General features: G+C 38.5%; 4 protein-coding genes across 6 annotated transcripts; 1 reads left to right on the forward strand and 3 right to left on the reverse strand.

Annotated features, from left to right (window-relative positions):
* The first annotated feature begins 3,322 nt into the window (after window positions 1-3,322).
* On the forward strand, window positions 3,323-45,433 carry LOC121650033 (radixin). The gene is made up of 15 exons (XM_042001288.1): window positions 3,323-3,545; window positions 13,010-13,110; window positions 28,569-28,652; window positions 33,885-33,980; window positions 34,343-34,465; window positions 36,644-36,795; window positions 37,018-37,101; window positions 37,593-37,739; window positions 38,371-38,467; window positions 38,551-38,714; window positions 41,830-41,960; window positions 42,311-42,471; window positions 43,008-43,100; window positions 43,407-43,616; window positions 44,225-45,433. The coding sequence occupies exons 2-15, from the start codon at window positions 13,099-13,101 to the stop codon at window positions 44,387-44,389; spliced, it is 1,719 nt and encodes a 572-aa protein (XP_041857222.1). The 5' UTR covers window positions 3,323-3,545; window positions 13,010-13,098; the 3' UTR covers window positions 44,390-45,433.
* Window positions 45,434-45,555: 122 nt separating this feature from the next.
* Window positions 45,556-75,138, reverse strand: LOC121650029 (probable ribonuclease ZC3H12C). Of its 2 annotated transcripts, none has more exons than XM_042001281.1 (6): window positions 75,116-75,138; window positions 54,275-55,168; window positions 52,827-52,966; window positions 52,495-52,729; window positions 50,922-51,028; window positions 45,556-50,711 (listed from the first exon to the last, which is right to left on the reverse strand). In XM_042001281.1, the coding sequence occupies exons 2-6, from the start codon at window positions 55,054-55,056 to the stop codon at window positions 49,198-49,200; spliced, it is 2,778 nt and encodes a 925-aa protein (XP_041857215.1). In that variant the 5' UTR covers window positions 55,057-55,168; window positions 75,116-75,138; the 3' UTR covers window positions 45,556-49,197. The 2 variants fall into 2 exon arrangements, with proteins under 2 accessions (XP_041857215.1, XP_041857214.1); XM_042001280.1 differs by lacking the exon at window positions 75,116-75,138 and adding an exon at window positions 62,349-62,450.
* Window positions 75,139-85,664: 10,526 nt separating this feature from the next.
* On the reverse strand, window positions 85,665-95,540 carry LOC121650040 (CD209 antigen-like protein C). Of its 2 annotated transcripts, none has more exons than XM_042001300.1 (6): window positions 95,421-95,540; window positions 95,229-95,330; window positions 92,893-92,946; window positions 92,321-92,463; window positions 88,525-88,628; window positions 85,665-88,004 (listed from the first exon to the last, which is right to left on the reverse strand). In XM_042001300.1, exons 1-6 carry the CDS (start codon window positions 95,488-95,490, stop codon window positions 87,851-87,853), a joined length of 627 nt encoding a protein of 208 aa, XP_041857234.1. In that variant the 5' UTR covers window positions 95,491-95,540; the 3' UTR covers window positions 85,665-87,850. The 2 variants fall into 2 exon arrangements, with proteins under 2 accessions (XP_041857234.1, XP_041857233.1); XM_042001299.1 differs by having other exon boundaries at window positions 92,770-92,946.
* A 15,906-nt stretch (window positions 95,541-111,446) lies between these two features.
* On the reverse strand, window positions 111,447-113,204 carry LOC121650036. Its single transcript, XM_042001292.1, has 2 exons — window positions 111,835-113,204; window positions 111,447-111,570 (listed from the first exon to the last, which is right to left on the reverse strand). Exon 1 carries the CDS (start codon window positions 113,099-113,101, stop codon window positions 112,127-112,129), a length of 975 nt encoding a protein of 324 aa, XP_041857226.1. The 5' UTR covers window positions 113,102-113,204; the 3' UTR covers window positions 111,447-111,570; window positions 111,835-112,126.
* Window positions 113,205-117,865: the final 4,661 nt, after the last annotated feature.

The raw sequence follows: 117,865 nt of genomic DNA on the forward strand, positions 1-117,865 counted from the left end.
ACCCTTCTCAGACTATTGCTTATCCAAGATCATTGTTGGTGTCTTTCCTCCTTGGCATTGTATTAAAAACACATTGAATGCTTTGCAGCAGAAAACTACCAAAACCTGCCCTTTTATAGAAGTGTTCACAATTACTGATGAGCAGTTAATCAAGTGTATTTTATTAGCAGCTACTTACCTTCTTAATGTCTAGGAAAGCCATAAGGATGCACTTAGTTTTTCATACACTTCTGCATTTGTCCTAGTTAAATAATGACAAGAAGTAATATGTTGGATATATGATCAACATATTTATTTCATTTTAAGACCCGGTGGGCTGAGATGAGATGTGTGCTGTATAATACTTGACGTAGAGGAGATTCTTTGTCCCCATTGTGATTCATTCCACTGTTTTTGTCTTTATCTGCATCTACTAACAAAATCAGATTAAGTTGAGATGAGGTTGAGCGGTTCCTTTGTGAACCAAAATCAAAATTCTTGTACTCATCTCCTGCTACAAAAGATATTAGACTTGCATGTCTAAATCGACATCCTTATACAAGCAACAGAATCTTGGTTAGGAACGAGGTTTGTTCTGCAGTGGCTTTTTTAATTTTTATTTATTTATTTAATCACAGGTTACCTGGAGACAAACAACCGGCTGTCATAAGAAAAATGGCCACAAGGTGTCAGTGTTGCACAGCAGCAAGGAATTTAACAGGCTGTTATAGTTTATCAAGAACATTTTATGGTTAAACAAAAGACCATTAAATAAGAAATTATATGTATCTTATCTTTCAGAAAGGGCATTAGTATCTTAGTTTTGATTCTTATCCATGCTTTAAACATATTCCAGATGTGGTGTTCAAATAAAATGCAACAAATCATGTGTGTACTGTGTCTAGTTTCCTTACAATCTAAACAAGTACAACGTTTTCAAAAACCAGCATAATGCATTAGCCAAAGAAGAGAACAGGTGTTCTGTAGGTTTCTTTAAACAAGAGAAAAGCGAGATCTGGCTTTCTAAAAAGCAGAATAAGATGTTAAAATGTGCTACATAACCAGGATATTAGTTCACATGGAAATGCAGAAAGCTGGATGTTATACATTTATAAACCGTACAGGAAAAAACTATTGAACTATGAACGCATGCATCACTCAAAAGCACAAATTTTTACAACATTTAGCTTCAAGTTAAATATTTCCAGTCAGCAATTTCCATTTTCATAAGAACAGTTTATTTAACTTGTTTCCAGAATCATTAGTTCAGCTTGAAGGCTTTAATCCACCCATTACTTGAAGAGAATCACATAGCCAACTGTGTCTGGAGTGCAGCCATGAGATTACTGTAATCCCATTTAATGTACTACATTACTTCCTAAAAACTGCTGACTGAAAACATGCTGGTAAGAGTGAAAGGACATGGCCTTGAAGAGGTGAGAATGAGAAGAGAAACCATATGTGGGAAGAATGTGGTAAACATAAAATGTGTGAGGCGGTTTCCTGCAGACAGCTGAGTGTAATGTCCAGCATTTAACTCATGGATGAGGACCAATGCCAGCTGTTGCAGGGCTGAACTCAACACTCTCTCGTGTTTAACTCTAACTTCTCTTGTGGCGGCTGGTGTAAGAGTGCCAACAATTTTATCCAGTAATAAATTCTTTAAATATTATCCCTTTTAATGTCAATTCTATGTTTTTATAAATATTTATGTTAAAAGAGTGTAATGTCTCCAATGTTCACCCTGTAGCATTTTCAGGTTCTGCACAAAGATTCCTATTTATGTCAGAGATGTTAAAATAGGCCAGAGATGCAAACTGATGAATCAGCCTCCCATGAGATCTGTCTTTATAATCTGGCCTCCATACTTAACCAGATTCTTTTCACTCTTTCTTTGAGCTTGGCAGTCTACATAGCGGTGTGGTAGCACACGCTTCTTGTAACTGCTACTTCCCAAATATTGTGTGAGCAAACTGAAGAAAGATTATGAAAGAAGTGTGCAAATCTGTCACCTCAGGCTCATAAACAGCATGCAAGGTTTACAACATATATTTATGTACTCTTCCATAACTACCTCATCTGGAGAACCTTTACTAAATATGATGATACCATCCTTCAAATGCAAACATACCTGCAATCAAACTGTTTAAAGAGCAGTAAAGACATCATCTTTGCCTCATTGAACTTAGACTCATACTGAGCATAAGCCAATATGCAGACCAGTGCATTGATAATATCCTTGTGGGTTTCTCTCATCGTAACTTCAGGTTTAGGCAAGCTGCATGTGGGTGACTCAGAGCCCAGAGATGACACATCTTTCCTCCTCACACAGGCTCTATTTCACAACACAGCTATTTTCATAACCCCTCAATAACCGGCAATGATGAATGAGGAGTTTTTTTTCAGGAGTTGGAGATGAACAGTACCACCTGGTGAGGTGAAAAAGAAACCAAAGAAATAAAGTGAGGGAAATACATGATTATTTTGGAGCAAAATAAAGTGACATTACTGTAGCTCGAGGAAATTCTTTATGTGACATGGTTTAGGATTAACACACATGGAATGGCTTTGGCATGTGTTTCGGTACATGAGAAAGCTGTTGTGTTGTAATGTTGATACGATTTAAAGTTTTTATGTTTTCAGACATCATTATTGCTTTAGTCATACTGGCTAATAGACAAGTCACCCTAATAATCACACTACAAAACTACAGGAGCTGCTCAACAGCATCACACCAAGTTATAAGAAAATTTTCAAATACTTCTTAAAGTTTCCAAAAACTGAAGATACTTGTGTTTTGGGGACTTTTAGAACTTCTGCATTGGTTCTAAACCACACTGATTTGCAGTTGCACAGCTGTATTTCACAACATTGGCTGGAGCTGATCTTTAATTATAAAGAAGGTCTCTCATGAGATAAAGGTTATGCTTTGATTGAAACAGTCCATTGGTAGAGGAGTTAATACTAGAGGTTTTCATGGTATCATAATTGGAGCCAAAAAGACTATTTTCTGCCAAGTTGCTTTGTGCAAATTAATGCGTTTTTGCAGGCTGTTGATTAAAACCAAAACAAATGAACAGCTTTCCTAGAAACTGATCATTTCACACAGTAAACTTATATTAAATGCTTCATTAAGATGCAGGGGTGAACTACCTAAAATAAAATGTGACCCAACACATTTACCAGAAGCCCTGGTCAGGTATGATAAACGGCTATGTTAAAGTTTGGAGCCACTCGTGTACACCCCTTAGGAGGCTGCTCTGCGGTTTCAGTCACGGGTTGAGGGAGGGGGGTGCATCTGCAGGACTCCGCTCACCACGCCTCAGTACGGCGAGTTCGTCAGCCATATTGACTACCTCTTCTTCGGTTGTGGGAGACTGGCGGAGGAGTCTCCTCCAGGGGAAGCTTGTAACACTACACACTCTGAGCGCGCTCCGCGTCCTGTAAACAGCGCTGAGGACGGGAAGGTGAAACGCTCTATTTTTACTTCGCTGTGGATATATAAAGTACTGCCAGCTGGAGGAGGTGACAGTTGGACGCATCTCCAGCGCAGCCAGGCGTTAGAGGTGAGTTTTATCGCCTTCATCTCTGCCCGCCTTCCTTTAAGCCGGTCAGATAAGCGGGGATTTCGTTTCCCTACTAGGGCAGAAAGCAGAAAATGTCCCTTTCTTTTTTACTCCGGACCGCAGACAACCGTTAGCGCCTGTAACTTATTTGATAGCGAATAGCTACCTATTAGTCATGCAGGTTAGGGGTGGCGTGGTCCGGCGACAGTTTTTGCTTTACATCCACCTCCGTTGCTAACCGGCTTTTTGCACGTTTCGGGACCGGAGGACGGGTAAGTGAAAGGCTAGTTATACTAGGTGGTGTCCGTTTACGCCGAGGTGCTGTGTGTCAGGCAAATGTTATGCAACTGAGTAGCCAAGGTAATTAGATGCTGGTGAATAGTCACAGTAGGAGTCCCAGATTCAGCTGAACATTACTGTCAGTAATGGCTTCAATGGTTTTCTAAACAAGCTTACAGGTGTCCACCTTTGCTCCTAAATTATTTTGGCATAAGGAGATGCGTCCTGTTTGTGTTTTCATGTTGGGGCAGAGTCGCTGTTTAATTTTTTCTGAAGCTCTGAGCGGAAACTATGTTTTTTGCGCTGTTTGCAACTTTTGCAGTGAGCGCTGCTGCTGGCGCCTCTTAAACTCTAAACAGTGTCGCAAACTCTACTAAAACACGATAAGCACGTCGTTACACGGGGATCTATATTAGCCGTTGCTGTTATGTATGACCTCGCCTCTTGTGGTGTAAAAAAAAATACAACGTAATTTTTTCCGCTATTTTGCGCGTGCCTTCAAACTATTTGCATACGCTGTTTTGGGATACAGCTATTTCGTGAATGAGTTTTGCATTTGTATGGGTTATTAATGCGCATTTACTCAGTAGGAGTTCGTTAAAGGTAGTTTTGTTACTCAATACCAATAAGAAACAAACAGATTCAGGTGATAGTTTAGCTTTTACACATTATTCGCGCGCCCACATATATGATAGCGGTCTGTCTGGCACAAACAGACGCTCCGTCAGCGTCAGGGACGTTATGAGCTTCTGATTGGCCGAGAGGAAGCAAGGGAAGAGTTTTATTGGTTAATATCCACGTCGCTCAAATTCTCCTGTTGCTTTCGACGCCGCCCGCTCCGGGACCAAATTACAACTCATTTGAGAAAGAGGCTATGTGCTTCATGACATAAGATACCTTTGACGGCGGGTTTTAGATTTCTCTCAGCTGTGCTATTTTTGTGTCATGTTGAATAGTCCTGCAGGTTTATACTAGAATAAAAAAAATATTGTACAAAGTATGACAAAGTATTTACTTCATACAATTTTGAAGCATATTCCATCAACAGAAATATATGCTGAAGCAAAAATCAAATAATCATTTTAGCTTCAGACTTAGCACTTGTAAATGTCTGAAGTTAGTTTTCACACATCAGTTACCGCTTTGATAGTCTGAAACGGGTTAAATATATATATGTTCATTAGTGAAAAGCCCTTTGAGTTGCTTGTGCATGCTTGAGAAAATGCCATATAAATAAAGTTGAGTGAGCCACTATCTTTCTCAGTAACCAGGCTTGTTAAAATTTGCACCCATATTTCTCTTTGATCAATTGCACTTTTGTTTTTTATGGTTTAAAATGAGCTCCTATAATTGTTTCAGATGTTGAAACTGGGGCTTATTTTGTTCTATCAGCTATGGATATGCGCTTAATCTTTGTTAAACTTGGTTTTTATACAGGATTTATCCTACTGCACAATAATAAAATTACATACATAATAATTGCTTTAGGCATAACACATTTTATGTTTTCCATTAAATTTAGCTTTAAGATTTTAAATTTGTAGGAGCCCTATAACTTAAAAAGCCTCATCAGTCATGTGCACTTATAGACACTATTTAGTTACCCTCGCTTCTCTTGCACCTTTAGCATAGAACTATCATGTTCTCTCATTCACTTTCTTTATCCGCAATATCTGTTTTTTCTTTTCTTTTTCTTCTTTCTTTTCTTTTTTCTTCCTGTACAGTGTTTACATGCTTCATTTTTGGACTGTGAAGTGTTCTGGTAAAATTTTCACAGTCTATAAAGAAAGCACAAAACGTTAAATGATTATCAAATCAAATTTATTTGTATAGCTTTATTTATTTATTTACAAAAAAGCAGCCAAAGTTGTCCAAAGTGCAGTAAAAAAAATGAAAACAAAAAAAAAACAAAACCCAAATAACAAACAGATACAGCAAAAGTAATAATAGTAATAATAATAAGTAAATTAATAAATAAAATAAAAGCTAGCAACAATGTTCTGTGTTGGGGGTTAAATGTTGTAGGCTATGTGTTGTGTTGCATTCATGGACTGCACCACTGTAGGAATTTGTTGTACGTAGGAATTATTGAGGACTTGTAAAATTTAGTACTTATTTATGTTTTTTTTCATAATTTCTGTAAAGCCCATTGTTTTGTCCACTTTGATGTTGTTTTTGGACTGCATGTGGTTTGCAGACCATCATTTGAAGACGGTTTGTAAAAGCTTTCAACATCTTTACACCCTTGTTGATCTCTGGCATGCTTCTCAGTTCTTCTGAAGCTTCAGTTTGGGTATAGTTGGTTCACTTCCACTTCTGTGGTTAAGATCAAGCCAGATGCTTCATATTTTCCTCCATGTCCATTCTGTCTTTGTGGGTTTCCTTTCAATGGTTTTCTTGTGATTTTCTTCAGCTTGTATGTTTACAATGAACGGAGGTAACAGAAAAAGATTTTAGGCTTAAATGGCAGCTTTTGCCCTCTGTTGTGGTTTCATGGGTTCCACCCTGGACAGACCATTTGTGCAGTTTGACAAACATTCAATTCTTTTCACTCTCTGAGGAATTAGCTGGCTCTTCAGTGGTACAAATAAAACCTGTAGCAAAGCAGTTGGTACAGCTTCCTGCTGTTACACCAGCTGTTACGTGTTGTGTGTGTGTGTGTGTGTGTATGTATGTCTGTCACCTCTGGCACTTACAGCAGGACCTTTTGTAGGCAGATGCATGTGTGTCGACACACAAATGTTGAAATGTTTTTTCGTTAGAGGACATGTTAACAAGGACAGCTTCTTTCTCATCTGTCTGCTAGACTTGAATGTATTATGTCTGTAAAGCTAAAGAGATCAAAATAAAACACATATAATTCCAAGCATCATCCCAGATGATGTTTGCAAACCAAAAAGCACCCTTTCAAGACTTTCTTTTCAACTTTTCTGAAAATGGATCAATAGATTTTATTTTTTTTATTCTCTCCTATTTACATACAAACGTTCCTAATGATAAAACAAAAATAAGTCTGTGTAGTTTTTTGCTAATTTTATTAATGATAAAAGATTGAAATATGGTTGAATTCACTGGACTCAATTAGAAAGTTAAATGTCTATAGGTAAGATTTCACAGCATGTGGGGAATTGATTATGGTAATTTAATTGATTTAAAAAATATTTATTAGCCACGGTCTTTATAGCCATTAAACATTTTTGCATTAGTTGGTTTTTTTTAAAGTAAAATGGGAACTATTTGGTCATAATTCCAGTTTCTGTGGAAGAATCCAGACGTTAATACTACCCTGTCAAACTTGGAAATGTTTGCACGTTTTAGAGGTATTCATCTTCAACACACCTGACTCAAATTAATGGCTCATTAACAGCCTTGCAAAGAACTTGACAAGCAGTTCAATTAATTTGCATCAGGTGTGCAGGAGTTGGAAAGATCTAAAACATGCAGGGCAGTGGTCCCTGAGAACCAGGATTAAGAAACACTGTTCTATTGGGATGTTTTCTGCAAAAGTAGCAGGGGTTAAAGTCAGGAAAATGTATGGAAAACTAAAAAGCATAAAGAGCCTTTGGTGCTGCTTCGGCCTATGGTGTGACCACGTCCCCCAGGGACCTCCCTGACACGGCAGTCTATCCTGGGACGAGCAGCATTACATGTTTATTGCATCTGTCATAGTAAACACAGCATTTCAGCTTGTGTAAAGGTCATTTTAGTCTCTTCATGAGGGTGAGTGAAATGAGGCAGTATAGGATTTATCTTCTGCATGCCATTTAGGCTTTAAAGTGAGTAACTCTTTTTGTCAGGGGACGGGACTATGGTGTTGACACAATCTGGATGTGGTCAGGATTTCAGTCATATTTTAACCACAGATGCACAGATTTGACAAGTCAATTAGGGTGAAACACAAGGGCTTTTTCTTGGTAGTGGGTAGGTGATGGGAGAATATTGACATTCTGAATTGTCAGTCTGACTCTCAGCAGATGCAAAAATATGTAAAATTAAATTTATTTTGTTGACTGAGTGATTTTCTGTTTATTGTACGTGTGCTTTTAATTTGACACTTTATTTCTTGTTCTGTCACAGCACCGTGTTTGTAACTTGACTTATAAAACCACCATTTAATTCAAATTATCAAACTTTCTGTTCATTTTAGCCTATAGTTTTAACCACTATAAGTTTGATGGTGATCAGATGAAATTTGTCTGCTTGCCATTTATAAATTAATAAAAAAAAAAGCAGGGTTTTCTTAAGAGCATTGTTGGCTTTAGTCAAAATGCTCAAATATAATTTGTTGTCTAGTAATATGTCATTCATTAGAAACAGAGAAAGCTCTGATCAGGACAGTCTGATTATTCCTGAGAACGGCATGACCTTGACCTAAAAGTGTTGTTTAAGGTGAGAGGAGAAAGAGCAGGAATGTGTTGAGCAGTGAGAAATCTCTGTAAAGTTTCTGTTAAATGCAACAGTGTTGACTTGGAGAAAATGAGATGAAAGAGGCCAGTGTGCACAGGGTATGGAGTTTCCTTCTGCATGAATGGTAACCTGGAAGCTAAATCTACTGGGAATGACCTGTGGTTTCACGGAATGAACAAACACACACACCCTGAAGGTTTGTACATCCAGGTTTATGAGATGGTGGTTTACCACACAGAGCAGACCTGTGCTCTCTTGAGAAACTTTCTTTATGCTTTTGCTTTACAGCTTGTAGCATCGGTCACACATAAGTGTGTGTTTTTGCAGGCAGGGAAGCCATGTGTCACTGAAAAGCCTGGAGCACTTCATTGTGTTGAATTTTGTAGATTGTAATCACGTCACCTTGTCAAAACAAAAACAAAACAAAAGGATCAATTCTGTCAAGTAGCAGAATTTGAAGAGTCTTGTCAGCCAACATGTATTAATGTCTATCGAAATACATCACATGGATGAATAAAGCCACAGACGCTCTTCTTCAGATACAGAAGACCTTTTTTTTTTTTTTAAATGTCAGTGCTCTGTTTTGAAAAGAAAACTGTGAAACGAACCAGTGAGTTATTTCAGCTTTCAGTGCCTTCCACTATCTCTTGGCTGCAGGTATACGGGTCAAGTCAAGCTTTGAATACTTATTTCTTTTTTTCTTCCATTCTCTCTCCTGTTCCTCACCCTCTTGCTGCCTCTCAGCACTGATAATGGGAAATGGTTGAAGGAGATACAGAGGTGAAGGAAAATTATGTGACCCAGCTGATAAACTCCCTACAGGCTGATTGAGTCTACCTGCCTTGTAATTGGTACTTTTAAACTGCAAACTTCCCATTGTCAAGACTTAAATGTGTAGTAGATGTTAATTTGCATAGAAAATGCACATTTTAGATCTTTGTTGCTTATATTTCCAATCTGGAGCATAACTGAACTGTTGGAAAATTATTTGCTATTGTGCTGATAATAACTGGCTTGATTTTATAGAACTCCTTAGAGACCTTTAATTCTGAATTAAGCATATAAAATTTTTAATGTATAGAAAGATACAGTAATTACATTGAACTTTTCTTTTGTTAGAATTACAAAGCTGAGACTTAGAGGGTCCAAGCTGTTTTATCTGGCACGCTTTATCTTCTTCTACAGAAGTACTGCCAGAATTAGTGCTGGTTGTGGTCTGTCTGAAAGGCCATTAAGTCATCAGACAATAGCCAAAAGGTTTCCAGATAGGTGGAGGGGCAAGTGGCAGTGCCTACATGAGGACATATTGGAGCTGAGCTTCAGCATTTTGACCACATGAATGGTAACGGATTGAGGGCGGCTGTTGATCTGGATCATTAAACATTCCTGTAGCATCATTTATTGTGTTTTCATTGTTTAAACCTGGTGCTGTTATAACTGACTCTGCATGTTAAGTGCATTCCCATATACACACCCAACTTTAGCTGAACACTAAGTTGAAAATGTTTTGGATTGAAGTAGCTCTGATCAACTTTGCTACTGCAGTATGTTAATGTTTATCCAGCATGTTCTCTGCACAGCATGGATGGATATGTGATAAACCTTTCAGGTGTCTTCAGTGATGGACATCGTATCATAATATTTTTTTAAACTTTGCTCTCTGTTGTAGAATTTGTATATGAGCTTATTTTTTACTGTTAGATATTTTATATATTTCCTGTTTAAATGATCGGTTGAGCTAGCCCTGTGACTTAAATCCGGAGCTCACGTTGACTGGATCTCGAGCCGGGGTATATCTCTTTAGGATTTGACACCAGAAGGGAACTATGATGTGATTATGGAAGGTTTGACTGAGCCACATATTGATTTGCAGGACATGCCCCTCAGTTATGTGGTACATCAAAGTGAATTTCTCAAAGATTAATGTGAAGGGAGAACTTAGGCTGAAGGGAGACATTTTTTTATAATATATTCACAATGCTCTCTGATGTGATTATAAAATTTGCAGTTGGCCATGTGAATATCAATGCATTCATATATGTAGGAATGAGTTTTCCCAGTCTGGAGCAGGATTATAATGGAAATTAAAATTTATTTCAGACAAATAAAGAAGAATTAAGGAATCTGTGACCTACTTTGATTTGAGCACATAGCAGACATTTGCACTCAGCAGATTTGCTGTTATCAGAGCTGATTAGTTGCTACAGAAAGTAAGGATTTCATTTGCATTTTTGGAAAATGTCATCATGGTTTTCTATTTTTTAAATAGTTGATTCTTATCAAAGTTAAGCTGGACGAATGCTTTTTGTCATAAAACGAGGGTGCCCAAGTCCGGTCTTCGAGATCTACCATCCTGCAACTTTTAGATGCTTCTGTTCTCCTACACACCTGAATCAAACGAATGACTTGTTATCCGGCCTCTGCAGAGCTGAATGACATGCGGATGAGGGAATTCAGCCATTTGATCCTGGTATGTTAGAGAAGGGCTGCATCTAAAAGTTGCAGGAGAGTAGATCTTGAGGACCGGGCTTGGGCGCCTGCTTTAATAGCAACACCACAATGCACAATGTCATCTATCCTCCAAATACAGTTTGCTCAAAATGATGTGAAATCAAAATATGGGAAAATATTGAATGAATATCTGAATCATGTTCAGTAATCAGCAGTTCTGACTAGTCTGTTGTAGTCATACATCTCCAAACAGTTTGGTTTCAGCTGTTTTTAGTCTGTTTCCATCCTCAAACTGAGCTCAAGCTTGGGACTGAGTCTGGTTTAATTCTATATGCTGACACTTGAGAGAGGTCTATTTTTGGATTTGCACATCAAGATCTGGCACCTATGGGACACCTGCCAACTACTTTCTGTATTTTACTTGCTAATCATTTTTAGGTAACAGGATGATCTAGATATAACCACTCCATCCAGATGCCCATTGCCAGTCAGGGGTCAAATAAAAAACTGTACAATGGGGGGAAATAGAGAAGAGGAAAGAAGTAGAAGTTGTTTCTTCATATCTTTTTCTTTTTCTCTGTGGCTTCTGTGTCTGTTAGTTTTCTTTGATCACTCAACTACTTGCCAATTTCTCTCACTGTCCTGTTTTTTACCTTCTGTTTCTCATTTGTTGTCAACACAACTCTGCATGCTAGTTTTTATAGTGATGTCTATTCTGGGCCACGTTGGCTTTCATCTGGAGAATTTAATGGGAGAATTTTCTCCCATAGCCAAAATAGAGGAGCTCAGTAGAAGCTGTACATTAGCACAAGCTGCAGCGTTTCATAAGTTAAGATTTAATTTGTACCTCTGGTCCTGACTGCAACATGACAGCCATTTCAGAGTCAGTTCCATTGGTTCATATAAAAACTGCTGTGTGAATTTCCCTTTTTAATTTTCACATTTTTTACAGTTCAAGGTTTGACTGGTGCTTTCTAAATAATGAAATCTTATGCCACTGTCTACTTTTACGTCATGATGACAACTGAGCGAAGAATTCCAACCATGAAGTGTTTACCTGAAGGGATTTAACTTATGGGAAAGATATAATTAGCTTGAGGCCATGCGCTACTAATGTGTCACCAACTTGACCAATGTCTGTGTTTTGTTTTCTTTTCAAGCCATAAGCCTTAGCCACCCCAATTAAGTGTCTGCCACTAATTATGACACAGTGTTCAATCACAATAGATTGCAGGATATCACTGTAACAGACCATCTTGTTCTTTTATATTTTTGGGTTTTTGGGTAGGATGCATTTCTCCCCAGGGTTTTCATAGACTAACTAGATTTTTACCCACTTTGGGGGAATTTAGTTTGTGGAGAACAGTAAAGCGGTGTAGTGCTGTTGAATGTCTTACCTAGTACCCTATCTCCATAGAGACATCCAGATGAACCCAGTAAGCTCTGTTGCATCATGATTCATCCCAAGATTAAAATTAGATTAAATTAAATCAAAATGATCCATGTTACATGTGAATTCTAGCCATAAAAGAACCATTATCTTCTGACCAGTTTTTTTTTTTTATCACTTCCCATCCCTAACTAGCACATGGCCACAAGGTAATTATCTTGTTCCAGTAATCGGTAATCCATGATTAGTATATTTTTCTATAGATGTCACCAGATGGGTTCCATATGTTTGACTGACACAAGGCAAATCTGTTACAAAAATGGGTCTAATCTCCATGTGCATTTTTTTCTTTCCAGTTGTGACACTGCTGTTTTTCTGCATCCAAATTTTAAAATTAGAAAAGTTTAACTACACACCCAACTTTTTGTGTAACTCCACCCACTGCCAAATTAGAAAAATGTCTGAAACAGTAACGGTTGGGGTGATCAAGGAGTGGAGAGTGGGCGGGTCGGGATACACAGGCAGAAATGATTGACAGACAGCAGCTCAGCTCACTGGCAAGATGCAAGTGAGCTGTGGGGTTTTTAAGATTTTCTCCTGACATAGATAACCTCTCTGTCACGAAAAACATAACCTGGTTTTACCCTGTAGAGGGCGTTATGAGCCATTTTTTTACCCAGAAATCCCGTTTTTTAAAATAAATAAAAAAAAAAAAACTAATTTTATCAACAGTATATGTGATTGTCATCACAATTGAGTAATTCTGTGTTGTTTACAGCTAAAAAAAACACACACACACATTTTTGGGTGCACTACCCCTTTAAAGAGATGCAGAAGAGCACATTGCAAGATAACCCAGGGACTGCATGCACCAGTTTTTTTGTTTGTTCTTAATTTTCTTTTTTCTTTCTGTTTTTGCTTTGTTGCTGTGCTTCAGGCGCTTGTGCCCCAGAGAGAGACAGGAAGACGGAGGACGACTTCTTTCTGTTTCATCAGCAACAAGGGACGGGCGGAGAGAGGAGAAAGATGCCCAAACCGGTCAGTACCTGGTGTTCTGAGATTAATGTGGAGATTATTGGTTTATTTACAGCATCAGCCTTGTGCACTGCTGCCATGTGAAGTTACTGCTTCCGTTGTAACACCACAAGGCTTTCCTACTTACCTGCTGCGTTCTAGTATTGATTTCAGAGCTGTTGCCCTCAAATTTACAGTTATTACAGTTTTTTTATGTTCTCTGCTTGGAAGAATATTTGCTGAAGAAGCTAATATACCAAGCTCTAGTCTTCGGAGAATTTTACAAGTATAAAATAAAAAATGAAATAACTTGAGAATTGTTGTAATTAAAGCTGAAATCCATGACTGAAATCATACACAGGAAGTCTTTTGGTTTCTACTTTTTTTTTCTGAAACCATGGATATAAGGAGAAAATTGGATACCAACAATCTTAGCTTGCTCAGCTGTTGCATTTTAGATTTCCACTGGCAAGCCAGCTAAATTCCTGTTGTCTTCCCACACATGTTGGTGGGAAGCCAATACGAGACATCTACACACTTTGCGGCTTCAGTTTGCATATTTAATGCAGTATCTCAAAGTTATTATCTCAAATGCCAAAAGAATGTCTTCAACTGCATCAGCTTAATATAATGTTTATGTCTAGTTAATTTTGTACATTGAAAATCATACAAGTAAGAATTCTTGGATGGGTGGATTTTTGGGGGATTTATTAATAAGAAAGCTAAGAAAAAAGAAGTGGGAATAGGTTTTTTGTTCTTTATCCCTAAAGTGCAGCATTAATCAGATCGATGCCATTCATACCTGCCCAAAGTCTGTCATCAGCTCAGGCAATGAGAAGTGTTATATGAGTGCAAAGAGTTTTGGGAAAGCATGCGCACACACAGAAGCACAACAGTCGACCACTTTGTGGAACTGTCCTCTCTGTTGAAAGGAACAAACACAAAGAGGGCTTTCTCTGCTCTATTTTTAGCCTGAATGACACTGGGGGCTTTCATGTTCCTCTGACAAACGCATCCAGGCTGGGATTGAACCGCAGCTTAAATAACAGGATTATGCTCCGGTGTTTGTGGTGACATTTTTACCTTTTTATGACACTAACTTAATCATGTTGTAACCCTCAAAACATAAGCATAACCTGAGGAATCTTCTCAAGTATGCAGTGGAAGCTGAAGCAGGATTAAATTTCAGTGTTTAACTTAAGGATTGTTTTTCTCTGATGAAAATTGCTCAATTGATTTCACAAGCTGTTTTGGTATTTGAAATGATTTCATTGTCTATAATGAACTAAATTAATGGCAGGGAAATTTAATTAAGTGTTTTTGGGTTTCTCTTCCGCAACTAAACTACATAGTGGTAGAGTGAGACATAACAGTCACAGTTGCAAGATTTTTCTTGATATTTGCTTCTTTAGATGGAAAAATTAACTCAAAACTCAGATTGAATTATAAGAAATGTGTGAAAACGAATTGTTCAAGATCAGGGAAAATGGCTGCAAGGATTTGGAGTTTTTGTTGCAGGGTGTTTAAAATCCTGCTGCATGTACATGTTGGCTGCTTGCTCAGTGATGCAAAGCCAGCCAGCGATTGAAACGAGTAAGTGGTCCATCAATCTCAGTAATGGGGAATTAGGCCAGGTCCAGCTCCTGGAAAGAGACTAGGGATGTGTGATTGGGGAAAAAAAGGTAGCTAGAGGAAGAGAGCTTGAAAGAATAGATGACTGAAAAGAAAAATATTAACTATTCAGAGGATTTAAGATGAAAGAGCTGGGGTTTTGGCCAGTGATAGGAAATATTGAGAATATAATTGTTATGTTTAGATCCAAAATGACTTTTCTTTGGTGGTAAATGAAGAATTAAGTGTTAAGTTGTTACTTTCCGTGTTTCTGAGAATCAATCAAAGAAGGTCCTAAATTGTGTGAAAAGGTCAATTATTAGAAAAGTTGTGAAGCTTTGTAGATGGACAGAAAATAAAGAAATCTAGAGTAAAAGAGACCGTTGCAACAAAGAACTAAAGCTCAGATTATCTAAACACCAAAGGAAAGTAAAACAAAAGGACACAAAGGGATAAAAGAGGATTTAGAGAGGACTGAGTGACAGGCACTTTGTTCGTATCCCGTCCCGAAAAATGACACCCAAGTCACCCTCGAGGGGAAGCCCCACTCCAGTTACATTAGACGTTAAGCCATGGATAGTAAGTTCATCGGCCCTTTCACTGCTTCATCTTCAACTGTTTTCACTATTTCACATTGGATGAAAAGCTAAAGCCGAATGGCCCCTGCAGGCACACTTTAAATCATTTAACACAAACTAGTGTTGCTCCATTAGTTTGTAGCTAATAAAGAGCAACAAAAGAGGATAATGCATCAACAGTTTTGCAGCCTAGAAGACCTGTAAAGACCTTCGATGTTATTGAGCTACAAAGATATGGTCTGCTGGCCTCCTAAAGGGCAAGATGAGCTACAAGGATCTTAGCCTGAGGCAGCCCATTAAAAGTGAATTTGCTTTGGTTCTTAACCTTCCCCAAAGCAGTGCTTTAATGGTGTTTTTGTGTGTACATGTACACCTCTAACACACTATGGATCACCCCTGTTGCACAGGGGGGGTTACACAGACAGGTTTCTGTGGAAGTAGGTTAACCAGAGAGGGGGGTGTAACTCCATCTACAGAAAAATCTTTGATCAGATCTTAAATATCAAGAAATAAATGATCTTGCAGTTAAGTTTGATGATGTAAATGACAAAAATATTAGGAGCTTTAATTAAGTAGTTTTAATTTTTTATAAATGATTTATAGCCTGCTTTTCTAATGCTGTGTATGTGTGTAACAAGGATCTTTGAGAGCGTCAGATAAATGGAGCTGCCTGCAAACACTTTTTTCTAAATTGAGATAAAATTCTGCAGCTTATCTTTTCATTGTTTAAATGTAGAAAAAGTAGTTTCTTGCAGTTTTAATGATTGTCAAGAAATTACAGGGAAAAGATGCACAACAGCCTTGAATCTGTTGATTGATTTTTTTGGGGCTGAAAAGCACTAAATCATTATTCTCTAGTCTAGATCTGTTGTAGAAAATGAAGTAGCAGCTGTCTGTTTTTTCCATGGTTCAGTGCAGGACAATATCAGGGTCAGAGTAAAAATTTTGAACACTGAATAAAAAAACTGAGGGCTTTTGAAAGTTTGAGAAAAAAGGAGACACAAACAGGGACAGCTTTAAAGATGTTCAAACACAAAGACGGTAAAAAAACTAACAAACAAAAACAAACATGTAGTCCTCATCTGTGAACACACACCCTGGAGGGTTAAAGGTTGTTGAAAGCTGTATCGATGTTCTGTGCTGTGTGGGTGCTTGATGTGTTTAAAAAGTTTCATAGAGTATATTTTTCTATCAGTTTCTGTATGTTTTGTCATAAATGAATTAGAGTATTTTCATTTTAACCTCTCTGGTTGAGGGAAGATTATTTTGGGTTTGGTTGTGTTTTTGTTGAGCGTGGTATGTGAATGACTGTGCATCAGGCCTTTTAATGCAGTGTGAGATGAGGTGGGACATCGTGCATTATTGATTTATTGTTGCGTTATGCACATGTTGCCCCTCCTGGCAACGGTGTCCCTGAGGGCCAGGGGCTTGGAGAGGGGAAGGGAGGGGGGGCAGCAAGCCTTGCTGGAGGTTTTAAATATTTCAGAGGCCCATTTTCATTTACATAATGGGAATTATCCAAATCACTAAATCTAATTAGAGGGAGGGTGTGAAGTTCACTGCTCCGCTGCCTCCTCTCATCAGTTTTACTGGAGTGTTTTAAAACATCCATATTGCTGAAGTATGTGATAAAACATTAATACAAATTTGTAAACCTGGGTTTTTCTAAACAGTTATGTGAAGAACTTTGCAATAGTTCCAGTTTAAGGAAGGAAAATATCAGACACTTTTTAGAGACTCCAGTTGTGAGACAGGCTCATCAGTGAGCATCACTACTGGACATTATGTTGAATTATTCTTAAATCTGCCTGTGACTGAATTTATAGTTCAGGTACTATGGACCAACACTGTCTGAGCTGGCCCTGGCTGCATAAAGATAATCAGGAGGAAAAAAAAAAAGCAAGAAATAGAATAGACTGGCCAAAATACAACACCCCATCACCAGCTAGCATCTGCGCAGGATGCAGCTTTTTAATAACTTTAGAAAATTGATCAGCCTTTAGCTTCTGTTGCATGGAACAGGGTTGCACAAATATGAAGTGATCAGGTGAATTTACCTGAATGGGATTTTCATAAACTATTGGACACCCTGAAACCACAGGTCTGGGTGCTGCTAATAGAGATTCATACTGATGACTTTGGAATGAGATGTTTTAGAACTGCATAGCACCATGTTTAGCATCCACATGTTATGACCATATATTCCAACTGTTATTGTTACAGTACACCTGATTTATTTAATTTAATGGCTGATTATTTTGACACGTTCTGTTTTATTAAAGCTATAAGAAATGGGATTTTTATAATGTTTAAGCTTTTTCGGTCTTTGTTATTCCAAACCATTCCAAACCATCAGCCATTTCGGATTCTTAACTGTTTCAGTTTCTTACCTCTATAGTTTCTACTTATGCTCTTGTCTCTTGATTACATGAGTAACTGTAAAAGTAAATGTTTCCATCAACATTTTTTTGATCAGAGAAGTTTGATAGATGCAACAAAATCTTTTTTTAAACTTCCACAATTTTGCAGAAACTTTTCAAGCTTGTTTAACATGGTTTTTACCTTTTTTTCTGGAAGGAACTGTTGCTTCTGAGGGGAGTTGGAAACTGTTTTGTAAACTAGTTTGGTTTTAGCCAACTTTGACCCCTTTTGTCTTCAGAACAGTGTTAATTATTTGTGGCATAGATTCAACAAGTTGTTGGAAACATTCGTCAGAGATTTTGACATGACAGCATCACATAGTTGCTGCAGATTTGTCAGCTGTACATCTATGATGAGAATCTACCGTTCCACCACATCCAAAAGGTGCTCCATTGGATTGAGATCTGGTGGCTGTGGAGGCCATTGGAGTACAACTTATTGTCATGTTCAAGAGGGCAGCTGGAGACGATTTGAGCCTTGTGACATGGTGCATTATCCTGCAGTAAGTAGCCATCAGAAAATGGAAAACTGTGGTCATAAAGGGATAGTCATAGTCAACAATACATGGGTAGGCTGTGAAGTTTAAATGATGCTCAGTTGGTATTAAACAGCCCAAAATATGCCAAGAAAATATCCTCCACACCATTACACCACCAGCAGCTTGAACTGGATGGATCCATGCTTTCATGTTGTTTATGCCAAATTCTGACCCTACTATCAAAGTGTGAAGCTGAAATGGAGACTCATCAGACTAGGCAATGCTTTTCCATCTTCTATTGTCCACTTTTGGTGAGTCTGTGTAAATTGAAGTTTCCTGTTTTTAGTTGGAGTGACACCCAGTGTGGTCTTCTGCTGCTGTAGCCCATCTGGTCCAAGGCTGGATGTGCTGTGTGCTCAGAGATGGTATTCTCCATGCATTGATTGGAACCAGAGCTTATTTCAGTTCCTGCTGCCTTTGTATTATTTGGAACCAGTCTGCCCATTTTCCTCTGAAATTGTGTTGTTTTTATTATAATGAAAATGATAAAAACAAACCTAAGAAGAAACCAGAGGACAAAAGATTAAATATTTAGTGCCACTTTCATTTATGTTTACATCCCTTTGGTAAATTTAATGATATTTGTCCAGCTTATCTTCAATGCATGGAGATTTCTTTTCTCCAACGCTGAAGGCAAAGCTTACTGTCTTGCTAACTCCACCAGTCCAAATCAGCCTACACACTTATTCTTTGAAAAGCATTAGTTCCTGGACCAGCTAAGGGCTGAAGGATGATCTTTCAGACTTGCTACTTACTTATCATTGACTTTGAAAGTACAAACAGACAAATAAGAAAGCTTAAAACGGGAATGATTTACATAGAAAGAATGCCTCAACACATCAGCTGAGAAAAGAGGAGCGGAAATGGGGCTTTACAGAGTCAATGGATCTGTAGTGAAGAGCAAACACGCGAGTGGAAAAGGTATGAGGTGAAGAGTAAAAGAGGTGTAGAGGTGAAGAAATCAAGAGCATTGGGGTCGAAATGTTAAGTAGGTGAGTGGAAAGGAAAAATTGAGAATAAACAAGGCAAAGCAGCCCTGGATGCCTTTTAAAGCCTTTATTAACCAGCTTAACTTCCAACAGCTTTTAATTATGGCTGTCTGAGTCTCTTTCACACAAACACAGTCAATAGGTGGGCTGTGCCGCGTGGGCGGACTCTGCCTGTACACACTAGCCTACTATTTAGCTGTCACTACTTGTTATGAATAACACAGAGGAGCTGGAGGATGCTGGCAACCAAAGCTGCTTACAGACTACAGCCTTCGTCTTTCGTGACAAGTTAAATGACCACAATTCAACACAACACAAATTGTTGGGTATACCTTAGCTTGTTACTTCGTACTTTCAGTGTTGTTTTATTATAATTTTGTTGTAACTTTTTGGTTGTCTTATTGTTATTTTATCTGTGAAGCACTTTGGTCAGCAGGTGCTGTTTGTATTGTGCTATATAAATAAATTTGAACTGAAATTAATTTCAAACAAGCAAAACCCTAATCAGTATCAGGCTGTTGTGCAACCTAGATAAATGTTATTATTGAGAATTATTATTATTTATTTTATTTTTTTGTGGTTGTGTCTGCAAACACAGGATGTCATAATGCATAATAAATATGTAAATTCTCAGGAAGGAGGGCAGGCTTGTTGGCATCCACGAAGGACAGTGTTGAATGACGAGCATATTTTACTGATTTACTATCAATGCCTGCACCACCTATGGATGCACATAAAATAAATGTAATACTAATCGAAAAAAAATAAAGTTGTCCTCCAAAAAAAAGAGGGGGTGGTGGGCCAAAAGGAGAAAAAAAAAAATCATCTCTTACTTGTATAGATTTGACTTGATAACAATCATAAACCAATGCAGGAAAACGGCTTTCCCTTGAAACTCTTCAGAAGACTGTAGCTGTTTGTCATTGTAACATAACACTGATAATATTCAATAGTAACAGTTTATTCACCACATCTCTGCTCTCCTCTGGATGGAGTTGAACATAACTACTTTGTTGTTATTGAATGAGTCAGTACTGTTATCAAATGAATTCACTGGTTCTCGTGCCATCTACTTCATAGTGACAAGTGGGTTTTTGCATAAATGTGAAACATGATAATAGTCATTGACAGTCATTGAGCCCTTTTCTGACATCATATATCTTTAGTGTAATGGAAGTGTGGTGATTTAGCTTCGTGTCTGAATGGACACCCTGATGCTTCCCTGTGAAAATGTGCAGCTGCTATCTTTAAGGAGATTCAGTTATGCATCCACTTCTGCTTTAGGCTTGTGTAACATGAATTCTGGCATCCATATGGGTTCACAAGGGTCCACCGGGTCTCTCCATGGGCCACCGTACACAGCCCAAACGTTTGCCGCCAACTACACATCTGGATTAGTCTAACAGCACACCAGACAGGATGAGGAGCAGAACAACATGGAAGCTTGTTTTGAAGGCTTGTTTTTGTTTTTCTGAATTAATGCATTTATTTATTTATTTTTTTATCAAATAAAAATATGTTCCTTCTGTTTTTTTTTTTTTTTTTTTTTTTTTTTTTTTAATGAGACCACCACCACTATCAGTTAAAATGAGCAAGGATGTCCACCATGATGACTAAGTGGCTGCTGCTCCTTATTTTTCCAGTAGAAGTACAAACTAGAGTAAGACTGATAAAGAGTTTGTGCTGCTGTGAGAGAATGCCAAACCTACCCTGTACTGTTACCACAACCATTTTGATAAGCTAACAACTTCAAGTGACACAACAAAAGCTTACAATGTGAATGACTGACTCATGAAAAGTGCTGGAAGAGATGACAAAATAAGGGTCCTTCTGAGACTATGGCTGCTGTCCTCAAGCTACAGCCCGTGGTACTGCAGAAACTATCAGTCCTTTTTACTGCATAGCTGAGTTTTAAGTCTACAGAAGAAAAAGATGAGTCCAAAATAGCTAAAGGATTGTCCTGTAAGAAACAAATAAAAAAAAAAAACGAGGCTTAGGATTTCTCCTGGAAGCCTTGCAGCCTCGACTGATCTTCAACCAGAAAATAATTTAAATACAGTCTGATTCTACCAGGCTCTGTATACAACCATTGTGTTGTTGTATTTTATTTTATTATTTTATTTTTTTATGTCTGATAGTTTTTAATATTAGTCTTGGACCACTATGATCTGATGCACCATGCTTTTACCCTATAAGTCTAGTTTAATGTTTCTTCTTAATGGGCAGCTTCAGGGTTTCCAGAAAACCCTCAGTGTTTTCTTATTGTAGCTTTATGTTGTAATGGTCCAACAATGATACAGCTGGTGGAAGTACTGATTTAAAAAAAACAACTGAGGCTGCTACTGAGCTGTGCAAATATCACTTTTACTAGAAACAAATCTTAGTTTTTTATCTGTAGTAATTAGTAAGCAGCAACATTATAGTTGTGCTGAGTCAACAGCTTGATACCGCTTCTTTTATCTGTTAACATATTTGTAATTATCAGCAAGAAGACATGTTTCTCCTTTTCTGGATCTTTGCCTGTTATCAGTAGTCTCTCTCTCTCTCACACTCTCTCTCTCACACACACTCACAAACACATATATTGACAAGAGTTGTGCAGAAGCTATAAAGACAAGATTTATAGGAGGTGATTTTAGTAAATGGGTCTTTTATGAGTAACAGGCAGGGGTATTGCATGGCTTGTAATCTGTTCAAATCAAAGACTGTTAAATGTACATATGCTTTATTTTAAAAAGTGCCATTATGGACAGTCTTCTTCATTAAGAAGCTGGACCTGTCAGTAATCTGGATGTTACAATTTTAACTTTGGAATCAGAAATTAAACTAGTGAGCCACATCAGTGAATTTACACAGTGGAGCCTCAGCTTTTAACATGGCCTTCCAGCCTCTGCCTAAATCCTCAACAAATTTAGACAGATTTGGCTGGTTTTCTTCTTTTTTTTAACTTTTTTATTTTATTTTTTTTTCTGAAGTGTTGCATTTTATTTAGATTTGCATGTAAGCTCTATGCTGTCAATCTTCTCCTGATTCTGCTGGAGCCTATGAAACTTTTCACATTTGCTGTGTGACCTTTTGTTTTTTTGTTTTTTATCTCTTATTCAAACCTTGCTGTTCTTTTAACATCTGTTTCTTCACATATTGCCTTTAAGCCTAATTTTCAGTTGCTTATTGTTATGTTGTGTGTTTGAGATCATATAAGACAAGCAAACACTCGATTGGTCCAAAAATCATCAACGCAGCTTGTAATTTGTAGATGGACTCATGTAAAGGCATTGAGACCTAATGTGGAAGGCTAAGAACAACAAATGGTCAATACAGAATAATAGAAAACTAGATTACATTTTGCACCTGCTTTATTTGATAACTGCATGTGGCTTTTCTCCCAAGTTCTGGTGAACCCTGAAAAGTGATTAGATTACTTCTTGCCATCAGCCGTTAAATGTCCTAATAGGCCAAGTTTCTCAGATAACGCTGTCTAAATGTTGAACAGCGTGCTTTGTGGAAATGAGGACACAGATGATGCAAAACTTTGGTGTAACTGCAGAGTTGGTCCCAGTTGTAAAAACAAAATATTATCTGTGAACCTGGCTGCAGCAGAGACGGTGCTATTTTGGTGGCATTGCAGTTGAAAATATCACAGTACTTGACATTATCAAATAACTGAAACACTGTCGTAGATGTTTGCTGGATCATTGCTGGTGGTGTTAGTTCTGCCCTTCATGTACATGTGACATCACTAGATGTAATCTTGGAATAACTGAACTTGCAGCTATTTTTGTCCAGATTTGTTCTCAGTTTGTTGTTGTCTGTCTCTCTGTCTGACCCGTTAAGCTTGTATCAAACGGAAAAGGGGAAAATCCTCTTGAGGCCACTCTGTCAAGTGTTAAAATCCCTCTTTAGGACGCCCACAAGGCTTTTTAGAAAATTACATTCAAATCAGTCACAAGGATGTTGCCATAGAGACCTTATCAGCCAGACTGAAACACAGGACAAGCTATGATGTTAACAGAGAAATGAAACTGTGTGTATATTGTAGATGTAATGTAAAGCGACCATATGGCTGCACTGCCATACATAAACAAAGACAGCTGCCTTGTTGACACACACACACACACACACACACACACTTCCAGTGCCGCTGCCACCAACATATGGCTTCGTTCCCATACTTTCCGACAACTGCTCCAAAAACACCACACATCTTCTGGAGCTGAACAAATGCATGCACACAATTAAATATCCGTGCTTAAGAAATCTTTTTCTTCCTCTCTGGAAATTTGATATATCCAAGTACATTAACGATACATTAGAAGAAGGGATGATCATCTTAAGATGACTTTCAGTGACAGGCGCAGTTACACAGCATCTCTCTGACAGCTGCATGGGTTTATGAATCAAAGAATAAAGATGGATGAGAATTCCTCAAAGTTTATAAATTTGTGACATATTGTAAATGACTGTGTGTGTGCAACACACTGCATGGTTGGGGCCAGAGTGTCTTTGCCTTTGTCTGCAGTTTTGTGTATGTGCGTGCATGCGTGTTTATATTTTTCAGGTCAGTTGAGCTGTCTGACAGTTTTGACTGCAGGTTTCTTGTGATTGATGCACTCAGTTCACCGTAGGCATCATCTGTCTGTCGCTATTACTCCTTATAAAAAGCCTAGCACACTTGTCATACTGTCTTTGTGAGGACTTTTTATTGAAAGTAATAGCTTGCCCTAAAACCAAACATTTATCATGATACCATTAACCCAAATCACAACTTCATTCTACCCACAACCTTGAAACTAAGCTATTTAAACTAGGGAACATACATGATTTAGGTCCTCAGAACTATTGTAGGTTTCTTGTTTTTGGGTCTTACAAATACAGAAAAATAAGCTGACACAAACACACACCCTTACTGATGCAGCAGTTTTATGCTTAAGGCTAGTTAGTTTTTATTTTTGCATTGTTGCTTTTTCCTCATCTCATCTGCATCTGTTTGGGTCTTCTGTTTTGCTCCAGGGTTACTTGAGGACAGTGCTGGTTGCTTTCACTGCAGAGATGGGTTTGCATACTGCAGCACAAAATACCATTGAGCAGTCTCATGTATTACACTGTAAATAGGAAGGGAAAAGGAATAGTGTTATTGCATATTTATATGCGAAGTAAGCAAGGGTGTGAGACTTTCATTCTGTAATCTGGACCCAGAATTACTGTGAAACAAGGTCGTGACTTTTAATAACTGATGATTTTAATGCTGCAACATGAAACACTGAAGTTAAAATGCTTAATCAGAGAAAGAATATAACTGCAAATAAAGTGAATTGTAACCTTTAAGGTGCAGGGCCCAGCCTAGGGCTGGCCGATATGGAACACAAATCATATTTCAATATTTTTTTACAATTAAATTATATATTTCAATTTTTTTTTTCCTACAAAGGAAAAACAAAAAGATGGTGAAGACACCTCTGCTAGCTCGCACAGCAAGACTCTCTCATATCCATGTTTGGCAGTACTTGTTTAGCAAAGTAATTTCAGCTCTGTAATTGATGGTTCGGGTCGAGGGTTTTAAGCAGCTGTATAAAACAATCCTGTTCCACATAGGGCTGTGCATCTTCACTGGTCTCACAACTCGACTCAATTTCGTTTATCATGTCAGCAATTTGATTCGATTGAATTACATGATACATCACGATGCATCGCTCTGTTGCATTTTCAGTTTTCTTAATTAACATTGCTACATTTTTCCTTAATGAATACAAGCATTGAAGAAACAAATAAACACCCGTAGTTCCAAGGTCAGGATAGGGATAATGTTCATAGCGATATGGTGGGATGCTGCTTTAGTAATATGACTTAAGGATGCACAACATTGGATTTTTGCCCCGTATTCCTATTACTGATATTTCCCACATACCGTGCTATACTGTGTGTTATTTTAGGGTGGGAGGCGAGAGCGGCTTTATAGTTTGGCTTTCAGCCTGCAGCTTAAGTTCATGTTGAACTTAATGGTGCTGCTGCAAACAGTGGAACCGATGAGTTGTGCTCGAACCTTTGTTTTCAGCAGTCTCTACAGAAAACACAACTCTCTTCCCTCTTCAATAACTTGCTTCCCATCTGTCCATATGTTGCCACTACAGGAGTGAGCCGTGAGGAAGGGGTGGATTAGGCTGCAAAGTCAGGGAGAGGAGAAATTGGTGAACTTGCAACTCTCCAGTCCTCGAGGGCTGCTGTACTGCAGATTTTAGATGCTCCCCTACTTCAACTGACTCACATTAATAGGTCATTAAGGTGAACTGGACAATCAGTTGTTGGATCAATTTCCTTTGAATCAGGTGTGTTGGAGCAAACCTTCAGGGCAGGGGCCATCTAGGGCTGGAGTTTGAGATTGCTGATTTAAATGGAAGTTTGTTAAAATCAGCAGGCATAGAAATAATATTCAGGACCTAACTAGAATATGTTTTGCTATTCATGCCATCAAAAGTAAAGCTATGTGAAACAGAAATCCAGTAAACAAAACTTCAGTTTAGGATTTTGTAGTGGTAATGTTGGCTTACACATAACCATTTCCCTATGTATTAAGGCTGCACAACTTTAGGAAGACATTGAATAACATGATGATGGTTTGACTTGCGATATACTGTATATATATATATATATATATATATATATATATATATATATATATATATATATATATATATATATATATATCTATATAACGCTCTGCACCTGTATGTGATAGTTTAATATACTTCTGCACCCACAAACCTGTGAGATCCAAATTTAGTGATGTTGTAGAGAATAGACTGTTTGATATAAACATGCATGTGTTATAGGATGCCCATAGCCTATAACAAACCTTACCCAGAAACTCGTGTTTACGTCTTATGCTGGGCTTACACCAGAAGACTTTTAAAAGATTTGCAAAAGACTCTAAAAACAACACCAGCTCACATCTAAAGACAAATGTTTAGAGTTTTACGTCTCAGCCTAGTCTCAGACTGAGATTTGACAAAGACTGTGAATCACTATTTACAAGATTACAATTAGATTCTTTTAGCATTTTTTTGTGATATGTTGGACAGTTGATATGGAACAGAGCTGGTCTGCCCACAGCAAAGCAAACAAGGGGAGAATTTCCCTCCAGGAGGGAATTACACATCATCATTATTAACCCTGTATCAAGCGGGGCCATTTTGGCAAAAACGCCTGTAATATGACCTCTCCAAATTAGAATTACTGCTGTTATTGAACCCTCTGGATTGTAAGTACAGGCTTGGGCTCTTTGTAAAGTAACACTCTCTAGTTTCACCCACAGCAATCAGAATCACTAAGTATTACTGATAAAAAGTTATACACTTTAGAACACACAGAAAAAATATTTTTTTTGTCCTCGCCTAACTTGTACGGACAGAATGAGACCAATGTTGATGGGAAATATTGATATTTGAACTATAGAGAGCCCTCAAAGTTCAGGAAAGTCAACATTTAAACTTTCTGCTTTTCTGTAAAAAAGGGTTTAGTGTTAGCGCTGTGGTTGTTGCGTGTCAAAATGGTTTATATCATCGGAAAGACTTTGAGCTTTCATTTGATGTCTATATTGTGGGCATTCATGACGGAGGGGCTTGCACACATGGCCGCAATGTTGTTGATTAGTAGTCATGTACTGGGACCAGTACATCTGCATCGTAAGGGGTTAAGTGTGGCTTTGCATCTCCACCAGGTGTTACACCGACTCATCAGAATCTGGAGGGATGAATGAGTTTCTATTTTTCTCTCATTTGTAAGATCATGATACTGTAACACATAAATGATCCACAGCAGACGTTTACTTCTTAATAACCATCTCCTCTTTTGGACGGTCCACCTACAACGTTTCATCACCGCTTCTTGTTTGTCTTTTTTTTTTTTGTCCGTTTTTGCCGGTGTTCTGTCGGTTTTCCTGTTTCTGCTTTTGTCAGAGCTCATCTTTTTGTTGTTGATCGTGTTTCGTCATTGTGACTTGCGATAATATCAAACATGTTTGATATTGTTGCAGATCCAAGACTAGGGAAAGATTGACGTTAAACAGTGCAGATTACCAGCTTAAACCTAATGACCGAGATGATGGGAGCACGTTGTGACTCCAGTAAAACTCCTAAGATTTCCTAAAGACTTCCGTTTATAGTCTGCAACCGTGAAAATCGTTTGGTGTGAGCCCAGCATTAGTTACTGACAGCGATGGAAAAACATCAACGGCTATCAGGAAGTGAAATCTTCCTCTGCAGTTTCCTTCATTAGTGAAGTGGAGGTAACTTTTCTTTGCAGCTTGAAGGTAGAGAGATGATGTAAACATGCTGCGCCATACATGGACACTGCAACACAGACTGTGTGTGTGTTTGTGTGTCCATGTGTTTGTTTGTTATTCAGAAAGAATATTTATAGAAGCCTGACAGAAGGACACACACATTCAAAGATGGCGTAAAGCGTCCCACAGGCAACATCACAGAGACACAGATTTCCCGATTTGTTGCTTATGTTCGTTGTTTTGTTTTGGACTTTCTCGGGCACTTTCAGATGCATTTCCACAAAATATGTTTTAAATCTAGTCAGGCTTTCTTTTTCATCTGTTTAATCAGTGATGGTGTTGGTTAATTAATAGGTTTTTAACCCATTTTCTCTTATTTTACATGTAAATGAAACTTATTTCACATAATTGCTTTACTCACACTGTTTTATGTGTGGAGCTGCAATTTTTTCTTGTTTCTGGGTCATCTGTTACCAAACTGATTCAAACCGATTGTCATTGTTTCATTTGGAGCAGGATTTGTGAATTTATAGCTCTAGTTTTTTGGGAGATTTGGTCGGTCCTTGGTGGAGTTTTTATGCACAATGCCCTTGTTAGTATTTATTTATCTGACCCTTAGAGCAGAGCAGGAAACTTAAAGCTTTGTGCCTTTTATTCCAGACGTTAGCTCTGTGATATGAACCTTCCTGACCTGGGCTCGTATGTTTAAACTTTGTAGAACATAAGTCTAATTTTAGGTTCTAGATTAGTGGAAAATATAAGTCACTTTTAAACAAGAGGATAAGAAAAATAAAGTTTGTAGATTAAAATAGTTATGATGATCATTATTAATATGGATGTCAATTATCTGTAGAGAATCATCTTGTTGATCTCCTGACTGTCAATAATGAGATCTTGACATTAGTTTAAGTAACTGCAAGTTAGTAGGTTCACATGTAAAGTCACTAGATTGTATTTTATTTATTTATTTGGTTTAATTAAATGAAAAATGACCAGCAAAACAACACTGTTAGCATAGTCTGTTTGAACATGCAATGTTCATTTAGTTTTTCTTTCTTTCTTTGCAGATAAATGTGCGCGTCACCACCATGGACGCTGAGCTGGAGTTTGCCATCCAGCCGAACACAACAGGCAAGCAGCTTTTTGACCAGGTAAGATGCACATGCAAATATATTTTTTTTCCCCAATACAATTGATTTAAGAACCATGGCTGTGAGGACCAGCACATCCTCTGCAGCTGACGGGGTTATGAAATAATTTAATAATGAATCTCGTTACACGGCTAGAGGCAGAATGATACGTCTGGGTTGGCGAATGAAGAATCCTGAAGAATCAGATTATTTGTCTGTTACCAGTGAAAAGGGATGATGATAGTTTATGTGTTTGTTTGTGAGTGTGTGTCAGTGGGTGCTTGGCTGGTTTTGGGTTGGTAAGATTATATGCAGAGATGGCAGACAAAGCCTTCTTTGTCTAAAAGTGGAGCTTACAGGAGACAGCGGATGGTTGGAAGTGTTGGTTAGATTGTGTGTGTGTGTGTGTGTGTGTGTATACACAGACTGTCTGGGAAGTAAAAGGACAGCTTTCAGTGTTGTTTCATGTCAGACTGATTGGGGTTGTTGAGGTTTCAGTGACGTAGAGGAAGGAAGACAATACAAGAGAGAAAGCTTTGTATTCTGCTTTTTCTTGCTGTCTTCTTGTCTTGGCTGTTTACTAAATAATTCATAAACCATTGCTGTCTAAAAGCTTAGTTACGTGTTGGTGTTCATGTCATATTTTTGTGTATCTTTCTTTCTGCTCTGTGTTCACAGCCAAACACAGAAAATATGGGCTTCTATTAGGGAACTAATCAGCTGTTCATAAATTTGTTTAGTCATTTAACACTCAGAACTTTTACATGACACCAGAAAGAACTAATTGTTTGTTTGACCAAAACTTCTCTTTAAAAATGTGTGTAAATTTGTCAGTTGGAACAAAATTGCCCGAAATTAAAGCTTTGAAAACCAGACTTACACCCAGATAATGCTTTTAGAGCTTGATAACTCCTCCATGTTGGGCATATGGTTTGTTTGCTTTTATCTTTTTCTTTTTTTTTAAATAGTCAAGAGACCGTGTAAATTAATCTTTTTCTGTTCTTTTGTAAGATGACCAAATGTTTCAGAAAATAATGAATGAAGAACAACCCTTTTAGGCGCTGTTCACATGGGACAAATTCTGTTACAAATGTTTATCGTTCGGACGTTTTATCCACACAGAACCGGCGCAGTTGAAGTCAGAAACCGCTGCTCTTCTGAAACGACTCCCAAAGTGAACGGACTCTGCAAATGGCCCCCTTTTCTATTTCATGTGAAAAACCTAAACGCATCTTTTTATGCAACCCAAAGATGCAATCATCCCAGAGCCCTTTTACAACATTGGTTGTCAATGTTCACAGTGCTGTATTGCACCCTGTGTTTCAATAAAGTTAGAGAAAGTTAATGGAGCCTAAGGACTTAACCATCAAGGTTCAGGACAAAATGTCCAAGATGTTGAAGTTAACTTCTGCAGCGTAAAGTTCCCCCCATTTTGGTTCTAGTTATACGGGTGTGAGCCTGGCCTGGGTTCTGGCGAACTGGGTTCCGAATTTCAGGGACTTGAGAATGGAGCCAGTGCCAGAACGAGAACCAGTTGTGCATCTAATCTTCTCTTCACCAGTAATACAAGTTTATGATTAGACGCTAGTAGCTTGTGATTCTTCTTATACTGGAATCTCCCATCACATTGGCACATACACACACACAGAGTAACGTAAACACAGAGACCAACTACAATTACTCTACAACAGGGACACACACTGACCTCTTGGCCTGGATTGTACTTTTTAGCTCCAGCTGTCTTCCAGTTTGACTTTGAACTTGGAGGTGTTGGATTTAATGGCTGATAGAAATAAGTAAAGCCAGTAAAACACTTAGATTAGTGAAAGTAGAGGCAGAATTTATCTTTGTTTTTTGTGGGATAAAGGTAAAAAATGCAAAGCCCTCCCCCACAGTTAAAAAAAACAAACAAAAAAAAAAACCCTGAACAGGGTTTAAATTTTGCCATCACACCAAGAAAAATAGCACACGAGGAAGACATACTAGCACCAGAATCGGCATGTAAGAAAGTCCAGGATCAGGGACAAAAAACTGATATTCAACACAGTTGCAACAGCCAGATTACCAAAGAGTAACATCACTTAAGAGAAAGAAAAGGCATTAGACTCTCTTAAAAAGGAGACAACACATTCACAATTATACCAACAAAGGGTGGACAACAGTTGTCATGGACACAGACAAATATGAAGAACAGATAGAAACAATGTTAAGACACAGCAGCACATATGAAATATTAGAGAAAGACCCAACCGAAGAAAAGGATGCTGAAAGCCCTTCTGAAACCACCAGTAGAAAACAAAATGAATAAATGAAAACATACGATGAATCTAGGGAAAACTAAAAGTACATATAAAGGACATCCCACGGTGCTAAATAGTAGACGGCGAAGGTTCAGTCACTTATCAAAATCTTCAGTTGATTTCATAAAACCCATCCTTGGTTAAACAGAGCATTACATTACACATCATACATGAACAACTCCAGAAAGACAGGACAGCCAGAAAACGCACAAACCTTACAGGTGATGAAACATCTAGACAGTTACGTTTTGTTGCAAAATCTACACATTTCAAATATAAAGGGACAATATACAGACAAAAGGAAGGCGGACTCGTATGAGCAGTTTTTTTTATTGAGCACCAACACACTGTAGATCCAACCTTTGGAAACAATGTGTGGACAACTTCTTTCTTTATGGAAAAATAAAGAAAACTGACACACACACACACACACACAGAAACCTGCAGATGATCTGAACCGCATCGGCAACACCGGAAACATAATTTATACATTAAGAAGAAACAAACTGAACCATAGCTTTTCTGGACATGAAAATGCACCTCTGGGATGACTGCAGCATAAAAATATACTACCTAAAAAAAAAAGAGATGTGTCTGGAGGTACAGCCTGCTGTTTGTTGTCATAGCAACCAATTGGCAAATATCTTGCAAAGTCAGCCCACATGTTGCATTGTATAGGTGAATGAACCAGTGGATGGTTGTGTTGCTGTGTGTTTTTAGAGTCCGGGTGTTTGTGTATTCTGTGTGTTTAAGTTTTCTTAAATACCGAGCTGTTGTTCAACCCAGTTACTGGTTTACCTTGTAAGATGTGATTTAAATGAGCTGAACTGCACTGATGCATACTCAGTCAGATTAACCTTTCGTTACTTACTGGCCACTTTGGTTCGATTGTTCCATTGCTTGTAGCACAAATAGCTAATCAGCCAATGACATGACAGCAACTGAATGTATTTAGTCATGTAGACATGGTCAAGAAGATGTGTTGAAGTTCAAGCTGAGCATTAGAATGCGGAAGAAAGGGGATTTAAGTGACGTGAACATGGCATGGATGTTGACATCGGATGTGCTGGTTTGAGTATTTCAGAAACTGCTGATCTACTGGGAATTTATTCACACAGGAGAAGGGTCTGAAAAAGAAAATATCCAGTTATCTGAACCAGAACGCCTTGTTGATGTCAGAGGAGAATAGACAGACTAGTTTCAGATAATAGCAAGGCTACAGAAACTCAAATGATGTGGAAAAAAGAAAGTACAACATGTCCATTGTTGAAGCAGATGGGCTGCAGCAGCAGAAGACCACACCAGGTGACAAGAGCGAGAAGCTAAGGCAAGAGTTTGCACAGACTTATCAAAATTGGACAATAGAAAATTAGAAAAATGTTGCCTGGTCCGATGAGTCTCGATTTTAGCTGCCACATCGAGATGGTCGGGTCAGAATCTGGCATAAACAACATGAAAGCATGGATCCATCCTGCCTTGTAAATGCTTTTGATGCATTGATGTGGTGGAACGGGAGATTCTTATTATGGAATGTAGCAGCTGTGGGACGTTATCATGTCAATATGGACCAAAATCTCTGGAGAATCTTTCCTAGATCTTATTGAATCTATGCCCTGAAGAAATTAGGCATTTCTAAGAGGGCAAAATGGGGTCCAACTTGGTACTAGCAAGGTGTACCTTTTTATAAAGTGACCAGGCAGGTAGTGGATAATCAGCCTACAGTGCAGAGGTGTGGTGATTCTGAACAAGCGTCTATATTGTTCTTCTTCTCATCTTCTTTGAGATTAACTTGCACGCCGGTAAAGTTAGTTCACTCAGTCTGCATGTATACAAATATTTGTGCTGTACATGATATGAACTGAATTTAGAGGCAGACAGCGTATTTTGACCTTTACCAGCACGAAAGCCCAGTAGGTCCTGTTGGCTGTCATCATACATAAAGCAATTCTTCTGTTTTTCATGTTTGGATCATGGGTTGACAGATTGAACACTGCTTAAACACAGAGGGAAACTGATCAGCCTCAACATTTCTGTATCGTGCTTCACATCCTCTTGAGAGATAAAAAACAGTCAAGTCTCCCTGTGATCATTTAACTGAAGTGTGACAAGGTTAAACTACAAGAAAAGGAGTCCTGTGATGATGCAACATGCAATAACCAGTCCTCAGCTGATGCTGATAGTTGTTTCATTTTAAGCAGTCCAGATTAACATGAATGAAGAAAGGATTTCAAAGACTGAAAAACAGCTCACTCAAAACATGCACTTAAAAAAGAGGGGGGTAACCATAATTAGACAGAAGAGCAGCTTTAATCAAACAAACCCAAGCAAAGCCTGCCTCAAAACATGAACACTTTGAGTGATAATTAGACACTGTATTGTTTTTGTTTTGTCCAATATGAAAGCAAAGAGTGATCCACGCAGCTTGGGTTGAATTTCCTTTTATGTTTCTATCTTTCCTTTGTTTCTCTTAGTCTTTTCCAGTCATTTGTCCACATTCTGAAGCTTTTCCTCTAAATCAGCATGGTGGGCTCACCATTTGAATGACTCATACCGCATTCCCACTGAGTGTGTAGGAATGAATGTGTAACCGCAAATGTAATCGCCTGCACAGCTACCACTAAAACGGTATCTTATGGAGGCATTTGGTATTTGCTTATGATTGTTTAATATTTAGATGATTTAAGTTGTTTTGAGTCCATGCCTGAGTCTGAGTTAATTAGATGGTTTGAATTGTATCATATAATCTGTATAAATCACATTAGCATCTTGAGTGTCCACATTCCCTCTGGGTGGTGGTTGAAGTAAGCAGCTGGTGTGTTTGAGAGGAGGAAAACAACGATGTGGAAAAATCTACAAATTTAAAACATGCAATAAGTAAAGCATGTTATGTAAATAAATCTGTGCTGGTGCCTGCAAACTGGAAAGAGTAAAAAACGTGTTTTTTTGGTTTCAGGTGGTGAAGACGGTGGGTCTGAGGGAGGTCTGGTTCTTTGGCCTACAGTACACAGACAGCAAAGGCTACATAACATGGCTGAAACTCAACAAAAAGGTAAGAAAACACCCATGTTACCACTCTAAATATTAAATATTATCTCACATGTCTTTAGTTTATTCAACTGTTTAAAATCAAGACAGGAAACAGACACCCTGCTGAGCTTTTTGTAGTTATTTCATCACATTTGAAAACCCTGAAGTCCACTTGCATGTGTAATCTTACTTTAACTTTATTTTCTAAAAGCTTTTATCAAAAAGTGGAAGTGACTTAAATGAAAACTATCCACTAAATTAGCTCCCTCTGTTCTATAAAAGTTTTTCTTTCTATACATATAAGCATTGCCCACACAGAGTTAAAGACTTGTATGAGCGGAGTGCGATGGGTGGAAGATGTAATGTTCCCCATGTTTCCTCCAGGTGACCCAGCAGGATGTGAAGAAGGAAAATCCCCTTCAGTTCAAGTTCAGAGCAAAGTTCTTTCCAGAGGATGTTTCTGAGGAACTCATCCAGGAGATCACGCAGAAACTCTTCTTCCTGCAGGTACTGAGCACACCTTTGTTTTAGTTTAGGTCAACCATGAAGACACTAACACGGCGGCTCCCAAACTTTTTCTGGAGGGCCCCCTTCGACAACAATAATGTCAAGCCCCCCCACCCACCATCACCACCACTACCACATGCACCCTAACCCTTAACAATGAAATGTATGAAAAAATGTGCTGCAAAATATGTTTTAGCAAAGAAATTATCAGGTATTTTTAATGAATTGGCTGCTACTTGCTTCTTCAGGTAAAGCCATTTCAGTGGCAAAGGGAATTATTAGTTCCTCTGCTTTAGTGTGAGGCTTTTTAGACTGTGTAACTCTGCACCCTGCTTTATGTAGAGCGTGTGCTGAGACAGATGCTGCTTTAGGTAAAAGAACTCTGCTGTTTAGGACAGTTGAGTAGTTTATTTCTGATTATGAGTTGTAACTTCTTAGGTTTCATAGTAGGTTTATTATGAGAAATATGACACAGTTGTCTCTCTTCATTACCTGACCATCACAGGGTCGTGACCAGGGCAAGATATGTCTTGTCATATTTTCTTCTCTTTTTTTTTTGTTGTTGTTGAAATGTCATCATTGTTTGCCAATTGGTACTTTCACAAATTTGTCCATGTTTTGCTAGCAGTACAAAAAGTATGTTTTATCTAGCCTAGCAGCCCCCAGTTTGGGAACCACTACACTAACATGAGATGAACATGAGGAACGTTTCTGGTTTTAAAGGGTGATTCCACCATTTGTCAACCCACTGATTTCCCAACATCAACTTCCTCAATAATTGTAAAGATTCAAAGAAACAAGGAGCCATAGAAGATAGTGGGAGTGACATGAAATATAAAAAAAAAGCTGAAAGCTTTGTTCAGCTCATTAAATGCAGAAGACATACAAACATACTAAAGTGATGCAGGTAAAATGTGGTTATGGTGGTATGCTGCACTTACTCTACTGTTCCTGTGAAGCGTAACAGTGTTTGTTGCCAAGAGCAGGACTTGTTGATGCCTGTTGTTTATCTCTGTATGTCCATGAATGAGTGTAATCTAAGATCTGGAAGTACACTGAATAATTTTGCATTTTGAGTGATCATGGCTACCCTAAAGATGATGTTTCACCTCCTAATATCAGCTGAAAGAGGACTGGCCAAAGTGAGCTCTCCATACACTTTTATAAAACCTTTACAGTATGAACACATGCATAACAGAATGCTGCCTCTCACATGTAGACAAACAAGCATGTGTGGCCGAGTGCGTCAGCTAATCCGATGTAAGGTCATTAGGTCAGTCAGCAGGTGTCCAGAAGGAGATCTTTAAGGCAGTTAACAAAAAATGGCATTCCAGTTGACCTATTTCTGTACGCACTTTTTCCATCATTGAAATTCTTTTGAAAGCAGGCGGGAGCTCTTTGTAGACTGATGTCTTTAGACCTGAAACACTTTCTGCTTGACAGTGTCCACTTTAACGGCATGCTCACCAGGTTGTTTAAGAAAGGTATATAGGCAGGTAGGTAGGTAGGTAGGTATTATTCCCGTGAGGGAAATTTTCTTGTTACAGCAACAATCAGATCTTTAAGAAATAAAGAACAGATAACATACAAGAAAAGTGTGAAAAAAATAAATAAAAAACAATAAGCACAATGTATACAAGAGAAGTGCAAAACATACAATACATAAGATAAATAGCCACATATACAGACTACGTACAATTATGATTATAGATTCATTGCAGAGACGATGATCACCTCCCACATAGGAAAGGTTTGTTGTACAGTTATTGTAAATGGAAAGAATGGTTTCCTGAACTAAAAGAGGGGAATTTAGTAAAAGTAAACTGGGATACTTTCTTTTTAAAGGTCAGTGACTAAAAACAAATTAATTCCGTTTTTAACAGAGGTAACAAAATATTGTCTTAGTAAATGCAAATTACATGTCATGTTTTTCCATGATCGTGATTGCTGTCACCTCTCAGCAAGAAAGCTTTTGGTTTTTTTAAACAAAACATTTTGAGTGCATTTTAAGCAGATTCATCATTAAAAGTTAGTTTATTAATCTGACCCTTACAAAAATATTCCCAGCACAATGTGCAGGTAGAACTACAGGTGATTTATAGTAACCCAGGAAATGAATTAATGGAAGGTGAACTGAACTTGATCATCTTTGCTTTATCGTTTGTTTGTCTTCTGCAGGTGAAAGAGGCCATTCTTAATGATGAGAACTACTGTCCCCCAGAGACAGCCGTCCTGCTGGCGTCCTACGCTGTCCAGGCCAAATATGGAGATTACAACAAAGATGTTCACAAGCCTGGATACCTGGCATCAGACCGCCTACTACCACAGAGGTAGATCAGCTACATATTTGTGATTGATAACTGAGGAAATCCTTGGTCCCTGAGTCTCCCAAGTTTGGTCATGTCTGGTTGGGGGTTCAGTGTTAGCGTGGTATTCACAATTAATCTGTATTCCCAGAATTGGTCCAACATACTACCATGTTAATATAGAGCAAAGAAAATAATGTTTATTGTGCACATGACTAAATATTGTCCTGTATTTTTGTCCTGCAGAGTCCTGGAGCAGCACAAGTTGACAAAGGAGCAGTGGGAGGACAGAATACAAACCTGGCACGAGGAGCACAGGAGCATGCTCAGGTGAGTGTGTGGAAACATTAGAGGCAGCTAAATTTGATAAATGATCAATTCTCTAAAGTCTTTTATGTTTCTTAATTATTTTAAGCGGTTGCCAATAATGATGAGACAGAAAACAGTGTACTGACATGGCTGACTCATGAATGACCTGCTGTAAACATGATCAGCGCTTAATAACAAGATAGATTCATCACACTGCACCCAGTTAAAGAAATTCTTCCTACACGTTTGATTTTTTTTCCCATTACATTGTCAAAGCAACTTCTGGTATTTGCTTCTGTGTAGCAACCATTATTCTGTTTCTTACTGCCATGTCTAACCTCATGCATACCACCAACTACTGATGCACGGCCTAGTTTGTTTGTTTTGGCTCTATGTGCTTCAATAACTAAGTGACATTTCAGAGGTTTCAAATTTGTTTTTTGCTCCTACAGAAACCCTGCAGGGACACGGAGGCTTGAGCTCATTTCCTAACTGTTTGTCTTTGTGTGAAGGGAGGACGCTATGATGGAATACCTGAAGATTGCTCAAGACCTGGAGATGTACGGAGTCAACTATTTTGAAATTAAAAACAAGAAGGGCACAGAGCTGTGGCTGGGGGTCGACGCCTTGGGGCTCAACATTTATGAACACGAAGACAAGTAACCAGCTCTCTCACACACACACAGTAACACACTGTGATCTAGTTAGTCTAGTTCAGTGGTTTTCGATTACAGTACAAGCCTGAACAGAAATCAGTTTTCTGGTAAACAACTCACAAATCACGAACATGCAGTCTGTTTTTGAGGAGTCACATATAGCTGCTGCTTTGTTTTTGTGGGATCAAGAGGACAGAAGCTAATGTAATTAATCAGCACATAACTGAAACTAGAAACCAACATTAAAGCTAACCACAACAGAAGTGTTTGTTAGTGATGACAATACTCACCCCGTGGTTATGTCAAGATGAGTCTCCACACAGCTGTTACACTATTACAGAGATGGAGTAAAAGCAGATTTACTGTAAGTTTTTATCTGAGCTAGATTTTGTAATGAGACACGATCGCTGGGTAACAGGGTTGCTTTCACAAGTGTTTATTTGACAGTGGCACCCTCTAGTGGTGGGAATGAACAAAGCAGAAGCACTATTTTCACACAGGCTGCATGTGAACAAAGTTTTTACTCACAGATAGAAAAAGAAGTTTAAAAAAAATAGTCCTCACATGGTTTTTATTGACACCCAGAAAAGTAAAGCTATACTGTACAGTTAAACCTTTATCGCTGTCACATCAGGTTATCACCAAAGATCGGCTTCCCGTGGAGCGAGATCAGGAACATTTCCTTCAATGACAAGAAATTTGTCATCAAGCCCATCGACAAGAAAGCTCCAGTGAGTGTTGATGAACTGATGTGTTGTTATTTATTTATTTATTTTATACACAAATCCACCTATCCATCTTGTTCTTCCTCCAGGACTTTGTGTTTTATGCCCCTCGGTTACGGATCAACAAGCGCATCCTGGCATTATGTATGGGAAACCATGAGTTATACATGAGGAGGAGGAAGCCAGATACCATTGAGGTGCAGCAGATGAAGGCTCAGGCCAGAGAGGAGAAGCACCACAAACAGATGGAGAGGTGCAGTTCATGTCATTAATCTTCTTTTAAGATTTTAAGCTGGTCTATAAGAGCCTAATCTTCTATTTATCAACCTGAAAACAATAGTTTTCCTAATTTCTATCCAGTTTTTCTTATTTCTTTCTTTTTCTCTTGTTTTTTAAGGGTTAGTACAATAAAAAGAAACATCTTCTAATCTAAACCCTCTTCTGAATAAATTAAATTACACTTTTTATGCATTACAAGATTCTCATACTTCATCATGATTGTATTCAGTTAGTTTTATTATTAATGTACCAAACCCAGCAATTCCCTTGAAGAAAATTTTTGACAGTGGAGAGGAAAAAATAACAAAACAAATAAATATCCCATTAGCCAAGGAGATCATTCCAACAAAACCCCGACTGATGAGGAACTTATTTAACCTGAAGTGGCATTTCTAGTTCTCCCACTTACAAAACAGATGGATATGAGATAACAAATATATTGGCACATCTGAGCAGCAACTTGTCAGTGAAAGCAGATCAGCATCTGGAGCCAGCAGGTTGCACTGGAGAAAGTCTGGCAACAGCATCAGAAAACAGTAAAGACACATGAAGACACGTGTCAGCTTTAAGCCTGTTAGACACTCAACGAGAAGCGAGAACCTTTTTTTCTTGTTCCTGAGGCTACAAAAACAGAATGACATCATTTTATTCTCAATGCGCGATTGGGGACATCTTGCAGCTTGTTCTCCACACATCTGAGATCCTTTTTGTGACACTGTGGTGGCATCAGCCATCTATTATAGTGTGGTTTTCTGGGGCAGCAGACTGCTGACAGGAAGAGACTGAACAAACTGGTTAAGAAGGCCAGCTCTGTCCTGGGATGCCCTCTCGATCCGGTGGAGTTGGTGACGGAGAGGAGAATGATGGCTAAGCTTCTTCTATGGTGGAGAAAACGTCCCACCACATGCAGGACCTTTTAACAACGTTGAGCAGCTCCTTCAGTGACAAACTGCTTCATCCGCAGTGTGTGAAGGAGAGATACCGCAGGTCCTTCCACATTTTTGTTCTGTACAGTTTTTTTGTTCTTATCTCTGTGATGCTTTGCTGCTGTAGATCTTATCTTATCTTATCTTATCTTATCTTATCTTATCTTATCTTATCTTATCTTATCTTATCTTATCTTATCTTATCTTATCTTATCTTATCTTATCTTATCTTATCTTATCTGCCAAGCAGAACTTTATTCTCATAGGGGTCCAAGAAGTATTGTGTGATTGGTTGGCTGGATAGCTCAGTTGGCAGAGCATCTCTCTCCCATGCGGGAGACCAGAGTTTGGATCTCCCAGGAGACAAACATCAGCACCTTCCAGGAAATGCGCAAATGCCTAACCACTGTAAGTCGCTTTGGATAAAAGCGTCTGCTAAATACCTGTAATGTAATAATGGTCGGACCGGACCGAATCAGACTTTTTTTCTTTTTTTTCTTGCGGCCTTGAGAACAAGGACAAAGTTCTCGCTTTTCTTGCAGTATGTAACAGGCTTTAACAGTCTAATAAGCAGAGAATAAAAGAATTTGAATAATTATTTGTTTTCCTCAGGTGTGTGTAGGCTTATAAGGATGTTACCCTGAAGGACACCAGACAGACTGTTTGACTTCTAAGCTTTTTAACTGAACTCCTGTAATTCTAATGCAGTTTAGACTTTTTTTGTCTTGCACAAACAACAGATTTAATCTGCATATTTGTGAAAATAATAAAACCTTAATAGTCCGATAGAAGTCAAATAAAATATTTCCAGAGGCCTTTCAAAAAAGTAAAGCTTCTGCATTAAGTGAATACTTATCTGTCACAAGTTGGACGTCCTTTTGTTCTATCACTGTTTTCCTGAAGTCTTCCGTGATTTGCATCAATTTTGTGATATTGGGTTAAAGAAGGTTATCATGGCACCATTTTACAGAGGTAGATGAGGCACAGCCGTGATATGATTGTTAAACTTTAAAGAGAAAGATCAGAGCACACATCCTCACAGTCACAGATACCTGCAAGAAGTTACAGGAGGGAAAAGACACAAACTTTAGTAGAAAGAGAGACAGTTAATGGAAAAAAAAATGGGAAAGAGGTGGTCAGTTCATCATGAGTGACCCTGGGTTGTATGCACGGTGCTTTCTGTTGGCGTGTCAATTAACTGTTAACAGTTTTTGAACACTGGGGGGCAGTGTTATCTTGAAAGATTTTATATAAGATTTGTGTTCCTTGTCTGGGGTGGGGTCTCTCAGTGCATGTGCCTGGGATCCACTGAAATTCAAGTCGTAGATGTTTCTCTGCTTCAGCACACATGCCTGGCTCATTAAAAGGCTACTAACTCAACAGCCACCGGTTGAGGAGGTCCAGACATTTGAAGCAGGTGTGTTGTAGCAGGGAACCCTCAAAAATCTGCAGGAAAGTGGCTCCAGAGGTTCCAGGATTCAGAAACACTGGTTTAAAGAGTCCAGTTAATCACTGTTGAAGCTTCTGTAAGGAAAGGAAACAACACATGGTTTAAATTATTATCCTGCACTGTGACTGACTTAGTATTAACGAGTCCAATTCTGTTTGTTAGAGAGGAATGAGATGGATATTTTCTCAGCATCATTGTGATTTCATGTTTAATAGATTCATTTAATTTTTGCTTTTAAACTTGGCTTCCCTTTTCGTATTGGTTAGCAGGATGTCTGAGTTTAATCTTAGTTTAAGGCATAAACATCAGTAAGGTTGATGTTACTATATTGTTTTTTTAATTATTATTCATTACACAAATTATTATTCATCATTATTGTTCATTATAAATAAAATATGTACAGTATTTTGAGAAGTGGATTTAAAGGCACATATGAACATAAAAATTAAGATTCTTCCCATTTCTGAGCTCTGCCAATATTTAAGAATAAAAAAACAAAAACAAATGCCAGCTGAGTTCTCATTATTGAGAGCATAAGATGTAAAATCAAGACAGAAAGGGAATTATTTACTGCATATCAGCTAGTTTCAATGCACAGAGGAGCCACAGTCAGTACAGATTAACTAATGCAGATGATCAAGTCAGTTTAAAAAATGTGAAGTATTTGAGCAACTAGATGTGTGCGATGACTTTTGCCTGTGATGTTTTTTCAGAGCACAACTGGAGAATGAGAAGAAAAAGCGTGAGTTTGCAGAGAAAGAGAAGGAGCGAATAGAGCGAGAGAAAGATGAGCTGATCGAGAGGCTGAGGCAGATCGAAGAGCAGACACAAAGAGCTCAGAAAGGTGCGACTGCACCTCACGTGCTCCTGTCTTTATCTTTGACTGCAGAACTGAAAATCAGATATTATAACATCTTTTAATATCCATAACATTCATATAATGACCAGCCATTTGATTTTAAATTTTTACATTTATCTAATAGATTTTGCCTGTCTGCAAAAGAAGGCTGATGTTAGTGCAACTTGCACACACTTTCCTGCACATGTCAACAAATAATGGAAACATCCTTTTTAAAAAATGACCCACATACTTAATGTCTAAAAGTGTTTTATTATTATTATTGTGATTATTTTTACCTCACACCTCTGTGCGTTGTTAATATAGCAGGTATGCGACTCATGTTTACCCTGCAGAGCTGGAGGAGCAGACTCGCAAGGCGCTGGAACTGGAGCAGGAAAGAAAGCGGGCAAAGGAGGAAGCAGAGCGACTGGAGAAGGAGAGGCAGGCAGCAGAGGAGGCCAAGGCAGCGCTGGCTCAGCAGGCGGCAGACCAGATGAAGAACCAGGAGCAGCTGGTACCTGCTCTCACATCATTGTCATTTTCCAAACCCAATATATAAACATTATAATTATTATAGATTTCAACTGGCTGGTCATCAAGATCTGCACAGCATTCACCACCAACAAGCTGGAGAACTCACGAGGAGTAAATAAATAAATAAATAAAGAGTTTATAAGGTGTATGAACTGTTCAGAGATACGTTACAGTAAGACATTTATTTCATGGAATTTCTGTTGGAACAACTTTTGAAATGTGTAACTAGTTCTTATAGTTAACCTGTTTTCAAACATTTCTGTTTTGAATATATGAGTCACAATAGTCAGATTTAGGATTTTGGGATTATTAATTCAATGATTTGCTCAAATAATATGCAGTAAAAAAGACAGTTTATCAGTCAAAATTATCTGAGTTTAGGTCTGTTCAAACCTTGTCCTTTATTTCCATGTTGTAACTTCCTGCTGTGTGTGTGTGTGTGTGTGTGTGTGTGTGTGTGTGTGTGTGTGTGTGTGTGTGTGTGTGTGTGTGTGTGTGTGTGTGTAATTTCAACAGGCCGCTGAGTTAGCCGAGTTCACGGCCAAAATTGCTCTGCTTGAGGAGGCGAAGAGGAAAAAAGACGAGGAAGCAACAGAATGGCAACACAAAGTAATTTAACCCCTTTGAATAAATGTGTTTCTGCCAGTTGTTTTTTTGAGGAGATTTTTGAGTAACATCCTCACTTAAGATAGAGATGATGCATAACATGTCCCAGACAAATATGTGTGAGAATCTGAGTAAGACTTTTGCAAAAAAAAACAAAACAAATCTTGTAGTATTCATATTTCTCAAATGTCTCGTGTGAAAAAATAAAATGTTTTAATTTAAATGTATAAATGTGAAGAATTAAAATCTAAACCTGATATTTATGCCAGTGGTTGAATGTGCGCATCAGTACTCGTGCTTTTCTTCCAGGCTCTGTCGGCACAAGACGATCTGGAGAAGACGAGGGAAGAGCTGAAGACGGCCATGACGTCTCCGCCAGCGCCTGAGCACGATGAAGAAGATGAAACGAATGCAGAGGCGAGCGCAGAGCTTCTCAGCGACGGTGTCACCAGCCACCGCAGCGAAGAGGAGCGAATCACTGAGGCGCAGAAAAACGAACGTGTCAAGAAACAGCTGCAGGTAGAACAAAGAAGAGAGACGCATACTTTCTTTTTCTTTCTATTTAACACATTAATCCTGTTCAAGGTCTCCAGGATGTAGCTGGATCCTGTCCCAGCTGCCATCTTGTGAGAGAGGTTATAAACCCTTGATAGGTTTCCAATCCACAGCATTTATTCCTAGACAATTTCAAGAGCCTCTAGTTCTCAAGACATATTTAAAAAGCTGGCATACAGGGTGGTAGACCTGTGGACACCAGATAAATTTAAACAAACAAGAAGTGACATCATGAGAAAGGTATCGCCTGAACATTAATAGTGCCAAGTCCCCAGTTTTTAAAGCTAACTTTGCCTAACTATGCAGTCATTGCATTTTAACTTGCACACGTTTGGGCCATTATGATAACTGAATAATAATCAACATATTTGAGTTTAACTGGCTTGTTTTCTAAACAGAAAAAAAGTCTCACATTTCATGTAAAAACTCCAATAGATTTAAATATATATTTGCATTTTTCACTATTAGCATGAGACCCAATGCAACAGGCTTAAAATAAGTGTTCAAAAGCTTAAACTTCTTAAAACAGTTCTATAATAGCTTACCTGTCATTCTTTCTCCCTTCTATTTAGGCTCTGAGCTCTGAGTTGGCCGAGGCTCGGGACGATACCAAGAAAACCCAGAACGACATGCTGCACGCGGAGAACGTCAGAGCAGGCAGAGACAAGTACAAAACCCTACGGCAGATCCGCCAAGGCAACACCAAGCAGCGGATTGATGAGTTTGAGTCCATGTGAGCGAGAAGAAAACATGGACATGAAGCTGAAAAGAGACTATTTAGTCTCAATGCCATGTCAGCGCCTCACTTTACTTGTAAAAGCCTAAAACCTGCTGCCACTCCAGGACGTCCTGCTTTTTGTTTTGTTTTGTTTTTCTACCCAGGAGAAAGACCAGCTATGGGGCTCTGTAGCTTCAGCCTCGCCAAAGCTCTGCCTGGCAGCAGTTGGCCAGTCGCACTGCTTTCTGCTCTTTGAGATCTCAGCTCTCAGCCCAAAAATAAAAGCACATGTTTTCTAATTGGGCTGATAAAGGCAAGCAACCTTTCCTGCTTCCTTGTACATTACTGGCAGTTTTAAAGCTTGCATGTATAATAGTTAACAATAACAAGATCCTTTGACAAAACTTGAGACTGGACAGAAACTGAGACTGGTTGTGCTTTTACTCAAAACCTAATGGCCATTTGTAGCTTTAGCTTGTTGTTGATGGCGGCACGCTTGATTATATTTACTTTATTTTCATTTCTGTTGTCATGAGCTAAACAATTTAAATACTTTTTTTATGGCCTTATTTGTCTTGTTTCTTTTCTGTCTGCCAGTGTCGTCCTATTATTATTATTCTTTTTTTTTTTTTTTGTCTTTGGGACAGTTCGGCTATCTGTTATATTAGTTCATTTACGTCCCTGAATAATGATCAGTTTGCAAATGCTCACACTGCAAGTTGTGAGCAAATGGATGCAAACCAGATCTTTTTACTTTGCATTCTTTGTTTCCATTGAGAAATTTGGTTAATAATATTTTTCCCTACAATAAAAAATGAATTTATATTTCCAAACATGCAGCTAAGAGTTTCGTCCTAAAATACTGATTAAGCCATATATTTTGACACAGAGTTTAAAATGCACAACGTTGATATAAAACTAAGACTAAGCCTGTATTTGCTATCTAAAGTTTATTTGTCATTAATGAATTTCTGTTGATGAATTATCTGTCTGCACATTGGTCTGATACAGCAACAAAACAACCTACTGAGATTTTTTTTTTAATAAAATGGGAAGATATTCAGTGATTGTTTTGATTTTGCAACATTTTTAATTGCTAGAATTGCTATTGCACTTTGTTAGCTATATATTAAATATTTGACCAATCACGAGGGAAAAAAATTAAATACAGCATATACAATAGAATAACTTTTAATTTGTAATTCTCATGTTTTTTAAACACATAACAAAATATGTATTTTGCAACAAATGCAGACAAAAGTAACGTGAAAGCTCAAGTAGGGATTTATTGGTCATGTTCACATCGCACACAAGAACAGTCAGCATGTCTCATTTAGCCATTTTCCCTGAATCTAGTTAAATCAGATTATTTTTCCTGTTGTTGAATCATACAAACATTTTTCAAGAAATATGTAGAGGAAAAAAATGTTTTCCTAGAATCTATTATACAGAGAAAAGCATTTCTGCACAAATTCAGGATTTACTTTTTCATTATCAGCTTACAGTAATACTTTTGTAGTTAGTACACAAGTAAAATGTAAAACAGGTATTTCTGAAATCCAGTTTGTTTGGCTATAATCAATACATAAGACTCAGCACAGTGAATGACAGCTTTGGATTTTTAGCCCCCAGCCCAGGACTATCTTTTTCCTATGATTTATTATTTTTCCTTTTTTTACCAGCAGAAACTGCAGAAAAGGTTAAAAGACTTTCATTTACTTTTCATTTTGGTTTGATATAACCACCATTTGCCTGAGCAAGGGGGAAATATATAAACAGTTAACAGCTTTTTACTTGGCTTTGGTCCCTGACAAGGCAACACTAACTTATTTCTGTCATCGAAATGAAGCTGTATTAAAGCACATTGGAAAGAATAGGCCGATGGTGACTTTTGACATTTTACATTTCTTCTCTTAAACTTAAGTATGTGTACATGTAGTTCAACTGAAGGTCAACAAATTACAAACAGCATCTCCCTAGAAAAAAAAACCCACACGTTACTGGTATGTTCAGACTGAACTTGGAGCAAATTATTGCAAAAACAGTAGTGTGAGACCAACTCAAACTGATAACAATTTTTCATAAACAAAGTAGGGAGAACAATATGAACACTGCCATGAAACTGAAATTGTAAATGAGCTAAGAAAAAGCAGATGGTTTTAGCAACAGCTGCAAAGACTACTGTCAATGTTAACTCAAGTACAGTACCTTTCCTGTGAATATCTAAAAAAACATTAATTTTCTGACCTCAAACTCCATGAATTTGATATGTGGGGAACCTAAATGGGCTGGAAAAACAAATACAAAAAAAAGGTGTCAACATTACCTAAAAAAGGAATTCATTTATTAGTTAATCTCTTGTTAGCATGTAGCATGTTGTTAGCTAATGTATCTTTTGCACTGGGAGCACATTAATTAAACGTAAATTAGCAAGTAGTGCCATATAGAAATTTGTTTCAGGATTTTTTACATCACAAAAACATTTTTGTATAAATTTAGAAGTTCATCTTGCATTAGCATGTTGCTAGCTAGCATATATTTGGTGAATAATGCAATGAGACATTTGCTTTATGATCAGTCTGAACTCATTTAGACAAGTAACACTGAAAACTATTCAAAACATGTTATTACAGGTAGAAATGATTTCACCCCTATATATATCACTCACACGACTACAATCTCTTATGGGAAAAACAACAAAACACACATACAATTAGAAAAATACTTTTTTAAAAGAAGTTCATGGTTATAGAAAAATAACTGTGCCCTTATTCAGTTAAAATGGTTTAATATCAAAGGGGATGTTAACACCATCAGAGGTTTATTAAACTGAGTGTTTATATCCCACAGGCAGCAAACAGTAGCACACAGTGCCAGACAGCATAAGAACATCTTATTATGGACTGTACAAAGTAAACTTATTAGACCAGACCAGACTTGTTCATCCTGTTTTACATATTACAGCCCCAGTAAGGGACACATTTCAAGTTCACGTTTCAAGGTTCAAGGTTATAATAACATGCTTGTATAGATATCTGCTAAGGTAGGCTGTGATGCCAGCAACTTTTATTATGTCTCAGGAGAAAATAGCTACACCTTTATTATAACATCAGCAACCTTAATAATGTATGTTTGCAGCCTCTACACAGCCAATGTTAAAGGGAATTAGTTTTTTTTTTTTTGGGGGGGGGGGGGTTGCCAATTAAAGTTTTTCAGATCAAACTGTTTTTCTTTACATGTTTTCACATAAAACAGTGTCCTTGTTTAAAAGTTCATAGGATACAATTTGTATCAACAAAGAGAGGTGGAAACTGGCTGCAAGAGATTATTCCAACCACGAAGGGTTTTAGTTTTTCAAATTTTTTAGTCAAGAGAATAACCCCACTGCTGGAGACTGCCGTGAAAACAATTATTTCATTTGACAAACCCTGCATTAAAGTGAGTTACATTACATGAATAAAATCTGAAAATACTTTTAAGTACAGGAAAATAAAGAGTTTGTGACATACTTAAAGCTGAAGCGTGAGAATTTTGTTACATTCAAATTCTTGTCAGATGAGTTCATGCAATTTTAATTCTCTGCATTCTGGTAATGAATTTTATGTTTACAAGTGTGAAGGAGAGCAATGAAGATGTACTGTTTACATAAAACATAATAGGATTGACAAATCATTTAAATGGCCAAACCACTGAGTTTTTAGTTCAGTCAGCAAAATCATCCTCCCAAGAAAAGTCTGCAGAACTAAAAACCTATAATGTTGTCAGTGCTATCATATTTTCAGAAACATTTCCAGCTTGAGCTAAAAACTCAAGTGTTTAACTGACAAGTAAAAACAGATAGGCTACACCCTGTATGAAGATTTACACTTGAGTGGTGAAACCAAAAATAAAGAAGATTTTGTGCCTCATGCACCACAGGCATTCACATTAAACATAATAAATTAACACACATTTTTAATTAGAATAATAAAATAATCCCCATTCTATCTAAACATTTTGGCCTGTCATCTTAATATGATTTCCAATACTTTCAATTGACTGAAAGTGGAATCTTTGAAGTCAGCAAACAGGGCTATCACAGAAGAGGAAATAACTCATACTCAGTGGTGAACAAAGAGCTTGGGGTTTTCAAGTGGAGTTTTTGCTAGCTTCCTTTGTGGGTGCCATTGGAGTTTCACTTCCACACGGGGAAATCCACAAAATCTAATGAACTAATGATCTGCCACCTGTTAACACACACCAAAACACACCATCTGTTTGTTGAGCTAATTTAGGCATAAATACTAGTTGGAAGACATCTGTAATATGACCATAAATATGAGTATTAGTGACTGCAAAAAAGTAAAAAAAAAAAAAAAAAGACCCCGATATGATTGCCCCGTGTAAAAGAAAAATATGATTTTTTTAAAAAGTGGAGGACAAAACACATAACAAAAAAGTGCCAGCAGACTAAATAATTTAAAAATATGTAAATAACTTAAAATATAACAAATAAATACATTTAGAATGAACAACAAAGTCTCCCTTAAGACATATTAAGGCTCCCTAAGCCTACCGCAATGTGACAGAAAGCCAAGAACATGCAAATTCAACCACAACCTTTCCTTATCATAAGTGCTGAAAAGGAAGCATATTTACAGAAAAAAAAAGACAATTTTGGGACTTCCCTTTGCAAAAAATAAACAGATGAGATGACTACCCTACAATGCTGTCTAGTGCTGTCGCTTTGTGGTTGTCTATTGTGACTTTATTTATTAAGACATCTGCAAGGGATTAACCTGCAGAATTAAGTTAAGATGGAGACTGAGCATGATCTTCTCTCTGCATTCATGAAATGTGCTGCAATTTCTCCATCAAAATTGCAGCAGCAAGCTCCTGAGCATCCATTACATGAGGGTTCTTGGCCATCACCTTTCTAACCAGATCTGAAGGGAAGATGCCACACAAGTTGACAAACACCCTCTCCCTGAGGTCTTGGTATGGACCCAAAGCAGGTGGCTCCAACTGCAGTAGCGTTGGGGGTGCGTGGCTCTTGTGGGTAGCGATGGATGGAAGGGACTGCTTTGGGAGTGGTGGAAGACTTGATACTGAATGGTTGTGGGACGATGAATGGACTTTCTGGCCCCAAGGAGAATGCCAAGTCTTCCCATGGACTGGTGGAAAGCTCTTATATGAAAAGAGATCATAGCAGGGCTTAGTGGATGGCTGATAACTAGGATCCCAGTTTATCTGCTGCTTAGGTTGTTGGTTTAGCTCAGAGTAATTTCTTCTTGAATAAAGAGGTGATCCGTTATACACTCTGGAGTTCTGGAGTCCACCTTCCTGCCACGGGGAGGCCATCAGACTGCAACTGAGGGCTACGTTCTGAGACTGAGAGTGACCAGAGGATGTTTGAGTTGTATGAGGTGGTAATTCCCCTGGAAAGCTGCTCAACAATGGATGCTGTCGCTGGGGCGGAATGTAAGCTGAAGTAGTCTTGAGAGGATGTGAAGATTTGTGAGAGGTAACAGCCGATGGAGGATCTTCCATAGCAAATCCCTGTGCTCTCCACAGGTTTTTAGTAGCAGAGTGACCATGAGGGGAATGCTGGCTCATTCCAGGTGAAAAATGACTTGCAGCATGAGCATACTGCCCAGCGTAGTAACGATGGTGATGAGGATGGTGATGGTGGCATTTGGGACTCTCCTCTAACATGGGATCAGGGAGGAAACAATCTGAACCGACACTGTCATCACTGCTGTAGTCAACAGCCAGAGAACCTGCTCGCAAATCTCCCACTAAGAGGCACTCTGGGGACTGGGGGGCTACAAGATTGAGGCCTGAATAGGACTTTACCAGAGAGCTGTAGCCCACCTCTGGAGACTTGCATCTGTGGTAAGATTCAGTCTGGCTTGATCCAGAAGCTCCAGCAAGTCTGGAGCCACCTCCACTACATCTATCATTTTGCTCCCATTGGTTCACATATCCTGATGAAGGGGGCCCTCCTGGAGCAGGAAGCCCTACAATAATACTGCTGCAGCTGCTGCTGCTGCTGCTGCTGTTGCTTCCTCTCCGACCTTCCACTTTTGGAGTGTACCTGGACTCCTCCATGAGCTGAGAGAAGGAGCTCTGAGGACTCTGGTTTGGCTGTCTACTGTCCCGTCTCGGTTCGACTTCAGCTGTTTCTTCTGATTGACCAGCACTTTGGTTCTTTACCTTTAGGGCATGTTCCAGCAGATTTCTGGAGGCAACTGATGAATTTTTAGCACTGGCACGTAGCTCATCAGCCACAGAGCGCTGGGGCTGGCTGCCCCTTTCTGGATGATAAAACTTACACTTATGGCCATAGGTGCACTTCTTCCCTAAAGACAGAAAAACAGAAATAATTTTTCATTGATGTCTTGAAATACAATTGCTTAACACATTTGGTAATGAACACAACTTGTATCAGTCACCCAACAAAGCAAACTTCACAGCAGGTATTCCTTATTAAGGATGGAGGTTCATTGAAATATACCAGTCCTTGTGCAATGCAAGAAAGTACAGGAAGTGCCAGTAAATGTTTACATTACCATAAGGACATGGCTGCTTCCTGTGCTCAGGAAATGAAGGTCTTTTCCTCAGGAAATTCTCCAGACTTGGCCCATGGCGTCCTAGTGGATCATCTGGAGGCATAAATCTAAATGCACCATAAAATTAGATCCAAATTAAAATTCCCAAAATAAATTTAAAGTTTGTATTAATTTATTTTGCAGTGAGGAATCAATAAGTCCACCCTAGCTTAGCATCTGCCAGGTATGTTCTGCAGTGACATATTTTTAGCTCCTAATAGAAGAGATCATGCAGATTTATGCAGATTTCTATTTTAGAGTTTTGGCACCCAAAGACATTTCTGCTACAACAGATCATGGGCAAAAGAAAGCAAAAAAGAAAAAAAGTGATAAAGATCAAAAGAACTGCAAAAGGAAATGAATGTGTTTGATAAGTAAATTGGAAGTCCTCCAAAAATTCCCTTGCAAAACTGTATTGTGCAAATGAAGTTACAAAGTAATGGCTTTAGTATATTTTTGAAAGTTTTCTTTACTGTTGGGGCACAGACTGGATGTTTTCACATTTTAATAACTAAATGCAAACAGTACAGTTTCCATCTAAAGACATTGTTCTGTCCTTTTTATAGAAAACCTATCGCAAACCAGAACTAAATGTAAATAAAAATGCTGATTTACAAATCTCATAAATCAATATTTCATTCACAATGTAACAGAAAATATATCAAATGTTGAAAGTGAGAAATTAAATTTTTTTTTTTAAATTTAATCCTTTTATCTTGAATTTGATGGCAGCACAGCATCTGAGAAAGGTTTGGTCATGCCCATATTACTTCTGTGTAGCATCCCATTTTCTATTAACAACTATCAGTAAACATCTGGGAACTGAGGCGACCAGTTGTTGGGCCTTTAAGATGTTTTAGTTGGTGAAAAGTCTGCATTGTAGGCAGGCCAGTCCACAGTGTAATAGCTGCAGTATGTGGTTTAACTTGGTTTGAGGAAGTGTTCCTGGGCCCTTTTAGTAATTTCCGTGACAGACTGATGCTTGTTCTTGCCGTAGTGCTGTGAGAGGGCTTGAAGATCGCAGACATTCTGGATTCTCAGCCATGTGCTGAGAGATTTCTCCATTTTAATAATAAATATCATATACTGAAGATGATGGGACATTCAAAGCCCTCACAGGTTTCCATCAAGGGTGCATTTTTCTGAAAATGCATCACAAGTTTTGCATACTTATTTTTCAGATTGCAACACTAATTTTATTTCTGAGAGACTCCACCTCTTTAGGTGTTCTTTTTGATATCCAATTATGTTGCTGATTAACTTGATGCATGATTTTCCTCTAGCTGTTTCTTTTTAGCAGTAGTACTTGTCCAGCATTTCATTGCCCCATTTCATCTTTTTTATAGGCATGTTGTTGCCATCAAAGTCAGGATTAGCTCATATTTTTCATAAAAAATTTATAAACATTAGATGTTGTCTCTGTGATATTGTGAATAATACTTATTAAATATTTATTTTTCTGTATTCTGTCATTTCCAAGTTACTTCTTGTTTTCTCTTTCTCCCTCTTCAACATTTGGTTTTGATTTGCTTACTTGTCATTTACAAACGAGTACATCAGCAGGCGTTCATCAATAAATTTCTTCCACTCTGGTTTCTCATTGGCCAAGTCCCGGTAGTTGTCATTTGACACAATTATGCCATCTGATTCATAAGCCAGTTTGACAATGAATCGGTCATCATAGCAAACCACACGGCGTCCCTGCACACGACGAGATGGAGTGAAAACCAGAATTTTTTCTTTCTCTAGTCGCCTCAGGATCTCTTGGTCTGAACAAAGAGAAAGTGAATGAATGTTCTGTTCACCATGTCATCCATAACACATTCAAATCAAAGGCTTCTGCTGATGACTTGTTGTAGCTGCTACCTGTGATAAGAGCATCAGGTCGTGACTGCTCCTTTCTCCAGGCTGGGACGAAAACTGTGATGTCGCGGTGACCTCGCTCCAAGAACCAATCAACAGCCAGCTGGATGCCTTGGCAGGAGAACACTTCCTTATTCCCATGACTGCATGAGCAGAAAGAAATGTTAACTAAAAGCACAAAACAATGCCAGTATGAATTGTGGCTGATTTAATTGTTTTAATATGACTATAGTTCAAATAACTTATCACATTAAAGCCTATATATCTTAGCATTTTGCCATATATGCTAACACAGTTTCTCCAGAGCCCTCTGTCAGATTTAAAAGCATGTAACTCCTCTACAGCTCCATATTTCTGATAATCCTTCTGTTATTACTTCATTACACAATAACAAAAAATGACTTGGTAAAGGTCAGGCATGATAACTAGTTGTTCAAAGTCAGTAAAACACACACACACACACGCATACACACACACACACACACACACACACACACACACACACACACACACACACACACACACACACACACACACACACACACACACACATATATTTATGTATATACATATATTTATGTATATACATATACATACATATATAGAATAGAGTAAAATAGAAATATATATATATATATATATATATATATATATATGGGAGGGAGGGAGATGTAATAAACACATTTACTGTTACTTGTCTCTCCATATCTCTCTCTTTCTTTTCTGCCTTCAGTGTATTCAGTAAACCCAGATCTCTGGTCTGAAATTCTTCTTGCTTATAGTTTTTTGTTTGTTGACAAAAACAAATTGGTGCATTACTGCTACCAAGTGGTCTAGAGTGTGGACCGGAATGTTTCCAAAGTTATCAAAACATTACTTTGCTTGCTACATTAAACTCAATCCCATGTGCCCCTCATGTCATGCTGCTACTCCCCACAGTGGGGCCCACTCTCCCAGTTTGAGAACCACTGCATTACCGGATCAGGAAACCCTTTGTGTACAAATTGCAATGTTTGGGGCTACCTTGTGCTTCAAAATTGATGCAAAAAATGTTAATGTTGATATCAGGATTCAGCTTAATGAAATAAACTGCAGATTTCTTTTCAAACTTCTTAAACAAGAATTTTACTGATGGCAATTTACTTTTATCCATTTGTGTTAGAATGCAACTCTTTATTAGTAGAGAAACCTGCTGCACTGGTGGTGTTATCTGTTGTCACTTGTAACATTCTGCATTAACTGTTTGTTTTCATGTGTTGCACTAAATTTAAGTGTAAAACAAAATTATGAAATACAGTAAGATGATGAAAATTCAACATTCATTTATAGTTGTTTGTTACATTCTTCATTATTATTCAATCATTGTTAATATTGTTACAGTTTACTGTAGTTTGTGTAAGTTGAGAGAAGAAAAGCTAAATCCTTATGTATCCTAAGCTCAGCTTCCTCACCTCATGGCAACATTGCTTCCATCAACAACAACAGGCCGAAGGTTGTCTTTGTCTTCCAGTAGAGAGGATGGGCACAGGAGACGACAGGAGTCCAGAGAGGAGCTGGAGGAGGAGGTTGAAGAGCAAGCCAAAGAGGATGACAAAGAAGAGGAAGGAGACTGAGAGTTGGCACCTCCTTGCTGCTCCATCTCTGTCTTGGTTCCCAGTTTGACCAGCTCTCCCAGGATATCATTAATAAGAGAATCTGGGCCCAGTTTCCTCAGGACCAGCAGAACTAGCTCTTCAGAGTAGCCAAGCTTGAGAGCAAACTCAACCTTGGCGTGGCAGTCTGTTATAGGGTCAGTGGGAGGCAACATTCCTGGTTGTGGGAGGTCTCTGAGGAAAAGATTTGGTGCCAGGTCCAGCCTGACTGGCTGATGATCTGAGGAGGTCTCTCTCTGGTATAAGTGGGGAGGATCTTGTTGTAGAGTATTAGATCCAGAACCAGATCCAGACCTGGTCTGGAGTCGTTCATCTTCACTGTCAGAGATGACGCTGTCCTCAGAAAAGTTGCTGTAACTGCTACTGCTGCAGCTTGAATGAGTACTAAGACTAGTTGTACTACTACCAATACCGTTACTGCTGTTACTAGGGGTCCCACCTCTGACCTGTAAGAGTCCAGAACTCGTCACAATGCTTGGGCTAGCTTGTCGCTCAGCACCATCCACATGGAGGTAGTCCAGATCCAGCCCCAGGCTGAGGAAGTGGCCTGTTCCATCCTCCAGATGGTCCTTCAGGCCCATGAAGCCTTCTCATACATTCAGCTCCACGTCCTCAGTGACCTCCTGGACACCTGGTTGACTCCACCACCTCTGCTGAAATCTAACAGCTTACTCACTGATCCTGGGAGAGAAACTTGGAGGAAATAGAACAAGGAAATTATTAAATTCCAGGGAACTGTGTAATAGTTTGCAAGTTAATTTGAATATGCAATAAGAAAGAATGAGTCAGGTCTGAATGAGTCAAAAATGGTGAATATTTATATAGCTTAAAAAAACCCACTACAATTAAAATGCATTCAAATATTAATGCAGCCTCACTGTATGCAGATCTTAGTCATCTCATCTGGAAATAAAAAAAGCTCATAAAGAAGTCCTTTCATTCTGCTTCTCTCTGCCATCTAAAGCAAACCCTTAAAAAATCTAACAGGCATCTGCTTCTTAAGTCGAAAAAATAAAACCCACACTGTAGCAACATCACTTCCCTTTACTTTAAGACACAGTCTGCTTGCTACACCCACTTAAATTGGAGAGATTTCAGTTCCAGTAGTTCTCACTGATTAAAAGCTGTAAATGCAAAGCTTAAGCTGAATGCCCTTTGGCACTTTATGAAATTTAAGCTTGTAAGAGGCAGGGCAAGCTGAAAACTGCAGCCTATTTCACCTGCTGTCCAACTTCAGCTGATTTGCATTTTAGCAGTGAAGACATAAAACAAACAGTGGCATCATAAGCAAAAAAGAAAAAAAAAAAAAAAAAAAAAACCTAGACTTTAGCCAAGAATGGGTGTAATCTTTGTACTACATGGTCATGCATGGGCTGCATAACAGAATAAGTGTTGCAAATAGACTTTATTAGTTCATCTTTTTTAAATCTCAGATTTTGAATAGATGTCGATTCTTTTTCCTTTAAGCAAATAAACTACATCATTCTGCTATACACATATATTTTGCTTACTTTTCTTTAAAATGCATGTATACACACCTCAGATCAATAAAAGGAACAACAACTTAACAACATGTGTAAGTGACTTCATCTCAGCATGCAGACTCTTGAGTTATTTGCGCTATGCATGCATTCACTTCTCTGCTTCATTTCCTGGGTGGGTTTGACGTTGTTTTTTGCCCACATTAAAAAATAATTTCTTCATTATATCTACTGACATATGCAACACATATGAGCAAAATGACATTCACTTGTAAGCTTGTAAGCTTCTTTTAATAAAAACCTTGGGTTTGCAAAGATCCTCTTGTAAACAGACTGAAAGTTTGGTGATGAGTTGTAACTCATTACTCCCTGTATAAATGCTGTGATCATTAATAACTTAATTTCTGGGTGTCTGGTCTGAGCAAGCTTCAAGCCATCCAATTTCTTCCTTTTTGTAATCACAAATTTTATTTGATTTCAGTATTTAATAAACAAAACACAGTGTGAAGACATCTTTTCAAATAATTCTTTTCAATGACTGTTTAAGATGATGGCATAAGAACCCTGCAGCTACTTGTGACTTACAGTATTGCTTAACTGAGTAGACTTGGGCAACACTTTATGTCTAATATGCCTAAGTTTTCTGTAGGACTTTTTTGCTAGCATGAACATTACCTGTGACTGGAAATTAATCAGAGTAATCACAAGATTTGGAGAGTTTATTTAACTCTATCATCCATAGGAGGGACATCTTCAACAAGAAACTTAAAAGCAATTTAATCTGAGGATAATGTGATGTCAATTCCATCATCCTCAACAATAGGCAAAATGTCTCTGCATGTCGCCCAAATATTTGTTACCACATGGACTGAACGCTCTGACTGCACGTGCCTTGATCAGTGGCTCCATTCAGAGAAACAACCTCCTAAACAAAGAATAAGAATGTTTTATGGTTTTTGTGTGTGTGGAGACTTGGCAAGATACTTGCAAAGACTCACATCTCTACAATGTAATGTGGAGCGATTGCATGCCCAAACATGGAAACCAGCATGGTTGAGCCAAAAGAAAGTGTTTAGAGGACCATACATGCATTTAAAGAGCCCCAGTTGTTTTGTGGAAACACATGGAGGCATCATACCCAACAATACATCGTTTGTACGCTTCGTTTATATGTCTCTAGGATTACTCATAAGTCATGGATAGATTTGCATAAAATGTTACCAGAGGTGGGGCATACTGTTAGAAGGGATTAGCTTGTGTTGATCCAGCTCTTGACCTAGATTTTTTTTTTCAGCACAGTTATGCAGACTTGGACTGCCAGTGAATGCCAATAAGTTCAAATGAGTTAAATCTTGCAGCGAACAAGGCTAACTCTCTTTGAGGATTAACCTTTGCATACGATCTTCTTTTTGTAATAATCTTGCAACAAAATGGATTACATCAATGTCAATAGATGTACAACAACATTGCAATCCTTAAAAAGTCAACATAAACATTGATCCCATTAGAAAATGCAGAGAAAGAGCACAAGCAGTTGAAAAATAAAGGGGAACAAGTGACAGTAGTAAGGCATTTCTGTTTTATGCAGGTGAATAGAAATTATAGTCATGATTATGCTAAATAGTCAAACTCAGCTGAAATATTTGGGAAAGTACAAATTTATACAATGTCAAAATCCATCCATCTGAACTTGGTAAAATTATCCAGCAAAATAAAGAGTTTATGATGTCCTCTGGTATCAAGGTCAACAATTGGTAACAACAGGCTAAAACATTAAACTATAATGGATTGCCTCTGAGTGTGGCCTGCTGGCTCTCGGGGGGGTTGATTGAAACAAAGAGGTGTCTGTTGTGATGGTAAACTGTTTAGTGGGACCTTAATATAGAGCATATGTCCTTTCTTCCCATATCTTCACTATACCAGTCCACACATAAAATTATTACTTAAAGTAGCTCTCTATCCTTGGATTTGGGCCAGTCCTGCTTGTTCGATGCATAAAAATCCCCCTGGGCAGCATCAGACCTTTTGTTAATTGTATAGCAGATTATCAAGAATCAGCCAAAATCATTCACACACAAAACATAACCATAACACACATAGGAACCGAGAGTTAAAGACTAGACATACAACCACTGCATTCAAAGGTGCAGCTGTAATGACTGGTATGACAGGGGCAGTCGTGAGCCTATTTCAGTTGCTTGTGACAACAATTCAGGCCACAAACAAATAACATAAATCTTCTTGGGTGTATGGTTGTTTATATGTGGAAAACCCCTCCCAAAAGGGTACTTCCAAACCACAAACTGCTCCAAGCTGTGTAAGAAACAAGTCTGAGCATCTCATGTCTTTAATCTTTAATCTATGTTCTTTAGATGTTGTGGCTTCTGAATTAGCAAGTTTACATGAAACTACCAAAGAAAAAAGTGTTTGCCTGACCAAAATTAGGATGAGTTCAACTAAAATCAAACCACTTTGAAACCAAACTAACATAACCAGATAATGGAAGCTAAATAACTCCGGTATTTATGGTCAGTCATTATGAGTCTAAGTGGAGTGTCATTCACCATTTAAGTCATTTTGACAAGTCTGTGCAGATTGTTTGGCTATGATCTCCCAAAGAGAAATGCTGACGCAGCAGAAGTCCTTGGCATTTTATTACAGTCAAAATGACTGACTCAACTCCCCTCCCATGCATAAATGCTGGGACAAGACGGTAGTTTGATTAAATGACCAGGTTGAACTCAAACCATGGCTCCACTCAACTGGGTTGATGAATGTTTGTCATTCTACACTGGTGCGATGAGTCATTCCTATAACAGCTAAAGGTTACAAAGCCAAAGGGGAAATCAAAACACTAGAACATAATAAAATGCAGAGTCATTAAAACTGGAGGCAAAAAGCAAGACTTTTCATATAATTCTGATAAGAGTTATAAAATAAGAATCTGTTTAAAGCTAAAATGTGGAAATTGTTCTCTAAAAAAAAAGAACAAAAAACAAAAAAAACAATCCCATTGCATGTTTGTTTGTGGAGGAAATAACAAATGATGATTATTTTTAAAGTAGTCATGGAAGCAATAGCATGTTGAGTGTCAAAAAAGGTGACAAATAATGTGGCACTGGCATGAAGGTAAAAAGAAATATTTGAGTCCCAACCACAAATGTTTTCTTACACTAACCAATTAGCTTTGACTTCTAACATAATCATTGAGCTGAATAACCTAAACCAGAGGTGTCCAGCTCTGGTCATGATGGCCGCAGTCCTGCAGGTCTTACAGATCCAAAACACCTGAATCAAATTAAGTGTCTCTCCTCAACAGCTTGTTGTCAAGGTCTGCCCAAGCATGTTGACCCATCAACATGATTTAGGTGTACTGCAGCAGGAAACATCCAAAACCTGGAGGACAGTGGTCCTTGAGGACTGACTTTGGATACCCCTGTCCCTAACTGAGCCAGGAAGAGAAAAAAGTGACCATAATGATATGTTGCTGTGTTGACGTGTCAAAACACTGTGCGTTAGCATGATGGTGGCATTATTTTAGCCCTGACTACAACTTTTTCTATCTCTAACCGAGCTGTTTAAATATCCAGGGCTAGCCAAGCAGTGTTGTTACACAGAGGATAGATAGAAAGGTCAATCCATATAAATATGTGTATTTAAAATTGAGCGCTATGGTGCACCCTATTCATGCAATACTTCCTGCCACCTGTAGTAGGGGACACCAGTTTAAAGATCCCCACCATATCAAAGAGTAAGAGTCCCTAAGCATACAAATAAATTCAGGATTTCATAAAATTGCTTTAAAGGTATAATGTGCGATCCTAAAAATACCACTAGGTATCATAGTACAGTAACAGATGCTATCTTGAGGAAGGTCACTGTAATAAAAACTGTAGGTATACCTAAGAAAACACATTATTCAGTTAAACTAGAACTTTGTAAACTTCGAATGACACTTCAGTGCAGAAATTCCCACAATCTCATCCATAGATGACTGTCCTGGTTAATAAAAATAAAAAAACCTTGAGAGCAAGAAATAAGAGGCAGACAGAGGAAGAAAGGCTGCACAAATAGAAAAACATCAATATATAGCTGAAACTTCACATAGGGGGCTGTTTGAACTTCAAAATACAGTATGGTCAACTTTTGATGCCATTTAAATTAGAGTTAATATCCTCCATCATCCACAGTTCTAATGAGGAATCTCCTGGATTGCAGGCTAAGGCACCGGAAAGCAGGGGCCTCCTAATGTCCCGACCCCCGACGTCTAATCTGCCGCGCCACTGTTTGTCATTCTGAATGCCACAAGAGAGCTGGAATAATTTAGTTCGCCAACAACAAAAGAGGTACAAAGGGAAGGAGGGAGAGTGAGTTTGTGTGTATTAGGGGGGGTGGGTGGGTAAGAAGTGTGTCTGGCTTGCCGTCCTCCAACAATGCAGCTGCCACCCAATCTGTCCCCCTGTGACGGGAGCATTGTTCTCTCAGGCCCGAGCAGCATGCACAGACGGAGACTGGGGGCCTTTAAACCCGTTCACCCCCAAAACACACATGCACGACATCACTTGGTAATGCAGCAGACAGAGCAGCATCAGTCACAGACACAATCTTTGAGGAGTCAGCAGAAATGACAGTGACACAGCAAGTGGAAAAAAAAGTTAGTTGTGAAATGTATGTGAGAAAAATGTGTTTAGTCTTAGTAAATCGAAGAATGCCGTGGACAGAACACCACACTGCACACTAATAAATACTTAAGGAACAAAAAACTTGTGAATGAGAAGAAGCAAAAACCTTTTCTCTAAGTTAGACTCATAAAGAAAGGTGAAATTTATTCATTCGTATTCTCAGTGTGTAGCATTTTATTTGACTTTTAATATTAAACAATCCTTACAGACTTTGTCAGCAGTAGAAAATAATATAAAATACATTTTTTTTAAAGGTTTATGACAAGTATAAAGACTGAACTTTGTTCTGTTTCTTGTTTATACCAAATAGGATGGAGAAAGTTTAATACAAATAACATCAGCCCTTCTGATGATTGTGATGCCATATTTTACAGCTGAACATAAAGTTTATTTACATTCCATTAGAGCTGACATTTTATACAGAAATATTTATATAATATAATATAATATAATATAATATAATATAATATAATATAATATAATATAATATAATATAATATAATATAATATGTTGCCTTGGAGGGCAACCATGAGTCCATCCACAGTGAGCAGATGCTGCAGCCTCCACCTCAGTGACCCATCCTGCCTGCACTCCTCTGCACTCCATGTTTCTCTGCATGTGTCATGATCCAGGGTTAGCCCCCTTGGGGCTGTGTGTGGAAGGATGAGCTCCCTTGAGGTCAGACCCTGACCAGTCCCTAGGGCAGACTGCCGCACGGCTGCCATTTGCTGGCTGAGCCTGGCGGTGAGCCAGTCTGCCACACCAGTGACCGGCTGGGAGGGGGACAAAGGGGGTGCAGAGAATGGGTGTAGAGGGGGAGTAGGGGTGGTATACAGGGGCAGAGGAAGGGGGGTGGGGGGGCAACAGATGCCTGCTGAAGCCACAGGGGACCTCCATAAAAGCATCCTCCTCCTCTGCCCTCCCCTACCTCTCTCCTGCAACTGGTGGTGCCCAGATTCATCCTCAGTGATACATATCACCACTGTCTGTCTGTCGCGCGGCCTTCGTGGTAAGGGGAGTGAGGGTGGTACTCACTTCTATCCCTGAAGTGTGCAGACAGCAATGCCTAGCTGTGCCTCAAAGTTGCTAACCATAACCAATATCAAAAGGGTCACAGACCATCATTTGTGGAGAAATGAGTCATTTCTGTTCTGCTCTTATTATTATTCACAATTCTGTAATTGTGCTGGAGAGAAATTGAGCTACTTCATATAGTTAGATAGAGTACCAGTCACAAGTTTGGACACACTGTGCCATTAGATTTTAATGGCAAAGTGTATCCAGACTTGTGACTGGTGTGTTTATTAGAGAGAAATGGACCTATTCTGCATGTTGAGAGGGAAACCCCAAGGAATCCCCCTGAGAAGCCCTGGTTAATAACCCCTAAAAAAAGTTTTATAGTATACATTAATTTAAATTGTGAACAATATGTCTCAGTAAATATTTTTTATTGAGAATATGTAGGTCAGAGTAGTTGAAAACAGTTGTCAACTACTTGAGTCTTTTACTAATAAATAAACAGCAACTTTTAAATGGAATAAAAAAAGACAACAGAGGTAAAATTCACTGTGATTCACTGGAAGTGGCAGTATTGCACCCAGTACACATATTAGTAATTTAATAGTGCATACAATATGTTTTTGAGTAATATAACATGCTAAATCTAAGCTAATTCAAGGTAAACAACAAAGGAAATGAAAACCACTCACCAACACAGTTCCAACAGAAATGGTACAGGAGCCTAAAGGCCAGCTCCCACAATTTCTCTCTTGCAGCAGCAAAACTTAAAGTTGGAAGAAACTAATTTCCCTTCAGTGGTGGTGGCAAATTAAGTAAATTAAGTCCTTTTTAAAGGGAAAAATAAAGTAAATCTTTGTATCCACTGGAGAGCTGGAGAAAGTAAACTAAATCCAAGTGGGGGCTACACAGAATAAGATTCCTCTTCGAGTATAGCTTCAAATTGTTTGTCGTCCCTTTTGGCGGAGAAGCAGAGTGAAGTGTCCCGAAGCTGCAGGTTCATCAGTGTGACTGACAACAGATGGAGCGTAACTCATTTACTATCCTCTCCCCACACTGCTCCTCGGACCAATACGAAGGCAGAAATCTGACAACAAACACACACCTCTCACTTCCCTGTCTTCACTAAAACTTCGTTCCATACACACTCCACTCACACACCTCTCCACCAATGAAAAAAGTGACACTAAGATATGGCAAAATAACTCCACCCCCTTTCCACCCTCCCCACTTAAACCTCATAAACACATACACACAAACACACATCAGCAGCCCATCCGCCAGCTCAAACCATGAATAGACAAGAGGGCGTGAGGTGACGATGGTGGGGAGGGGTACACAAAGGAGGGCCCACGGTAGGCAGCTGCACACAGACACACCATGCTTAGGATCATTATACACACACACACACACACTCACACACACAGATACAGATACATGAGGAAAAAAAAACCCCAGAAGACTCAGAACTGAGCTCTGCGGTGCACCTGGCCCACTGAAGACGGCTGCTGCCTTCGACCCCTTTGTGTCACAATGTGGGGGGTGGGGGGGGAGCTTCACTCACACAATGAGAGAATTATATTAAAGGTAGTGTGTGCTCCCAAAATAGGGTGTCAGGATGTATATGTGAGAGTGTGTTTGTGATGAAAAGTTAGCAGGTGGAGTGGAAAGCTCTGAAATGAGAAAGTGTTGAAACTAAGGAGGTAAAAGAGTTGGATGTGAGAACTCCAAAGCAGATCTTTATTGTTTGGATCCTCCTTTGACAACATAGTGGAACCTTTTCAAAGGCCTGGGCTTCTGAGGAGGGGTATTAGTTTTAGAATCAAGGGAGGTCAGAAGCAGAGAATGACTACCTATCAAGCTGGACTTAAACAGTTCCAAATATCAAGCTTTCTTCTTTGAAAAAGAGGAGTTCATTATTTTTCAGCAGGTTGGCAAAACAAAAATTCTCTTCAGCTTAGTGCTGATATTACCTTAAGTATTTTATTAACATAATAATATATATTAATCCTGAAAGAAACACTACGTTAATATTAATATACAACATATATTAACACTGCATTAAAAACCAAGTGATGTTTAGAAATGTCAAGATCCATCTTTAAAATGTTAAAGTTTCAGTGTATAGCCTTATACCCAAAAAGCTTCCCATGGCAAAGCAGTTCAGCACAACACAGCAGCCAGACCATCATTCTGCTTGCTACGATGCCGGACAGAACAAGTAAGAAAAAATAAAAGTTTTAATGTATATTAATAAAACATAATAAAATTTGTTTACTGTATTTTAGAATCCCACAAACATGAGAATTATGCAGCACATCTTATTTCCACAGTAGCCACAGTGGTTTTAGAGGAGTAGACCTATTTGTATTTTTGGCTGCAATCTGAAGCTTCAGCACTAAATACCACTTAATCTTTAGCTTAAATTTAACCATATTAATATCACAAATTTTCATGTTTTGGTTCTTTTTTTAGACTATCCTTTTAGTTTTACCTAAATTATCAAAGTTTATTTCATTGTTTAATTAACTTCACTAGAATTCAAATAGATGTTACACAGGCAAAACAAAGCATGACAGGAAATTATATGAATTATTTTATTTAATCTTTATCTAACAAGAAAGTCTCACTGATTCAAAATATATTTCAAGAGTGTTACTTTACTACAATCTGTTAGTTACTGATATACAAAATATTCTCTGGACAAAAGAGAGAGATGGACTAAACAAAAATTCAGTCCAGCACTGTCTCTAATATGAAACCCACAGTCCGCCAACACACACAATAATTTAAATAATATATATTTTACATGTAATATTTAAAAACTTGCATATACATGGACTTGGTAAATTGTCTGTATTTATAAAGCTCTTCACTGTACTTGGGATGATATCCAAAGCGCTTTACATTGTACATCACATTCACCCATTCACACACTGATGGCGGAAGCTGCCATGCAAGGTGCTAAACACGACCCATCAGGAGCAATTTTGGGATTCGGTGTCTTGCTCAGGGACACCTCGACAGGCCAGGGATCGAACCAGCAACCATCAGGCTACTCGACGACCACTCTATCCACTGAGCCACACTGCCCCTTATTTTATCCTGCCAAAAAAAAACCAAAAAAAACAAAAAAAACAAATGTCTAAATATTACAGATGACACTATTAATCTACTGGAAAACACAGCGTACAGTGAAGTAAGTGAAAAAGGAAAAAAGGAATGCAAATTAGAGTTACCAATCACTCCACCTTCACATACAATTAATGATAACTTACTGCTGTGAAAATTAGATTAAAATAAGCCTATTCCCTGAAATGTTGTTGAACTGGCACTGCCCGGAGACATCAGAGACGTGGGCAGTTTTTGTTTCCAGGCTGGCGCCAACTGACATCATTTTGCAGTGGTGTGTCCTGGTGGTAGTTTAAAAACAAAACAAGCCCTCACCATAGTTGGGTGTCCATAGACCGAAGCGGGACACCCGTGGTTTAGATGCATCCGCTGTCTATATACAACAAGAAGAAGCTAGGAATTAGCTTCTCCAGGTTCCTGAACTACTGGTTTATGTGCTGTGCATTAGCGAGAATATTTAGCATTACTACCCATCCTAGGCATATCTAAGAGACATGTAAACTCGCTTTGGGACAATATAGTTTATATATATGTATATATATATGTAATATATGTGTTTTGCCACTACCAGGGGCTCAATAGTCTTATTTTACAGCCTTTGATTGGGCCATATAAAGCAAAATTATGCAAAAACAGATTGAATTTCATTATATTAAAGTTTTTAAAACAAAACAGATATTAAATTACAACTGTAACATCCTCTTTTCTCATAAAGCATGTCATTTTTACAGTTTGACATACACATCACCATCTGACATTACAGAGATGAAGATATTACAGCTGAACCCACAATGTCTGAGAGAAAGCTAATGTGTGGGAAGTGGCACTCAAAGATCACATTTACTATTTTTCCATCTCACTTTCCATTTCTCCTTTGTTTCTTTCCGCCTTAATAGTTTTGAGTTCAGTCTAAAAGTGTAACACATGCACACCAACAGAGAGACAGTTTATTGTCATTTTGTTTTTAATTCAGACTTCCTGCTGCCCTGCCCGTCATGCTTTGTGGTTAAGAATAAAACTGTAAGGTTTCAATTCAATAATTGTTCAGTGAACAATACTGAAAACATTATTCATTCCCCCTCACAAAGCTGCTAGCCTGTCCTACATGGAAAGCCCAGATCTTTCAAACCTGTTTCTGACTTTAGTATTTAAATGCAGCATTTGTCTCTCAGGATTTAGTACTTACACTTTTCACTGTAAATGTCAATAGTTTGATTATAAAATTTCAGTCCACCACAGTATGTGTCAAAACCGGTTCAGCTTACTAAACACAACTGCGACACAGGCTTTAACTACTACTATCTTACTACCAGGTAGTGTAAAATTGGACAGAAACTCAAAGTATTCAGTTTTCTTTCGCTGAAAAATTAAAAGAAAAACAAAAAACAAAAAACAAAAAAACAAAAAAACAAACAAAAAAAAACAAACAGTAGCAATTATTGGTATATTTACAATATTCAAAATATGCTGTAAATTTTGTTTGAACACATGAGTAAATTTAATGATATGAGAAAACTTACTGTAGGTTATAAAAAGTATACCATGGTTGCCTTTTTTCACATGTTAACATAAGGTCATTAATCTGATTATTTGGAGTATGATGATGCCTTCTGTGGCAAATTAAATCAGAGCTTTTAAAAACTTCTCTCACATTGTGAAACATACACTGATAAACTTAATTAAGCACAACTCTTCAATAGGCAAAAAGTAAAAAAAGAAAAAAACTACAAAGAATATCCCCCACATCAGACATCTCTTTATATATTCAACATCACATGAGTAAATTTTGTCCAGCTATAAGAATGAAATAACTCAAAACATTGAGGCCATTTATAGAGAAACCCAACTTTATTTAAGTGTGGGTTGTGTGTTTATGTGAATGTGTAAATAATCAAATAAGAAAAATCACGTAGAAATTAAAATGAAATGGATTTGGATTAAACAGATCTATTTGTTGACTCATCATAGTACAGTTGTTTTACTTGTAGACTGATATTGGTTTCCTCTCAAGCCTCCATCACCCATCCCAACCCCCCAGCTATATTCTGACTTGCAGTGACTCTCTAATTGGGGCTCAGCTGACAGGTTTTCCCCTCAGGGACCAGGAGCCATGTGCACCATCTGCTTGTAGTCGCAGGATGAACAGGTGTCCTACTCCCGACTGCCTGCCTGCCTGCACCTTACCAAGCCTGTCAACTGCGGCTCAGCAGTGCTGAGTGTTTACACAGGATAAACCAGAGCAGTTTTGTTTCGCCCAAGCAGAATCTCTAAACCAAACACAAGAAGAAACATATGGAAAAACACATTAAAGGAATCACAAATTTAGCCTACTATCACCTTAAGAATATATCAAGAGTAAAAGATCTGATGTCTCAGCAGGACCTGGAAAAACTAGTCCATGCTTTCATCTTTAGTCGGCTTGATTATTGTAACAGTGTTTTTACAGATCATTTAGACAACTGCAGCTTATTCAGAACACTGCTGCTCGAGTCCTCACTAAGACCAAGAAAGTGGACCACATCAGTCCAGCTCTGAGGTCTTTACACTGGCTGCCTGTCAGAGGACAGACTTTAAAGTTCTGCTGCTGGTCTATAAAGCTCTGAATGGTTTAGGACCAAAATACATCCGTGACCTACCTGACCCCTCAGGTCACCTGTATCCAGTCTGTTATCAGTTCCCAGAGTCAGAACCAGACATGGAGAAGCTGCTTTCAGCTTCTATGCTCCACATGTCTGGAACAAACTCCCAGAAAGCCTCAGATCAGCTGAAACATTCAATTTATTTAAATGCACGTTAAAGGCCCACCTGTTCTCTGCTGCATTTCAATAGTTTTTATCTAGAAGTCCAGATCTGCATCTGTCTCTTTTAAACTTAAATTTTAAACTTAATCATGTTTTAAATACTATTTTTTATATTATGTTCTTTTTTCATCCTCTTTTTATGTAAAGCACTTTGAATCAGCCTGTCACTGAATTGTTTCACACAAATAAACTTACCTTTCCCTTTTTCTATGGTTTCAATCAGGGCATATTTACTGAAATACGAGGACAAAAAGTATTTGTTGTGTCCTATATGTGTTGGCACAATTTGGTAGACCTGCTGTACTGTCCTAAAACCATAGTTTTTTGTACTGTTAAATTAGTTTTGAATTATTCAAAGTGAAAATGTCAATTTTCAGCTGTATTCAAGTCTCACTCGAGTCCGTTGGTGAGGAAACTAATTTATGTCCCAAATCGGTCAGGAAAAGAGTAATTATCAACTTTAACTGGCCAAAACCTCTGTACTTATATGTTGAAAGAGTTTGGTGACATAGTTACAGACAACAGTGTCAAGCAGGATTTGTTTATCATCTGAACCATGTTTTATATGTATTTTTTAATTTAATTTTATTTTTCACTTAAATGTAAAGTACATCCAAAAGAAGTTGCATGTTTAATATTTTTAATCATACCATGGTCTGGGTGAATACTCGATTCTGACTGGCTGGAGGGTGTCCATTAAAAAGTAATATTGGACACCTATAAAAGAAGATCTGGTCAAATAGACTTCTTGTTGTAAATTATTGCACTGACTAAACAGTAGTTGGTAATCGTGGCAACGGAAACTCAGTCACCGGGCTGCAGACACGCCAGATCATGTCAGGTCGTTGCCTGTCTTTCTTTCTTGATTAACTTATGGCGGTGTTGGTAAGGCGAATAAAGCAATAACTTCTGTACAAAAAAGAAGAGGGTGACAACCCAACTGGGGAGTTAAGACCCCTAATAAACCTAAAAAGGGTAGGTTCAAATAAAATGCACTTTGGCAGGTGGATTACCATAAAAGTGACATTTTATTTAAACAATTTCTTTAAAAACAATTAATAATGAAACATAAAAACTGACAATTTCCCAAAACAACCCCATATGCCGGGGTTTAGATCGTATGGATGAACTGGAAGAGCTGGTGGAAATCCAAGCGGAAACAAAACAGCAACAGTATAGCGTAGGGCATACTATAGATCACTGACACTTTCATGATGTGCTTAAAAATGCCTGTTTTCTGGCTTGCTGAAAGAAAATTCAAACCCAGTCGGCAAAAAATAACATGTTAAAAGAAACCTCTCTGTGAAACATTTTACTTTTTGGCTGTTCTGTTCAGAGGACACTACAGCTGATTACCTGCCCCTAGCTAACCCTATTCTCTGCATCCTCTTTTCTTACACCAACTAGCTTCATGTCCTGTTTGCTATTTCCATTAATCTCCTCTTTGGTCTTCTTCTAGGCCTCCTGCCTGGTAGTACCAATCTCAGCATCCTATTCTCTATCCCTCCCCTGCACACACACAGAAATAGAAATTACTTTAAAAAGACTTGCAGCGTTCATCAGCAGTAAAACAATGAATTTCTATCTTGTTCATATTTCACTTTTTACTATGAAGATGTCTTTCAGTTGAACATTTCATAAAATAGCCACAAAATTATGGCCAAAATATAAAGTTTCATGTATAACTTGATATAAGTGCACTAATATTAGCAACTGAAGAATTATTATCCCTAATGGATAATGACAAAACATATAGAGCCCTTTAGTTTATTTCATAAGTCTACATTTACCATGTTTGAAATGATAAATCTACTCAATAAAGACTCAGAGCTGAATTGGCACTAATGTCATCATAACAAATCCTGCCATGCGCAAAGGATCAGCCTCCTTTCCAAACTCCACAGCTCATCATCCTCTTTTAAAATGCTTGAATACAGTAAAAGTTTTGTGCAACATTTTATACAATAAGATAAAAGAGCTGAAAAAAAGAAAACAAATAAAAGAAAAAAAACCCCAAAACAACAAGAAATAATGTCAGAAAGAGGAGGTGTAGGGATAATCCAGGCAGGGCGATGAATGAGTGTGAATCAGTGAAGAAACAGCAGGAGCAGGAGGTCCAGCAGACCTTCAATCAGCCTGCTGGATAAACACTGACCCCGGCAGCAAGGATTACTCCATCCCTTAACAAGGCCCGAGGGGTGGATACAGGGAGAGCAAGAGCCTGTCCAGCTGGTATCAACCACACACACACTTTACAGGAATAATACCATACTAACAGCCTCTACACATGCTCCTACCTATGAAGAGCAAAATCAAACAGACCACACCAGACCTCATGATGGTGTGTGTGAGTAGAGGGGGATGGGACCAGGTCACCAAGGACTATCAAGGGACAAAAGGTTGGCCTTAGGGCCGGTGCCCTTTGGGTCACTTTAGGAGGCAAGAAGGCACACACACACACACACACACACACACACACACACACACACACACACACACACACACACACACACACACACACACACACACACACACACACATACACACAATCACATACACACCACCTGCTCTTTCCTGCAGGCTTGTCTTTGGTGTAATGGTGATGGAGCGGTTCTACAGCCACACAAAGCAACACACACACACACACACACACACACACACACACACACTGCTGAAATTTACTACATAACTCAGACCAATTACTCCTCTACATTAACTTGGTCAAAATATTTAAAATTAGAACAGTAAAATTCTAAATTGCTTTTTCCAGAAAACACTAAAAAAAATAATAATTATGTTTAAGTATAACAAGGAATGAGGGCCAGGCTTTATCTGTGTTAACATGTGTGCAAGTTAACAGGATGCAAAAGGCATCTGCTTCTGATTCGATTAAATGTTGCTCTTCAACATGGCTGAATGAATGGGAAGTAACCCTTTAACTGCCTGCTCTACCGTTTCTCAGTGTCTATACTGAATCTTAATATTTGTGGAAATAAACCTTCCGGTCATCTTTAACACTTGGGTTTGGTATGCAACAACAAAGTAAGTGTTTGTTATCTAATTATTGTTTCAAATGTTGATAATTTCACTACTAATACGATATTATTAACTTTACTCAACAATTTATTAAAAAATAAAACATTTATCACTTTTATTCTTGTCCAAAGAAAAAGGAAAAATGCAAAGAGATTGAAGAGATAATATAAAAGTGAGCAGAAAGAAGTAAGAAGCAGCAACAGGTATGTGTACAGATCGACCTGAATTCATAGAGCTCAGACTTTTATGGTTTTGCTGTAGTTTCACCAAGGGGAAGCGGTTTTTAAGTGTCACAAAGAAGGCCTTCCTCGATGATGGAGTTTAGAGAAAAAATAAAGGCATCCTTGAAGGCAGAGGACTATGGCGTCCATAAACACCAAGCAAGACTGCAAAGATAATCACATGTAAACAGCCCGTCATAAGATATTTATTAGGACATCCATACAAAACAAACAAATGCATCTAAGCCCTGTGATTATTTTTTGGGCCTCAAAAATGCCATACCCATAATGAATTGAATATACCTCTGCAACACAAGGTCTACTGAAACAGAGTCATAGCAACAGGGAAAATTTGGGGATATTTGTTAATATGTGTAAATATCAGTAAATGTGATACTGTCAAAGAATAAATGAAGATGGCCCATAGCACAACTGAAAAAGTTTCAGGCTTGCCTATAGAAATAGCAAACACTTTCAGGATGAAATTGGATTGGATAAAAGCGTCTGCTAAATGACTGTAGAATAGAATAGAATAGAATAGAACAGAATAGAATTTCTGTTTGGAGTGATGTGGCTGTAACAATAAAACTCTATTAAATCATAACATAGTATGTAAGCATTTTCTCTGCAAAGGCCAACAAGGTTTTGGTACAGATAAATCAAGCGAGGGCCACTTCAGCAAAATTTGGCACCATCTGTTCTCAGCATCCCCCAATTGAGGATTCTCAGGTTTTAAATAGCTGAATTATTCTTTTTAAAATAACGTGATATTTCATCACTTTCCACTGTTTCGATATATTTAAAATTCAGGTTTAACCTAAAACGAAGCCTTTGACACACATGGCTTATTATAAAGATGCTGAGAAACTGAATTATTTTGGTCTGAAATGTGTACAGCTATGGTTTCTGAAATAAATCTAAGTAAATTATCATTTTTTATTTGCTAACTGTGTTAAATATAATACTCAGTTTCCCTCTTCCAACGTTTAAAAAGAAGAATCAAAAACATTTTAAACTTAAGATCATTCAGATGATTAATTCATGTTCCAGATATTACAATGCCACCGAGCTTCCTGGAGAACAATATTTTTTTGTATTAGAACATTGAAAATTTTGTGACAACACTCAAAAAACTGGCAGTTTTCACAACAGTGTAAAGAAAAATATCATTTATCTTTGGATGGATTTTGATAATATAATCCGAAGAAATACAAGCATACATGAGGAATTCATTTGTAGCTCTGGTGCAAAACTTTCTGAATTTTACATATAGTTAGGCAGACACACACATTCACACACACTTACATTCACAGTTCTCTGATTAAGTCATGATAGATCATCCCCCGAGGACTTGGCCTATTGAACATTGTGTGTGTGTGTGTGTGTGCTGGTGTGCTTTAGCAAACATCTACGCTTGTGCACGTGTGTATGTGCACATATGGAGTCATGTGACTATGTGCAGGTGTGTGAAAGTGTGTGTATGACATCAGGGCGAGTGCCGGGTCAGCAGGGTCACAGAGGAACAAAGACACAGAGCAGTTCCCAGCTGCCAGGCCAAACGTCATCCAGCCACCCCCTGCCTTTTCTGTGGGAGTGTGCCACAGCCCCGCTCCTGCTGACACACACACACACACACACACACACGAGCATTCTGACCTGACCAGCAGCCACAGTCATGTCTGCAGCTTGCTGCAGCAGGGACAAAAAGAAGGTAAAAGGGCACATTGGGATATATGCAGAGCACACATCGATGCAAACGCAGAGCCCAGACTTAAATTACACAACAACCCACAGCACTGCAGAAACATTTACATTCCACCTTATGATATATTTTTATAATATGACATCTTCAGTCTTCAAAACTCTTGAGCTAAACAAGATTTCCTTATCTTTTAAAAGTAGCCTTAAGCAATAGTTCTCCATGTTTCCTGAAGGTCTTTCAAAATAGACCTTTGGACATTAGCTGTTTTTTTCCACTTCTTTTCCAGTCTAGTTCTTGTACCTGATCATTTCTGGGTTTTTTTTTTTTATTTTTTACTCCACTTCAAATTAACCTTTAAATCTTTTAAGGATGAAAAAAGCACCCAACTCTAGGATGAGCCAGTGTTGTCTTAACATGACAAACAATTTAGCAAAGAACATTTTAAATAAGATCTTTATGCACTTTGTTATTATGTATCTATCAAAAGGACAATTTTTTCCAATTCCTTTAAATGCTTTTATGAAAAATGTCTGTACACTGGGCAAGTGAAGGGCATAAGAAGAGGTGCAGGACTAACAACTGTCAACAGCAGATGAACATTATCTGAATAAAAGTGTCCTTTAAAAAAGGAAATGCAAGAAAGATCTGAAACAAGGCCAGAGAGATGCTTCTTTTGACCTGCCTCATCAGATATGGTCTTCGTGGAAGGGTGGCTGCCAAGATGTCCTTCTTAAGGATACAGAAAGAAACGGCCGAGGCATCCCAAATGACACAAGAACTGAACTGAAAATCAGTGGCAGCAGGCGTTATAAGGGGAGAAATCCTGCTGAGAGACCGGTTATTGAAGCTGTGTGGGATCATCTTGATAAAGAACAGAACAAGACAGCAAACATACAAAAAAAGAGCTTTGGAAAGTCCTTCAAGAAGCATAGAGAACTATTCCTGAGGAATCTGTAAAAATGAATCTGCTCAGTTTGTTAGAATTTTACAAACTTTGTTTTCCATTTATTGCAGCTCATATTTCTCATTTTCCTGACAGAGAAATAAGGTGTGACTTATGACTTTTGCAGCCTTTTCAAGTTGTCATCTTTGTGCCAGTTCACATATCATCAAGCTGTCATCTTGAGGGAAGAACACACCTTTAGTATTAGACAATTTGAAATCCCCTAATTTTTGTTCAGCTGCCATTATATCTGATTTGCATGTACACAAGTAGGTTAAATAGGAAGACAACGATTAACAAGTGTGTGCTTGCAAGGAAGTAAGCAAACCAAACATGTTCCATGACATTCATTACACAAATATCACGTTCATGACTTGTCTTACCACTATGAAAACAAAGGTTTTTGACTTCAGGCAATAATTCATTTAACATCTTCACGTGTCTTTAAAGCCACTATTCTTTAAAGTAATGTGTTTTTGTTCTATTAACAAAAAAAAGCACTTCTGCTATGTAACATCTTTAAAGGTCAAATAGTTTGTATTGACTTTCCTGCAGCATATATCATGTTTTATTAGTTGTGGTTCTATTTTCTGTTAACGAGTGCCTCTCTTAACATATTATTATGTTTAGAGATGGGGATGGGGTGGGGTATTTGCATGTGTGTGCACTACAGAGTTAATTTTAAGATTCTTTTATTTGTTTATAAATCTTTAAATGGTCTGGCCCCTCCTTACCTCTCTGAGCTACTCCACCCCTATGCTCCTGCTTGGTGCCTCAGGTCAGCTGACCTGCTGCTCCTGGACGTACAGAGGTCCAAACGGAAGCTCAGAGGGGACCGAGCTTTTTCAGTTGCTGGTCCAAAACTGTGGAATGAGCTCCCTCTCCACATTAGACAAGCTTCTTCATTGTCTATTTTTAAAACTCATCTTAAAACCCATTTTTATTCTTTGACTTTCAGCCCAGTATGAGACTGTTCCTGTATAGTGTGCTGTGTTTTGTTTAATTTATTGGTTTAGTTTGTTTTTAATTAGTTTATTCTTTTAAAATTGCTTATTGTTTTAAAACTGTTTCAAAAACAATGAACAATTATTTTATTATATTTTATCATATTATTTATTTCCCTGTTGATTCTTGTATTTTTTAATGTGTTGCTTTGTCCATTTATGTACAGCACTTTGTTTCAGCTGTGGTTGTTTCAAATGGCTATAAAAATAAAGTTGAGTTGAGTATGTGTGTGTGTGTGTGTGTGTGTGTGTGTGTGTGTGTGTGTGTGTGTGTGTGTGTGTGTGTGTGTGTGTGTGTGTGTGTGTGTGTGTGTGAGAGAGAGAAAGAGTAGGTGTGGATTTTTAATTGCAAACATTGTTTATTATATAAAGCACTTTGTTTTACTTATTTATGAAAAGTGCTTTATAAATCAAATTTGATTGGATTTGATATTTTCTAGTATTTTGACTTAATAAAAACGTCAATACTTAATAAATAGTATATTAATTTAGACTAGGACTTTTGTTCACTTATTAAACTCTCTAAAAATGTCAAACCTTTTAAATTTAGATTATCCATATCAGAAATATCATTTGTGTGTGTATCTGGATAGAAACAGGAATGATGGCTCTTAACTTACCGTTACTTGACATCCAACCAGTCTAGACTTAGTTATCCATTCCATATAAAAGGGGAAACACTTGTATCTGCTGCTGTTAAAAACACAAAAGAAAACTAGTTGCTTCCGTCATTACTGTGAGACAGATGTGTAGTGAATGATGGGATATGGAGTGCTTCTGCATTTCTGCCTAAATGGCTCCCCCTGGTGGCCAAAATATGTAACTGTCTGCATTGTCTTGAGCAAAATCTTGACCATCCCAAGTGGGTCTTACCCCATGTAATTACAACTTTTACTTTATCAAAGAATATTATGATATTATGATATTATATATATATATATATATAATATTATATTATTAATATATTTGGATATTATGTTCTTCGCTAGTTACTGGAGGATTTCATTAGGGGGCAAATTAGAGTATTTAGAGTTTTCAACCAACACTGTCTCACCTGCTTCGCCCTCTTCTGACCGCACATCACTGATGGAGACGTATGAGGACTTTAAAAGTGTCATCATGAGAAAAGGTAATACAGCCGTGATTAATAAAGTGAGGGATGCTGCATGGCAAACAATTGCTGACAGACTAAATGGGTAAGTTACACAAGTTTCATACCATTGTCAATTGTTACGTGTTGATTTCACTGTCCTGGTTTATTTCTGGTCTGCTCTTGTGTTATAAATCAGTTTACATAAAGCAGGTTGAATTGTCTCTGTATAAGATGTACTGGCCCTGCTCAATTTATTAATAACCCAATAATCAATATGCATGCTTTGTCAATATATAATTGTGTGTGTGTGCGTGCGTGCATGGCTATGCGACCTACATTAATTCTGCAGTTACATCTCAACAGAAGCAATCTTAGCAGTCAAAAGCGTACCTGCAGGAGGTTAAAATAAAGTACAAGAACATATTTCAGAGTGGGAGGTAACCTTTAAATAAATGTATTTGTTCAAAACATGTGTTGAGCTGTAAATATGTTGCACTGTAGCTACCAAGACAACATCAGAGGCCACTGCTACTGTTGGGGTTCCTCCCCCTGAAAACTCCTGGGGCTGTTTTTTTTTTTTTGTGTGTGTGTGTGTTGCTTTTATACAAGAATGAGTGGCAGGAGCACAACATTCTACCAGGGGGAACTTTCATTTGGGAGTCTATCAGACCTTTGAGACACAGCTAAGCTGAGCTAAGCTTGAGCCATAGACTGTAAAAGAACTTGATGGAATGGAACGCTCTCATAAATGAGCCAGACTTATCAAGATAAGCCCGGCTTTCCCTTAATCAAGCTACGTGGAATACCCCCTGCTGTAGTGTTTTTATTTATTTATTTATTTTTGACATGATCTGAAAATTACCCAAATGCTAATCTCCTGTCATTTTTAGAACCCTACAAATTCGGCTGAAAACTCCAACTTCTCTAATTTGCCCCCTAATGAAATCCTCCATTAACTAGCGAAGAACATAATATCCAAGCTTTCGTTTGATAAAGTAAAAGCTGTAATTACAGGCAGGGGCGCTGCCAGGGATTTTAGGCGTGATGAAAAGAAACTTAAGTGGGCCTCCCCCTGACAAACAACACACAAACAAATTCATATTGTAATACACAAAATTAGCCAATTTAATGATATTTTGACAATCATACCTATATTTGTGAAAAGAAAGACTGTTAGGCTCCTTAATAGGGGAAGCACTAAAAATACAATGAAGTTCTGTTAGATTCAGTTATTTGCTGCAAGGCAGATACTTTAAAACCCACCTCTCTTTTTTACATACTTATACAATAAATTATCTCAAGATCAATTACTTAAAATACATAATTTAAATACAAAATAATCTCTTCCATGAAAATTAAATGCATTTATAATCTGTGGAGAAACAAATCAAATCTCAGCTAAAGCACTACCAAAAACAAAATGGCCGCTCATTTTTTTATGATTTATTGCATTGTGAGTGTTACCATTGAACAATATCACTGAAAAAGAGGCAACAAAAAAATTAATGAATAAAAATAAACAAATAGATAAAATCGGAGACAAATACTAAAATAAATTAGGTAGGCTCACAAACAAGAAAATAGCGGGACCTCACATGGTAAATTGTATTATATGAACTGAATGTAATACGGTCACAAGCAAACCACTGTGGAGATTTACAACAAAGCAATGCCTGGGAGTCATCTTTCTCCCTGGAAAGGTCACTTATCAAGGCCTTGAAGTCCAGCTTTTTATTCTATCCAGCTGTTCTATTATATAGTATCTCCAATGATGTAATGTCATTTGTACTAGAATCACAATCATTATTTCTGGTGGCCTCCCACTATTTTGTTTTACTTAAAGGTGCTTTCAGTGATTTCACCAAAAATATCAAGGGAAATTGATTTGACAACCAATACTCCACATCATTGTCTCTCTCATGTAGCAACACATGCAATTTATCTCCAAATCTGTAGACTCACAGGTGAAGGATTAGATTACTGGGGAAAAACATATATGATGCTATATGGTTGTAGCTAGTTAATCTTCTGATATCTAGAAAATATAAATATTTCTCTGATTGGATTGAAAGCAGTCACCCAGTCTGCTGCACTAGAAATGTGCTCTGTTTAATTAATTCAACACTCAGCTGCTCACCTCCTTCCTCAAGCACCGCCTGGAGAGAGGGGAGAGGGGGTCTTGCAGGCATCTACTTTGGCTGCTCTTCTTTCTGTTTGGAACATGTGTGATATTTTTTAGCAGAGCAGCTTGCTAATAGTTTGCCTGCGTTAATTAATTGACTAAAACAGTAAAATGAATAAAATCCACACCTAATTCAGAAATTTGAGCTAATATGGGGAGCAAAGTGAGTTAGCTTATATGAAGAAAGTTTAGAATAGACGACAAGCTGATGTTCTACAACTTTCCATTAGACTAACTAACTGACCCACGTTGCCTCTAGGCCTGTCGTGATAAGCAATAAGTCAATTAATTGCAAGGTAAGAAGAAATGAGCGTGATAAGTTTGCTGGCCGCGATAATTTTGCTTTTGTTTTTTTTCCCTTTCTATCTTACTTAAGCATAGACTGTGTATGACAACAGGTTTCACTATGGAGTATCTCAACTGAACACTCTCGTTTCTTGCGGCGTGATCTCTCTCATGTCGTACTTGACAGCAGCATGTTGCAGGTGAACCACGAACCTGTGCGAGCCAGTATGCCACATTTGTTTTATAGGGCTGCCCACTTTCATGCATAAGCCGTGAGACTCTTTTGACACTTTTGAATGACGCTTCTCACCATCTTGAGCTAAATCTCTCACTTTAAACTACATATCAAGAGCAATGCCGGCTAATCGAGAGGTTCGAAAAGATTCCCAGTGGGCCGCATTACTTTTGGGCTGGTGTCCGGGCATATGTGAAAAAAGTGGAGCGTCGTGATGCACAGTATATTTTTTTCTAATTTTTTTTTTAATACAATGGTACTAGCTGGAAGTTTTGCCTGTTTTCCCTGTCTGAGCCCCATGTTTAATATTTGTTTTAATATATTTTTGAAGGGCAGTTTTGTTTACAGAACAGAGACTTTTTCGTCCATCATACTTATTGTTTTTGGTTGTGTTTGGTTTTCATTCATTGTCAATGAGACTGAGAGTCCATTCTATTTGTTGTTTTTGTTTTGTTATTTAAAATTTCTTCTATTTCCAGAGTAAAATGTTTTTTAGAAATGAAAGTTTATTGATCTTTGAAGGGGAGTACTTGCATTAATATGGCATTGTCATTATTTTAGTTGAAAAAGGTCTCAAAATTACAACATTATCACTTTGCACAATGTTATTGCTTATCCCCATTATTTCTGAGAAAATTGGACTGCAAATTGATCAGCATGCAGGAGGCAAATATAAGGGCTGCTGGGCCCTCAGTAACAATGATGCCATTTTTTATGGATGGCCCCTGGGCACAGTTCAGTGGTGGGGGTTCTGAAGCAAAGTTTGAAGAAGGGAAACTCCTGGCAGAGACTATGTTGAGTTTTCAACCACTTACAGACTCTCAGAAAGCGGACTTTGTGTTACACCTGTTAGAGGGAGAGGCCAAGAGGGAAGTACTGACCCTGGAAAGGGCAACTAGGAATATTCCAAAGAAAATATTTGATGTCCTGTTTTCTTTGTATTGGGATAACACACATGTTTCTGTATTCAGAACCCAATTTTTTTTAACTGTAGACAAGAGTCACAACAATCCTTGAAGTCCTTCTCTCTCCGGTGGCGAGAACTCTTCTATACGTCACAGCTACTTTCTGCATGAGTCGCTTGAGACACTTACAGGCACAGCCATACTTCACAGCTGCTTTCTGCATGAGTACATAGTAACATAGTTTTGTTACCAAAATAAAATCAAAAGTAAGAATTATACCAAGTAAAACCTTTTAAATAAGTGTATGAAATAAATATTATATAAACTGATAATGTATTAACCCAAATCTTGCGTGCTCCAAACTATTAGAAGTAATTTGCATTATGAGCCAGCAGAGGGCGCTCTGCCATCACATCCAATACATGCGCTGGTAACTTGCTGCCATAAACCAATGTTTGCTGTGTTTCTGTGAACCGGAGGAACAAGTGACCAAATATATGCTAAAATGGTTAAGATTTTTTTTGTCTGTCTGTCAGTTCATTTAAAATAGCCGATGCCCTGACAGTTGTGACTAAGACTGAATACTTGAAATTACACAAAAAAAGTAGAAGGAGAGACGGCTGCTCAAACTAGTAAAATAGCTACTGGTTACTGTGACTCGCATTCCTTTCAGAGTACTGCATGTGAGGAGAGAGTCCAGTGACCCCAGCAGTCCAGCCACACCTCCATACACAGTGACCAGCCAATGGGGCTCACTGACCATTAGAAGCTGTGTAACAAATTAAGCCAGACCCACGCCTACATTAGTTCCTGCTCTCCTGAGAGAAACAGTCAAACAAGGCATCAAAAATGTCTGTTTCCGTTCATGACACATTTGGTACCACTTAATATTTTATTGAGAAAGTTTCCAGAAAATGATAGCATAATAAAGGTCAAACTGGCACTTTAAGGTAGCCAAACCATTCTTTGAATTGTGACTTAGGTTTGACAGTGACATCCAGTTGACCCTTTGCACATAATTTGCAATAATTCCAACAGTCTTTGAAGCAGAGGGCTAGTGTAGTGGTAACTTCACTGCTTTATAGTCCAGGAGTACCAAGTTCAAGTCTCTAATAACCTATCAGAGTTGAATTGCTCAGAAACACCTGTAATTCCTAATAGGTTGTACCAAACACAGAACTGTCACACTTTTCTCTATTGTACTTGCAAACATTTTTAGCAACACATCTATCTGTAGATGATATATACACAGATCAAGAACGGAAAAAGGAGCCACTGACTAGCTCAGCTGGTGGGGCTTCTGCCTCCCACTTGGGAGACCTGAGTTCAACTCTGTGTGAGGCCACTAAATGCTACGGCAAGGGGGAGCCATTGAAATAAGATGTTTTAAAGTAGGTAGGGATATATCAACACAGATGACACCTGTGACATAATAATAACGGTGATGATGTATGAAGGAAGGATAGGATACACCCCAGGTCTGGAATGATGTATATGGATGGCTCAATGATGTAAATACACATACAGGCCTGGTGTAATGGGTTGACATTTGTCCTCCTATGTTTATACCACAGGTGTCATCAAACATTGATATATCCTATTGTATGTGGTTAGGTTAGGGAATGATGTTGGATCTGGCCAGTCCATCTTCCAATTTTTGTTTTGCTAGAGTTCAGAAAAAAAAAAAAAATTGTTTTGCTAGAGTTCAGCTCCTCCATGAGCCGCCACCTTATCGTGGTGGAGGAGTTTGTGCGTCCTGACGATCCTAGCGGCTATGTTGTCGGGGGCGCATGCCCCTGGTAAGGTCACCCATGGCAAACAGGTGTCTAGGGGAGGGACCAGACAAAGTGCGGCTCAGATGATCCTTATGAGCAGCGCCAAGCCAGAGACAGATATTAGGAGTTTGTGTGTGTGTGTGTGTGTGTGGATGGGTGAGGGGGGGTGGGTTGTTAGGTGTTTAATCTGTCACATAACTGGGTGTGTAAATGGCTTATTGTTTTTGTTCTGTGATTTTCTTTTTTCATTTTAATATGCATTCATTTATACTATGTAAAGCACTTTGTGTTGCCTTTGCATGAAAAGCGCTTTATAAATAAAATTTGATTTGATTTGATTTGATTTATGATGAAAAAAAAAACAAGGACCAAGGTTTCCCTTGCCCGGACGTGGGTCATCGGGCCCCCCCTCTAGAGCCAGGCCTGGAGGTGGGGCACGGAGGCGAGCGCCTGGTGCCCGGGTCTTTGCCCATGGGGCCTGGTCCGGCTCAGCCCAAAAGGGAGACATGGCCCTCTCCTCCCGTGGGCTCACCACCTGCAGGAGGGGCCATAGGGGTCGGGTGCATTGTGAGCTGGGCGGCTGCCAGAGGCGGGGACCCTGGCGGTCTGATCCTCGGCTGCAAAAGCTAGCTCTAGGGACATGGAATGTCACCTCTCTGGCGGGGAAGGAGCCTGAGCTGGTGCGCGAGGTTGAGCGGTTCCAGCTAGATATATTTGGACTCACCTCGACGCATGGCTTGGGCTCTGGAACCACTGCCCTCGAAAGTTGTTGTTGGACTTCTGTGCTTGCCATGGATTGTCCATAACAAACACCTTGTTCAGACATAAGAGTGTCCACATGTGCACTTGGCACCAGGACACTCTAGGCCGCAGTTCGATGATCGACTTTGTAGTCATGTCGTCGGACTTGCGGCCGCATGTCCTGGACACTCGAGTGAAGAGAGGGGCGGAGCTGTCAACTGATCACCACCTGGTGGTGAGTTGGCTCAGATGGTGGGGGAGGATGCCGGTCAGTCCTGGCAGACCCATGCGTGTTGTGAGGGTCTGCTGGGAACGTCTGGCAGAGTCCCCTGTCAGAATGAGTTTCAACTCCCATCTCCGGCAGAGCTTCAACCATGTCCCGGGTGAGGCTGTGTCCGAATGGGCTGTGTTCCGTGCCTCTATTGTCGAGGCGGCCAGCCGCAGCTGTGGCCGTAAGGTCACCGGTGCCTGGCTTCATCGGGCCGTGATCTTCAGCTCTCACTGGAGCGATTCGCAGCCGAGTGTGAAGCGGCTGGGATGAGAATCAGCACCTGCAAGTCCGAGACCATGGTCCTCAGCCATAAAAGGGTGGAGTGCTCTCTCCAGGTCTGTAATAGGGTCCTGCCCCAAGTGGAGGAGTTCACGTATCTCGGGGTCTTGTTCACGAGCGAGGGAAGGATGGAGCGGGAGATGGACAGGTGGATCGGTGCGGACTCTGCATCGGTCTGTCGTGGTGAAGAGGGAGCTGAGGCAAAAGGCAAAGGTCTCGATTTACCGGTCGATCTACGTTCCTACCCTCACCTATGGTCATGAGCTGTGGGTAATGACCGAAAGAATGAGATCGCGAATACAAGCGGCCGAAATGAGTTTCCTTCCCAGGGTGGCCGGGCTCTCCCTTGGAGATAGGGTGAGAAGCTAGGTGATCTGGGAGGGGCTCAGAGTAGAGCCGCTGCTCCTTCACATCGAGAGGAGCCAGATAAGGTGGCTCGGGCATCTGGTTAGGATGCCTCCTGGACGCCTCCCTGGTGAAGTGTTCCAGGCACGTCCCACCGAAAAGAGGCCCCGGAAGACCCAGGACACGCTGGACAGACTACATCTCTTGGCTGGCCTTGGAACGCCTCGGGATCCCTCCGAATGAGCTGGTGAAAGTGGCCGGGGAGAGGGAAGTCTGGGTTTCCCTGCTTAGGCAGCTGCCCCCGTGACCCAACTCCGGATAAACGGAAGAAAATGGATGGATGGATGGCTAGAGTTCAGCTGCTTTCTGCATGAGTCGCTTGTAACACATACAGTACAGGCACAGCTGTACTTCACAGGTTGTAATCTAGATCAGAGGTCCCCAACCCTGGTCCTCAAGGCCCAATATCCTGAAGATCTTAGATGTCTCCCTGCTGCAACACACCTGATTCAAATTAAATGGTTCTGTGACAAGCTCTGCACAAATCTGCTAATGAGCCATTCATTTGAATCAGGTGTGCTGCAACAGGGAGACATCGAAGACCTGCAGGATAGTGGGCCTTGAGGACCAGGATTGGGGACCACTGATCTAGATGATTCATCAGGACCCCATCCATGAAGTGCTTGTTCTAGATGAGGTGGAACTCAGCAGGGAAGAAGTCTCCAATAAGCAAACCGTGCTTTATAAAAATGGACCCAGACAAGACAGCAGCTGCTGATTCAAAACTAGAATGAAAATCAAAGTGAAAATGATTCTTATTATGTGGTCTTCCATAGTGTAGACGAATAAAAAAGAAGCAGGAACTGTAGTTTGTTTTCTTCTGGTAGATGTAAATACGTACATCCCTATCCCCAGATCTGAAGCAAAATTAAATAAAGACGATTAAACGTGTTTTCCCTGTAAGCCTCACTTCAGAATTACTGTTTCCATGTGAACACAAAAGAGAATACTATAATTCTGAATTTTTAAATTCTGAATAATAGCACATTTATTCTGCAGAACTGCTCTGTGGGTGTGTGCCTCCAAGCAGGAGCTGTTGAGGATGGCTAATTGGTACAACATTTCAAGATTAATTTCTCTGCTTCATATGGTTTGTTATAGCATTCCTATAGGTGATCGGGGATATCCACCGATGCTGTGGCCAATGACCCCTTAGCCAACCTGCGAAGAGCCCACAAGAGAGGACTTTGCCTTTGATGTCATAAAATTTCATTTTTATTTCTGAAACGGCTTTTTCTTCTGATCCATCAGAGTTAACTGCAGCCGTTGCCTTTGCCATTTCAGATATTTTATATTTAGTTCATTTTATTTAACCCTTTTTACACTTTTTTTTACAATTGAGCATTTAAAGTTACTAATTTCTTACATGTAGGATTTTTTACTTTGAATAGTTTTATTTTCTGCCATCTTGTGTTTTAAAACTTTTTTTATTTTTGTGTTTACAAAAACTATTTGTGTATTAGTACTATATTCAATGACAAAAAAAAAGTCATACAAAAATAACAAGCAATTGTTTTATTTTTTAAAAATGAATTTCTAGATGGAACCTGAGTTTTATGAGTGTAGGTTTAGACCTCTGAAAGCTCTTAACTATGTGGGTGGGCTGGGCTTAACTGGGTGGTAGCCACCCCCTTGCTTTTGTCTATGGAGACTGGGAGAGGCCAACAACAATAATACAATTTTAAGACCATATTGTTAAACAAAGAAATAAAAAATTTTCTTATATTTTTATTGAATTACACAAGATACACTACCGTTCAAAAGTTTGGGGTCACTTTAGCATTTGATTCAATAGGGAAGTGACCCCAAACTTTTGAACAGCAGTGTAAATTTGCACACAAACAAACTAGGCAATGGCTACTGACTTCAGTCCTACGAGGGCCACTATGTATCCGTACTCCAACACACCGGACTCTAATAAGTCACTGTAATAGGCTGATCAATTTAACCCGTTATGGTCAGACCCATGAAAAAATGGTAACAAAAGTCCAAAAAGTTTTTTTCAAATATGAGTTCTTTATTTGGCCCTTTAACAAAATATAACAAAAATTTTAATTAACATTTTTGGGGGGATATCTAGCATTTATTACCATGTGATATATTAAAAGGTAACATGGTTTTCTGCTTCTGGGTATCTATTAGTGGACAGAAGACAAGTATCAGATTATGTTCAACAGGATTTTGAGCAAAGTTTATACCATAAATTGAAGCAAAATGTCTCTGAAACTGTGACAAATATGTCATGCCGAGCTCTTATGGGTTAATTTGATTCAGTTGTGTGGAAGCAGGAATTGAGAAGCTCTGCACCAGCCCCTGATTTCACAAACAACACTGCAAAGGCATAGTAAGTAAACCTTTATTTATATAGCAACTTTCAAGATAAAGAATCACAAAATGCTTTACAATAAAACAAAACAAAAACAAAAACAAAAACAAAAGCAAGTTTAACAAGATATGACTCCACATATCTCAGATCAAGAGAAGTTCCAGAGAGCAGGAGCCACTGCTGCAAAGCACTTTCACCTTTGGTTTTTAACCGGGTATGCTGCACAGCTTGCAAACCCTGATCACATAACCTCAGGGATCTGCTAGGGACATATGGCTACAAAAGTTCACTGATATAATGTGGGGCTTGACCAATTTTGGGGTAGTAACGCTAAAAAAGCAATTAGTTACTAGTTATTCATTACTTATTTAAATTGTAATGAAATTACTTTACTAGTTACTGCGTTTGAAAAGTAACGTCACTACTTATTACTTTACTATTTCCTAAATCACCGCTTAGGCATGGACAAACATCATAGCCGAATCATCACTGCCTGTCTACATAGTGTTTAATGTATATTGTAAACAAAATGGCTTTAAAACCACAAGAACAACATTCCCGTCTGTGGGAAGAAATGGGCATACTTGTCTCAATAATTTTATCTAGTATTTTTCTAAACCTGGGCGAATTAAAAGTCTACAGGGGGAGCATGTCTCCTACAATGAACCCTGCATCTAGCTTGTTAATTTCTTTCTTACCGGCTGCTGCGCTCCAGGAAATGTTGAAAAAAGCTTAGCTTGTTTAGATGGGTCGGCTGCTGAATATTTTTAAATGATAACAAGAGCTGACTTAACATGGGTCTCTAAAGTCAGTGAGTGGGTGGCTGAGTCAACGGACACCCCCAGGTTCCTGATTGAGGGGTTTACACAGGACCAAGAGACTGGACTATGTTTGGCAGGAAATCATCAGGGGTAAAGACAAGGATTACGTTGCAGGAAATTTTCATTCATCCAACTTTTGACAGACTCTAAGCACTTGAACAAGATCTGTAGTTTAAAAACATCCTGGGATTTAAAAGAAATATAAAGCTGAATATCATCTGCATAGCAATGATAAGAGACATTGTTAAAAGAACTTAAAATATGCAGAAGAGGGAGCAGATATAAAAGGAATAATAAGGCCCCAAAACAGACCCCTGTGGCACACCATAGGCAAAGGATGAAAGCGAGGAGCTGAAATTAGCAGTAGCCACAGAAAATGATTGTCTATATAAATAAGACGAAAACTATTTTAAAGCCAATCTTGATACACCAACCCAGTATTTCAACCTTTCCAGCATTATGTGATGATCAACAACATCAAATGCTGAGGTGAAATTTAGCAACAGTAACAGAGATCACTCTCCAGCATAGCTCTGCCTCAGGGTGACACTAGATACTCTGAGAAGGGCTGTTTCAGTTGAACGAGCCCGGTGGAAACCAGGCTGGAACTTAATCAAGAATTATGTGTTCTTCAAGGACTGAGGTAAGCCATTTGCCCACAGCAGTTTCTAAAATCTTAGCAATGAAAGGCATTTTTGAAATGGATTGGTAGCTCCTAAAAAGAGAGCGACTGAGTTTGTTGTTTGTTGTTGTTTTTTAAGAGGGTGGATGACAGCATTTTTAAAATAACAGGGACATGACCAGACACTAGGGAGGAGTTATAGTGAGGAGACAGCGGCCAATAGACTGAAGGACAGCTTTGAACAGGGATTATTGGTAACATGTTAAGAGAGCAAGATGATTTCACTGACCCAACTAACTTGAAAAATTAGACAGGTAAAACAGGTAAAAAATAAATAAATAAATAAATAAAAACATCTAAAATTACAGGCCGAGCTGGACTGGGAATAGACATTTTACATGTAAAGGGAGAGATGCTGCTTCTAAAATTGCTGACTTTAAAAAAAATAAGAAAGTTTTTACAATCTTTGAGAAAATTAGGGCAGCAGGAGTAACAATGTCACTAATAGTGTTAAATTACAATTCAGGATTACCTCTGCTTTTTAAAAACTGGTTAGAGAAATATGCAGGTCTCACATCCCTACCTACTGTTAAAAGAAACCAAAGGTCCTTTAAGTAGATGAACTTGGAGCCAAGTTTTCCTCCAAAGGCATTGAGTCTTTCTACAGGAGCATTTTAGACAATGAATACTATCATTTATCCAGGGGGATGATCTTAGAACAAGAGTTAGTCATGTTGTGACTGGACAGACCTTGTCTAAAATAGACAAACAGTAACTATTAAAAAGATCTATTGAATGATCAGCATCATCATCAGGACATAAAACCAAACTAAAACATTTACAAATACGCTAGGAGTAGAGAAGTTAAGGATGCGAGAGCTGACTTCATAATTCAAAAACAAAGTTTTATTTGCTAAAGATCAAGCATCATCATCGAAAAAAGCCATCTTAAGAATCCCTGTGCCAGATTTATCAGATGATGACATAGCCTCCCTCTGCCTGAAGACGAGCATGTGAAGAAGAATAGCAAAATAGATGGGGGATTGGTGAATGACTGGTCAGTTCATGATAGGTGGGCTTGTAAGGTACTTTTCTATTGCTTATTTTATCTTTATTTCAAAATCTAAAAGATAATTTTCAGCAACAATAAATTTTATTCACTGTGCTGCTGCAAGGGAAGGGCATTATGCTATTAATCAACATGCAAACATTGATGTGTTTAAAAGAAGTTTTCAGATTATCAACAAATCTGTTAGTTCAGCTGCAAAAAAATAGACATTGTATTACTGGCGTATTACTGGTGCAGCATGACACCTGCTTATAAATTTGTTGCACCTATTTAGCTACAGGTTCTGAGTAATAAAAATAAAAAGTTATCTTTGATGGTAAAGCTTTTGAAGTTATTTTCAAATCAGCTACATTGGAAACTTTTCACAGATCCACTGCAAAGAATCTGCACATGATAAATCATTCCAAAGTGTGCTGTCATGTGTCCTGATATGTACACAGTCCTCTTCACCCCACTTTGGGTCGTCATTGCCATTGTCTGGTTGTTCACTTGCCCAGAACCTGAAATAAAAACATTCAACCACAGAATCAAATGAGAAATATTTCTATTGTACAAAAGAAAAGAAATGCCAAGACAACAATGACTGGAACTAAGTAGGTTGTAAATATGATCACTCTTTGAACCTGGAGCCTGAAGGTGGCCAAAACAATAAAACAGAATTTTTAAAGCCAGATTGTTTGACAGTGAGATACAAGTTCCCATATTTTATTAATTTATGCACACAAGATAAATCTGTACACAGACCAAACTTTCATGTAGAACTATGACACTAACTTTCATCATATACTACAGAAACAATCAGATGAGTGTATACATGATTATTTTCTCCTGCTTATTCGATCCTGAAAAGCTTTAAACCAGCCCTCTCGATCATATTGAAAATTCTTTCCAGTCGAAGCTGATCAGATCAGCTGACATGTTTACATGACACATTTTTATTCTGTTTGGATGTTTGATCAGATTAAAAGTGCTTCATGTAAACGTAGTTAGTGTCAGCACTGAATCAAAGTGAAAACTTACGTCAGATTCAAGGGACTTCCATCCACCCATCTCCAGGTCCCTTCTGTTTCTTTGTCATTTAAACCAATCCAGCAGAGTTCTTTGGTGAATTCAGAGAGAAATTTCTGTTTGGAAAAAGCAAAAAAGAAGTTTTGTAATCTAGTGTGAACAACAAGGAAAAAACTAAATATAGTTAAGGGTTTATAACCAGATAAAATTAGTACTGCAGCCTAAAAACATGTGTGGCCATGATGGGGCCATTACTGTCACTAAGGCACTGAAATTGATTTCTAATTATTTTCTTGCATATCAAAAACTACATAAAAGTATTTCTTTTTTGACCATTCTTATTAAGAAACACAACACAAGCTTCACCTTGTTTAAGTATACTATGTTCATGCTTGCACAAGCGCCCACAGTGGTTCACTTCTATTGGCACTCTGGGGGCTCCAACCTGGGTTCTGCAGACCTCAGTCCACCTCTGTGACCACTAGGCCATGTCAATCATGGTTAAAGTACATGAAGTAGTTACAAATATGCAATGCTTAGCTCCCTTTTAAGTATTCATCTTGTTTATATATGAATTTTGGCCAGTTTTTATTGGTCTTTTCATGTATAACAATAATGTAAATATTTTATATTACCTTTTTGATCTGTCTAAAATTATTGTATTTCCTTTATTATTTGATTTGATTAATTCACTATTTGTTTGTTTGCATTCTAAAGTAAAGTATAGTAAGTAGTTTAAATGAAAATTATGAATTTTATTTTATTTATGTTTAAGGTTATATTTTTACCATTTTAAGAAGGAGACAAAGAAGAAGAAATTTTTATTTACTGTAGCCGCACATATTTCACCGACTGTGGTTCACTTTTTTTTTTTTTACCATTCCTTGAACATAGACTTGAATATAGGCCAAGTTCATTTATATAGCACATTTCATACAACAAGCACAAACTCAATGTGCTTCAACAACACAGCACAGCATTACATAAGCAATACAAGTAAAATTAAAAAAACATTAGATTAAAAAAAAAAGTACACAATGCTCAAGGCGCTGAAGCAGGATACGGTTGTCCACAGTGTCAAAAACTGAGGTCAAGAAGAGCAAAGACTGAGCTGTTGTGGCTGTCAGGATTGAGTTTAGGGTCATTACCAACTCAGACAGGGGCTGTTTCTGTGCTGTGGTTCACTCTAAAACCAGACTGATACACATCAAATGGATGGTTTTGTAGCAGATGGCTATGTAAGTCCTCATATACAACTTTGTCTAAAATTTTACCCAATAATGCAATGTTTGAAATGGGCCTGTAACCATCAATAACAAGTGGATCTAGGTTGGGCTTTTCTTAACAATGTCTGAGCCTGAGCTTGAGTCTATGTCAGCCATAGTCTCAGGCCGCTGTTTGTGCTTTACAGGATTTCTGGTTCATGGTATTCTGACTCATTCTATCATGTCTGTAATGTTAGTGTCTGTGCTGAAAGACAAGGCTGGTAGACTCAATATTATATATAATTATCGACCTATTGTAATAGCCAGGATCTTGTCTAAAGTACTGGAGAGAATACTCTTGATGGTAGAAATGTATATTCTTACTACTGACAATCAGTTTGGCAGTACTGATCTATGTTTATATGCACTTAAAGAGATTTTACTTAAGTACACAAGCCATAATTCATCAGTATTTCTATGCTTCATTGATGCATCTAAGACAATTGACAGAATCAGTCAAGAAAAATTATTTTTGAAATTACTAGATAGATGTATTCATACATTTTTGGTGGGAGTTCAGCCTTTTGGTATGCCTATCAAACATTTCAAGTCAAACGGAATAATGTTGTTTTTTCACCATCCTCGTCCTGCTCAGTACATATAGCGCTGGTTTAGAGCAAATGTTGAAGGCGTGTTCTCAGTATGGCATAGATTATGATATAGAATATAATGCTAAGAAAAGCCAAATAATGATTGTTAGAAGCACTGGGGATAGGAATTCAACTTTTCCTATCTTTTATTTGTCTTACTGTCTGCATATGTGTGAGGAAATTAAGTACTTAAGTTAAGACAAAGGTAATGACATGCTGATAAAGAAATTAGGTAACACTTTACAATAAGGGTCCCTTAATTAACATTATTTATTGCATTAGTAAGCATTAATTTAATGTTGAATGATGTATTTTTAACTAATATTATGTATTACTTAGCATCAGTTTGCATATTACTTAATGCATTAATAAGCAGATAATTAATCTTTACTACTAAACCTTACATAATGTATTATTATGTGTTAACAAAAGTTGAATTATGTAATCATTTGTCATTATGTATGCATTAGTCAGCATTAATTACGATGTCAGTTAAGCCCTTAAAATTTTTTCAAATAATTGTTTAAGAATGGTGTAGCTTTATAGTGAATTTTTAGTATTAAGTAACAGCTAACTAATGCATCTACTAATCCTTCCCTATCTTGTGTACATTACCTGGATCGGCACAAAGAAACCATTATTTATGTCGTAAGTAATCATTTACTAATGATGATCTGTGTATGTCATCAGGTAGCCCTTAACTGACCTTTAGTAAGGTATTACTTAACATTAGTAGCCTGACATAACCTTAATAAAAGTGAGTGCTTCATAAGCATTACTTAACCATAGTTTATCATTACTGAATGATTTTTGGACCCTTATTGTAAAGTGTAAACATTTATCCCTTTGCTAACACTTTATAAATGCTTAACAGCCTCATAAGCCTTACTTTAGTATAGTTTATCATCACTGAATGCTTTTGTGGACCCTTACTGTAAAGTGTAAACATTTATCCCCTCAGAAATACATAAGAGTGGTATATAAGTATTACTTAGCCATTATTTGTTAACATGTAGTTTAAGAAATTACATGAAAAGTATTTTATACATTTTATTTAAAAGTAAGGGGTATATGCACTTTGTTTGTATGTGAGTGTGTGTGAGTGTGATTGTGTGTGAAAGAGACAGGTATGAGGTGCATTTTAATTTCCTGCTATATACTCTGGTGTGTGAATGATTTTAAATTTTATTTTTAATATGCATAATTTGTTTTTATTACGTAAAGCATTTTGTGTTGCTTTGTGCATGAAAAGCTCTCTATAAATTTGATTTGATTTGATCTTGTTCATGAGTGAGGGAAGATAGGAGTAGATGATTAACAGGCGTCCTAAATGAGTTTTCTTCTGCAGGGTGGCTGCGCTCTCCTCTAAAAAAAGGTGAGACGCTTATTTATCCAGGAGGGGCTTGAAGTAGAAGCACTGCTACTCTGCATGGAGCAGATGAGGTGGCTGGGGCAGCTGGTTGGGACACATCCTGGGGAGGATTTCCAGGTATGTCCCACCAGGAGGAGATCCTGGGGAAGACAGAGGTCATGCTGGAGGACTGCCGGGGAATGCCTAGAAATTCCCCCGGAAGAGCCTAAAGAAGTGGCAAGGGAGAGGGAAGTCTGGGTCTCTGCTTAAGTGATCTAAACCCGGACGGGCGGACGGAAAAATATGAAAACACCTTCAAATATTTGTTTGTAGAACACTGATGATAAACAGTTCAGTGATTATTTTCATACATTTGTTGACAAACTGCAGGTCAAAATTCACTGATTTTATTTTTGCTTTTATGATCTGAAGGAAATGGAGTTGAGGCAGTTTTATGTTTAAATGATCACTTATTTGTAAATTATATTAACACAAACTAGGAGTTTTGTTGAAACATGTAATTATAATTCATGAGATAAAAACTTTACATTTTTTCCTTTTTTATTTGCAACACATAAATAAAGTGTAAAAGAACATTTCACCTGTTCTTCATCGCTGTCTATCACCACCAGATCTCCTCCTCTGCCTCTGCAGTCTTCTCTGCCTTGATCCCAGGAACCAGATGTTGTAGAAAGGATGTAACAAGAACAGCTGAACGTCCTCCATCCTGCAGGACATGTTTTCTCTGAAACATATAGATATATACATTTTTTTAGCAATACCTATTATTTACTGTTGTTGCTGTTTAAGAAGAAACATGTTTAAAAGGCCAGGTGCATTAATAAGGTAGATCCCCTCCTCCACTCAGCCACAGAAGTTTTAAGTTGAGAAAAGTTTTTTGTGTTTTTGGTTTCTGTGGTCTTTTAATCAAAAGAACAATAGGAAATGTAGGTAGAGAAAGGGGGATGACATGCAGCAAGGGGCAGACTTTAAAACTAAATCTGTGTCAATGAATTTTAATTCCATTTCTCAGCAACATGAAAGGCCTCACTTTGTGTGGACAAATGTTTAAGCTTGTTCATTTCTTCAGTTAGTTTACTGAGGTTGGCTTTTAGCTGGTTTCTCTCTTCTGTTAGGGAGGACAGAATGTCCTTATTGGCCTGAAGATGCTCACTCAGATGGTCTTGGTTGGCGAAGGGATCTGCAGCCATCTCACCCGAGATATGATCTGAAATTAGTCAAAACACATGCTTATTGATTAAAATAGTAACATAGTTCTGATCAAAATGTGTCTGTATTTTAGTCAAAGGTCAGAATGTTTTCTAATTCTGTTTGACACCAATGAACTATGTTCAACTAGAATCACGCTTGTATGGCCATGAATGTTTACTAAATTTTATTATTATTACGTATTCATTTTCAAGCTGAAACTGATTGTATCATGTCATTTGTAAAGGTACCATGTAAAAAAAAAAAAGCATGTGTAGCATATAGCATGTAGCACTGGAGCTCCATTCCTTAGCTGTGTGGACTTAAGGATCTATGTTATTGATTGTTGACAATTTGGCCAAATACCAATCCAGGGCCTCCTGGATGAGCTTGTCCCTGTACGGTATCCTCTCATCATTCTTCTTTTCATCCATATTGGCGAACTGAGTAAATGGTTTTAAAACGTGCTACTAACTAAAATGCTGCTCTTTGTGTTGTTTGTTTATATCTGAGATGCAATCAAAAAGCTAGTTAGGTCACTTGTCTGACAAAGATCATATATGAAATTATATTTGTGTTTTTATTATGAAATTTAAATAAATAAATAAATAAAGCAATGTCTTAAAAAAATGTAAAAACAAGCAACAATAACACACACGCAAACACATAAAAAAATGGACTGCTCAAATTAAACATTTTTACCAAAATATCCCCCAAATGAAATACCTCGATTAAAGTTACTTACATCTGTTCCTCTTGTCATTTTGATACAAAATACAATTTATCTCTGATGTGACATGCCCACCATGTTTAAAGTAATGAACTTTATAACAGTACCAAAGAACACAACACTAAAATATAAAACAGACGTTTTTTAACACATCAAAGAAAATAAAATTAACAAAGAATTCAAGACCAGAGAAATTTGTAAGAGTAAGTACTTCTTGAAAACCTAATCTACTAATATCCCTGCAACGGTGGAATTTAGTGGGGACTCCGTTTGCAAAGATGGTCAGGAAAATTAAAAATAGTTGGTATCACTCCTTCCTTTAAACGAGTTGACTGTCCAGTCCTGTCAAAGTCCTCTGGTTCATCACGTGTCCATCTTTTCATTAACACTAAAATCTGCCGTCAACGTGGTGATTCTGTGTGAAGGTTGAATTTGTCTAATATCCAACCAGTTTCGCCGTGGTCCCATGTAAGAAACTTGAGAATGTTTTGTTAATTTTTTGCTTCACATAATACATGACTTATGTAAAAAACTTATTATTTGATTGTCGTCACGGTTACACATGAACAACCTTTTTGTATTTCTTGTTAAATGAACAAGAATGTGTGTTTAAGAACTGAATGAACAATATAATTTTTATAAACTTTAGAGTAATTTGTACTCTTCTCTTTTCTGCTTACTTGTCATGGTTCTGTGTGTATGTGTGTCTGAGTTTGCAGGTAGGGCTGAGCAGGTTGCCATGGGGACGGAGGGCGGAGGCTGGAGCCACAATTGATACCACCTGCAGCTCATCAGCATGCTCGTTAGCCGGCTTTAACCCCGGCTATTTAGGATTAAGCAGGAGCTCCAGTTTGCGCCAGATTGTCATTCTTTACAGCGTGGTAATCAGGCCTCTTTCTTCGATCTGTCTTGAGCCTTGTTATCTGGAAAGCTTATCTTGTCATCCCTATTCCTCAGCTACAGACCTTGACTTCTCGGATAACCACTGCACCCAGGTTAAGGACTATTCCTCGTACCAAGCTGACTGCCTGCCTGTTCGCCCTGCCAGCAACCAAGCTCATATCACCACCACCAGAAACCATCTCTTGGCTACTCCTCCACCATCGGTCTACCTCTGGAACACAGTAAGCCGCTGCCTTAGCAGACATTATCCCGCACCTTCTCAGACCCGCAATAATCCTCTGCCCTCTCATAGGAAGAACCATCCGGACCTGGACCACGCCACAATACTTATTATTAATAAACATTGTTTGCACTTTCCTCCTTGCCTCTCTGAGTGTTCTGCTTTTGGGTCCGCTTCCTGGTACCGCGGCCACAGGCCGTGATATTACTATGATCTTTCAGACTTTTCCAGATCATCCTTCTGCCTTCTTTATTCCCCTGATAATTACAATGTAGTTATAATCAATTTTCATTTGCTGTGAAGAGAAAAATATTGCTGCTGTGGTCTTGGTCTATTAAAATGGTTCACATCTTTCTAATGAACAAGCTGTGAGCTATTAAAGAACCCCCATTCTGTCCATATTCAGGCTGGGAAAACTTTGCAGTTAATTATTGAGAAAAATACTCACGACGGACACCAAGGACGATGAGTCCAGCCAGCAGGCAAACACTCAGGACTCCCAGACAGAGAATAACAGCCAAATAAACCCTCCTTTTAGAGCTGCTGGAGCCTAAGCAGAGAAAATAAATGTGAATCTAATCAATTCTACAACATTAATAATGACAGATAAGAAAATACATCTATATCAGCTCATTCTTACCTCTGGGATCTGTTGCAGGAGCTGGGCAGGCATGTTTGTCAAAGGCAACGTTTTCATATATTTCTTCCATTGCTTGAAAGAATGCTAGTTTTTGACCAGACTGTCAGGTCAGCAGTTACAGATTAAGTAAAACTGCTGTGGATATTGGTTTATATTTATGGCCCTTTTAAAAAGGAAGTCATGCATTCAGAGGTGACGTTCACTGTCACAATCTGCAGTTCACATTCCTCAGTTAGTTTTAGTATTCATTTTTGGTTTAAGACACATATCTTGAAGTATTTCCACTGTAAAAATGCTTTTTAACAGGAAACTTTCTGAATGGACATTTTTTTCTTCTATTAAAACGATCTTAACTGGTCTTGTGACTTATAATTTTAGAAGCTTGCAACCAGAATACAGTGTTTTTACATTTAAGTGAATCATCACATTTTCCAAAGAAAAACATTCAGCATATGTTAGTTTAATGCATATCTTACATAAATAAGTTAACACAGACTCTCTGTGCTCTGTATATTACTGCAGACAGAAAACTTGCATAAAGTGTGAAAAGAAAAGTTTAATGACAACACTTACAAGCATAATCTTAAATGACTTAATGATTTCAATGAATTACAGTCTGTAAGCTTTTATGGTTGCAAGAAATTGACAAAAAAAAGAAAAAAAAAAACATTAACTTTTTAAAAATAATTAAATCATTTAATAAAAAATATTTTAAATTTTAGTAGAGACCAGAGAAACAAAATATACAACAGTATTGACTAAAACGTTATTTATCTTTGATTAATTGTCTGTGTTAAACTGAGCTGCATCAGGAGTTGTCACACATGTAAACTGCGAAAGTATTGCAGTTTCACTTTAATATAATTAAATGAGGAAGTCTTTTATTAGACAGGGCGTTCACTGCAAAGATCTTAGACTGAAACTGACTTTTTTTTTTCTTGTGTAACAGCTGTGGTCAGAGTGGGGAGGGAAAAAAAAACAGAAGTCTAACATTAGTCCTTTTCACATCAGCTTTGTGAGCAATTTACTAAGTGAGTTTATAACAGTATTGACAAATACTACACTACAAATGCATGTATCACTGCAAGTTATTCACAGCTTTGTCTGTTGTGTGTGTGATAAAGGGTCATATTTAAAACTTACAGTATTGTATGTATAAAAAGATATAAGTGGTTCTTTTAGCTCAAAACTTAAGTCTCACTTAATTATTTGAAATTTGAAACCAACAGACTGGCTGAAATGCTGTAACCGACATGTTTAAAAATCCACAGCCAGTGTTTTGTTTATTCAGCTTCATTCAAAACAAAACAATAAAACCTCCATTATTTCTTTGTATAAAGCTGTCTTTGGAAACCCATGTAAATGATATGATCCAATTAAGCTTGTCTACTATATAAGCAGTCAGTTGTAGTCATTCTTGTTGGTTGGTTAAAGGTGAAAATGTCAGTAATAAAGTAATTTAACGTCACGTCCTGTCATTCTGCCTCATATGTGCTTTTTCCCCACCATGGTTGCCTCCGAGACTGTACACTGAAGTTGAACTTGTCCTGCTACAGAAGTGTGTCTGACGTAAACAATCAGGAGAGAGAGGGTTTATTAAAATGAAGAGACATTTTCTGGCTGGTACTTAAGAAAAAAGAAAACGAAGCAACGTTTCTCTTTGTCCCTTAAAACCATGCAAATGGACAGAAAATTGTGATGGTAAACTGCTCCCAAAAGACAATGAGAAACAATTTATTTATTGATTTTTCTTTTAACTAAATGTGGTTTTATTCTGGTGGATTTAAGTTTTGAGGCAAGACAGCAAAGATAACACGTTTTACAACTGTGTTTTACGAACGGGAAGCAAAAGCTGGGCCTTCTTTTGTCTCTGGTTCAATAAATTTAACTTACAGTTTTAGAATCTTTGAGATGTGAGCTTTCAGTAAAGGAGTTGTTTTTCCATGTTCATGCCATCAGGCGGACACATAATTTGTGTTTACTAAAGTTTTCAGACTTTGTGTACCTGGTGTTGTAATTGTTTGTTGTATTAACTGTGTTTGTTGGTCATAGAAATGGTTTTACTGTGCTGTTAGTTGAGATTCTGGACTTTCTGTGGATACCACACATGTTTATAGTTACATTTACAGACCTGACGTTACACCCGAAAAACCGGATGTTAACCCCTTAACTCCTGGTAGTGGAAAGTGCAGGTGCAAGAGGTTAAGCTAAGAATGCAAAGTTAGAGAGTTTATAGGCAAGAAATCTGGTTAATGAAGCACTAAAGATACATGGAAGAAAGTTATTGTTCATATAGTGAATATTTCTCTCTCCTCACCATCTAGGAGCTGTGAGATTCTAATCCTGCTTTCTGTCTGTTCACCTGATGCTGATATTCAAAACATATTGTTCCTTCTGTGTTTAGAAGGAAGCAGCTTCACAGCTTTAAATTCATCCTGCTGACTTTTTACCTTTTAGTTAGTAAATCCTTAAACATTTCATCCTTCTTTGTCATAAATATTTATTTTTTTTATATATTAAGAAGTGATTAAACTGCTGCTGTTTAAAGAGAAAACTGTTGTCAAATCCGTTAATTTGTTTAGTGCAGGGGTCTGCAACCTTGCTCCATTTCCCTCAACCACCTAAATACAACCGCAAATGTTACAAGACCTTTTGAAAAAAGACAACTTATAATTTTTGATAAATATCTACTATAGGAATGATGTTGTCATTTTTGAAGATCTACATTTTCATTTCTATTTTTTGGTTTTGGAATAAAGAAAAACATTAAACTTTTACAAAAAGAGGATACATAGACTTTCTTCTATGGGATGTAGATATTTGTGGCTCAGTGGGTAGAATGGTCGTCTTGTAGCCTGAGGGTTGCCTGTTCGATCCTCGGCCTGTCGAGCTCATGTCGAGGTGTCTCTGAGCAAGACACCAAACCCCAAATTGCTCCTGATGGGTCATGGTTGAGCACCTTGCATGGCAGCTTCCGCCATCAGTGTGTGAATGTGTGAATGTGATGTATGACGTATATTGTAAAGCGCTTTGGGTAAAAGCGCTATATAAATACAGACCATTTACTATACTACTACACTATACTATACTACTGGTACAATCACAACTGATTAAACGCTGCATTTCATGTGATTAATTGCGATTAAAAATTTTAATTGTTGCTCATTACTAATTTTGATATTTCCAGTCACATCACTGAGCTTTGATGTGTGTGCTGTGCAGAGCAGATTTCACAATCACTGCAGCTGAATTATTAAACACTGTTGGCACCTACGTTCATAACCACAAGTCAGCTGGCATTTAAAGGAGGAGAACAGAAAACAGTGAATCATATTTACTTGTTATAGTTGGGAAACACTGTTTGACTCTGGAGCGATATGATGAAAGCTTAGATAAGAAAATACTCTAGTCATCCTGTAGATGTTAAATTCAGGTGTTACAGCAGCAGGTAGCAGTCCAAGTAGAAAATGAATATTAAAATATAAGAGTAGAAAAATAAATCTTACAATAAAAATAAAAAAAAACAAAAATGTACAGAATTACAGTAAAAATAATAGAATAAGACATAAAAAATACAGTAATGTAATCACATATTGCACAGTAATGGAGTAATTTAGTGAAATGTAAAGGGGGGTGTTCATCATACACTAACAAGTGTATGATGTTGTGATTATAAACATATTGATGTGGTGAAAAAGCATGTTGGTGGAAACACGTGTGTCCTTTACAACAGATAACTGTTGAACAGTCTGCATGTTGGTCAGTACCTTTTTTAAAGTGCTTTATAAATAAAATTGACTTGGCTTGATGGGTGGTGGAATGAAGGACCTCCTAAGTGCACCTTCCTGCACTGAGGGTGCAGCAGCCTGTTGCTGAAGGAGCTGAGAGACCTCATAGTTTAATGTAGTTAGTGGGAGGTGTTGTCCAGAATTAATGTAAACATAGCCAACATCCTCCTTTTCACTACTTGCTCTACAAAGTCCTGGAGACTGTCCAGGAATTAGCTGGCACTCCTGACCAGCTTGTTCTACTGTTTCCGTCCCCCTCAGTGCTCCCACAGACCCAGCAGACCGCTGCATAACACAGAGGCCACCAGTGTCATAGAAAGTCCTCGTGTCTTATGTTGTGGAAAATAAACTTTAACTCATATCAGGAAAAGGGACTCAAGGCAGACTGGCAGCAGAAAAATCCCTTTAGGTTTATTTAGGTTTACAAGTAAAATCAGAATACAAGTTTCATCATCAGCACAAGGAGGGAAAATCCACCATTACAGCGTTTTTCATAGAGCCTTAAAATCCTCTAGAGTGAGAGCCTCTTCTTGTCTGTTTTCTTAATAACTCATTTAAAATGCCTGAAGAGGCAGCTTTTTATTTAGTTTACTTAAACAGCATCATCTATTCAAATACAAAAGACTTAATTTAGAAAAAAAAACAATACTTATCAATGCTTATGTTTAAAATTATTTAATAAATAAATAAATCTCAGATATCTTGTAAAGCATTTATACATATTTTCCTTAAGCAGAGCATGTTGGTTCTTTTTCACAGATCCACTGCATAGAAGTCGTACATTTATTATCATTCCAATGGTTCCTGTCATAGTCTATGTGATATGCATACAGTCCTGCTCATCATAAGTGGATCTCCACCACCATTATCAGGCTGGTTTATGGCCCATGTCCTAGCAGGTCATAAAATAGCAGAATTATTATAAAAAATAATTTGGATTGACAAAAGTATGCAAGGATAAACATTTTCTAACATAAGATAAGATAGCTGGGACATAGGCATAAGCACTTGTAAATGTCAACCAAGAACAACACACACATATGCACTGTGTGCAGGCAGTTTACTTACCATGGTTGTCTGTCCCACATTCCTACTGTCTGTCTGTTCAGCTATAAATCAGAGCAGTCACTGAATTTGGCAAGTAAAGGAGTGAATGATGAGTTACTGAAAGCTAACAGAAACTCTGACATTGTACCCTGCAAGCTAAAGCTTTCTATGGAGAAAAAAAAAAAAAAAAAAGAAAAAAGAATGAACAGAAAAAGAGCACTAATGTTAGACTCAGGCTGGTCATCTCCAGGTCCCCTCTTCTTCTTTGTCACTTAAGCCAATCCAAGTAGCGGTTTTGGTGAATTCAGAAAGAAATTTGTGTTCAGTACAAAGAAAACCAAAATCCATTCATGTTAAGAAGCAATGAAATCATACAGATGAAAAAGCACAACAAAGTGCTCCACCCCCAAGTGGAGGCATGGGGTGATGTGGTGAAATCCTCATCTCTTCGTCAGGATCCTGGCAGCACTGTTCTGGATGTATTGAAGACTCTGCAGGCTCCTGCCAGGAATCCCGACAAGGAGCATTACAGTATGAAGACAAGACATGGACAAGCTTCTCAGTATCAGTCAGGGAGAGGGAGGGGGAAGTTTCACTAAACTGTCAGATCTGACTTTCAGCAGCCACATCAAAGCTGTCACTAAGAAGCTTTTTACCAGCTCAGAAACATAAACAGAATTAAAAGTTTAGTTTCCCAGAAAGACCAAGAGAAACTCATCCATGCATTCATCTCCAGTAGGCTGGATTACTGTAATGGTCTTTTAACAGGACTTCCTAAAAAGAGCATTAAACATCTGCAGCTCATCAAGAACGCTGCTGCTAGAGTTTTAACCAGGACTAAGAGATCTGAACACATCACACCAGTTTTGAAATCTTTACACTGGCTTCCAGTCAGTCACAGAATAGATTTTAAAACCCTTCTGATCATTTACAAATCCCAGAATGGTTTAGGCCCAGAATACATCTGTGATATGTTCAGAGAATATAAACCTAGCAGAGCTCTTAGGTCCAAAGACTCTGGTCAACTAGTCCAGGCCAGAGTCCAGACTAAACATGGAGAAGCAGCATTTAGCTGTTATGCTGCAAACAAATGGAACAAACTGCCAGTGGAGATTAAACTTTCCCCAAATGTAGACATTTTTAAATCCAGGTTAAAAACATTTCTTTTTTCATGTGCCTATGCATGAAATCTGCACGGTAACTTTTTTTTTTTTAACTTATCTTGCTTTTAATCATTTTAATGTAATTTATTATTTTATTGTGATTATGTGTTGATTATGTGTTGATGCCTTTTACTATTCTAAATATCTGTAATATCTTTGTTTTATGTAAAGCACTTTGAATTGTCCTGTACATGAAATGTGCTATATAAATAAACTGCCTTGCCTTGCCTTGCCTAAATGAAAGAATAAAGTTTTATAGAGTTGTTAAATGTGCTGATCAAATGATAGCTCATAGTCAAATCTGACTTCTGGGTTAGTAACAGTGGAGGAGAGGGGAATGATCTGAGCAGAAGGTGAGATGCTGGTGACAGAGGTAGATTGGAGCTGGTGTGGTGTGTTTGGCCTCAGTTGTTAAGTGGGAAAACGTTTTGGATCCTCCGTGTCTTTAGCTCCTGAGGGCTGGCGGTGCAGCTGAGGGGTCTAAGGGAGAGAGAGCTAAGTATCATCAGCAGATGACACACACACACACACACACACACACACACACACACACACACACACACACACACACACACACACACACACACACACACACACACACACACACCTCAGGCTGCTCTCACAAATGGTTCATATGATTTCCTATGAAAAATAGTGCACAGATAGTCGTACATATAACTGTGAAATTGCAGAATGGGGGGGGCAATCTGAGGCTTTAAAAGAGACGTGTCATGGTTCACTGCAGTGATTGAGCTTCTGACATGTTCAATGACACTCTGTAACTGTCACTACAACAGTAACATTTCTTTTTAATCTCAGATGAGCTGATTTTGTGTGCACAGTAACACTCTTAACATGACAATGTAATATGTTACATGTAATATGTTATACTATGAACTATGTTGACCCTTATAAACAATACAAAAATAATATATTGTAGCGGTTACTGTGGTCGGTCCTCTGGGGTTGGACTTATTTGCATATTTCCTATCATGCATTGTGGTGCTCTAATTTAAGTGTATGTGTGGTTCCTTCAAACTTTCCCTGTGATTTACAGTAGAAAAAGTAAAACAATTAGTACTTGCTAGTTCTGATGTCTGTAAGAAACAATTTTTCTTCTGCAGTCTGGTGATCTGTGATGGTAAGGGGTTAAATTAGTGCCCAAATATAAATAAATTACCACAAATCTTATTGTGACATGATCACGTGCCTTGAATCATGTTGGTACCAACAACCCACATCTGACAGCAGCTTCAGGTGGGTGGAAACATGTAGAAAATCAGGATTTCTTATAGTAAACCTACAAGGAGGTTTAAAATTAAGTTCACAACTTAAATTTATTTATGGAGCACATTTAAAACAACTGCTGTGGGCCACAGTACTGTACAACAATAGTAACCACAAGAATAAAAGTCAGTTTTAGTAAAACTAATAAAAAAAGAGAAATTTTTAACAGCAAGATTAAAGAAACAAAAACAAACCCTACTTTTATAATACAGCAAGGGTAAAACTTTACCTTCTGGAATGGAAAACTGAGTTTCCCTTAAATGAGGGTTAACGTACTCAGTTTCAACACAACCCACTTCCTGGAACAGGCCCTCGATTTTCCTAGTAAATTTGTAAGATTCCAACTTTCCCATTTCTGAGACGGTAAACATTTGTTTATATTAAATTGCAACATTTTCTTTTCAGTGCCTATCTGTCTTTTTAAAGTTGTTTGTTTTCTTTTTTCTTTTTTTTTACAAGGTTTTTGTATCTATCATTATTGTTTATTTTGCAGCAAGTTCATTTAGGCGGTACTGCTGTGCTCCACATTCTTCACCCGTATAGTTGGAATAAGAAGATGATGCTCAAGAGTTTTCTTTAAATTTTCTGGCCCATGCATCTAGTACCATTTTTTTATGTTTAAATTACTCTTGTGAGTATTTTGCTAGTTCTTTTGCTACACCCTCTTCATTCCATGGTGAGGCATGAGGAACAGCCTACCCAACTTACAAAGCTAACAGCCTTCAAGGAATTGATCCAGATAAACTTTGAGGTGATCCAGTTACTTTTTAGGGACTCCTTGACTTGTCCAGGCCTGTTTTATGAGTTTATTTTTTTAAAATAATTCTGCTGAAGCATGGTTGAAAAGCAATGTCTGACTTTCATTGGTTAAATTTCAAAGAATTTTTATTTATTATTACTTTTGTCAGATTCAAGAGATTTCTGTGACCACTGTCATTAACTGAAGGGTACCAATTGAAGGTGAAAACATTTTTTTTCTAATGCATCAACATTAACAGAGAGTCAGCAAATTACAGATTTTCTTAATCAGGCAGTCTGTTACTGCTCGTGGGCTGATAGTTGGATACTTTTGGGTCAAAATGTGTTACATGCAGCTTCTGTACATGTTTTTAAGGGAAATATAGAGGAAATGAAATTCTCTTTAAGATTGTTTATTTATTCATCCTACACTTAAGTCCATGTGTTAATATTGATGCAGCATGTCTACTCTCACTGATTCCTGCTAACTGCATAATTTTAGTGATTTTTAAGGAGTTGCACGGCTGATATTCATATTTAAAGGGAGCTCAGAGATTTGTGGTGATGCACAAACATTTTTGAGCTGGTCTGGGCCAAAATGCCAGGGCCAGTTTTATTGTCCCTGAGAGGAAGTATGTTTTTGTAATGAAGTGCTTTAACAAATTGATTAAGTCCAGAAAACAAGGTTTGTTGTAGTCAGAAACGGAATCAAGCATGTTGCTGCTTTATTGTTTTGAATGCTTGTGTTTAGACTATAAAATGCAATTAATATGATTTATGAAATAAACTCAAATTTCCATTTATTTTTTATGGCTAATTGTGAAAAGAGCTGATTAGTTCACTTTATGTTAGCTCTGTTATTAGTTGCTTTAAAAGTTTTCAGAAGATACTGATTTTCCCTTGACAAGTTTCTGCATTATTTACACAAACTGTGGCAACATCACGAATCAAATATTAATTTGGCTCAGGTAACATATGAAGCAAAAGTAATTTCCTTACAAGATTTTTATTTTTTTTTAAAGACACGAACATAATTAGGTTTCACATAACTCGTGTGCTGTAGTTGATGCAGCAGAGCGAAAAGTCAGGGCAATGATCAATGTCCCTAAAAGCAATGGAGAAAATTTATGTTCATGCTGAGTGTGACAAAGCTGTCGAATCAAATCTTTTCAGAAATTGTAAAGGTAAAAAGGAACTGCCAGTTAATTACTGTATTTCAGTACGATGCCTTGTTTTACGTGTTTATTCTAGGGGCTGGCACAGCCACGCAATATTTGACCAAAAATCCATCCCTGAACTCCATTTATCACAGTACACATGTGGTGCACCTATTTTTATTTATTTACCTTTATCTTTTATTTATTTATATAGATTTGACTGGTTGAGACTCTCAAATATCTCATTTATGAATGACCACCAGCTCACAATTCAGTTTCAGTTAAACTTTATTCACACACACTCACAAAAATTCACTTTTACATGAGGGTTAAGCTATGAGTTATGTGTGAATCAGATCTCAATAAGAAGCTACCACAAGCTTTTAGAAGGGATTCTAAGTACATAAACAAAATAAACAAGACAAAATAATGAAAAATACGAGAATAAGAAGAAAAATAAAACATGACACGTTACAACATCCTCATACAGCACCAATGTACCTACACACAACATACATTAAACACGAGACACATTACTTTCCCATATCAGGTGAATTTAGGATCATAGTTTTTAAAGTATATATGAGCTGATCAATTTAGTCTTTAACCTATTTTTAAAGGTGGAGATGGATTTAAACACTTTCTATTTTCTCGTTGAGCACATTACAAATCTGCAGGCCCCTGCATGCAATGCTCAGGTTAGTGTTAATGTGTCTTCTTTTACCACTGATGAGATATTTTCTCGTGGTATCATGAGTGTGGAGAAGACTCCAAATTAGAATGAGCTCAGATAGCCTGTTATTCATTTAGCTTGGTTACATAACATTTCAAAGTCTGCCAACAGCCACAACAGTTAAATAAAGTAAAGTTATGTTAAGATATTGGTGAGCAGGATTAGACTCAGTCTTGACTCTGCCACATGAAGAGGTCATCTTAACCCCACTGACCTATAATTGTGGGTTACTCAGCTCATTTAACGTATGTAAACAGTGAAAATGTAACTATTTCATAAAACGATGGCACACTATGTGAATCTCTGTGGTTATTTTTCTGTTCAGAAACAAAAGAAAAACATAATATGCTGAAAACGTGGAAATGAATAGATTAAACATACGTTACTTTGTATTTCTTGTTTTGGCTGTGTTGGACTACTTTAGTAAATGGTAAATTATACAGAATTTTTTTAAATAAACATTTTCTTTAGTAGTCCAGGAAATTTCTCAGAAAGCTGATGTGAAAAGGACTTAGTTTACACTTCTGTGTTTCTCTCTTCACTGTCACGATCGGAAATCGTAGCACGGAAGGAGAACCCAAATGCAGAACACTGAGGGAAGGAAATGAGAAGTGTTTATTTATAAGTAATGTGAGAAGCTTGGTCCAGGTCCAGGAAGCTCTTCCTATGAGAGGACAGAGGGTTAGTGTGGATCTGATGAGAGGTGTGGGAAATGACAGCAGAATCAGCGGTTTACTAGGATCCAGTGGTGGTATGACGGTGGACGGATAAAGCCAGGGAAGTATCTCCAGTTGCGGTGAGAGAGTTGGGCGGCAGGCAGGGTGGGCAGGCAGGCACAAACTTTAGGTGGTGAGCTGGTGGAAAGAGAAGTCCTGGTCCTAGCTGCTAGCCAGTTCCAAGGTGTGAATAACAAGGTGCTGAGGAGTAAATAAACAAGGTCAGGTTTAAATGCAAAGCGGTACGAGAAAATCACCAAGGCAGGCCTGATTACCACGCAGTAATGAGAGTCTGGCGAAGACTGGAGCTCCTGCTTGAGTTGAGCAGGATAACGAGCCAGATGATGAGATGCAGGTGGTGTCAGCTGAAGCTCCAGACTCCGTGCCGAGTCCCCATGGCAACCTGCTCCACCCTACCTACAAACCCAGACACACACACAGAGCACAACCATGACACTGACCACTGATACCAGGCTCTTAAACATGAAGTGAAATACAGTTTCAGTAGAAGATTGTTGTGCCACTCTCTTGCTGTGAAAGTTGTTTTTTTTTTAACTGAAACTAAAAAACTTTCACAGTTCACGTTCATGACAGTTAATGATGCAGCTTAATTTCACACAGATGTGACAGACAGGTAAATACAGACAATATATTTCTGTGAGTACTGTTGTGCATTTTGGTTTCACTGGTATTCACTCAACCTTTTTCAAAGGAACTTAAATCTTAAAGAAATTAAATTGAATAAGGGCAATGAAATCTTCAAGTCTGGAGTTCATGGAGCTCGTCAAAGCATATAAAGTTATCATTTGTTATATTCGTCTTATCATGAAACTTTTTTGTTTTTACAGTTGATGTTTTCTGCCTTTCCAGTGATGCACAAAGCTGCTACAACAGGTGCAGATATTCTTTAACTTTGAGTCTATCCTGGCAGCAGTTTACTGAATGACGAAATGGAAACACAAGTCTGTCTAATGTCTTATCTAATCATTTGCAGCTTTTGTAGGAAAGTAAATTCTGAGGAAGATATTTCCTCTTTTTAATCATAACAATCTTATTTATTTTATTATATTTTCTGAGAACTGTTTTCTTATTGAAAAAATAATTAACTTGTCATGATCACGGTTTATGTTTTTCTTGTTCTGGGTTTTTGTCACCTTCCTAGGTTTATGTTTTTGGTATTCAGGATCATGTTTAGTTCTGTGTTGCTCTTTGGTTCCTGCTCATTAGTTTACACATCTGTAATGCTTTTGTTTTACGTAAAGCACTTTGAATGGTCCTGTACATACATTGTTCTGGGGAAAAGAATTGATCTTTTGGGCTCTCTGAACCCATTACCACGGTGACATCTGGTGGCCAAAAAACAAAATGATTTCAAAATATCTCAATAAACTGAAATGTTTTCATGTGTTTTGGGTCATTCAGTCTGTAACTTCTTTGTGTTGGTTGCTCCTGAACACAGGGGTATAGCAAGCTTTTAAAAGTGTGGGGGTTTAATTTGTTACTTCAACACTGACAAATACTGTTTTTCCAAATTTCACATTTGATGACCCCCTAAGTTTTAAGCAGACATTTAATAAACATTTAGGCCTAAAATTCTCATTTATGCCATCCTTTTCTTGGTCAGTGCTTTTCAATACTTGTCCCTGCATATAAATCCTATCACCTGTCAACCACCTGGTTGGAGACGGTGCTGCTCTGATTTGGATTTCAGAACCTGTTCATAATTTCCCTTTGTGGCAAGCAAGTGGGTGAACGCCAACTGGGGAATTTCACCCCAGTAAATATAAAAGGAACCACGGGTTCTTATGCACCAGGACAGCAGATTGTGTTTAATAAATTGAAGTTTTTTTAGGCAACCCAAACTTAATTTTTTTTTTTTTTTTTTTTTTTTTTTTTAACCCAAACTTAAAATGACAAAACAAAAGCTGGTAGTAATCCCCTCCAGTTGCTACAGGCCCCGTAGCCCTGAATGACCCCAAAACCACCAATCTGTTAAGAAATGTTACACATGCTAAAAAAAAATATAATAAAGTCCAAAACAATTCAAAATGCAAACAAAATCAAACTTTGCAAGTCTAACACAAGTTGTAACCTACATGATTCATCAGGAGCCCAACCATGAGGCTCTTGTTCCAGATGAGGTGGAACCCAGCAGAGAAGAAGTCTCCAATAAGCACGCGGTGCTTCATAAAAACGGACCCAGACAAGACAGCAGCTGCTGATTCAAAACTAGAATCAAAATCAAAGTGAAAATGATTCTTATTATGTGGTCTTCTACATTGTAGACGAATAAAAAAGAAGCAGGAACTGTAGTTTGTTTTCTTCTGGTAGACGTAAATATGTACATCCCAATCCCCAGATCTAAAGCGAAATTAAGTAAAGATGATTAAACGTGTTTTCCATGTAAGCCTCACTTCAGAATTACTGTTTCCATGTGAACACAAAAGAGAATACTATAATTCTGAATTATTTCATTTTGAATAATAACGCATTTATTCTGTAGAACTGCTCTGTGGGTGTGTGCCTCCAAGCAGGAGCTGTTGATGATGGTTAATTGGTGACAACATTTCAAGATTAATTTCTCTGCTTCATATGTTTAGTTATAGCATTTCTATAGGTGATCGGGGATATCCACCGATGCTGTGGCCAGTGACCCCATAGCCAACCCGCGAAGTGCCCACAAGAGAGGACTTTGATTTTGATGTCATAAAAATTTATTTTTATTTCTGAGACGTTTTTTTCTTCTGATCCATCAGAGTTAACTGCAGCCTTTGCCTTCGCCATTTCAGATATTTTATATTTAATTCATTTTACATTTTATTTTACCTTTTTATTTTTTTATAATTGAGCATTTAAAGTTAATGATTTCTTACATGTAGGATTTAAAATATTTTTTATTTTGAATGGTTTTATTTTCTGCCATCTGTTGTGTTTTTAAGCCTTTTTTTATTTTTGTGTTTTGCTTTTACACTATACAAAAACTATTTGTGTATTAGTGCTACATTCAATGACAAAATAAAAAAGTCATACAAAAATAACAACCAATTGTTTTATTATTTAAATATGAATTTCTAGATGGAACCTGAGTTTTATGAGTGTAGGTTTAGACCTCTGAAAGCTCTTAATTGTGTGGGTGGGCTGGGCTTAATGGGTGGTAGCCACCCCCTTGCTTTTGTCTATGGAGACTGGGAGAGTCCAACAACAATAATACAATTTTAAGACCATATTGTTAAACAAAAAAATATAACATTTTCTTATATTTTTATTGAATTACACACACAAGATAAATTTGCACACAAACACACTAGGCCATGGCTACTGACTTCAATCCTACAAGGGCCACTATGTATCCCTACTCCAACACACCGGACTCTAATAAGTCACTGTAATAGGCTGATCAATTTAACTCGTTAAGGCCCGACCCATGAAAAAATGGTAAGAAAAGTCCATTTTGTTAAATATGAGTTCTTTATTTGACCCTTTAAGAAAATGTAACAAAAATTTTAATTAACATTTTTTTGGGGGGGATATCTAGCATTTATTACCATGTGATATATTAAAAGATAATATGGTTTTCTGCTTCTGGGTATCTATTAGTGGACAGAAGACAAGTATCAGATTGTGTTCAACAGGATTTTGAGCAAAGTTTATACCATAAATTGAAGCAAAATGTCTCAGAAACTGTGACAAATATGTCACGCCGAGCTCTTATGGGTTAATTTGATTCAGTTGTGCGGATGTGGGGATTGAGAAGCTCTGCACTAGCCCCTGATTTCATACAAAAAACAAAAAAAAACAAACATACAAAAAAAAAAAAAAAAAAACAAACAAAAAACAAATTGCTTTCACAAACACTGCAAAGGCATAGTAAGTAAACCTTTATTTATATAGCAACTTTCAAGATAAAGAATCACAAGATGCTTCACAATAAAACAAAACAAGCATGAAAAAAAGTTTAGACAGAAGCAAGTTTAACAAGATATGACTCCACATATCTCAGATCAAGAGAAAAGGAGTTCCAGAGAGCAGGAGCCACTGCTGCAAAGCACTTTCACCTTTGGTTTTTAACCGGGTATGCTGCACAGCTAGCAAACCCTGATCACATAGGGATCTGCTAGGGACATATGGCTACAAAAGTTCACTGATATAATGTGGGGCTTGACCAGTGTTGCAGTAGTAACTCTAAAAAAGCAATTAGTTACTAGTTACTCATTACTTCTTTAAATTGTAATGAAATTACTTTACTAGTTACTGCGTTTGAAAAGTAACGTCACTACTTATTACTTTACTATTTCTTAATTCACCGTGTAGACATGAACAAACATCATAGCCGAATCATCACTGCTTGTCTACATAGTGTTTACTGTATATTGTAAACAAAATGGCTTCAAAACCACAAGAACAACATCCCTGTCTGTGGGAAGAAATGGGCATACTTGTCTCATAATAATTTTATCTAGTATTTTTGTAAACCTGGGCGATTCAATAGTCCACAGGGGGAGCATGTCTCCTACAATGAACCCTGCAACTAGCTTGTTAATTTCTTTCTTACCAGCTGCTGCGCTCCAGGAAATGTTGAAAAAAAGCTTAGCTTGTTTAGGCGGGTCGGCTGCTGAAGGATTCCTTCCAGCGAGCAGGATCTTTCACCACAAGTTTGGACTGAAACTGGACTGAACTGAAATTAATGTGAATATTGCCACTGACCAAAAGCCCCTGTCTGTCTCCAGCTCCAATTTTCTTTTTCCTTAGTTGACGCACAATCAGCTACGTCACGCAAATTAATCTCTATGGCAACGTGCCCAGGCAAGCACACACACAGGCAGCAGAATGCGTGTACCACTTAAAACAGATCAGAACTTTACACATAGGCAAACACAACTCGAGTAACGCAAAAAAACACATTACTGTAGTCCAGTAAAGTAATTTTGTTAAATGTTATGTTAAAATCTGAATTTTGTAATGTACTCTGTAGTAGATTGGGGGTCAGTGTTGCTGAGCTACCAAGTATTATTTAGGAGTCTTGCAGCAGTGTTCTGTACAACCTTAAGAATTTTCCAGTTATTTATTGAGTCAAGTGAAAACAGAGTTATAGTAGACCAGGCGTGAAGATATAAAAGCATGTATGATAATTCCCAGCTCAAAATGTGACACAATAAGGCTTAGCTTAGCAATATTTTTAAATGATACCAAGAGCTGAATTAACATGGGTGTCTAAAGTCAGTGCTGAGTCAAGGGACACCCCCAGGTTCCTGATTGAGGGTTTTACACAGGAGACGAGTGGGCCAAGAGACTGGACTATGTTTGGCAGAAAACCATCAGGGGTAAAGACAAGGATTAAGCTGCAGGAAATTTTCATTCATCCAACTTTTGACAGACTCCAAGCACTTTGTACTGTTGCACCCAGTGTGACTCTTGTCCTATACTGAGATTGACAGCCAGCTAAACTCTCCCATGTAATGCATCCTCCAAGGAACAGACAGGTGTTGTAGTTGGACAAGATTTACTACACGGAAGTGTGAAACTGAAATAGACAAATAAAAGGAAGAACAGAATTTAGCACACCTAGGGCATCAATGTCATATTCAGAAGCTACATATATTAGCATGTTATTTTCGCTCAAATTACATGAATACAGTAGGACAGAACTTCTCAAGATATACATAACAAGGCACACAAGAAAATACAGTATGTGGCGGTGACTATATAAATAATGCAAATCAAGTTACAAATCAACATAATAATCGGCTAAATATAGTCTAACAATGTGACAAACACTTGAACTTACTTATATTGCCACTCAAAGGGCTAGGAACAAACGGATGGCCGGAGATAAAGAATGAGCCTTCAGCCTGGCAAGCACACCACTATTCTCATTACCCATAGAAACAGGAAGTTCCTGGTGCATCACTTCCTTTTATTTACTATAGGCTGAAGCTGCAGTACTAAACCTGCATGGAAAGGGCCATGCAAAAAGAACTGTGCCCCCTAGAGGCCCAAACGCGTGCAAACAAATCAACCGTTCCAATACACTCCCCGCCTGGCATTAAGTAATAATGCCACAACAACAGTCACATAAACTAATCTGTTGGAGACAAGAGAAGAATACACTCTGAGATGGGTCTGAAGAAAGTTTTTGTTGTCTTGTGATGAAAGATCTTGACTTCCACTTTTCTGACCTGTCCATCCTTACTCGGGAGAGCCTTCACAATGACTCCCATTGGCCAGTCATTCCTTTTCAGTAGTTTGTCCCTTAAAAGAACAATGTCTCCTTCTTTGATATTTGGCCTGTTGACTTGCCACTTTTGACGACTCTGAAGCAGGTTGAGGTACTCCTTCTGCCAGCGAGCCCAGAAGATGTCAGCAAGAACCTGAACCTTCTTCCACTGATAAGTAAACATGTCGGCCTTAGTGAAGCCTCCAGGGAGAGGTGAGACTGCACCAACCTTCTGGGTGAGGAGAGTTGAGGGGGTGAGAATCAGTGGAGCTATAGGGTCGGAAGAGACGGGCACTAACGGTCTTGCATTGATGATAGCTGTCACTTCAGCCATTAATGTTGTCAGAACCTCATGAGTCAGTTTAGTGACCTTTGCTTGTAGTAGCATGGAATCTAGAATGCGTCGTGCAATACCTATCATCCGCTCCCATGTGCCACCCATGTGAGACGAGTAGGGGGGATTGAACACCCAGGAACATCTCTGGCTGAGTAAGTAGTTGTCTACACTCATCTCCCCAGGTTTCAAAGGACCCAACTTCAGTTCCTTGGATGCACCAACGAAATTGGTCCCACAGTCTGACCTCAGTTGTTTGGCAGGCCCTCTAATAGCAAAGAACCTTCTAAGTGCGTTGATGAAGCTAGAGGAGCTCATAGCTTCAATTACTTCAATATGAACCGCTCTGGTTGCCATGCATGTAAAAAGAACCGCCCATCTCTTACTGTTGGCTTGTCCTCCTCTAGTACGGCGTGCAATGACCTCCCATGGTCCAAATATATCAAGGCCAACATAAGAAAATGGAGGGTCAGTCTGCAACCGTTCAGCAGGTAAATCAGCCATGATTTGGTGTTCAGTTCTCCCTCGTAGCTTTCTGCAAATCACACATCTGTGGATAATGCCGCTGATGCATCTCTTGGCCCCTATTATCCATAAGCCGCTTGCTCTTACAGCTCCCTCAGTGAAGTGTCTCCCTTGATGCTTTACAGCTTCGTGATGATGACGTATAAGCAACGTGGCAATGTGATGTTTGCCTGGAATCAGAAGAGGATTGGCTTCGTGACTTGACAGCTTTGATTCTGCAAGACGACCTCCTACCCGTAGCAGGCCATTGTCATCCAAGACTGGATTAAGCTTGTACAGAAAACTGCTAGATGGCAGGCTTTTCTTTGCTGTGATGTGTTTGATTTCTCCTGCATATACTTCACGTTGGATACATTTGATCACGACATGTTCTGCTTTCATCAAGGCATCATCTGTGAGGCTTGTCTGACAGAAGTGCCATCCAGTACAACTGTCACCTGCTTTGGGTTTGATGAAGCTGTGACAGATGTGACATAGGCGGGCTACAGCTTTGATTAGAGATGTCCACTTTGAGAAGCGCTCAAAGCGCGCTGAACCCAAATAACTTGCGGACACTGTTGCAGCCAGCACCATCACATTGGAGCGTATCTCCACATCAGACTCTGAGTTAACAAGATCAAACGGACCTCTCTCAGAAATTGCGCTTTCAGGCTGTAGAAGAAATGCTGGGCCACACAGCCATGTGGTATTGGCAAGTTTACATGCTGCCACGGACCGAGAGCCGTGATCAGCTGGGTTGTGCTCGGTAGGGACATATCTCCACTGGTTTGGCTGAGAAGAATGCTTAATTCTCTGTACACGGTTGTGCACGAATACATGAACCCTTTTGTGCTGATTGTTTATGTATCCTAACACGACTTTGCTATCTGTGTAGAATGTAGTTCTGTCTACTTTCACGTCAAGCTCTTCGGCGAGGAGCTCAGACAACTCCACAGCAAGCACAGCAGCACAGAGCTCTAGTCTGGGAATGGTGGGCTCTGAAACTGGAGCAAGCTTGGCTTTACCCATAATGAAACCCACTTCACAGTGCCCATCTCCATGTGTGACTTTCAAGTAGGCTGCTGCAGCTATGGCTTTGACTGAGGCATCTGAAAACACACAAAGCTCAGTGAACTTGGCTTGTGAGATGGAGAAGGAGACATATGTGCGAGGAATATGCAGCGTTTTAAGATCCTGTAGAGAATCTTGCCATTTTCTCCAGTTCTCATACATGTCCTCAGGCAGGGAGCTGTCCCACTCGAGGTCGCTCTTGCAAAGTTCTCTGAGAAGAAGTCTTCCTCTGATGGTTACAGGGGCAAGGAAGCCTAGAGGATCAAACACACTGTTTACTACTGATAGCACCCCACGGCGAGTGAAGGGTTTTTCGCTCTGTGGAATGTTAAAGACAAATGTATCAGACATGGTGTTCCAACATACTCCCAGGCTACGCTGCACAGGAAGCACATCTTTGGTGAGATCCAGGTCTTTGATTTCTTTGATTCTGTCTTCTGGAGGAAAGGCATTCATCACCTCCACTCTGTTGGAAGTAATCTTGTGGAGACGTAAATTAGAGAGTGCAAGCATCTTTTGAGCTCTCTGCACAACATCAATGGCCTCAGCTTCGGTTGGAAAGGATTTCAGTGCATCGTCAACATAAAAGTCTCGCTCTATGAAGTGTCGTGCATCCCTACCGTACTCTTTTTCTGCCTCCCTTGCTGCCATTCTCAGCCCAAAGATTGCTACCGCTGGAGAGGGACTGTTGCCAAAAACGTGGACTCTCATGCGGTAGTCTACTACATCCCTGCTCAGATCATTGTCTTCATACCACAGAAACCGCAGAAAGTCCCTGTGGTCTTCCCGAACAACAAAGCAATAGAACATCTGCTCTATGTCAGCTGTGACAGCAACTGGTTCCTTTCGAAAACGGAGGAGCACACCCAAAAGGGTGTTGTTCATGTCAGGCCCTGAAAGCAGCACATCATTGAGAGACACTCCATCAAACTGTGCACTGGAATCAAACACAACACGAATCTTCCCAGGCTTCTGTGGGTGGTAGATGCCAAACATAGGAAGATACCATCTCTCTTTTTCCTTCTCACAAGGTGGTGCAATCTCTGCATGTTTGTTATCAAGCATTTTCTGCATGAACTCAACAAAGTGTGCCCTCATTTCTTCCTTCTTGTCAAGTGTGCGTCGAAGAGACATAAGACGCTTATAGGCGTAAGATCTGTTGTCTGGGAGTTTACGTCTGGGATTCCTAAACGGTAATGGGGCAATCCAGCTGTTAGTTTTGTCTTTGAAAATTTCCTCCATCTTCTTCAGAAAGATCATGTCTTCAACAGATGGGGCAAGCTGGTTGTCTTTAGGAGTCAGGTGAAAAACAGTCTCTCCCAGATTCTCTGTGGTGGGCTTGGATTCTGGGTTTGAGGGCTGCAGTCGATGGAGAGTGGGTTTTGTTTGACTCATCAGACTGAAGTTCTCTTTCACGTTGAAATGACTGTCACAGGGGATGAAAAAACTGGGGCGTCCATTGTCTAACACATGTGTTTTTAGAGTACTAACATCTGCTGGCTTGTGAACGCCGCCAAGGCACACATCACCAATGATGACCCAACCCAGGTCAAGCTTCTGTGCATATGGGTCATTGTGTTTGCCGTTCAGCTGTTTTCTCACCTTGTGAGCTCTCAGAAGGTTACGTCCAATAAGCAAAAGGATGTCAGCATCTGGATCGAGGGGTGACATCTGTGCGGCTATTGGCTTCAGATGCTGGTGGTGTTGTGCAGCTTCAGGGATAGGTATTTCTTCCCTGTTATTGGGGATGGCATTGCATTCAATGAGCGTAGGGAGAGGAAAGCTTGCTTTCCCATCTACTGACTCCACTATGTAGCCACAAGCTCTCCTTCCTGATGTTTCTTTTACACCCGCACAAGTCTTTAGGGTGTATGGTTCTGTAGTACCCTGAACATCAAACATGTCAAAAAACTCAGTCTTTGCAAGGGACAGATTACTTTGATCGTCTATGATTGCGTACATCTTCTTCATGTTACATCGCTGGCCTTCTGGAAAGACGTGCACCAGACAAATCTTAGAGCAGGATTTTCCTGAGACTCCTTCCCCACATACCTTAGTACAGGTGGCTGTAACATCGGGGTTTGGTGAGTTTACTTCCTCCCCGCCATGCGCTTCAGCGGAGGAGAGAGGCTTAGACTTTGGTGGTGCTGGGCCAGGGTGGAGAGCTGCCAGGTGTTTTTCACTGTCACACTCCACACACTTAATGCTGATATTACAGTCTTTTGCTTGATGGTTTGTGGATGCAAGGCAACGGTAACAGATGTTGTGGTCTTTGATGAACTTTTTTCTGTCCTCTAACAGCATAGTTCTAAATCCTCTACATCTTTTCAGTGGATGTGGTTTGTGGTGTATAGGACATTGCCTGTTTATATTCTCCGCTGAATCTTTTACTGTTGTGACTGCATCTGATGACACATCTGTCTTGTGTACTGTAACTGATGGCCTTATATTGAAATTACCTGGAGGCTTGTCTTTCTTGAGACCGAAGGGATGAGCTGTGGTGAAGCTTGGGTCATTCCTTGCTCTCGCCTCTTTCTTCACAAATTCAGAAAAGAAAGAGAAAGGTGGGAAGGCAACGTTGTGGTCTTCTTTATACTTGGACCCGACCATTGTCCATTTTTCTTGAAGGGGAAAGGGCAGTTTCTCCACAATCGGACTTACTCCCCTAGCTGTATCCAAGTAACTTAAACCTGGTAAATAGCCATCTTCCTTTGCGGTTTCCAATTCAAAGAGCAAGTCTGATAGCTGACGGAGCTTTTGAGGTTCCTTGCTGGAGAGCTTTGGGAAGTTTTCTATCCTGGAAAACAAAGACCTCTCTAATACTTCTGGTGAGCCATAACATTCTTCAAGTCTTGCCCAGATCATACTCAGGCCAGCAGATGGGTGACGAATGTTGACTGCTTTTACCCTCTTTGCATGGTCTGAAGACTCAGGGCCCAGCCACTTAATGAGTAGATTTATTTCTTCACTAGCAGTCAGACCCAGATCTGCGATGGTACTCTGAAACGTAGCCTTCCAGCTTAGATATGTTTCTGCTTTGTCGTCAAACTTGATCAGTCCTCCAGTCACCAGCTGACTCTTTGCAAGGAACCTGGCGAGGTCACTGGTGCTATTGTTAGTCGCTGTATGGTTTGGTTGTGGTATCGTGTAGGTCAGCTTTTGTGGAACAGTATCTCTTTGCTGAGTCTGTTCTGTGTGTCCATTGCCATCTGGTGGTGAGAAGTGATATTGATTTCTTTCTTGTTTGAGGTAAGAAGGCATAATGGCTGGTGGAGGTTTCTCTCGGCTCTGCTCATGTATGATGTCATCATGCTGGGTAAGCATGTCTATCTGTCTTTGAGGGAGCTCAGAGTAACTGCATTTGTTTATATAGTCACTCACTTTCTGCTCTGGGGTTACTGTTAGAGGCAAGAATTCCAGCCCTCGACTTATCTCTGCAAAGTCAACCTGAGCAGCAGCTGACTCCATCACTTCTGCTTTGGCTACGGCAGCGTCAGCTTCTTTCTGGAGTTGTAGTGCATCCAGAGTTGCCTCTAAACGAGCTTTTTCCATTCTTATGCTTATTTCTTTTTCAGCATAGGCTAATCTGGCTTTAGCAGCCTGAGCTTCAGCTTGTGCTCGTGCTGCTGCCATACTTGCTCTGGTCGATGTGGATGATCTTCCTGAAGATCCTGCTGATGATCGGACAGTGAG

The sequence above is a fragment of the Melanotaenia boesemani genome, chromosome 12, assembly GCF_017639745.1.
Source record: "Melanotaenia boesemani isolate fMelBoe1 chromosome 12, fMelBoe1.pri, whole genome shotgun sequence".
Classification (NCBI taxonomy): domain Eukaryota; kingdom Metazoa; phylum Chordata; class Actinopteri; order Atheriniformes; family Melanotaeniidae; genus Melanotaenia; species Melanotaenia boesemani.

What these genes read in the sequence shown, in the direction of transcription:
- LOC121650033 (XM_042001288.1), top strand. An exon ending in GGCTGAAACTCAACAAAAAG is followed by an intron (nt 33,981 to 34,342) that starts GTAAGAAAACAC and finishes TGTTTCCTCCAG; the next exon opens with GTGACCCAGCAGGATGTGAA. An exon ending in GACCGCCTACTACCACAGAG is followed by an intron (nt 36,796 to 37,017) that starts GTAGATCAGCTA and finishes TTTGTCCTGCAG; the next exon opens with AGTCCTGGAGCAGCACAAGT.
- LOC121650029 (XM_042001281.1), bottom strand. Translation starts at nt 55,056, where the DNA reads ATGGGCCTGAAGGACCATCTGGAGGATGGAACAGGCCACTTCCTCAGC. An exon ending in GGAAGCAATGTTGCCATGAG is followed by an intron (nt 52,967 to 54,274) that starts GTGAGGAAGCTG and finishes CTGCTCATGCAG; the next exon opens with TCATGGGAATAAGGAAGTGT. An exon ending in GAAGCAGCCATGTCCTTATG is followed by an intron (nt 50,712 to 50,921) that starts GTAATGTAAACA and finishes TTCTGTCTTTAG; the next exon opens with GGAAGAAGTGCACCTATGGC.
- LOC121650040 (XM_042001299.1), bottom strand. Translation starts at nt 95,490, where the DNA reads ATGGAAGAAATATATGAAAACGTTGCCTTTGACAAACATGCCTGCCCA. An exon ending in CATCGTCCTTGGTGTCCGTC is followed by an intron (nt 92,947 to 95,228) that starts GTGAGTATTTTT and finishes GACTAATTTCAG; the next exon opens with ATCATATCTCGGGTGAGATG. An exon ending in TAGACAGCGATGAAGAACAG is followed by an intron (nt 88,629 to 92,320) that starts GTGAAATGTTCT and finishes TTTTCCAAACAG; the next exon opens with AAATTTCTCTCTGAATTCAC.
- LOC121650036 (XM_042001292.1), bottom strand. Translation starts at nt 113,101, where the DNA reads ATGGCTGATTTACCTGCTGAACGGTTGCAGACTGACCCTCCATTTTCT.